Here is a 121,896-nt window from a genome sequence, read left to right on the forward strand (position 1 = left end):
GCTCGGCTGCCGGGGAGCTTTTCTTCGACGAGGGCTCGGCTGCCGAAGAAAAAATTTTCGACGAGGGCTATGCTGCCGAATAAAGAATTTTCGACGAGGGCTCGGCTGCTGCATAAAAAATTTTGGACGAGGGCTCAGCTGCTGGGGACCTTTACTTCGACGTGGGCTCGGCTGCGGAAGAAAAAATTTGCAAGAAGGGCTCGGCTGCCGAAGAAAAATTTTCGACTAGCGCTCAGCTGCCAATGAAAAATATTTGGACGAGCGGTCGGCTGCTGAAGAAAAAATTTTCGACCAGGGCTCGGCTACCAGGGACATTTACTTCGACAAGGGCTGGGCTGACGAAGAAAAAATTTTCGACGAGGGCTCGGCTGCCGAAGAAAAAATATTCGACGAGGGCTCGGCTGCCTGGGACCTTTTCTTCGACGAGGGCTCGGCTGCTGAAGAAAAAATATTCGACGAGGGCTCGGCTGCCTGGGACCTTTTCTTCGACGAGGGCTCGGCTGCTGAAGAATAAATTTTCAACGAAGGCTCGTCTGCCGAAGAAAATATTTTCGATGAGGGCTCAGATGCCAGGGACCTTTTCTTCGACGAGGGGTCGGCTGCCAAAGAAAAAATTTTCGACGAGGGCTCGGCTGCTGGGGACCTTTTCTTTGACGAGGGCTCGGCTGCCAAAGAAAAAATTTTCGATGAGGGCTCGGCTGCTGGGGACCTTTTCTTTGACGAGGGCTCGGCTACCGAACAAAAAATTTTCAACAAGGGCTCGGCTGCCGAAGAAAAATTTTCAACGAGCGCTCAGCTGGCGATGAAAAATATTTGGATGAGCGGTCGGCTGCTGAAAACAAATTTTGGACGAGGGCTCGGCTACCGAAGAAAAAATTTTCGACGAGGGCTCGGCTGCCGGGGACCTTTTCTTCGATGAGGGCTCGGCTGCCGAAGATAAAATTTTCGACGAGGGCTCGGTTGCCGAAGAAAAAATTTTGGATGAAGTCTCGGCTACAGGGGACCTTTTCGTCGACGAGGGCTCGGCTGCCGAAGAAAAAATTTTCGACGAGGGCTCGGCTGCCGAAGAAAAAATATTCGATGAAGGCTCGGCTGCCGGGGACCTTTTCTTCGATGAGGGCTCGGCTGCCGAGGACCTTTTCTTCGATGAGGGCTCGGCTGCCGAGGACCTTTTCTTCGATGAGGGCTCGGCTGCCGAGGACCTTTTCTTCGACGAGGGCATGGCTGCCAAAGAAAAATTTTTGCGACGAGCGCTCGGCTTCCGAAGAAAAATTCTTGCGACGAGCGCTCGGCTTCCGAAGAAAAATTCTTCGAGGAGGGCTCGGCTGCCGAAAAAAAATTTTCGACGATGTCTCGGCTGCCGAAGAAAAAATTTTCGACGAGGGCTTGGCTTCCAGGGACCATTTTTGCGACGAGGGCTCGTCTGCCGAAGAAAAGATTTTCGATGAGGGCTCAGATGCCGGGGACCTTTTCTTCGACGAGGGGTCGGCTGCCGAAGAAAAAATTTTCGACGAGGGCTCGGCTGCTGGGGACCATTTCTTCGATGAGGGCTCGGCTGCAAAGAAAAAATTTTCGACGAGGGCTCGTCTGACGGGGACTTTTTCGACGAGGGCTCGGCTGCCGAAGAAAAAATTTTCGACGAGGGCTCGGCTTCGGGGACCATTTCTGCGACGAGGGCTCGGCTGCCAAAGAAAAATTTTCGACTAGGGCTCGGCTGCCGAGGACCTTTTCTTCGATGAGGGCTCGGCTGCCGAGGACCTTTTCTTCGATGAGGGCTCGGCTGCCGAGGACCTTTTCTTCGATGAGGGCTCGGCTGCCGAGGACCTTTTCTTCGATGAGGGCTCGGCTGCCGAGGACCTTTTCTTCGATGAGGGCTCGGCTGCCGAGGACCTTTTCTTCGATGAGGGCTCGGCTGCCGAGGACCTTTTCTTCGATGAGGGCTCGGCTGCCGAGGACCTTTTCTTCGATGAGGGCTCGGCTGCCGAGGACCTTTTCTTCGATGAGGGCTCGGCTGCCGAGGACCTTTTCTTCGACGAGGGCATGGCTGCCAAAGAAAAAATTTTCGACGAGCGCTCGGCTTCCGAAGAAAAATTTTTGCGACGAGCGCTCGGCTTCCGAAGAAAAATTCTTCGAGGAGGGCTCGGCTGCCGAAAAAAAATTTTCGACGATGTCTCTGCTGCCGAAGAAAAAATTTTCGACGAGGGCTTGGCTTCCAGGGACCATTTTTGCGACGAGGGCTCGTCTGCCGAAGAAAAGATTTTCGATGAGGGCTCAGATGCCGGGGACCTTTTCTTCGACGAGGGCTCGGCTGCTGGGGACCATTTCTTCGAAGAGGGCTCGGCTGCAAAGAAAAAATTTTCGACGAGGGCTCGTCTGACGGGGACTTTTTCGACGAGGGCTCGGCTGCCGAAGAAAAATTTTTCGACGACCGCTCGGATTCCAAAGAAAAATTTTTCGACGAGGGCTCGGATGCCGGTGTCCTTTTCTTTGACAAGGCCTCGGCTGCCGAAGGAAATATTTTCAATGATGTCTCGGCTGCCGAAGAAAAAATTTTCGATGATGTCTCGACTGCCAAAGAAAAAATTTTCGACGAGGGCTCGGCTGGCGGGGACATTTACTTCGACGAGGGCTGGGCTGCCGAAGAAAAAATTTTCGACTAGGGCTTGGCTGCTCAATAAAGAATTTTCGACGAGGGCTCGGCTGCCGGGGATCTTTTCTTCGACGAGGGATCGGATGCCAAAGAAAAAATTTTCAATGAGGGCTATGCTACCAAATAAAGAATTTTCGACGAGGGCTCGGCTGCCGAATAAAAAATTTTCGACGAGGGCTCAGCTGCCGAGGACCTTTTCTTCGATGAGGGCTCGGCTGCCGAGGACCTTTTCTTCGATGAGGGCTCGGCTGCCGAGGACCTTTTCTTCGATGAGGGCTCGGCTGCCGAAGAAAAAATTTTCGACGAGGGCTATGCTGCCGAATAAAGAATTTTCGACGAGGGCTCGGCTGCTGCATAAAAAATTTTGGACGAGTGCTCAGCTGCTGGGGACCTTTACTTCGACGTGGGCTTGGCTGCGGAAGAAAAAATTTGCAAGAAGGGCTCGGCTGCCGAAGAAAAATTTTCGACTAGCGCTCAGCTGCCAATGAAAAATATTTGGACGAGCGGTCGGCTGCTGAAGAAAAAATTTTCGACCAGGGCTCGGCTACCAGGGACATTTACTTCGACAAGGGCTGGGCTGACGAAGAAAAAATTTTCGACCAGGGCTCGGCTACCAGGGACATTTACTTCGACAAGGGCTGGGCTGACGAAGAAAAAATTTTCGACGAGGGCTCGGCTGCCGAAGAAAAAATATTCGACGAGGGCTCGGCTGCCTGGGACCTTTTCTTCGATGAGGGCTCGGCTGCAAAGAAAAAATTTTCGACGAGGGCTCGTCTGACGGGGACTTTTTCGACGAGGGCTCGGCTGCCGAAGAAAAATTTTTCGACGACCGCTCGGATTCCAAAGAAAAATTTTTCGACGAGGGCTCGGATGCCGGTGTCCTTTTCTTTGACAAGGCCTCGGCTGCCGAAGGAAATATTTTCAATGATGTCTCGGCTGCCGAAGAAAAAATTTTCAATGATGTCTCGACTGCCGAAGAAAAAATTTTCGACGAGGGCTCGACTGCCGAAGAAAAAATTTTCGACGAGGGCTCGGCTGGCGGGGACATTTACTTCGACGAGGGCTGGGCTGCCGAAGAAAAAATTTTCGACACGGGCTAAGCTGCCGAAGAAAAAATTTTGGACGAAGTCTCAGCTACAGGGGACCTTTTCGTCGACGAGGGCTCAGCTGCCAAAGAAAAAATTTTGGACGAAGTCTCGGCTACAGGGGACCTTTTCGTCAACGAGGGCTCGGCTGCCGAAGAAAAAATTTTCGACGAGGGCTCGGCTGCTGGGGACCTTTTCTTCGATGAGGGCTTGGCTGCCGAAGAAAAAATTTTCGACGAGGGCTCGGCTGCTGGGGACCTTTTCTTCGATGAGGGCTCGGCTGCCGAAGAAAAAATTTTTGACGAGGGCTCGGCTTCTGAAGAAAAATTTTTCGATGAGCGCTCGGCTTCCGAAGAAAAATTTTTCGAGGAGGGCTCGGCTTCCGGGGACCATTTCTGCGACGAGGGCTCGGCTGCTGGGGACCTTTTCTTTGACGAGGGCTCGGCTGCCAAAGAAAAAATTTTCGATGAGGGCTCGGCTGCTGGGGACCTTTTCTTTGACGAGGGCTCGGCTACCGAACAAAAAATTTTCAACAAGGGCTCGGCTGCCGAAGAAAAATTTTCAACGAGCGCTCAGCTGGCGATGAAAAATATTTGGATGAGCGGTCGGCTGCTGAAAACAAATTTTGGACGAGGGCTCGGCTACCGAAGAAAAAATTTTCGACGAGGGCTCGGCTGCCGGGGACCTTTTCTTCGATGAGGGCTCGGCTGCCGAAGATAAAATTTTCGACGAGGGCTTGGTTGCCGAAGAAAAAATTTTGGATGAAGTCTCGGCTACAGGGGACCTTTTCGTCGACGAGGGCTCGGCTGCCGAAGAAAAAATTTTCGACGAGGGCTCGGCTGCCGAAGAAAAAATATTCGATGAAGGCTCGGCTGCCGGGGACCTTTTCTTCGATGAGGGCTCGGCTGCCGAGGACCTTTTCTTCGATGAGGGCTCGGCTGCCGAGGACCTTTTCTTCGACGAGGGCATGGCTGCCAAAGAAAAATTTTTGCGACGAGCGCTCGGCTGCCGAAGAAAAGATTTTCGATGAGGGCTCAGATGCCGGGGACCTTTTCTTCGACGAGGGGTCGGCTGCCAAAGAAAAAATTTTCGACGAGGGCTCGGCTGCTGGGGACCATTTCTTCGATGAGGGCTCGGCTGCAAAAAAAAAATTTTCGACGAGGGCTCGTCTGACGGGGACTTTTTCGACGAGGGCTCGGCTGCCGAAGAAAAAATTTTCGACGAGGGCTCGGCTGCTGGGGACCATTTCTTCGATGAGGGCTCGGCTGCAAAGAAAAAATTTTCGACGAGGGCTCGTCTGACGAGGACCTTTTCGATGAGGGCTCGGCTGCCGAAGAAAAATTTTTCTACGAGGGCTCGGCTTCCGAAGAAAAATTTTTCGATGAGCGCTCGGCTTCCGAAGAAAAATTTTTCGAGGAGGGCTCGGCTGCCGAAAAAAAATTTTCGATGATGTCTCGGCTGCCGAAGAAAAAATTTTCGACGAGGGCTTTGCTGCCGAAGAAAAAATTTTCGACGAGGGCTCGGCTTCCGGGGACCATTTCTGCGACGAGGGCTCGGCTGCCAAAGAAAAATTTTCGACTAGGGCTCGGCTGCCGAAGAAAAAATTTTCGACTAGGGCTCGGCTGCCTAATAAAGAATTTTCTATCAGGGCTTGGCTGCTCAATAAAGAATTTTCGACGAGGGCTCGGCTGCCGGGGAGCTTTTCTTCGACGAGGGATCGGATGCCGAAGAAAAAATTTTCGACGAGGGCTATGCTGCCGAATAAAGAATTTTCGACGAGGGCTCGGCTGCTGCATAAAAAATTTTGGACGAGGGCTCAGCTGCTGGGGACCTTTACTTCGACGTGGGCTCGGCTGCGGAAGAAAAAGTTTTCAAAAAGGGCTCGGCTGCCGAAGAAAAATTTTCGACTAGCGCTCAGCTGCCAATGAAAAATATTTGGACGAGCGGTCGGCTGCTGAAGAAAAAATTTTCGACCAGGGCTCGGCTACCAGGGACATTTACTTCGACAAGGGCTGGGCTGACGAAGAAAAAATTTTCGACGAGGGCTCGGCTGCCGAAGAAAAAATATTCGACGAGGGCTCGGCTGCCTGGGACCTTTTCTTCGACGAGGGCTCGGCTGCCGAGGACCTTTTCTTCGACGAGGGCTCGGCTGCCGAGGACCTTTTCTTCGACGAGGGCTCGGCTGCCGAGGACCTTTTCTTCGACGAGGGCTCGGCTGCCGAGGACCTTTTCTTCGACGAGGGCTCGGCTGCCGAGGACCTTTTCTTCGACGAGGGCTCGGCTGCCGAGGACCTTTTCTTCGACGAGGGCTCGGCTGCCGAGGACCTTTTCTTCGACGAGGGCATGGCTGCCAAAGAAAAAATTTTCGACGAGCGCTCGGCTTCCGAAGAAAAATTTTTGCGACGAGCGCTCGGCTTCCGAAGAAAAATTCTTCGAGGAGGGCTCGGCTGCCGAAAAAAAATTTTCGACGATGTCTCGGCTGCCGAAGAAAAAATTTTCGACGAGGGCTTGGCTTCCAGGGACCATTTTTGCGACGAGGGCTCGTCTGCCGAAGAAAAGATTTTCGATGAGGGCTCAGATGCCGGGGACCTTTTCTTCGACGAGGGGTCGGCTGCCGAAGAAAAAATTTTCGACGAGGGCTCGTCTGACGGGGACTTTTTCGACGAGGGCTCGGCTGCCGAAGAAAAATTTTTCGACGACCGCTCGGATTCCAAAGAAAAATTTTTCGACGAGGGCTCGGATGCCGGTGTCCTTTTCTTTGACAAGGCCTCGGCTGCCGAAGGAAATATTTTCTATGATGTCTCGGCTGCCGAAGAAAAAATTTTCAATGATGTCTCGACTGCCGAAGAAAAAATTTTCGACGAGGGCTCGACTGCCGAAGAAAAAATTTTCGACGAGGGCTCGGCTGGCGGGGACATTTACTTCGACGAGGGCTGGGCTGCCGAAGAAAAAATTTTCGACACGGGCTAAGCTGCCGAAGAAAAAATTTTGGACGAAGTCTCAGCTACAGGGGACCTTTTCGTCGACGAGGGCTCAGCTGCCAAAGAAAAAATTTTGGACGAAGTCTCGGCTACAGGGGACCTTTTCGTCAACGAGGGCTCGGCTGCCGAAGAAAAAATTTTCGACGAGGGCTCGGCTGCTGGGGACCTTTTCTTCGATGAGGGCTTGGCTGCCGAAGAAAAAATTTTCGACGAGGGCTCGGCTGCTGGGGACCTTTTCTTCGATGAGGGCTCGGCTGCCGAAGAAAAAATTTTTGACGAGGGCTCGGCTTCTGAAGAAAAATTTTTCGATGAGCGCTCGGCTTCCGAAGAAAAATTTTTCGAGGAGGGCTCGGCTTCCGGGGACCATTTCTGCGACGAGGGCTCGGCTGCTGGGGACCTTTTCTTTGACGAGGGCTCGGCTGCCAAAGAAAAAATTTTCGATGAGGGCTCGGCTGCTGGGGACCTTTTCTTTGACGAGGGCTCGGCTACCGAACAAAAAATTTTCAACAAGGGCTCGGCTGCCGAAGAAAAATTTTCAACGAGCGCTCAGCTGGCGATGAAAAATATTTGGATGAGCGGTCGGCTGCTGAAAACAAATTTTGGACGAGGGCTCGGCTACCGAAGAAAAAATTTTCGACGAGGGCTCGGCTGCCGGGGACCTTTTCTTCGATGAGGGCTCGGCTGCCGAAGATAAAATTTTCGACGAGGGCTTGGTTGCCGAAGAAAAAATTTTGGATGAAGTCTCGGCTACAGGGGACCTTTTCGTCGACGAGGGCTCGGCTGCCGAAGAAAAAATTTTCGACGAGGGCTCGGCTGCCGAAGAAAAAATATTCGATGAAGGCTCGGCTGCCGGGGACCTTTTCTTCGATGAGGGCTCGGCTGCCGAGGACCTTTTCTTCGATGAGGGCTCGGCTGCCGAGGACCTTTTCTTCGACGAGGGCATGGCTGCCAAAGAAAAATTTTTGCGACGAGCGCTCGGCTGCCGAAGAAAAGATTTTCGATGAGGGCTCAGATGCCGGGGACCTTTTCTTCGACGAGGGGTCGGCTGCCAAAGAAAAAATTTTCGACGAGGGCTCGGCTGCTGGGGACCATTTCTTCGATGAGGGCTCGGCTGCAAAAAAAAAATTTTCGACGAGGGCTCGTCTGACGGGGACTTTTTCGACGAGGGCTCGGCTGCCGAAGAAAAAATTTTCGACGAGGGCTCGGCTGCTGGGGACCATTTCTTCGATGAGGGCTCGGCTGCAAAGAAAAAATTTTCGACGAGGGCTCGTCTGACGAGGACCTTTTCGATGAGGGCTCGGCTGCCGAAGAAAAATTTTTCTACGAGGGCTCGGCTTCCGAAGAAAAATTTTTCGATGAGCGCTCGGCTTCCGAAGAAAAATTTTTCGAGGAGGGCTCGGCTGCCGAAAAAAAATTTTCGATGATGTCTCGGCTGCCGAAGAAAAAATTTTCGACGAGGGCTTTGCTGCCGAAGAAAAAATTTTCGACGAGGGCTCGGCTTCCGGGGACCATTTCTGCGACGAGGGCTCGGCTGCCAAAGAAAAATTTTCGACTAGGGCTCGGCTGCCGAAGAAAAAATTTTCGACTAGGGCTCGGCTGCCTAATAAAGAATTTTCTATCAGGGCTTGGCTGCTCAATAAAGAATTTTCGACGAGGGCTCGGCTGCCGGGGAGCTTTTCTTCGACGAGGGATCGGATGCCGAAGAAAAAATTTTCGACGAGGGCTATGCTGCCGAATAAAGAATTTTCGACGAGGGCTCGGCTGCTGCATAAAAAATTTTGGACGAGGGCTCAGCTGCTGGGGACCTTTACTTCGACGTGGGCTCGGCTGCGGAAGAAAAAGTTTTCAAAAAGGGCTCGGCTGCCGAAGAAAAATTTTCGACTAGCGCTCAGCTGCCAATGAAAAATATTTGGACGAGCGGTCGGCTGCTGAAGAAAAAATTTTCGACCAGGGCTCGGCTACCAGGGACATTTACTTCGACAAGGGCTGGGCTGACGAAGAAAAAATTTTCGACGAGGGCTCGGCTGCCGAAGAAAAAATATTGGATGAAGTCTCGGCTACAGGGGACCTTTTCGTCGACGAGGGCTCGGCTGCCGAAGAAAAAATTTTCGACGAGGGCTCGGCTGCCGAAGAAAAAATATTCGATGAAGGCTCGGCTGCCGGGGACCTTTTCTTCGATGAGGGCTCGGCTGCCGGGGACCTTTTCTTCGATGAGGGCTCGGCTGCCGAGGACCTTTTCTTCGATGAGGGCTCGGCTGCCGAGGACCTTTTCTTCGATGAGGGCTCGGCTGCCGAGGACCTTTTCTTCGATGAGGGCATGGCTGCCAAAGAAAAAATTTTCGACGAGCGCTCGGCTTCCGAAGAAAAATTTTTGCGACGAGCGCTCGGCTTCCGAAGAAAAATTCTTCGAGGAGGGCTCGGCTGCCGAAAAAAAATTTTCGACGATGTCTCGGCTGCCGAAGAAAAAATTTTCGACGAGGGCTTGGCTTCCAGGGACCATTTTTGCGACGAGGGCTTGTCTGCCGAAGAAAAGATTTTCGATGAGGGCTCAGATGCCGGGGACCTTTTCTTCGACGAGGGGTCGGCTGCCGAAGAAAAAATTTTCGACGAGGGCTCGGCTGCTGGGGACCATTTCTTCGATGAGGGCTCGGCTGCAAAGAAAAAATTTTCGACGAGGGCTCGTCTGACGGGGACTTTTTCGACGAGGGCTCGGCTGCCGAAGAAAAATTTTTCGACGACCGCTCGGATTCCAAAGAAAAATTTTTCGACGAGGGCTCGGATGCCGGTGTCCTTTTCTTTGACAAGGCCTCGGCTGCCGAAGGAAATATTTTCAATGATGTCTCGGCTGCCGAAGAAAAAATTTTCGATGATGTCTCGACTGCCGAAGAAAAAATTTTCGACGAGGGCTCGGCTGGCGGGGACATTTACTTCGACGAGGGCTGGGCTGCCGAAGAAAAAATTTTCGACGATGTCTCGACTGCCGAAGAAAAAATTTTCGACGAGGGCTCGGCTGGCGGGGACATTTACTTCGACGAGGGCTGGGCTGCCGAAGAAAAAATTTTCGACACGGGCTAAGCTGCCGAAGAAAAAATTTTGGACGAAGTCTCAGCTACAGGGGACCTTTTCATCGACGACGGCTCAGCTGCCGAAGAAAAAATTTTGGACGAAGTCTCGGCTACAGGGGACCTTTTCGTCAACGAGGGCTCGGCTGCCTAAGAAAAAATTTTCGACGAGGGCTCGGCTGCTGGGGACCTTTTCTTCGATGAGGGCTCGGCTGCCGAAGAAAAAATTTTCGACGAGGGCTCGGCTGCCGGGGACCTTTTCTTCGACGAGGCCTCGGCTGCCAGGGACCTTTTCTTCGACGAGGCCTCGGCTGCCGAAGAAAAAATTTTCGATGAGGGCTTGGCTGCCGGGGACCTTTCCTTCGATGAGGGCTCGGCTGCCGAAGAAAAAATTTTTGACGAGGGCTGGGCTGCCGGGGACCTTTCCTTCGACGAGGGCTCGGCTGCCAGGGACCTTTTCTTCGACGAGGGCTCGGCTGCCGAAAAAAAAAAACTTCGACGAGGGCTCGGCTGCCTAGGGACCTTTTCTTCGATTAGGGCTTCAGCTGCCGGGGACCTTTACTTCGACGAGGGCTCGGCTGCCGTGGACCTTTTCTTCAACGAGGGCTCGGCTGCCGGGGACCTTATCTTCGACGATGGCTCAGCTGCCAAAGAAAAAAATTTTCGACGAGGGCTCGGTTGCCAGGGACCTTTTCTTCGATTAGGGCTCAGCTGCCGGGAACCTTTTCTTCGACGAGGGCTCGGCTGCTGGTGAACTTTTCTGCGACGAGGGCTCGGCTGCCGAAAAAAAATTTTCGACGAGGGCTCGGCTGCCGGGGACCTTTCCTTCGATGAGGGCTCGGCTGCCGAACATTTTCGACGAGGGCTCGGCTGCCGGGGACCTTTTCTTCGACGAGGGCTCGGCTGCCGGGGACCTTTTCTTCGACGAGGGCTCGGCTGCCGGGGACCTTTTCTTCGACGAGGGCTCGGCTGCCGGGGACCTTTTCTTCGACGAGGCCTCGGCTGCCGGGGACCTTTTCTTCGACGAGGCCTCGGCTGCCGGGGACCTTTTCTTCGACGAGGCCTCGGCTGCCGAAGAAAAAATTTTCGACGAGGGCTCGGCTGCCGAAGAAAAAATTTTCGACGAGGGCTCGGCTGCCGGGGAGCTTTCCTTCGATGAGGGCTCGGCTGCCGAAGAAAATATTTTCGACAAGGGCTCGGCTGCCGGGGACCTTTTCTTCGATGAGGGCTCGGCTGCCGAAGAAAAAATGTTCGACAACAGCTCAGCTGCCGGGAAGCTTTTATTCGACGAGGGTTCGGCTGCCGAAGAAAAAATTTTCGACGAGGGTTCGGCTGCCGAAAAAAAATTTCGACAAGGACTCAGCTGCCGGGGACCTTTTATTCGATGAGGGCTCGGCTGCTGAACAAAAAATTTTCGATGAGGGCTCGGCTGCCAGGGACGTTTTCTTCGAAGAGGGCTCGGCTGCCGAAAGAAAAATTTTCGACGAGCGCTCGGCTACTGAAGAAAAAATTTTCGACAAGGGCTCAGCTGCCTAAGAAAAAATTTTTGATGAGGGCTCAGCTGCTGGGGAACTTTTTTTGAACGAGGGCTCGGCTGTCTAAGAAAAAATTTTTGACGAGGGCTGGGCTGCCAGACAAAAAGTTTTCGACGAGAGCTCGGCTGCCAAACAAAAAATTTTCGACGAGGGCTCGGCTGGGAGGGACGTTTTCTTCGACAAGGTCTTGGCTGCCGGGGACCTTTTCTTCGACAAGGGCTCGGCTGCCGAAGAAATAATTTTCGACGAGGGCTCAACTGCCTAAGAAAATATTTTCGACAAGGGCTCATCTGCAGGGGAACTTTTCTTCAACGAGGTCTCGGCTGCCGAAGAAACAATTTTTGACGAGGTCTCGGCTGCCGAAGAAACAATTTTTGACGAGGTCTCGGCTGCCGAAGAAACAATTTTTGACGAGGTCTCGGCTGCCGAAGAAACAATTTTTGACGAGGTCTCGGCTGCCGAAGAAACAATTTTTGACGAGGTCTCGGCTGCCGAAGAAACAATTTTTGACGAGGTCTCGGCTGCCGAAGAAACAATTTTTGACGAGGTCTCGGCTGCCGAAGAAACAATTTTCGATGAGGGCTCAGATGCCGGGGACGTTTTCTTCGACGAGGGCTCGGCTGCCGGGGACCTTTTCTTCTACGAGGGCTCGGCTGCTGAAGAAAAAATTTTCGACGAGGGCTCGGCTGCCGGGGACCTTTTCTTTTATGAGGGCTCGGCTGCTGGGCACCTTTTCATCGATGAGGGCTCAGATGCCGGGGACGTTTTCTTCGACGAGGGCTTGGCTGCCGGGGACCTTTTCTTCGACGAGGGCTCGGCTGCCGAAGAAAACATTTTCGACGAGGGCTCGGCTGCCGGTGACCTTTTCTTCGACGACAGCTTGGCTGCCGAAGAAACAAGTTTCGATGAGGGCTCGGCTGCTGAAGAAAAAATTTTCGACGAGGGCTTGGCTGCCGAAAAAAATTTTCAACGAGGGCTCGGCTGCCGAAGAAAAAATTTTCAGTGAGGGTTCGGCTGCCGGGGACTTTTTCTTTGACGAAGGATCAGCTACTGAAGAAAAAACTCATCACACTCTTCCCCTGCTCCAGCGTGGGGTCCCACCCACGGGAGACAGTCCTCCACGAACTTCTCCAACGTGGGTCCTTCCCACGGGCTGCAGTTCTTCATGAACTGCTCCAGCATGGGTCCTTTCCACGGTGTGCAGTCCTTCAGGCACAGACTGCTCCAGTGTGGGCCCCCCACGGGGTCACAAGTCCTGCCAGAAAACCTGCTCCGTGGGCTCCTCTCTCCACAGATCCGCAGGTCCTGCCAGGAGCCTGCTCCAGCGTGGGGTTCCCACGGGGTCACAGCCTCCTTCGGGAACCCACCTGCTCCGGCATGGGGTCCTCCACAGGCTGCAGGTGGATATCTGCTCCACCGTGGACCTCCATGGACTGCAGGGGGACAGCCTGCCTCACCACGGTCTTCACCACGGGCTGCAGGGGAATCTCTGCTCCGGCGCCTGGAGCATCTCCTCCCCCTCCTTCTTCACTGACCTTGGTGTCCGCAGGGTTGTTTCTCTTACATGTTCTCACTCCTCTCTCCAGCTGCCAAATACCGCCGTCCCAACTTTTTTCCTTCTTAAAAATGTTATCACAGAGGCGTTACCACTATCACTGATTGGCTCGGCCTTGGCCGGCGGCGGGTCCGTCTTAGAGCCAGCTGGTATGGGCTCTCTCTTGAACACAGGGGAAGCTTCCAGCAGCTTCTTACAGAAGCCACCCCTGTAACCCCCCCCGCCCCCCGCTACCAAAACCTTGCCACACAAAACCAGTACAGAGGGCTCAGTTGCCGAAGAACACATTTTCGACGAGGGCTCGGCTGCTGGGAACCTTTTCTTCCGACGACGGCTCAGTTGCCTAAGAAAAAATTTCCGACAAGGGCTATGTTGCCAAAGAAAAAATTTTCGACAAGGGCTCGGCTGCCAGGGACCTTTTCTTCAACGAGGGCTCGGCTGTTGAAGAAAAAATTTTCGACGAGGGCTCAGCTGCTGTAGAAAAAATTTTTGACGAGGGCTCAGCTGCCGAAGAAAATTTTTCAACGAGCGCTCAGCTGCTGGGGACCTTTTCTTTGATGAGGGCTCGGTTGCGGAAGAAAAATTTTCGACAAGGGCTCGGCTGCTGGGGACCTTTTCTTCGATGAGGGCTCGGCTGTTGAGTAAAGAATTTTCGACGAGGGCTCGGCTGCCGAAGAAAAAATTTTCGACGAGGGCTCGGCTGCCGAAGAAAAAATTTTCGATGAGGGCTCGGCTGCTGAAGAAAAAATTTTCTATCTACAGCTTAGAAAAATTAAGTTTAATTCTTTACCTGGTCACTTTGCTGATGCCATAGATGTAGCTGTAGTACAGGAGCAAGTAGTGTTGTTTCCTGGAGGATTTACTTTCTCTGCTCAGGGCTTCACTTACTGTATATTTAAGGCAAGTGAGAACAGTGGTGCTGCTCCTCCAGCTGGCTTTATAGCTTCTGGTGGTTTGCCCTTCCCCTTTCCCAGGTGATTGTGCTAAGGGTGGTGGGCGGAGGCTTGGAGTATTTGAGCCACAGCCTCTGCTAGGGGAGCTCATTGTGTTTCTGGGTTTTTCTGGTGTTGGTGCTTGGTTCTTCTTTGAGTCTTTTGCAGCTTTTGAGCTGGCTCAGCTTTTTGGGAAGAGGTGTTTGCCTGAGGTAAGAGCTTCAGGACCAGTTGAAGTTCAGCAGCATGGATAGTAAAAAGTAACACTTGTATACAGCTTTTTTTTTTTTTCCTTTCTTTCTTTTTTTTAGGTCAGTAATTTTGTTTTGAGTGTTTAGGGGTAGAAAGATGGTTTAATAAAATGCATTATTTGTTTTTTTTTTCTTTTTAGTTCTTCATGCACTATTTTTTCCTGGAATTCCTGACTGTGTTGAAAACAGAACTTTGTTTTTTTCCCCAGTTCTGCTATATGCTGTGTAAGTTGCTGATATTTCTCTTAATAGGACTGATGGTGACATTGTTTAGCAGGGGTTAGGGTGAGCATCTTGTATGTATCTCTATATGGAGTTTTAGTATTCCTGAAGAAAGCAGAGGGGCTATGAGGCACAGTGCCTTTCAGGGTCTGGCATGCCTCGTCACCTTTCCTCATTGCCCACAGAATGCCATGTTGTCCCTAGAACCTTTGCAGCTTGTGGTAGGCCCCTTGTAGATTATAAACCTTAGGACTTAACTTTATTTTGTGGGCATGTGGCAGAGTTCAGAGTCTCTGGGAAGCTGTAGGTTAGGAGGTGCCCCCAGAATTTGGGATGTGGCTCAGAAGAGCATCTCCTGAGGAGTAGCCACTGAAGGGGGTTCAGGGGTGCAAATTGAGGGCAGGAGGTGTCAGGAAGCAGTGGCGTTCCTTTCCTGACAGTTGAGAAGAAGAAAAGGAGTTTCTAAAGTCTTGGGACTGGTGGGGAAAGGGAGGAGGGTTCACCAGCCTTTCTCAGATGAGTTTTGCAGTTGAATTTGGATGCCATAGAATGGTTTGGGTTGGAAGGGACCATAAAAATCCTCTGGTTCCAACCCCCCCAGCAATGGGTAGGGACACCTTCCGCGAGACCAGGTTGCTCAAAGCCCCATCTGACCTGGTCTCGAATGCTTCCAGGGAGGGCGCATCCGCAGGTTCTCTGGGCAACCCGTTCCAGTGCCTCACCACCCATAGTGAGAAACTTCTTCCTAACACCTAAACTAAATGTACCCTCTTTAGGACTAAAGTCGTTACCACCTTGTCCTATTGCTGTACACCCTTGTAAAAAGTGCCTCTCCAGGTTTCTTATAGGCACCCTTTACATACCGTGAAGTCTGCTATAAGGTCTCCTGCAAAGCTGCATGCCAATGAGCGGTCCGAGAAGGTGAGGCGGTTGTCAGCCGGGTCAGTGTTGAATAGCAAAGTATTATGCGGCTGCTTGGTTAAGCATTTACCTTCTGTTTTGGAGGCGCTGTGTGGGCTATCTTTGAATTGGATGAGCGTTTGAGGAAAGCTGTGGATTAGTGAGGAGGAGCGTGGGGCCGATGACTTCTCATGAGCGCCATGCTAATTTGGTGTGTCTTGGTACCTTAGGTACCACGAGCGACGATGGCTGCAGGGTCTGACTCTGGAATGAGCGGGGAAGTGAACACGGTGGCACTTGTGAGGAGGGGGGAGTTGGGGAAGTAGTTGGCGTTGACTGGCGGGATGCTTACTCCCTTTCCTGGTTTGGTTTTTTTTGTGTGCTTGTTCTATTGCAGATGTTGAAGACCAATGTGTCACCTTGAGGTGTTGGAGAATGGCTGAGGGAGCGCGGTCATGGCTCCATGGAGGAGTTTTGTTCTACCAATCTGGACATAAAACCAGACTAGGCCGCAATGGAAAATTCCAAGTCATGCTGACAAGGAAGAAAAGAAGGTCATACTGACCTTGTATTGTGTAGATAAGGAGGTACTGTATGAGGAAAAACAGGATGGAACGCGGGCCCAGGCATGAAGGCAGTAACTGCAAGTAGGAGGAGTATGATAATGTAACTTTTAGAGCTAAGCCAATGATTGTAAGACAAGTATGTATAAGAGGTAACTTTGTGTTATAAGTATGTGAAGGTTTTGCAGTAAAGCTGAAGCTTGCTTTATCACTCACATTGAGTCGACTGCTTGACTGCCCTCGCTCGTCGCATTGAGGAACATCCCAGTTAGCCTGTGTGGTTTTTGCGGAGGACGGATTTGGACCCTTGGCCCTTTGAAAGCTAAGTTGAGGGACCCAGGCTGGGGAGAGGCTGGGAGGGAGGGACACAGCTGAGAATTACAGGGAGGGGTTTTAAAGTTAGTGCAGGAGAGAGGGCTGTCCCAAAGCAGTCCCCTTTGGGCAGGTGAAGGGAGCGGGTTGCTTTTCAGCACGAGACCAGCGTGTGCCGGACAGGGCAGTTCCAGCCTGTGTCTGTGGTGGTGTGTAGTTTGTGTAGTCTGTCTTCTGTGCCTTCGGCCTTCCTCGGGTCTCAATGCCATCATCAGTCTTTGTGCTCAGGGAGCACGGCATGCACTTCGGTCACCGTCCCTAGGGTCTTGAATGCCCTTACTCATTGCACTGTGCCAATTGGGTGCTGCTTTTCTTGTGCTCGGAGCTCTGAAGCATGGATCGGTGTCAGAAGGTGCCAGCTGGTTCTCTTTTGTGGTGCTCTTCCAGGCTGCTTTGGCAGCTCTGCTCTCTAGCTGTGTGTTGTCGTGGACTGGGAGTTCTTCCCTGCATCTTGATGTTCCTAGGTCTTGATGACAGGCTTCTTAAGGATCTGTCATCTTGGCTTTGACAGTACCATCTTGTAACGGGCCGTTGCTTTTTGCCTCTTCTTCTTTGGGGCTGTCGTAGAGCCTCCTTGCTTCATGGTTTTGGACGCTGTAGGTCATCTTGCCGGACGGCACCTCCCGTCCAGGAGTCATTCTTCTTGCTGAGAGTTTTCTCTCTCTTTGAATCACCTTGTTTGTAGTGTTCTGTGTTGGGTGTGTTTGTGCACGGGTGTGTTTGGCTCGGAGCTGCTCTGCCCGGGGATGTAGAGTCAGGGGTAGGTGGAACAGCGATAAGAGTCTATGGGTGAAATGTTGATATGCCTAGATTTTTAGCATTGAGGGTTAAATGATTTTTGGGTCATTGCATGTGAGTAGTGGAGTGGATTGCAAGTGGATTGTGAGGTAGAATATAGTAAGGCAGTAAGCGGGCATTGGTGTTAATATTTTTTTATGCGGACATTTTGTGGTAAGCTTCTAGAAATGGTTAAGGCATTGAGGTTTTTGTTTTTGGAATAGGTGGGAAGCAGGAGACTGGAGCTGTGGAGGAATTTTTTATGCCGAGGGTGAAGTGTCTATTCAACAGTTTTGTGTGTTGGTTTTGCAGGTGATCACGGGGCATGAGGCGATTGAAGGAACCTCATGTTTAGGCGATGTGGCTGCTACAGAGGTTGGACTGTGACTTGTGCCACTATGAAAGCTAAGGATCAGGTTGAAAATCTACTTGTGGTGGAGATGGTGTGTGTTGAAACACTGGTGTAATGGACGGGTAGTTTGTGGGGAGCTTCGAAGGAGGTTGGGCTGGGGCCGGGGGTTTTGCAGGCAGGGTGATTTTTGAGGCCCCGGGTGCTGCAGGTAAGGGGCGATGGCCCCTTGATGCCCTTTGGCGGCAGGATGGGTTAGTTGAGAGTGAGGGCTAGTGTGTCTGTGATCTGAATGAGTGGTGTGTTGTGAATGCGTATAACCTTGTAGGGTTATGTGGTTTAGCTTTTGAATGGTCTCTTGCAGGTTGGATGGAGAAATTGGAAAAAATAAAATACAATTAGAATTAAAAAAAATCCAGCTGGGGGATTTTTTTTTTTTTTCCCCCCGGCTGGGTTTTTTTTTCCCTGGTCCCGGCTGCTCTGTGAAGTGATGTTCATTGCCAATGTTTGGATGGGGGTCAGGCTTGGCCCGGGGTTTTGGCAGACAGGGAGATTTTTGAGGCCCCCAGTGCTGCAGGCATGGGGCAATCGCCCCTTGAGGGTGGCGGGCTGTTGGATGGATGAGAGCGAGGGCTGGCGTGCATGCGATGTGAATGTGTGGTGTGTTGTGAATGTATGTAATATAGTAGGGTTATGTGTGTTAGCTTTTTAATGTTTTTTCCTTTCAGGTTGTACAGTTAAGATGTTTTTCAGGGAATTAGAATTTTAAAAAAATACAACTAGAAAAAAAATACCCCAGCCAGGGGATTTTTTTTTTTTTTTTCCTCCCCGGCTGGTCAGGCAATTAGAAAAAATGAAATACAATTAGAATTAAAACAAAAACCCAGCTGGGTGTGTGGTTTCCCCCCCCCCCCAGCTGTTTTTTTTTTTTTTTCCCTGGTCCTGGTCACTCTGTGAGGCGATGTTCATCGTCAATGTTCGGACGGGGGTCAGGCTCAGGCTGGGGTTTTGGCAGGCAGGGTGATTTTTTTTCAAGGTTCCGGGGAGTGGCGTTCCCATGGAGCACTCCCCTGGAACGTGGTAATTGCCACTTAGCACAGGCAATTATGTTGGTCAGCAGATGGTCTTTGGAAGACAGTTGAGGATTTTGCGGACGAAGGGTGGGGGGAGTTGGACTAGATGGCCAGCACTGAGGAGGCCAGGGTTGTGAAGTGTGTGGGTGTAACTGTATTTTTCCGTGGTGTGCTTGTGAAATATTTGGGTGCTCTTTGTAGTTTGTGATGTAATGATATTTTTCAATTTTTATTTTTGCGTCTAGGGGAGGAAGTGGACAGTCTGTGAAGAGGAGCAGAGCCCACTCGTTTTCTACCCGGGAACAGGGATGGTGGAGGTAACATAACCTCGGGGAGGAAAACTTCTGGACATGCAGCGACGGACGTAATGCCAGTGAGGAATGTGGAAAAGATTGATACGTTGGAAAATGCTCTGTAAAATTAAAAAATGCTCTGTAAACTTGGAAATTAAATAAAATGTGGAAAAAAAAAAAGCAGTAGAATATGGCACTGTCACTGGGTGTAATTAAGTAAAAAAAATTTACTACTACTATGAAAGCCATTTTGTATTGCAATTTTTTGAAGTTGCTATTGTACAACTGTATTGTGAAACTTTGCAGTTGCTATGGTGATACTGTATTGTAAAACTATTGTAAAACTTGACAGTTGCTACTCTAATACCGTATTGTAAAACTAAAGCTTTACAATATAGAGTTGCTACTCTAATACTGTATAGTAAAACTGTATTGTAAAGCTCTAGAGTTGCTACTCGAAAACTGTGTTGCACCGCCCTCGTGTTGCACCGCCCTCGTGTTGCACCGCCCTCGTGTTGCACCGCCCTCGTGTTGCACCGCCCTCGTGTTGCACCGCCCTCGTGTTGCACCGCCCTCGTGTTGCACCGCCCTCGTGTTGCACCGCCCTCGTGTTGCACCGCCCTCGTGTTGCACCGCCCTCGTGTTGCACCGCCCTCGTGTTGCACCGCCCTCGTGTTGCACCGCCCTCGTGTTGCACCGCCCTCGTGTTGCACCGCCCTCGTGTTGCACCGCCCTCAAGTGGCTGCTCTACAGCTGTCTTGTCAAGCTGTCTTTTAAAACTGTATTGTAAAACTAATGTAAAAATTTGAAGTTGCTGTTGTAAAACTGTGCTGTGAAGCTGTGCTGTGAGGCTTTAGGGTTGCTACTCCAAAGCCATGTTGTAAAGCTTTAGAGTCGCTAGTCTGAAACCGTATTGTAAAGCTTTAGAGTCGCCACTATGAAACTGTATGGTAAAATTGTATTGTAAAACGGTATTGCAAAACTATTGTAAATGTTGGAAGTTGCTGTTGTAAAACTGTGCTCTGAAGGTATGCTCTGAAAGTGTGCTGTATAACTGTGCTGTGAATAAGTATTGTGAAGCTTTAGCATTGCTACTCAAAAACTCAACTGTAAAACAAAATTTCGTTGAGGTCTCGGCTGCCGGGGACATTATTTTGGAGGAGAGCTTGGGCGCTGCACAAAAAATTTTTGATGAGGGCTTGGCTGCCGGGGACCTTTTCTTCGACGAGGGCTCGGCTGCTGAAGAAAAAATTTTCGACGAGGTCTTAGCTGCCGGGGACCTTTTTTTGGACGAGGGCTCGGCTGCCGAAGTAAAAGTTTTCGACGAGGGCTCGGCTTCCGAAGAATAAATTTTCGACTAGGGCTCGGCTGCCGAAGAAAAAATTTTGGATGAGGGCTCGTGCTGCCGAAGAAAAAATTTTCGATGAGGGCTCGGCTGCGAAGAACAAATTTTCTACGCGGGCTCGGCTGCCGAGGACCTTTTTATGGACGAGGGATCGGTTGCCAGGGATCTTTTTTTGGACGAGGGCTCGGCTGCCGAAGAAAAAATTTTCGACAATGGCTCGTCTGCCAGGGACCTTTTTTTGGACAAGGGCTCAGCTACCGAAGAGAAAATTTTCGAGGAGGGTTTGGCTGCCGAAGAAAAAATTTTCTACGACGGCTCGGCTGCTGAAGAAAAAATTTTTGACGAGGGCTCGGCTGCCAAGGACCTTTTTATGGATGAGGGTTCGGCTGCCAGGGACCTTTTTTTGGATGAGGGCTCAGCTGCCGAAGAAAAAATTTTTGACGAGGGCTCGGCTGACGTGTGCCTTTTTTTGGACGAGGGCTCGGCTGCCGGGGACCATTTTTTGGGCGAGGGCTAGGCTGCCGAAGAAATTTTCGACGAGGTCTCGGCCTCCGAGGACCTTTTTTTGGACAAGGGCTCAGCTACCGAAGAAACAGTTTTTGACGAAGGTTCGGCTGACGAAGAAAATATTTTCTACAAGGGCTCAACTGCCGAAGAAAAAATTTTCGACTAAGGCTTGTCTGCTGGGGACCTTTTTTTGGACGAGGGCTCAGTTGCCAGGGATCTTTTTTTGGATGAGGGCTCGGCTGCTGAAGAAAAAATTTTCGACAAGGGCTCGGCTGCCGGGGACCTTTTTTTGGACGAGGGCTCAGATGCCGAAGAAAATATTTTCAACGAGGGCTCCACTGCCGAAGAAAGAAATTTCGACGATGGCTTGAATGCTGGGGACCTTTTTTTGGACGAGGGCTCGGCTTTTGAAATAAAAAATTTTCGATGACGGCTGGGCTGCCGAAGAAAAAATTTTCTACGCGGGCTCGGCTGCTGAGGACCTTTTTTTTGACGAGGGCTCGGCTACTGAAAAAAAAATTCTGACGAGGTTTCGGCTGCCGAAGAAAAAATTTTCGACGAATGCTCGGCTGCCGGGGACCTTTTTTTGGATGAGGGCTCGGCTGCCGAAGAAAAAATTTTTGACCAGGGCTCGGCTGACGTTGACTTTTTTTGGAGGAGGGCTCAGCTGATGGGGACCTTTTTTTGGACGAGGGCTCAGCTGCCAAAGAAAAAATTTTGGACGAGGGCTCGGCTTCCGAAGAATAAATTTTCGACTAGGGCTCGGCTGCTGAAGAAAAAATTTTCGACGAGGTCTTAGCTGCCGGGGACCTTTTTGTGGACGAGGGCTCTGCTGCCAAAGAAATAATTTTCGACGAGGTCTCGGCTGACGGGAACCATTTCTGGACGAGGGCTCGGCTGCCGAAGAAAAAATTTTTGATGAGGGCTCGGCTGCCGAAGAAAAAATTTTCGACGAGGGCTTGGCTGTGAAGAACAAATTTTCAACCAGGGGTCGTCGGCAGAGGAAAAAATTTTGGACGAGGGCTCAGCTGCTGATGAGCTTTTTATGGATGAGGGCTCGGCTGCTGAAGAAAAAATTTTCGATGAGGGCTCGACTACCGGGGACGTTTTTTTGGACAAGGGCTCGGCTGCCGAAGAAAAAATTTTTGACGAGGGCTTGGCTTCCGAAGAAAAAATTCACGACGAGGGCTCGGATGCCAGGGACCATTTTTGGACGAGGGCTCAGCTGCCGGAGAAAAAATTTTCGACAAGGGCTCGGCTGCCGGGGACCTTTTTTTGGACGAGGGCTCAGCTGCTGAAGAAAAAATATTCCACGAGGCCTTGGCTGCCAGAGACGTTTTTTTGGACTAGGGCTCGGCTACCGAAGAAAAAATTTTCAATGAGGGCTCGGCTGCCTGGGACCTTTTTTGGACGAGGGCTCGGCTGCGAATAAAAAATATTCGACAATGACTCAGTTGCAGTAGAAAAAATTTTGGACGAGGGCTCGGCTGCTGAAGAAAAAATTTTCGATGAGGTTTCGAGTGCCAAGGACCTTTTTTTGGACGAGGGCTCGGCCTCCGAAGAAAAAATTTTTGACGTGGGCTCGGCTGCCGAAGAAAATATTTTCAACGAGGTCTCAGCTGCCATGGACTTTTTTTTGGAGGAGGGCTCGGCTGGCAAAGAAAAAATTTTCGATGAGGGCTCGGCTGCTGGGGACCTATTTTTGGATGAGGGCTCGGCTGCCGAAGACAAAATTTTCAACGAGGGCTCGGCAGACAGAGACGTTTTGTTTGGCTAGGGCTCGGCTACCGAAGAAAAAAATTTTTGATGAGGGCTCGGCTGCCGGGGACATTTTTTGCACGAGTGCTCGGCTGCCGAAGAAAAAATTCTCGACGAGGGATCGGCTGCCAAAGAAAAAACTTCGGACGAGGGCTCGACTGCCAAAGACCTTTTTTTTGGACGAGGGCTCAGATGCCGAAGAAAAAATTTGCGACGAGGGCTCAGCTGCCAAAGAACTTTTTTTTGGAATAGGACTCGGCTGCCGAAGAAAAAATTTTCAACGCGGGCTCGGCTGCCGGGGACCCTTCTTTGGACGAGGGCTCGGACCCGAAAAAAAAATTCTCGATGAGGGCTCGGATGCCGAAGAAAAAATTTTCGACGAGGGCTCGGATGCCGAAGAAAAAATTTTTGTTGAGGGCTCGGCTGTGAAGAAAAAATTTTGGACGATTGCTCGGCTGCAGACGAAAAAATTTTCGACGAGGGCTCTGCTGCCGAAGAAACAATTTTCGACCAGGGCTCGGCTGCCAAAAAAACTTGTTTTGGACAAGGGCTCGTGTGACGAAGAAAAAATTTTCGACAAGGGCTCGGCTGCTGAAGAAAAAATTTTCGACGAGGGCTCGGGTTGCCGAAGAAAAATTTTTTGATGAGGGCAAGGCTGTGAAGAAAATATTTTCGATGAGGGCTCGGCTGCAGAAGAAAAAATTTTCGACAGGTATCGGCTGCCTAAGAAAAATTTTAGACGAGGGCTCGACTTCTGAAGAAACAATTTTGGACGACGGCTCAGCTGCCGGAGACCTTTTTTTCAATGAGGGCTCGGCTGCCAAACAAAAAATTTTTGACGAGGACTCAGCTGCCGAAGAAAAAATTTTCGACGAGGGCTCAGCTGCTGAACAAAAAGTTTTTGACGAGGGCTCGGCTGCCGAAGAAAAAACTTTCAATGAGGTCTCGGCTGCCGAAGAAACAATATTCGATGAGGGCTCGGCTTCCAGGGACCTTTTTTGGACGAGGGCTTAGCTGACGAATAAAAGATTTTCAACGAGGGCTCGGCTGCCAAACAAAATATTTTCAACGAGGAGTCGGCTGCCGAGGATCTTTTTATGGATGAGGGCTCGGGTGCCGAAGAAAAAATTTTCGACCTGGGGTCATCTGCCAAGGACCATGTTTTGGATGAGGGCTCAGGTGCCAAAGAAAAAATTTTCGAGAAGGGCTCGGCTGCCAAATACCTTTTTTTTGGACGAGGGCTCGGGTGCCGAAGAAAAAATTTCCGACGAGGGCTCAACTGCTGGGGACCTTTTTTTGGACGAGGGCTCGGCTGCCGAAGAAACGATTTTCGACGAGGGCTCGGCTGCCGGGGACCTTTTTTCCGACAAAGGCTCGGCTGCAGAAGAAAAAATATTTGACGAGGGCTCGGGTGCCGAAGAAAATATTTTCGACGAGGGCTCAGCTGCTGAAGAAAATCTTTTGGATGAGGGCTTGGCTTCCGAAGAAAAAATTTTCGGTGGGGACTTGGCTGCCAAAGATAAAATTTTCGGCGAGGGCTCAGATGCCGAAGAAAAAATTTTCGACGATGGCTCGGCTGCCGAAGAAAAAATTTTCAACGAGGGCTCAGGTGCCGGGGACCTTCTTTTCGACGATGGCTCGGCTGCCGAAGAAAAAATTTTCGACGAGGGCTCGGCTGCCGGGGACCTTCTTTTCGACGATGGCTCGGCTGCCGAAGAAAATATTTTCGACGAGGGCTCGGCTGCCGGCGACCTTTTATTCGACGAGGGCTCAGCAGAGCCTCTTTCCAAAGTGGCAAATGTCCAGCTCCTTCTCCCACAAGGAAGCTGCCAGCCCTGAAAGCTCTTGCTGCTCTTCACCTTCCCCGTGCACCCTATTCACAGGCACAACAGCACTGGGGATCTGTGCTTGCCCAGAGACAGAACATCTCATGGCGCTCTTCTACTTATCAGAGCGTGTTTCCAAAAAGGCAAACGTCCGGCTCCTTCTCTCACAAGGAAGGTGCCAGCCCTGAAAGCTCTTGCTGGTCTTCACCTTCCCTTGGCAGACTATTCACAGGCACAACAGCACTGGGGATCTGTGCTTGCCCAGAAAAGGAATATCTCATGGCGCTCGTTCTCTGCAGATCCTGTGTCCGAAATTTCAAATGTCCGGCTAGTTCTCCTAAAAGGAAGATTCCAGCCCTGAATTATTGAGCATTTTCACCTTCAATTTCCAAGCGATTCACAGGTACAACAGCACTTGGGAGTTGTGTTTTCCCATGTGAGAAACATCTTATCGCTCTCATTCTCTGCAGAGCCTATTTCCTTTATTGCAAATGTCGGGCTAGTTCCCCACAAGGAAAGTGCCAGGCCTGAAAGCTGTAGCTTTCAAAAACATTGGCAGCCACGTCTTCCTGCGGTCCATGCAGGGCAATGGGCGGTAGCCACAACCCCAGTGGTCGAAGCGGGGCAAAAACCGTGAGGCGTGGCACCCGCAGTTCACGCAGAGCGAAAGGCTGCAGCCACGACTCCCTGAAGTCCACGGGCAAGGAAAGGCAGTAGGCATGGCTCCCCATAGTCCACGCGGGGTGAGAGTCGACAGCCACGGCCCCCCACTGTCCACACAGCCCAAAAGGCGGCAGCCACGTCCCCCCACAGTCCACGTGGAGTAAAACGCGGCAGCTATGGCCTCCTGCGGTGTGAGATGCTGCAGCCATGGCTCCTTGCAGTCCACACGGGCAATGGGTGGCAGCCACAGCTCCCCGCGGTCCACACTGGACAAAAGGCAGCAGCCATGGCCTCCCACGGTCCAAGCGTGGTGAAGGTGGCAGCCATGGCTCCCAGCGATCCATGCGGGGTGAAACACACCAGGCACGGCCCCACACAGTTCATGCGGGGTGAAAGGTGGCAGCCACGGTCCACGCAGGGCGAAAGGTGGCAGCCATACTTGGGCAAGGTTAGCTAGGCTGAATAAATATTGATTGTTGTTTGAACTCCCCTGGTGTTGTTTCACCTTAATTCTGACAAAGGAAATCCACGAACCTGAGTCGCTCCAACTTTGGGACACAACATCTTAATTGGCGTCACAGACAGGATTTCCCTTGTTGGAAGGGAGTTTGTAATGGGATACCAGACCTCCACTCGGAGAACAGGCAGGGAGGATCTCTCAGCAATATGTCGGGAGGGATCCGAGCAGTGGCAGACATAGAGACCCGGGAAATATCTGTGTCTGACTGTTCCCCTGTTTTAGAGAAGGTAATTGCCTATAAAGCCCACCCTTCCCCACAAGGAGTAGCCTCGGCACGAGACCACTGGCATGACCCAAAAGCCATTGTAGGAAGAATTGAGAAGCTAGCAAAAGAAGGCAGGTTTCACCCGGGAAAAGGGAAGGCTGTAGTGCGTGCAGTTTTAGGGGCCATACTCGTAGCAGCCCAGGAAGACAGACAGGAAACAATGAGAGCTAAGCAGGCAGATAAGGAGAAGATTCAGTGCCTGCAGGATTTAGTTTAAGTCAAGTCCTGCAAGAGCAGTTAACTGCTGAGCGTAATACAACGCAGCGGCTTCATGCCGCCTTGTCTGATGCATTAGATCGGGAAAGAATTTTGCGAGCCGAGGCGGACGAACGATCTGACCCGGACGTAGACCTGGAAGGTCTAGAGGTAGTTCAGATGAAACAGCAAAAATCTTTATACCCAAATCAAGAGTTAGAATGTACCAGAAAAGTTTTTTACCCTGAGGATGAAGGGATAGCAATGAGGCCATTAATTAAAACAGAAACCACAGACAATGGCCAAAATGGTGGAGCACCACACGTGACCATTAAGATGATACCATATTCTGCCACTGAATTATCTAAAATTCAGGAAAAGTATATCCAACTAGCAAAGGAGACCGAAACAGAATATGTGTGGAGGGTGTCACTAACTGGTGGTGACCGGATTTTATTGTCAGAAGATGAAGCCCAAGGATGTTGCGGGCCTGGAGTGTTCCTAACTACCAATGATCCTAGGGAACCACAGTCTCTGACGCAGCGGGCAGCTTACTGGGCAGGGGGAATAGACCAAATGGAACGAGGAGAACCAACATGGATAGACACCCCTTCTATAAATCAGTTAACCGAGAGCTTACAGAAAACTGCTTGTCTCCAATTAATGCATGATAGGCAATTAGTGCCACAACAGCCCTCTCCAATGTTGTTAAATGCCAGTCCCGATAGAATGACTCCTCTAATCCAAGGTTTACCAGATTCTTTGAAATTATATGCTGTCCAACTGCAGGATAGATTACCTGATGCGATAGCACCTAGAGGAGGCAGGCGGAATGCAGGAGGGGCCCTGACCTGGGGAGAAGTGGTGAAGGAATTGATTAACTGCGGCTGGAGAATGGGTCTCACGAGGGAAGAAAGCAGGGCTAAGCCTGCTATCCACCAAATAGAAGGACCTGGCCGACCTCCTGATCTAAGACTGTAAACACCAAAAAGCCGTATGGGGGTCAGCAGAACTTGTTGTGGGCAGAAGGGATAGAAAAGGGCATTCCCCGGGATGTGATGGACGGCATGCCCACCTCTGTCCTAGAAAAATTGGTCCTAGGGTGGAAAGACAAGAACAAGGAGCCTCCCCATACTGAGTTAGACATTCAAGGCTATAAGGAGGCAAATCCACAGTTGCTGGCAACTCCCACTCCCCAAACGCCTACTGCCCCAGAGGAAGGCATGACTGTCCACAGGACAGGAAACTAGACACACCATCCCCAGTAAGTGAGCCGGGGGACTGCCAGTGGGTTTATTTAAGGAGGCTCACTGAAAATAAGACAGGACACCTGTTGATTACTTTTGCCCTTGGTCCCTTTAAGACCCCAGTAACTTTTTTAGTTTATACAGGTGCTCAAATGTCAGCACTCCAGGTGGATGTTGCTAACTGCAATGGAATAATTGCAGATAAGAAGCAGGTATGGGTCACAGACATTTTCGGAAGCTCCCAGCCACAGCCGACAGCTAAAGTTAAATGCTGGCTGCCAGGGTATTCGTCCCCTGTTGAGGTTATTATGATACTAGGTCCTCTACCCACCAATATTCTAGGACTCGACCTCTTAAAGGGCCGGTCATGAGTAGACCTTAAGGGAAGAGAATGGAAATTCGGGTGTCCCGTAATCTCTATGAGGCTTTTGCAGTCGGCACCAACTCTCCCACCTTCAAAGACAGTTAATGTCAAACCTTATGCTTTGCCTTTGGGGGCAAGGGAAGGGATCACTTCAGGGATAACTGAGTTACAGGAACAGGGGATAGTTATTCCTACACACTCACGCTATAATTCCCCAGTATGGCCAGTCCGCAAGGCAAATGGGAAGTGGCGATTGACAATTGACTATCAACGTTTGAACGCCAATACTGACCCATTAACAGCTCTAGAATATAGCAGAATTAATTGCAACCATACAAGAACAGGGTCACCAGATTTTAGCAACCATTGATGTGAAAGACATGTTCTTTATGGTTCCCTTACAAGAAGCAGATAGGGACCGCTTTGCCTGGGAAGGTGTACAATATACATTTACACAACTTCCCCAAGGCTATTGCCACTTGCCAACCATTGCTCACTATGCATTGGCCCAGGAACTAAATCAGATCACTCCTAAAGATGGAGTAAAAGTATATCAATATATTGATGATGTGCTAATTGGAGGACCAGACACCACTGCGGTGGGGCAAACACAGAGAGAAATCGTTAGTCACTTAGAGAATTTAGGGCTCCAAATTCCTGCCAAAAAGGTGCAACTCCCATCACCTGAACTAAAATTTTTAGGTATCTGGTGGAAAGGAGGGACTGTGTGTATACCTCCCGAAACCTTGTCCACCCTCAAACAAGTAAAAATGCCTGAAAATAAGAAAGAATTGCAGCATGCCCTAGGCTTGTTAGTGTTTTGGAGAAAACACATCACCGACTTCTCTATCACGGCTCGCCCTTTATATGATTTAACCCATAAAAGAACTGGTTGGGACTGGACACCTGTCCATGAAGAGGCTCTGAAATTATTAATTTTTGAAGCAGGGATTTACCAGGCCCTAGGGCCAATACATCCAACAGACCCACTCCAGACAAAATGGGGTTTTGCAATTCATGGGATATCTATACATATGTGGCAGTGTGGACCTGAAGGTCCTACTCATCCTATAGGGTTTTTCTTGCGTAGCTTTAAGGATGCTGAAAAATGGTATTCAGTTTGGGAGAAAGGACTCTTTGTGGTTAACCTAGCCTTACAGGAAGCTGAGAGAATTATACAGCAGCTGCCCATCATCTTGCGAGGGCCCTTTAAGATCCTGAAACCAATATTGGCTGGAACTCCTTCCTCCATAGGAGTAGCTCAAGGAGAAACAGTAAGGAAGTGGTATGCCCACTTAGACCACTACTGTCACACTAGACAGATAGAGGAGGGAACACCCAAAATGCTCCAAATACAGGATCCCCCTTCTGATCACCCAGATACAGAATCCCCTCCATCATACATCAAAGTGGCTCCTCATTTTAAACCCCATTTAACAAATGTGTGTTCACTAATGCTTCCGCAAAAAGGGAAGGAAAGATGTGGAAGTATTGAGCAGTAGCATTACATATTGACTCAGGGGAGCATATGATAACTGAGGGAGAGGGTAGTGCCCAAGCAGGGGAGTTAGTTGCTGTGTGGAGCGTAGTCATTAAGGAAGCTGAGACAACAGAACCAGCATACATTTATACTGACTCCTATGCAGTGTTTAAAGGATGCACTGAATGGTTACTGTTTTGGGAACAAAACCAATGGGAAGTAAACCAAGTGCCAGTGTGGCAACAAGACAAATGGGAAGAAATACTGAATATCGCCAAGCAGAGATCTTTCTTGGTAGGCTGGGTTGCTGCACACCAGGCAGGAGATTACCCGGCTCACCTCCTAAATAACCAAGTAGATTCCTTAACATGTCTAGCCAGTCTTGCCATTGATGGTGAAGCAGAGAAATGGGAACACCTTCTGGAGTGGCTGCACGTGAAGCGTGGCCATTCAGGGAGTAAAGACCTGTACAAAGAGGCTATTAGTAGAGGATGGGCCGTTACACGAAAATTATGTAACACTGTTATTTCAGCATGCGGTCAATGTCGAGTTCGTTTGGAAAAATATAACCCTTTAAAAGAGCAACCCCTACATTTAAGGACAAACAAAGGTTTATGGCAAATGTGGCAAATTGACTATATTGGCCCCTTTCGGGTATCAGAGGGAAAACGATATGTGTTAGTAGGAGTAGAGGTAGTATCAGGACTAACACAAGCTGAAGCCGTATCCAGAGCAACAGGAGAAAATACAGTGAAAAGTCTTAAAGTATGGTTTAGCTGCTTAACCAAGCCTCAGTCAATTCAATCTGATAATGGGAGCCATTTCACTGCTGGAGTAGTGCAAGAATGGGCTAAGGGTGAGGAAATCCAGTGGGTTTTTCACACCCCTTACTACCCTCAAGCTAATGGCATTGCGGAGAGAACGAATGGACTTCTAAAACGAGCTCTGAGGCCCCATGACCCAGGGTGGGCCTCGTGAATACCAGAAGCAGTATACCAAATCAATAGCCAGTGGGGGGCAAATGGCTGCCCCTGACTCCTAGCGTTCTGTCCCACACCTCCTTCTATTGTTCCAGGGACAAAAGGTGGCAAAGACCCTGTACGCCTGCCCCACTATGCTGGACAACCAATATTAGTGGAACTGTCCACTGTGGGGCAAGTGCCCCTAACCCTAAAGATCCCCCTTAACCTTCATGCCTGGGTGGCCACAGATGCCCATGGGAAAGAACATAAAATCAATACTCAGTGGATCATTCCTTCTTTTTAATGACCAGTTCCATCGGACCGAGTTCTGTTTTGTTTTTGCCCTTCTAGGGTCCAATCTGGAAGACGAAGAAGAAACCGATAGAAGAGTCTGAGATGGATGTTAATTCCAAGTGTTTTGATAACTTGTGTAGTCAATAGCTTGTTGTATCTTGCAATATGTATCTGTTATCACCTCGAGCGCTGTTTTGGAAGAAGATCTTTTTCTTCACCCTTGCTACCTCAGGAGATGGGTCACCAAACCTCGCTTGGGAAATAATTCAAGGTTTTATTAGGCTGTGGGGACATCAGGACCAAGGTTTATGTATCTCCTTGCCTCGAGCAGCTGAGGAAGGACTGAGGTTTTTCATGATTCTTCTGGATTTGTCATTTCTCTTTAACATGAGAAACGCTACCTCTCCAATATACATGACAGAGCACTGGATAGATAAACAAATATGGGTAAAATGGAAGGATCTTCCAATGATAAGTGATCCTGTATATCAAGAGTGGAAAACTCCCCCAATATGAAGCGAGATTTATCACTATGTCACAGTGCTTGTGAATTTAAAATCCCGACCCTTGATGTTACTCTGTTATCCCTAATAGGTGGGTCGAATCCCCTAATTACTTCAAGCCATGGATCTTTACCAAAGGCTAACTTGACCTTTAAGAAGGTCAAGGGCACTCGACCATGTAGACACTACCCTTGGGATCCCGTTTGATCCCCTAACCAGACCTGATTTCTCTGAAGTCAACTATAAGGTACAACGGAATCCCGATTGGTGTATACAACTTCCAAATACAACAAATGTACCCTCAAGAAATGGCCACAATATTATGTGGGCCTGGTCTCAATCTACTTTTGGACAAACTTTTGTGGTTCCCAAATTTGTCCCACTTGTTAGAATTTCAGAGAGCCCCTTTTCAATTGTAGCAGAGTACTTACGTGTAAAACAGGACCTGGAAATCCTCCTGAGACTTGGTTCATAGCTGGAATCAGAACTTTAATTCGTGATGTGTACTTGCTGAGGCTACCCTTCTAAGGGCTGGAAACATAAAGATAAATCTTGCAATACAACTGACCTCAATCAAGGAGTTGACTGTGGGCTGCCCCACACCCACTATCCCATAAAAGGGACAGCCCTGAATACTAAGCCAAGAGTTGTTATATTAAATAACACTGATAACTACAATTGCAAAACAAGCATATATCCAGCTCCTTTGGAGTTAGCATGGGGATGTTCTGATGGGAAATTCTATTCCTATTTAACATTAGAATATCATGCAGGATTAAAATGTGGGGTAGGGATCCCTTCGTTATGTCCCTCGAGCGTATTTAAATTCTCCGCACCCATGAAAAGAGCACATCAAGAGGTGGAGCCACCTAAGGAACGACCTGGATGGGCAGTACATGGAGTCAGTATACCAGATTACTGTACTGTGGGTCAAACAGTTTCCTTAATGTTCGAAAACATATTTACTCCATATGTAACCTTCAAAAGACATCGATTTGTCTTAGAAAACATCACCTGGCAACTGCATTTATTAATTGGACTGGGTAGGCTTTCGGAGAATTAAACTTATAAGTTCAACAAGTGTCCAAGATGACCCTGCAAAATAGGTTGGCTTTAGATATGTTATTGTTAAAAAAAACAAGGTGCGTGTGGTGTGTTAAACTTGACTGAATCTGAATGTTGTATTACCATTCATAATGCCACGACCTCCATTGAAGAAGCCCAGGCAAAGATGAAAGAGATTGATTGAAATAATTCAGCTGTTTGATCAGCAATGCAGCCAGCTGACTGGTTTCATGGCTGGAGTCCCAACTCATGGCTAAATTCCATTTTGGGATCCTTGGGACTGACGGGATGGGGAAAATGGCTTGTAAATATTGGACTTATGATATTAATTGGATTTATATGTTTAATAGCAGGCCTTGCCATAGTAAAATGTATTATTAGCCGCTTGCTATCCCCAGCTGTCTCTCTCTCTTCTCCTACTGTCCACTATATTAAAATCACCACAGACGAAGATGATATGAATGAGAATCAAAGTCCAGCGACTGTTTGAGCCACGGGGTGGTGTAACGGTCTGACAAATTATAGTCAATGTCGCAAACATTCGTTAAAGAACTTTGGTGGAGAAAATGGCCTCTCTAAAAATGCTGGAGTTTTGTGAACAGGACAATGTGGCCAGAGGAGAGAGCCCCATGGAGGGTGGGACCGCACTTCTCCAAAGCCGCAATTCCTTATCTTAAGTGACCAGGAGAAGGAGCACAGCATATGCGCCTGGAGGAGGAGGCCCCACAGAAGATGGGACTGTGTTTCTATCTTAAGCAGTCATGCCAGCAGGAAAACAGAGGCAGCTTCGCAATGAAACCCCCCCGCCCAAAGCTCACCAACCGATTCCAGAGAACCCCGGGAACAGGAATTGCACATGTCAAGACCATCGACTAACACACTATAAAAGAAGGGAGAACGAGTTCTCAGTGCGCGCCCTCCGAAACTGGATCTCTATGCTGGCTGGACCAATGCTGGACCCAGGACTGGTGAAACCCTTTTCTTCTTTCTTTCTTTCTCTCTCTCTCTCCCCCTCTTTTTCTTCTCTCTTTTCCACAGTCCCTACACCTCATCCTTTTAAACATAAACCGTTGACCAAGTCTGAGACTAGGAGTGGATCTAGCCGCCCCTGGGCTCCTCTTTGAGAAGGAGTCCAGAAAGCAAGGGGGTCTGCTCTGAACCTCGTGACTCAACGGGAGGGCTCTCCTTCTGACACAGTTTCATGTTCCTTTTTCCATTTCTTTTTCTACACCTCTGTTAAAGAATTTTCAAACATGGGTTTCTCTAGGTTTGCTTTATTAACGACTCAAGAGTTGGGCCACCACCGCAGTGAATGGCAACCTTCCAAAAATTTCCCAATCTTACATACGTTTTTACCACCTGTTGTCCCAGTCCAAAGTCTTTGTAATTTTCCAGTCGATCTCTGTTCCCATGTCGTTATCATTCATCATCTTAACTCATCAATTCTCATGTCCCAGTTCTTCTGAAGTTAGTGGTCGTAGGCAGAAGGTCTTCGGTCACCACAATCACTTATCTTCTTACACATCAAAGATTACCTTTGAATTTCTGAAAATCACTCAGGCTATTCTATTAATTTATCTTGTTCTAAAGTTAATCACTTACTCCCATGTCTTAGGTCTAAGATGTATGATCCTTCTTCTGTTGATTCGGCTTGACTGGGTTTCAAGCCAGCCATGGAGGGGGAGACACATAGGACAAATAAGCAGCTTATGCATATTGTTTTATAAGCACCTGCATTCTATTAATCATATCTAAAACAATTTCTAATCATTAGTTATATGTCTAATATGAATAGTCTTAGAAACAATAAGGCTTAAGGCCTAGTTCCTTTTACAGCCTCCCTTCTCTTTTCAAACAGCAGGTTAATGACACGTTGCAAGGTTCATATTGATAAGTTCACTTGTACTTGGGCAAGGTTAGCTAGGTTGAATACATGTTGATTGTTGTTTGAACTCCCCTGGTGTCGTTTCACCTTAATTCTGACAAAGGAAATCCACGAACCTGAGTCACTCCAACTTTGGGATGCAACATTGGGTAGCTTCCTTGGAGAAGTCTGGGGTTGCTACCCAGGATGTCAGGTCCCCAAAAGGGAGGTCAAAAGCCTCTGGGAGTTGCTGGGAGGAGTCACAGGTGGATCCTGGAGGGGACTGCTTCCTCCAAAAAAGAAAAAACCTCAAGGGTAGCTTCCTTGGAGGAGCCTGGGGCTGCTACCTGGGATCTCCGGTCGTGAAAGCAGAGGTCAAAAGACTCTGGGAAATGGCTGGGAAGAGTCTAAGGTGGCTCCTGGAGTCAAGAGATATATCTAAATGAGAAAAAAAATATCTCGAGCAAGTTACTTGGAGGAGTCTGGCACAAGTAGCTGGGACCTCCGGTCCCGAAAGCAGAGATCAAAAGACTCTAGGAGATGCCTGGGAGGAGTCTTGCCTCGATCCTGGAGGACACAGCTTCCTGCAAAGGAGAAAAATCATCTTGGGTAGCTTCCTTGTAGGAGTCTGGGCATGCTACCTGGGATCTGAGGTCCCTATAAGAAAGGGCAAAAGACTCTGGGAGATGCCTGGGAGGAGTCCCAGGTGGATCCCGGAGGAAACTCCTTCCTTCAAAGGAGAAAAATCATCTTGGAGAAGTCTGGGGCTGCTACCTGGATCTCAGGTCCTTAAAAGTGATGTCAGAAGCCTCTGGGAGTTGCTGCGAGGAGTCACAGGTGGATCCTGGAGGGGACTGCTTCCTCCAAAAAAGAAAAAACCTCAAGGGTAGCTTCCTTGGAGGAGTATGGGGCTGCTACCTGGGACGTCCGGTCATGAAAGCAGAGGTCAAAAGACTCTGGGAGATGTCTGGGAGGAGTCTTGGGTTGATCCCGTTGTTGAGAGATTTACCTAAAGGTAAAAAAATACATCAATTAACTTATCTGGAAGAGTCTGGGGATGCTACCTGGGATCCCCGGTTCAGAAAGCAGAGGTCAAAAGACTCTGGGTAATGCCAGGGAGGAGTCTCAGGTGGGTCTGGAGTTCAGAGATTTATCTAAAGGAGAATAAAATATCTCGAGTAACTTCCTTGGAGGAGCCTGGGGCTGCTACCTGGGATCTCTGGTCCCAAAAGCATAGGTCACAAGACTCTGGGAGATGCCTGGGAGGAGTCTCAGGTAGATCCCAGAGGAGAGAGCTTTCAGTCCTGGCACCTTCCTTGTGGGAGAACTAGCTGGAGGTTTTGAATTTTGGAAATAGGCTGTGCTGAGAACGAGAGTAACGAGACGTTAGTTCACAGGGGAAGCACCGATCCCCAGTGCTGTTGTGCTCCTGAATAGGCTGCAAAGGGAAGGTGATGTCCAAAGACAGCATTAAGTCCTGGCACCTTCCTTGTGGGAGAACTAGGTGCATGTTTTCAATGCTGGAAATTTCCAGACCTGTCCCAATTCAGTCAGGTAAAAAAAAATTATAAAAAAAGAAATTAAAAAAAAATCAAGATCTGTTGGTAATTTAAAAAAAAAAAAGTGCTATCAGTTAAGCATACAGGAAATGGAACAGTGTTTACTATAATTTCTGTAACCATTCCTTCTCTGGTTTCATTTAGACAACTCAATTATAAAAAAATAGGACATCAACACAGTAGTTTCTTTTGAGACCCCTCCAACAATTGGAGTCATTACAATGACACAGAACAGGTTCCTGAAAGCACCCAACTGAGTGTTAACAAAAAACTTAATTACAGTAAATAAATAAGAAATCACCAGAAATGAAAAGGGAAGTCCATTAAAATACATTCAGAAATTCTGACATTTTCATGCTCCCTTTAAATGTTTCATGCTTTAATGGGCATGTGTAACTGAGTGAAGCATTTTATGCAGTAGCTGGACCTGATTAGACTAAGGATGCTCTTTTTCCACATTTTTTAAAACAAAAACATCATGTTCGTGAAGATGGATACACATGGGATGGAAGGCAAATGCCCAGCACTTTAGTTCTGAAGAAAGAACTTCAAGAACCGAGTTTATTTATAAAATACAAAGACCTCAAAAATAAACTATACAAGTATATTATACACACATATACTATGTATCGACATAATTATGAAATAATAGCTTATAAATTATAAATCTTTAAGCCTTTAACAAACAATTTAGTTACAAAGAAGAGCAAATTTATGAAACCTGGCATATACCTTTGCCCTACTTCTTTGATAAAATTTACCTCGGTTCTGAGTAAATACAAGAGTCTTTTCCACAGCGTATATCTTACATTAGCAACTTGTCCAAGGTATGACACTGGGGAATAGGTAAGTAACATATATTTTTACTGTTTTTATTATTTGTTACGAAGCTTCAGAGGTGTACATCCCTACAGAGATGACGGTCTGAGATTTTCTATCTATCTTCACTCTGTCTTGCACAATTAAAAAGGACTTAGACAAAAGCACAAGATAGACATATCGGATAAACTATTTTAAACAAAAACAGATTCAGTTGGAATGCTGAGTCAGCATAAAGTCTGCTTCTATCTTATGTCTTCACTAAAGTTAAACAGTTAGGGCTGCAACGTAACACCAAACTGAGAGATGACATACAACTACAAAGAAAACATCTACAATGCAAGAAATACGTTCCAAACATTTTTAAAACATGTGAAGGGTTTACTTACAATTCTTCTTCTTGTTTGCTTTTCTGTCAGAAACCAGATACACACTTCCAAAGCTTCCATTGGCAAGTTTCCTCTGAATAGTATATCTTCTTGCAATCAAGCATCTGAGCAAGCCGAATTAAATCTGGCAAAAGTGACAGGCATAGCAGTTTCTTGAAATTTCAGCATTTCTCTGTGTAACAGAAACTACACAAATTTCTCCAGAATGTAGCTTTCAAATCCTTTTACTCTTCCATGGATGTTCACAGGAAACACTTGAAACAGAAAAAAAAATTATTTGTCAATATATTATTCTTATTAAAATCTTCATATAATTCTATGGCAGTGCTTATACGGCTCAGCTTGCAGCAAAACACAAATTAAGTGGAATCATTAGTTGCTAATTAATTAGTTAGTAGCTAATCATTATTAGCTGTGGGCAGCAGACTTGATAAAAAAACCTCTAGATAATGTAGATGTAACATAGTCAGCCTTCCTCTAAATCAACCTTAAATGAATTCACTGAACTGATAACACATGGAAATCAAATGCAGGTGCTTATACATCAATTTATTTAAAAGTGCTTTTTGCAAGGACAACTACACCTGTATTTTACCTGACAGTTCCCCTAGATATGGCACTCTTCCTCACCACCTGTCTTTATACATCTGACACCAAAAATAGCTGCATTTCAGGATACAAACTTCATTATTTTTATGTACACTAAAGCATAACCTCTACCCGTAATTTGAGTTCACTCCCATTAATAACTACAAAGCTGTTTTCTCTGCTCTTTCATTTGCCCCTCAGATTTCACCATCTGTTTCAGTGCTTGAGGATCCTTTGGAACAAATAAAGGTGTGCAAGATCCTACAATCAGTGCAACTAATTCTACTACCTGTCCACACTGTGTGCTGTGGTGCAGCGTGCCCACACTGGGTTTGTTCACCATAGCATTTTAACATCAATGCAAGCACATCAAAGCGTTGGGGGGGGGGGGGGGGGGGGGCAGGGTTTGTTTGTTTTAGAAGAGAAATGACAGATTGCTTCATTTTAAAAGCTGTATAACTGCTGGTTGCAAGTCACTGTCTTCACTTTCTAACAAATGCAGAGCCTAAATGAAGATTACAAATTTGTATCTTACAACAACTCTGTGGGTGTGCACAAAACCCTATTTTAATACCCATCTGCTGAGCTGCTGTCACACTGTACCAAAGAGCTTGACGTTGCAGTGTCACTGTATTATGAAACACAGCCAAATTTTAATTACTACAAGCCATCTTAACAATTATACAAATCCTGTCTATTTTTTAAACAAAAGCACTCCTGAGATTCTGTTCCTGTGTTCTCTTTCAGATAGCAACAGTGACAAAAATTTTGAAATGCACATGCTAAGCAAAGAATGTCAGCTAGAAACTGGCATCTTCTTTAACTCCAAATCTGTCTGAAGAAGCATAAATGGATCATGTTGAGGTGTGGGGAAGGCACGAAGATGAACTCCATAAAATATTACATTGCCAGTTCTGGGAAGTTTATGTATTTTTCATTTACTATTCTATTCTCCTAGGAAGTTGCTGTTTTATGGATGCCTTCATAAATTCCAAATAGAACAGCTTTGAAATATGTAACCTCTAGAAATAACTGCACTTACAAAAACTGCTGAGCTATCTATTCCTTTTTTCTGGAGAAGAGTCACTTAACACTGCTCACCTTCAAATTTTCATACTTACTTGGGCCCTAGGAATATATCACAATCCTTTATACCACAATATCACAATTGAGATCAAATAGCCTGTCGAGTCTAACTGTTGTGCTTTATTTCCAACCCTGCCTCTTACCTGCTCCTCTCTATGCTTCAATTTCTCTCTATGTATAATAATAGTAATAACTCTCATATAACTTCGTGAAATGCTTTGATGTCTACTGCTGAACAGTGTTACAAGGCAGAGGCAAGTGATTGCCGCTGTGGTGTCACAGGCACATTTTAATGGCACAGAAGAGATGGATTGCTAAGCCACTGCATTTGAAAGAAATGCCCTGTAAGAGTCAATAGACTTTAGAGCCTGACTGATTCTTCAAGAAGTATAGGAACCAGCAGCCTCTCCTACCTCACTCAAACCTTTAGCCCAACCTTCCTTGTATTTTTCACCAGTGCCCATCTTCTCCCAGTGAGCATGTATTTCCCAAGCAGCAGCACATCAATTGCTTCACTGAAGTTCAGAACAACTAGAGATAACTCAAAAAAATCAATGCTCCAACCCCCTTTTCCTCAAAAATCCCAGTACACCCTATCCAGTAACACTCTGGTAAACGGTTTGTGTTTTTAATTTTCTCCCCTCCTCCCCCGCCAAGCCCCATTCCAGAGCCTGGCAGACTGCTGATGCCAAACTAATGCAATTACATTGTCTGGATCACTTTTTCTATTTTTCCTTTTTCCTTGGCTAGAGTTAAATCTCCTTCCTCTTTTTTGTTGTAAGCTAGAGCAAAATTGTTTAGTGTTTCATAATTCTACATACACATGCTAAGTACACAGCACCTTCACTTCTTCCCTGACCTTCCTTTACTTACGTAAGATACTGTTTTTAATTTCCTTTATGTAACCTTCAGGTTTCTTCAGCAATGGCTAACATACTCTGACATATTCTGCCTCCAAGACAAACCCTTCCTTGCCAATCAAGGCAATTTTACAATTCTATCATGTTTTCTTTCTATTCCTTAGGAACCCCTGTGCTACATCAACATTTGCCACCCCCCCTTGCAGTACAAATTCCAGAGCTTTTATATTTAAACTCCAAATACACTCAGTATTTACTACCTTGATTTTTTTCCTGCCAATGATTTCACTGGCTTGCTCCTTTAAACTTTTTGAAAATAAAAAAAATGAGGTATTCCTGGGGTTTTTCCTTAATTAAAAAAAAAAAATTAACTCCTGAACACTGGCTCCATTGTTATTTTCTGCAACATCTTTATAAACCTAGCCAAGTCTCAAGTAACACCATCTCAGTTGGCTGTTTTTTACTGCTCCCAGAGAAAGGATAACTAGAAAGATTCTATTAGTAGTGTTGGTAGCAAAGGAGCTTGCAGGTGATGATAAAAGAAAGTCAAATATACTCCACTATCAAAGACGCTAATTAACATCTCCCTGACGCACATTCAGGAAGCCGAGATCCCCTAGGATAACCTCAGAGATGTTATTACGTTGTTAACAGACCGCGTAAGACTCAAAATTCATGCTCCGCGGGTCCTGGGGGCACACACACAGGTATGAAGTGTCCCTGCTTACCCGCCCCGCTACCTTCACACAGAGGGGCGAGGGCGGCGTGCCGCCATTCAGTCCCCCTTCCTCACCCCTCCGGGGAAGGCGGTGCTCCCCGGGACCCCTCTGGACTCGCCGGTAGGTACGTGACCTCCCCGCAGGTTTCTGCCCCTCCAGCGCCCGACCCCGTACGGCCGCCAGAGCCGCCTGACGGCGGGGACTACTATCCCCCAGGGTCCTCCGGCTCCCCTCGGGATGGCCCGAGGCAGAGCGCTGCCAGCCCGGGGCGAAAGAGGAAGCGGCCACAGCCTCCTACCTCGCCCGGCCTCGGGAACCAAACCGGGCTGCGCGGGGAGGCTGTCCCGCCCCAACCGCTCCGCCAGCGCGGTGTTTGCGGCTCCGTCGCTAGGAGACGCCGCGCAACGCGCCCTGAGAGCCAGCGGGCAGGAAGAGGAGCCCTGATTGGAGGAGTTCGGCTGTCACGCTAGTGCGCTTCCGGTAGCGTGGCGCCGGCCCGCGGGGAGGAGCCGCCATCGCCATGGGCATCCAGGGGCTGGCGGGCTTCGTGGAGGAGCGCGGGGTGTTCTTCACCGAGCTGCGGGTGAGAGACACCAAGCTGGTCATCGACGGGAGCAGCCTCTACCACCGGCTGTACTTTGCCTCTGCCGTCGACTTCCGCCGCGGCGGCGATTACGGGCCCTTCACGGCGGCCGTGCGCGACTTTTTCGGCAGCCTGCGGGCCTGCCGCGTCGCCCCCTTCGTGGTGCTGGACGGCGGGCGCGGCGCCGACGACAGGAAGCTGCCCACGATGCGAGGCCGCGCCGCCGAGCGGCTGCGGGCAGCCCACGGCCTCTCCCGCGGCGACGGCGGCTGCCTGGTGCCGCTGCTGACGCGCGAGGCCTTCGTGCAGGCGTTGGGCCGGCTCGGCGTGCCCTTCGTGCAGTGCTTCGCCGAGGCCGACCGGGAGATCGCTGGCCTGGCCAACCGCTGGGGCTGCCCCGTCCTCTCCCTCGACAGCGACTTCTGCGTCTTCGACCTGGCAGCCGGCTACTGTCCCCTGACCCACTTCCAGTGGCAGAGCGTGTGCGCAGGAGAAGGGGCGCAGGGCTGCTACGTTCCCGCTCGCTGCTTTTCCGCGGAGAAGTTCTGCAGGCACTTCAGTCACCTGAACAAAAGCCTGCTCCCTCTCTTTGCTGTCATGAACGGAAACGACTATATCGATCGGGCAGCTCTCGAGGCGTTCTTCAGAAAGGTGCGCTTGCCGAGGGGGTGGGCAGTGGGGAAGGGGAGGAAGTACGCCCACCTTCAGGGGCTTCTGAACTGGCTGTCACAGTTTGCTGGGCCCACCGAGGCTGTCGACAGTGTGCTGAAATACCTTAAGAAACACCAGAGAGACGAAATAAGGGAGCTTCTGTGCGCTTCAATGGAGGATTATACTCCCTCCGATGTGAATCTTGAGGACTTTTTTCAGAATGGAAAGTATGAATGTGAGGCTGCTAGGAAAGCAGACTTACCACAGTGGGTACTCGATGCTTTGGCAAAAGGTAAGCTGGCCCCATTCATCAGCGATGCCCTGATACTAAGAAGTACCTTCCTCCATGTTCAGGTGGAGAACATGCAGAGACCTAGCGCACATAGCACAGCTTTGCCCATTCGACAAGTTATCTATGGACTGCTTCTGAGAGTATCTCAAAGTACTGAGGCTGCTTCTCCAAGTAAACAGACCAGCGAGCTGCCAGTTGTATGTGAATTTGACAGACTCCAAAAGACACTTAAGAAAACATTTGTTCAAGCAGCAAGCCAACCCACAGATTTCTGTGATTATCATTTTCCTTTGGACAAGTTAATGGAGGTAAATGGTTGTCACAACAGATCACAGTTAACAATGTTTCACAAGTGACAAAAAATAGTTGGGACTTAGTTTGCCAACTGGTTGCAAAATGGGATGCCTGAACTAAGCCAGCTAAGTAACTACTTAATACAGAGGTACCTACAGGGCTCCAAGCTTGGCCTGTGATAGTTGAGAAGCTGCATAGATTGCCTTTATCTTCCCTTCCCCCCCAAGCGTACCAAGACAAATTATCAGAAAATTTGGTTGTGTATATATGTAGTATTAACTAAATGTTCCATTCTAAGCCCTTCTTTCATCTTATGTATTCTGCTACCCTAATACTTGCTTTTATAATTGTAGGAAGGAACTCAGTTTCATGGAATTTAGAAAAGTGCAATTTAACACTACAAAACTTAATTTATATTTGATCAAGCTATGGATGTTTCAGAGCAATGTTCTGAAACAAAATCTGACCCATGCCTTTTTACTAAAAATCACCGTTATTTCATGTATGAATCTTGCAGCTGCCCAGCAATTTTACCTGCTGCAAGTATGCGTCCTGTTAACATGGACCCCTACTGCTTGCCAGACAGAACAGCACCTGAAAAACGGCTTGTAATCAAAGGAAGTTGTACTAGGTTAGTTCTAGTCACCATTAGCAAGTCTGTATATTTAAATTGTAATGATTAAGACTGTAACTCTTGCTGTGAATGAAAAGTAATCTCCCATTCCCAAAGTTGCATAACTGAGGTCTTGTATGCAGTAATTGCTGAAACATCTGGAAATACAGTCTGTGCCTTTTAATAATGTATATTTAAGCCACATGCTCTAGCCATTCTGGCATTCAGATCAACTGTTAACACATCTCTGTGCACGGGCTGTGCTGTATGTTTTTATCACTTCCTGGTGGCTATTTCATATAAGAACCAAGTCTATCACTACTATGACCATTAAATGCTACAGATAGCTATGGATCCAAAGGCCTACATACAGGTTATTTTAGAAAAGTTATTGTTACAGGCCTTTTAAACGAGCAATATGCAAACACTTAAGAGTTTGAAAAATCACGTTTGGGGATTTTAAGAAACACCAATGACAACTTAATTTGGTCTTGGTGTATATGCTGTTTAATGAATTTGAGCTTCTGCTATTACAACAATTCTTCTTACTAAATATATGGGAATTATCAATTCAACAGAAGGTTAGAAGAAGAAAGGTTATTCTGCATTTAAAGTGCTCTAGGCAAAACTGGTTTCAGTTTGTCGTCTTCTCTGGGGATGTCTGCCTAAGAACAGGCAAAACCATCCTAATCAAGGTTCACAAAGCACTCGAATTACAATTGGACAGCCTGCTGCAATTCTGCTGTGTTCATGAAGTTATAGACAAAGTTTATAACACCACTTTTTAGAATTTAAATAGCACAACAAAGAGGGAATATGTGCTAGGAATTAATACATTGCAGGTGAAAAATGCAAACTTCACACTTAAGATTTCAGGTAAGCATGTTTTCAACATACCAAGAACAGACATCACCATTACATCTCGCAAAGCAAGGGTAACTTCTAAGAGGCACAAAATGAAGGTGTGTTTATATAAATAAATATATAAAAACATATATATATATATATAAAAACTTTGCCATACCAAAGTAATTTTAATGCATTATGGTTCCAGGATTTTCCAAGCACGTCAACTTTTACATAGGAGTTTAAATTAAGTCACCTGATTTGAAGAAGACTCTGAAACCTCTTAAAATCTAACCTTGGGCCATTGTAAAAAATTACTTTAATCCTTCTACCTAACATTTAACTGTGTAGTTTTTAAAGCTAAAGTAGTATTTAAAAAATACTTTCTGTTCAGAGTATCTATGAAACTTAAATATTTTTTTATCAAAAACATGAAGTACTAGCTAGTTTCAACACAGGCTTATTTGCCTTTTGGAGATTGCTCTTAGCTTTATTTTTCCACTCCATTTTTTTGAATTTATTTTCAGGTGCCCACGTCATGCCGTCAGATGCTTTTGCTGGAGACTCTAGGAGTGAAAATGAGTTTCCTAGAATCTATCCCCAGTCACTTACAACTCCCTGTTGCTGTAACGTGTTACTGGATATTTTGTTCAGAACCAAAAGTTAAGTTGCATCAATTAAAGGCTTTGCTTCTAATGATAGTATCTGGAGAACTGCACAGGATAACAAATGATCCAGGTATGTCTGCAAATAATACCATTTTAGGTGTTCAGCTACTATGAAAATCTATACCATAATTCATTTTTCCTCATTTATGGAAATTCAGATGAATTAGTATTGATTTACACTATATCCTGAGGTATCACATTCTTTTGATACAGAGCAGAGAAACAGTGCTAGCCATTAATTTAACATTTTATATAGGTAAAACAGTACTTTGCCATGTTGTAAAACATTAATTTGCACTTATAAATGCTTTAAGGATATAAGATTAAATTGGATATAAAATTTACAATAAAATTAGCTTAACATACTCATGCACCCAAAAAGAATAACTACTATTGATGCATTCCGATAGATTTTTCTTTTCTCATGAGTTTTTCTAAAATCATCTGTACTTAAAAATGCTGAGTTGCACAGGCACCCTTTTATCTGCCTGTGCATTGTGAGAATTTGAAAGTACCTAAATCACCACAGAAATTGTTTCAGTAATATTTATACCTATTAAGAGTTACGGTGGCATTTCCTCTAGGAGTCCTTCATTTGATGGCAAAGATTACACATGCCAGGGTTATACAGTTTCTTTATGTTCTAGTTTATATAAACTGGACTGATGTGGTTGCCACCTGCTTCCCAAGTAGGTGGGAGTGAGATGGAAATCTTGGAATTGATCCACTCACAGAACAGCATAGCACATTACCTAACAAACAGAATTCCTGATTTCACAATTTCAGATTCTTATGGATATTCATACTTTAATTTTGACTCAGTTTCATGTCTTAAAGTTCAGTTTGAGACATTTGAAAACATTACTGGTGCTTCCTGAAATGGAACTGGAGGCTTAAAGACCCTATGCATTGCAGGTACCTTTTGTAATGTTCCCAGCAGAACATTTATTTGCCTGTCATTTTTTATTTATAACCTAGATCTCAGAGTTTTATGTGCTGAAGATGACAGTACTGCATACAATGAATTTCTAAAATGGAAGGAAAAGAAACTGCAAAATAAAGACTTCGATTTAGATGCTGCACACAGTTTTTGCCAGTGGCAGTGCTGTCTTCAGATGGGATTGTATCTTAACCAGCTACTTTGCACTCCTCTCTCTGAGCCAGACCTAAGTAGGTAAGGATGTTTCAGAGATCTGCTTTCCACACAAGCCACTGATGGAATGTGTTCACGTTTTATTTTCTGTCAAACGCCTTTGCCCAATTTTACTACATTTGAACTCCCTTCTTTAAAGATACTAATATGGAGAAAAATACCGAGTAGAATAGGTATCCCTTGGGAGCCTGCTACTGGATACTGTATGTAGTTAAGATCTGTATTTCATTAAGTAGCATGTTTCTACCTGTCCTACTGAGGTGCAGTTCTAAATGAGGATTCTCTCCCTCCTTTGAGCAGGCTTTACAGTGGGACCCTTGTGCACAGACTGTATCAGGAACTTAAATCAACACCTTCAGTGGAAAATCTGTTTAGTTTATCTCCAAAAATGATTCAGCTTTATCAGGTTTTGTTAAATACAGTGGAGTCAACTGTATCTCCAGACTTCATTCAGAAAATGACCAAGACCAAATCTGAGTCGTGCAAAAAGAAGAAAGCATCTAATAAGAAAAAAAAGGCCATTAGGTGTGCTGTACCAGAAACTCAGCATTTATGCAATGTTAATAGGTTTGCATCACTTCGAGTGGATGACTGAAAGCATTATTCCTGGAATAACTTTCAATGCCATGCAGATGGAAGAAATTATATTAAAATACATGACTGTATTAGAATTTGCTCAGCTGTTTTCACGTAAGTTCCTGATTCAATCTTTACCAACAATTCCTTCTTCAGGGAATTTTTATTTACTTTTTTTGTAACACTCTTATAAAAGGTGTTGTATAAAAGTTGTGGTGTCTTGTTTTTCTTTAAAGGTATCAGTCTAATTGAAAACAAGAGCAAAGTTGTTCAGCATTTCAGAGCTGGACTATTTTAGAGGAATTCTTTTCCTGAACATCTATAGTTGGCTATCCCTCCATCTACCTGAACACTTCTAACTTCCAGAAAATGCAATTTTTACATTTGTGTTTGAGGAACACAGTAATTACTATCTTACAGATTAGATAATGGAAATGGACAAGTTTAAAAATATTGTAGAATCTGTCTGCACAGGTAGAGTATTTGTACTTTTGGCGAGAGCTAGCTTTACTCGGTGACAAATAAGTTGTGCTTGCAGTATTGTAGGTACAGAACTATACGTGGGGAGAAACTTCAGCTTCCATTCCTCCCACCCCCACTGTGGTATGCAAGTAAGGGTTAAATGCTTACATGCATACACAAAAAGTTATCACATGGTAGCAAGTTTCAGCAGGTTTGCCAATTCAGAGTAATTGCGTATGATCTGCCATTAAAAAACTGTTGTAATTGGAGTTAACCTCCTTTCTCTAAAGACTCTACTAAAATTACAGACCTGTTTAACTTCCCCAGTGTACACTGTTACTTGACAAACCCTTACTATCAACACAATAGGGAAAAAAAATTTAAATGCTGTTCTTATAAAACTGTTGGGTTTCCAGTGTCTTCCCCATGTGAAATCTAATTACTACATTTGTTTTTTCGCAAGAATCTGTATACCTTTTCTTATATTCAGAAAAATAATTATTTTTACCTTTAATCATTGAGGTTTTGCCCATTACTTACCAGAATTCAAGCCTGATTCATGCATTGTGTGCTCAGTTTTCAGTCCTGTTTACATCTGCTGACAGCTATCCACATGGAAGTAACTCACTAGGTCTTGTGACTTAGAGGAAGGATCTCTGATATCATACACCGGAGTCTTGATACTGCCATAATATATTCAGTGAGAATAGTCTTACAACATCCATGAGAAAACTATTTTTGATACAGTCTGAGATAGTAATTTAACTTTCTTCCAGTATGAAAACTGCTACTTATTAAACTACCGGCAGATGGCACCTACACTCAACCATACAGCAAGTTACTAGAACTTTACAGCGCATTTTTAAATAGACTTCTATTTGCAGCAGTCTACAAAGTCACATTTCCATCAGATTACTTTAAAGTTGAAAGGGGTTAAAGTTCTTGATTTTAATAACTAAAACTTAAATCCTTAATAATCCAAATCATCCTCTCATTCACTATGGTCCCACGTGTTTCATTTTACCAAGCTTGTAGCTCCTTATGGTTTTTAATCATCAGAAATAGTCACATTTAAAATAAGTCTTAAATACAAAAACACAGGCATCTTTGGTTCCACTTTGCTAGTGCTGTGCGAAGAGAGATCTTAATTTACTCTGAATCCCATACTGGAAAAGTGCTGGACAACACAAATTCTTGAGACTTGCCGAGAAGCAGTATCTTCAGTTAGATAGTTCAGAGGACTGAGATAAACTGAAGTGTTCCACTTTCAGATAAAAAGGCTGCTATGATCACATGGCATTTTGAGAATACCTTTGGGAGTGCTGACTCAATTAAGAATTACTCTACTGGAAATGTGGTCTCAATGCAGAATTCAGCTGTTCTTTGTTGCTGATAAAATGAAATATACCTCATTGCAAACACCAATCCTGTACATGGAAGACAATAATTACTGATTCTAGGGTTACTATTCAGAATGTTCATCCAATGTTCCAATTTTCCTTTTTGAGTTGTTATAGATTTTCAATCTTCTTTGGGGGGAAAAATAATTTAAAAAAAGGGCTCTTACTAAAACTGAAAAGTTCTCTATTCAATGCTTTAGTAAAAGCAACTAAATTCCTTGGTTGCTGTCTATTTTCACCCCTCATTTTTTTGTGGAAAAATCCCACTATTGATTCAATTGTTTGGGGGGAAAATCTCTCAAAACTTGCCGTTAGGTGGTAATGATGAAGAGTGGACCCAAAAAATGGCAATGGAATTCAGTCCACACATTTTTCATAAATAATGAGATTGAGCTAAATGAATTACTTGCTCCTGTTTCTTCTTCCATTGGAAAACACAGCAAAACTTAGTTTGGCATATTTAAAGTGAATTGCATTCAATTAATTTCACCTGCAAGAAGGCAGAACTGTTTGTAAGAGAAATTTTATTTCTTGTCTAGACTGACAAACCTTTTTCAGAAAGTGAGACTTGTGCTGGGAAAGGGGTACTTCAGAAAGTTTGTTTAAAGACTGGGCAATAACACTTCCAAGCTAAGATGACAAATGGGCATTCATCTGTACTTCTGTACTTACCTGAATTTCTGGGACTCCAAGACCTAGTGCAGAGCACAAAGTGGTCAAACCCCATGGAGAATATCAACAAGAAGTTAAGACTTAATATGTGAAAGGTATAGTTGCTATACTTTCTCAAAACCCAAGTTCATTCAAGAGATTCTTCATCAGCACACATTGGCAGTTTTTACTATGTCTTTACTGAAGAATAACAAGGATTTATTATTAGTAAGTGTTCTGAAGTTGTACTGAAGTACAAAACACACTACAACAATAATGAAAAACTGCAGCACCACTTGCCAAAGTTGGTAATAGGAACAGGAGGAACACTGACAAATCTGTTCAACTTCTGAAAGGCAGAACTGCTGGAAATAAGAAAAACTTTTGCTTGAACACGTAAGAGTATTTCTGTAAGAGGTCATGTTGTTCAGGCCCTACCAGCTCAGTAGTTCACGTAACATCCTGCAGGAAGTGATGAGGGCCATATGCTGCAGTCTTTGCCTTTACACAATTAGATCTCCAGCACATTGGTAGTCCAGGTAATATGTGCATATTGAGCAGGCCCAGGGTCAACCACAGCAATGGATGGAATTGCATGTGTAAAGCAGACTCAATGGTGCACCCATGTCCTGTCTGCAGCCCCACTTCCTGACCAAGTCTGGGAATCTCCAGAGGAAAAAAGAAGAGAACAATTAAAATAACCTCTTAACAGGGAAATTGATACAGCACTTTCCAAACTGCCTTGTTTTCCACAAACACCTCAGATTTTGAGCATGGCGTGTGGAGCAAGCCACAAAGGTAAGTGCAGAAATATCCCAGTGCCTGTTTACAACAACTTCTCATTAACCGACAGGATGATCATCATGACAAGCATGGCCCAGAGCCAATACCAATGCTACGCTTTCAGGCTACAGTGTGGAAAGGTGTCTATCCACATGCTTTGAAGCAAAAGAGATACCATTACATCTCCAACTCCCCCTAGAGATCTTAGGCATCCTCTTTTCAGGATTTCCTAGGTGATTGTTCCTTGCATTTCCTCAAGGGATGATGAGTCCTACTCTCATAAGACGACACTGATGACAACAGCTGCAAGTCTGTTTTTGAAGAACACCATTTCCAATTAGTGAATATTAGAGTTATTCAGGCATCATCATATATTAAAAATACTTTTAACATATCAGGACACAAATCTATTATAATGCTTTTCTAGCCACAAAAAGTCATTCTGTAGGTTAAAATTTTAAGTTACATGACCAGTAAAAAGTTTATTTTTATCATCAGGGTGGAAGAAGGAAAACCAAGCTTCTTTGAAAGGGGGGAGGTAGAGGGGTTTTGCCACTAGAGCAAACAGGATCACTGCATTCATTTTCTAATTCAATACATTACAAATCATTTCAATAACAGTACTGTCTTATAATCACTCAAGTGGTCTAGCAGTCATAAGCTAAAGTAAATATGGAACGAGACATGAAACAAAGCTTGTATCTAAAATTATACCAAAACAAGCATGCTAATCTGGTGTAAGCGCCAGTTTCTTTTAAAACAAAGACACAACACACTTAAGAAAAAACATTTACTTCAAATTGCAGTATAGGCTTTTCAATCACAGAAAAGAAAAACAGTGATCTAACAGCGGTCACATCCTGTGCAAAAAAACCTCGGGATACAAAAAAAAAAAACCTGTAGCACAAGATACTTGAGCCGCTTACACATTGCAGGATAAAGTAAATAAATACAGTAGCTAGAATATGGCACTCTTGTGACAGACTCTAAACCCAGTGGAATGCCTCTGAAATATTTTTTTACCCTTGCGTTAGTAGCAAAGTCCCACCACCATAAAAGTAAAATAGTACAATGTTTTAAATAAAAACAAGCTAAAATATTTATATCTAAGAGAAGGATTTTACAGTTGTATCTTTTAAGTGCAGAAAATGGGACTTGGGCTTAGATCTTTAACACACACACACACGCGCGCACACATCCCCCCCTCCCCCAAAATCCCATTCAATCTCAAAAGTAAATCTGTTTGAGGAAAAACATTACCAAAGTTGCATAATTTCATTTGTTACTCCCACAGCTGGAAGTTAAATTCTAAACAGTCTTGAAACATGAACATTCATCAAAAGCCCTCAGGATTTCTTTATCCTCCAAATATTATTTTGCTTTCTCCTACATCTGTAGACAGCAATCCCTAAATTTGCAAACAAAAGAATGCAATATGCATCATACATCAAGAAAAGACGAAGCTGACAAAGAAGAATTTCCACGTTTCTGGATCTTTTCCTTGCTTCTTTCAAACTTCTTTATGATCTCAGTCACTATGCACACAGAGGAAGTGAGTCCCAGAAGAAAAAGTAAATCTGGAAAGAGATAATTAGCCTTTTTTAATTTGCTATTTCAGGCTGAGGGCAAACTTAGAAAACAACAAAACTTACAAGATTTTCAAATTATCTCCAATCATTGGGTAAGTTCAGGAGAAATGAAGCAAGAATCAATTTTTGCAGGTCCACAATATTAATATGCATTGTTGATGCAGAAATCATAAGTACAGGCATGATATTTCAAACTTTTAAAGTATTTCATAACCCTATTTTTATTAACACCTATAAAACAAAGAACGCTACGCAACATAACTTCATACTGAAAAAATATTAATATAATCAGAAATGACACTACAATAAAAAGAATTATGTAAAAACATGTATTTCATGACAATCATTTATCTTTAACTCCAGAAAACTGAAGAAATAATAGATGTATTAATAAGACCAAAGGCTTTACATATCTATAGCTTCTTAAAATCCTCATGTCTATTTATCCTACAGCAATGCAGTTGATTATTTAATAAAGGATCAAGATTTCTAAATAAGGTGTTTATATTTAGAGAAAAGACTTGCTAAATAGCAAGATTAATAGTGCTTAAAAGTCAATAAGCTCTATGCTTCATTTTTGCCTGCATCAAAATTTATATTAAAAAACCTAATAAACATAAGCACCTAAGAAATTTAAGAACACACTGATCAGTTGTGTACCATATGCATTTAAATCATGGTTCCCAAAGAAAATGTCTAAAAGGGTTTTTTTTTTTCCCCTAAAAAGAAAAAAAAAAGTCAGCAGGTTTTATATTCCTGTTGTATGCAAACAGCCAGAAAGTACTCTTGCAGGACCATCAGCTAATTCATTTACAAATTAATCCTTAATGTACAATTTTGAAAAGGGAACTGTTTTTACCCAAGACACTCAGGCTCTCTGTTTGAAAAACCTTCTGAAGCGGAGGAAAGTAAATGACCAATAACTGCCCCATTATAGATCCAAGGACGGCATAGCAGAACATTTTGTTACTACAAAGTCCAATCTCAAACACAGATTTTGCCTGTAAAAGAAACAGCACATTACACTGTACATGTAATCTTAATTATCTAGACAAGAAAATAATTCTTAACTACAATTCCTTTTCATCTAGACTTTTAGAAAAACATAAAAGGTTATTGTTGACCTTTTAGATAATCCAGAACAAGTTCTTGAACAGGCTAATTGCATTTTCTCTCTGGTAAACAGTACAAATCTTGTCTTCGTATTCAATGACTTCTATATTGAGCTCACTTTTCTGCAAGCACAGTGCACTAGAACATGCCCTCTACAGAAGGAAGTCTTTGTTGACCCTGACAATGCACGTCAGAAAACAGACTGCAAATTAGAGTAAATGTAGTAATGTATACTAGCAACTTACTTTTCTCAAACTAGCACAAAATTTCAGACTTGTTCCCTTAAAACAAAAATATAGACAGAACAGTTTAAGAAATTTTCCTTGGATTATGGGTTTAGATTTACAAAATAAAAGAGTTAAGGCCTTCAAGAAGTTTCAGATTCTGGCAAGGATGCTGAACTGACAGAATTTTCATAAAAAAAACAACCAAGTGTACACAGCAATACAAAGGACCATCACATTTCAGCTTTTAATAATCATTTCCTTTATTCTGTCAGGACAGAAGCATTACTACCAGTTCTGTATCACATAACCAAGTTAAGTAAACTCATACTTATCTGTAATTTAAGAAATCCTACCTAGTAAATATGTGAAACTCTGAAGCTTAATAGCAAATGTGAAGTAAATCTGCAGGAAAACATTTGAAACAAACACAGCAAGATAGTCCCTCAAAGAAAATTCTGCTTATTGTGTAAATACTGTGTAAATGGACAATACAAATCACTTACCTGAGATCTCGAACTCAAAGCATTGAACATATCAAAAAATACAAAACAGGTGAAAGTCATGGTTGTATCTCGAGGCGTTATTACATTGTCTCTTAACTGCCAACAAAAGAAAATGAAAGGGCTTTAGCATGCTTTAAACCTGCCACAACTAAATGAATTTATTACAATAATTCAAGTTCTACTAGCTAGTAAATGAAAGCAAAAGCAACTTGTTTGCCCCAAGCTGATTTAATACATCATACAGCAAAAATTATGCACCTGTAACTTATAACAATTTGTAATTCCAAGCTGTGATTAAATGAAGCCTCCTGACAAATATTTATGCAAGCACATGGAATACCAAGAATTCTATGATGTACTACCAAAAGTTCACACAACATTTTTCTCTACTGCAAGAAGAAAGTCAAATGGTTGTTTCATAATAGTCTGGTTAGAAGATTTGTACAATTACTTTCTATGAGCCAAGGTTTCCCAAGAAGATTTGGGACCTGGAAAAGTCTGTGTTAAAATAAGAGATTGGGGGGAAAAAAAAACCTGGTTTCCTCATTTCAACAACTACTTCAAAAATCTTCCTCTCTGACCTGCTAGCTGAATAGATTATTAAATAAGCATGGACAAAACTTGCAACCAAGCTCATACAAATTCTGAATTCCAACTGCTGGTATAAAAAGGACTTCTTTAAATTCATTGGTTACTGCTTTAAGTTTTGTACTTTTGTCATACCTCTCTCCAGAAGACGAACAGTGTTCCACACACAATAATTATTGATGAAACCAGTATTTTAACAATCAGGTTTTTGGTCAGAATGCTGTCCTTCAAGTTTCTTGGAGGCTTCCGAATAACATCTTTATCCACAGGCTCCACCCCAAGACTTACAATTAGAAGAACATCTTAGATTCTTATCATCACAAAAATAATTCACTGCTTCTAACTTAAGGACTAGATTTTCTGTGTTGAAAGAAAGATTTTAATCTTCTCTCTACAGCCTAAGAATCATCTCAAACAAGTACATGGTATTTTCTCTTTCAGAAAACTGAGTTACATGTATTAGTAACAGGCAATATTCTAACACTGCAGTTTGAGAGTCCACAATACATGATATCAGACACTATAAAAATTACCAGATGTTAGTTTTAAAGGAAGCTGCAATAGTAGTTATGTTCTCCATTTCTGTTACCCTGGTCAACCTAGCTAAGGAATTTACTGCTAGTTCCTTTCTACCTCTCCCTCCACCATCTATGTGCAGTGAAGAGGAAGAACCCAGAAGGAAGCCAGAATCCTGCATGCAAGTTTCATGGGCACATCCATGGACCTTTAGGTATCCATGCTGCCCCCATAATTATCGTTAAATACTAAAGCAAACCAAAAAAGAATGAACATAGAACTATACTGCAAACATTTGAATTCAAAGAAAAAGTTTGCTGTTTCAGAAACATTTCACTGAAGTTTAACACTTCACAGTTTCCTTTGTGAGCAACCATTTTCCTTGCTGAAATAAAAGGACTACAGACCTCTAATGGAATTTAAAGTAATCACCTTTGAGCTGGAGGTCCATCCATAATAATATTGATCCATAAGATCTGCATGGCATTGAGAGGATTAGGAAAGTTCATTAATGTAGCCAGTGAGATTAAAGTCAGTGCTGCTATACTCCTGTTGAAAGAACCCATTTTTATAACTGTCAGCATGGAACATTTCTGAAGATCCACTGATAACTTTGTAATCAACACTTCAACTGTTTAAGAGTAGATACGGATTTTGACAGTGTCAATCATGACCGATGTAAGCCTAACTTTAAAGGTAGAGCATGAATTCATTTAGAATACTCATCCTGACACAGTCCATATTTAAAACAGCATAGTTTTGGTAATAAAAAGACAGCAAATTTTTGTCTTAAAAACCTCCTGAACTTTAAGATAGCATTTCAGAGTTATCACTCACCTTCACCTAATTGATTTTTTTTACTGGGGAACCGGGTCCTATACTTTTACTGTGCCAGAAGCAGAACTTCTAAGCATGGTTTTAAAAAACAAACTGCTTTTACACTTCTGATGTAAACACAACCATTCTGTGCACCCATCACTAGTTTGACTGATCAGTCAAGGCAAGGTACTACCCAAGCTCCCTAAAAATACCTACACCACCCCTCATCATCAGCAAGATGAGAAGGCTAGGCAAAGACTGAAAACAGATTAGCTAGTTGCAAGCTTGGGATTAGAGACCTCTCTAAATAAGTATACACTAATTGCTTTCAGTGCAAGATTAAGTGGTTTTGTAACCAACAAGAGAGCAAGGCATATAATTCCAAATTTAGCGCTCTACTGAACCCTATTATGCTCTCCCTGCAAAGAGGTACAGAGAAAAAGGGTAACTCACTCATCAAAAACCTGAGGCTACCATTCCCAAGGGTAACAGGCAAGCACACTTGCCTAGAATATCTATGCATAGTTATTTTTCAGAAGCAGATTTCTAGTCTTCTACCAATGCAGGACACTAGTCAAGATTGAAAGTATATGACACTTCTTACAATTTTTATGCAAGTTTTAAGAGGTTGGTGTTTTCTGGGTTTTGTTGAGTTGGGTTTTTTTAGTGGGGGTTGTTGGGGTTTTTTTTGGCTTTTGGGTTTTTTGGGGGCGGGGTATTTGGCATTTGTGGGGTTTTGGGGTGGGTTTTGTGTTTTGGTTTTTTTTTTTTTTAATTTCTGCAATTTTATTCAACCATTCTGAAATGCCATGAAGGCTTCAAAAAAGTAAATGAATGTGGTGAAGAGGAAAACCAGGTTCCTGAATCCAGATGCAACAAGATAAACTCAGAAAATTTTTGAAACTAAGGCTTAATGAACTCTTGTTGTCTTGTCTTACGTACACGTGATACAGTTAGCGTAGGGATCCTTATATGCAAGAAAAGGAAGTCAGCTTCACAAACCTAACTCATTCCACAAACCAGTATATGGGTTTACAGAGAAACTAACCTCCCGTTTCTCTGGTTTCCTCCATTTGATTACATGTTCTGGTTAAGGAGGAAATTACTAACTTCTCCTTTAACATGAACCCAAAGGTAGCTATGTTGTTTCTCTCCATCCTCTCAGTTATTGACTTTTCACATCTTAACAGGAAGAACTGTGACAGTTAGATGTCTATTTATTGCACTGTTTTCTGGTTCTTTAAAAATGAAACAAGCCATGAAAAACAAAATACTGAAAATTCAGAAGCATAGCATATCAGCATCCTACATGAAATTTACAATGTTCACATGAATTTATGCAGCATCTGTTTCATGATGCTTTGATTCATTCACAATGATTTAGAACTTTCTGATATTGTCAACTTTTCAAACTTACGTGCTCAGTTGAAATCTAACAAAATTTTTTATGTTGTTATAAATTCCTTTACCCTCTTCAATTGCAGACCTGCAATTAAAAACAAAGATTACATTACTAGACAAATGAGACTACTGTCAAAAAAGCTTAAAACAAACCAAAAAAGCTATTACTTTAAGCAGCAATACCAATGTCAAGAAACAAATGGAACTGAGGTTCTTATAACTTTGGAAGTCATTGTTTTTTAACTTGACTATGAGATTAATCACAACAGTTATTTTTCTAGCTGCTTAACTTTCAAAATGAAATGTCAATAGTAAAATCTCCTCCTTGTTCGAGATTCACCATCATCCTGGATGAGACCTTCCTATTCAAGTTAGACAATTAAAAAAAAAATTAAAACACATACACAGTTTTACAAAACCATAGAAATATAGCATGACTTCAGAAGACCATGTATTCTTACTTCACAGGAATGAAACAGGGATTGACCATCTTCTCAACTTCTAGCATGTGTCACAACTTGCCTATCATATCGCAATTATAGCAGTGAGAAAGTGTTTTCCAATACCTAAATCAAGTCTACTCTGCTACAAAAAAACTGATTTCTTTCTTCCATTCCCCCAACAGCCAAGAACAATTAAAAGTTACAAAAGGAATGCCGATTAAGACAAAAAGATTAAAGGCAATGGGGGAAACATGTAAAACTATGGAAGCTCACGGGGTTTTTTCCCTCTAGCATTCACCACTCTCTTCACTCTCCTATTGAGAACTTTCCTGATGAAGCGAGCAAAACTGGATAAAGCATTCCAGCAAAAGCCTCATCAAGCCCAAGTAAAGTTAAGTACTTACCACAGATGTCTTTCCTATGTACTCTTCTGAATATCTTAAAATGATTCCCTTCTCTCTTTTGTATTTGCACAAGAGCACATTGCTGAATTAGTATGGAAACCTTTTAACTCTCAGATCATCCTCTGACATACTGCTACCTAGGTAGATTTTCTTATACTGTACTTCTACATTTTGTTTCTTCCCAAGGGTTAAGCATCATACTTTCAGACAAACTGAAGTGTACTGAGATTGATGCCTAATTTCAAAACGAAGGCTATCTTGCTAGACAACAACCACTACTTTCAAAAGTCAGATGGATTAAATTCAAAATAAGGTAAGTTTAGCTATGCTCTCTCTGAAGTACACCAAACAAAAAAAATGAACAAGTAACAAATAGCTGGTTACCAGAAGGTGGTAACTTATTTTCACCTGTAATATTTAAATAGCTTATATTCCTTTCCTTTTCTGAAACACCACCATATTTAAAAAGAGTTGAAAACAAACACAGCATTGTGTAAAGTTTTTAAATCTTGAGAGGAATGCTCTCTCATTTTTACATAAGATTTATGCTTCTGAAGAAAGAAATGAAATGAAGATGAATCATACTGACAGCTAACAGACTCAATTTCACCTTAGTTATGTTTCCAAATATACTATCACCATAATTCTACTTGGGGAAGCAGAAATACAGGTTAGTTTTTTTAGCACATGCATACACAACCTCCTTTGTTACTTACATCTGATCTATATGCAAGAGCAAAGTAGCAAAAGGTCTAAATACGCAAATACATTCTTATATCAACATACATAAAAAGAGAGAAATGCTTAGCTGTCCCTTGTAGTACTATGTTCCCAGCTCTTTTTTAAGAGGATAATACAGGTAATCACTGTAAAGATAACACTCCTGACTTAGCAGAGAACTCATTAACAGCTGCTACACTTATAAGTTCAGGGAATTTCTTCTGTTTTTAACTCAGGCAACATTTCATCAAGACTATATAGCACAAGGTATGTACATAAATGCCACCTACATTATTGTCTGAAAATCATCATCCACAAGGATCATATCTGCTGCCTCTTTACAAACATCTGTTCCGGTTTGTCCCATTGCTACACCTATATCTGCAGCCTTCAGAGCAACAGCATCATTCACTCCATCTCCTGTCATAGCTACAACTGCACCATTATTTTGCAGGGACTAAAGAAAGGGAAAAAGAGGTTAAATCAGGGATTGAACTAATCCATCCTATAAAATTCTAGATACAAAGTTGGTGTCATCACCCCTCCAATTTCTTATAATTCCACTGTGAATTCCTTAAAAAAAAAAAAAAAAGAAAATGCAGCTGTTTGTATTCTAATGAATTTTAGGTTAAACTTCAGTTCATATATTCAGACAGCCTAAATTTTAAAGGTAGGGTATATAAAATCTGCCTTTAAGAGAAAGTAAAAAACTCTAGAGAAAGAAAGAATGCACTGTATTTACATTTTAACATTATCACCATCTTATAATTCTCAATATATTCCAACTGTCTCAATGTTTGACTTCCTTCTCCTTATTGTTGCTTTTCTGATTGTTCCAGTTGTTACACTGAGTATGTCCCTCTTTGCTACCTTCTTTTGTTAACTTCGGAATGGAAGCATTACCTCAGACATGGCTTGAAATTCATGCCCTTTTATCTTGTTCTGAGAAGTATCAGAAATACGGTTCTTTCAAGTTCCTAGTCAATTCAACTGCAATATGACACAAAATCTCAATCAACCCCCAGCTCCCTAGAGGAAAGCATGATGTCGCCTACCAGCAGCTGCCTACCCGTTGAGGGCACTATGCATTTTTCTAGGTAGTATTTTCAAATACACTTCACTTTCAAACCAAATGCATTTCTGATTTCATCTTGACGCACTGTAGCATGTTATAATTTAAATAAAGGCACCACAAACAGTAACCATAGCAACAGTCCAGCATTTGATCCTCTAGTAAGACGTACCTTTATAATTTTCAATTTATGTCGAGGACTGGCTCTGTAAAATACTGCAACCTGTTAAAAGCACAATGAAGAAGTAGTGAAAATTTGAGAAATGTAGAGAATTGCACTGGATTCTATAAAGCTAGTGGATAGAAAAATACTATCAAAGGCCAACAGTACTCACGTTAGCTCCAAAGTTGATGCACCAGTGAGCTGTTTTAAATAGACTGAAATCATTAATTCCAGAAAAGAGTCTAAGTGTGTTCTGGTAAACAAAGTTAGTGCTTCTTATTTTGAGATAGAATATGCAATTTAAAAACCTTCTGAAATTATGAAGCAACTGAGTTATAATGGCTTGCTGCTGGCCTTCTTGACTAAATTCATGCAGGCAATTGCCATGCTGACTCTACAATTAATGTCCTTTTCCTTTGTTAGCACTAGTGGCAAGCTATTCAGGACATTTCAATTTTACTAGTTGATGTACCATACTATTAACAGATTAAAGTTTTAAAGCTAATTAATAAACATTCGAACTTAGAAGGAATTATTAATTTTCAGATTTTTTTTTCTCTCTAGTCTTCTCTGTAAATTGAAATTTGAGCACATGGAATTTAGTTTTCCATAAACTCCATACTGTTAACATTCACATCTATTTTTCCTTTTTAAGGAACTGGATAAGAAGTTAGACTTCTCAACAGCCACTTTAGACTGTACACAGATATCAATCTTCTTGGTTGATTTTAATTAATTCCTAGTAAGATTTTAAATAAACACCTAGAAAACTAATTGGGTCTCAGGTCAAACATGCACTAAGCAAATTTGTAGCTATTTTAGTTATTTAAGGTGGACAGCCCTTAAGAACAAGTATTACCAAATAAACCAAAAATTACTATTTGCCACACAATTCTTTTTTTCTAAGTTTGTTTTTGTGAGTCACCAAGGAAAGACACAAAGCTGACATGCACATTTCTTGATTGTAAATACTGGCTTCTGGCTTGCTTACATCAGACTCAAGCATGCTGCAGTCTAATTTTGTAGTCTTTTGCAAACAGAGCAACATTTTGATGCATAAATTTTGCAATATAGCCAAGCCTGAACCTCAATTGCATTTGATTATGCCTTCACATTTACAACTCTCACATTGGCTAATATATTTAGTTATCTAATAACTAAAAAGTATTAAGCAGAAACTCAAAAAATAGACCCTTCCAAAATTCTCAACCAGTGACTTCAGATCAATTAAAAATCATTAAAGATACAGACAGTTCCTTTTATGAATTACAAAAGAATGGACTGTCTGAAGATGCAAACTGTAAGTTTATATATATGAGCTGAGCTACTCAAAGAAATAAAATAATCTAACAATACAAAAAGGTGATGATGCTCACTGAAGGTGAAAGATGGCAAAATGGAAGTTCCAATACAGGCATTGAAAGCTGAAAACCAAATTGAATCCTTAAAAGAGACAAAAGTAATAAACTCACTATGAAATAAATTTTCATATGGTCATATGTCAAACCAAAAGATAGTTGTTTGATCTGGGACAGCTTCTGTGTTTCTGTACTAAAAGCCTCTGGTAATTTACTATATCACTTGTATTAGAACCATGTTATTTGTATCTCAGAAGTTACATTTTAGCTTTCCACAGGAAAAAAAATTTCTCAATATAAAAAATATCCTTTACTGCATTTCAGTAAGTAGTATATCAAAACAAACCTTTGGTGTTATTTGGGAAAGTTGCTGAATATCCAAATCATCTATTTCTTCTCCAGAGATTGCCTGTGAATTTTTGGAATACAATCCTAGTCGACTAGCTGGAAATAAATAATAAAAAAGGTATTATAATAACTCACCTTTTAAAACATTAAGTATCCAATTTTATTTTTTTTAAACCTACTATTTTCTACAGCATTTCAGATTTGAAATGCATACAGCAGAACATCTTAACACCTTATTGGTTCATTATACTGGAGTAAATTATCTGAACTCTTGAGTAACAAAAACATGCTACAAGGTCTATTCTAATCAGATATCAAATATTTATTTCCTTAGACTTTTTAGACCTCAAGGTCTGTACTCCATTGTGTCAGGTGCCATATAAACACAAGACCTAAGTCCTCTCTAAAGAATTCACAGTTCAAAAATAACAAGACAGAAAATGAAAAGCGACATGGGGGAGATAAGGAAAAAAACCCTCTGAGAAAGTACTGCTAGTTTGGGGGTGCACTTTTTATGTGCACATTCAACTTTTTGTTCATCATCTTGTATGTAAAGAATTCATATTCTGGCTAAAGTACTTGTACTTTAATGTATTATATTGTAAAAAGAAGTAATTTGTTTAAATTTTTATTAATAAAACTTAAACTTCAAACTCAGTTATATGGACAAAACTGTATTGGCTAGTACTAAAGTGCCATATCCATCCTAAATATTCGCTGTCACTGGCTATTTTAGTTTCTCCCTGTTGCCATTAAGACAGGCATCCAAAGCTGAGGGTACGGAGGGTGGTGTTGGGGGTATAAGAATCAGAAATCAAGTACGTGTTGTAACAAAATACGGTAAGAAAATACATAGTCTCTAACAGTAAAAGTCATTAACCAAATTAGAAAAACTAGTTTAACCTGAAACCAAAGTATCACTTCAGGCTAGGGTGTTGGTTTGGGTTTTTTTTTTTTTCCTCCTAATCCCACTGTGCCATATGTTAACCCAAAATACAGAACTCACAAATGTTAAAGACTTAATACCCATGCTTCACAACAATTAGCTAGACACTGCCGAAACAGAAAACAAGTGAAAAATGAAACGAAGTGGACTATGCATACCAATGGCAACTGCAGTCTCCTGTGAATCTCCAGTAATCATTTTTATTGCAACTCCTGATGTGATAAGTGTAGTAACAGCTTCTTTTACACCAGTCCGTGGAGGATCGATTATTCCCACAAGCCCCAAAAAAGTCAGTTGTCCTAACTCAGGACCAGAAGCTAAGGCCAAAACTTTTAGGAGACAAAGAAAAAAAGTAAGTTCAGATTTGAAATGAACACTTACATCAGCATTTAAAACAACTGTTTTAAACTAGTAGGCCAGCATAAAGCAAAGGGTGGGAATTGCAAATTTTTTTTTTTTTTTTAAACCTTGGTAGCAATGTCTGTTACCTTGAGTGTTCAGAATAGCCTACTTACATATATACCTTTCTTCTAAAGAGTAGTCTTTTTACCAAGCATACGTATTCAGCACCTGCTTTTCCACTCCGCAATTTCAAAGAAAAACTAAACAACCCAGTGGCACTTACTGAACAAAAAAAATTTTCTAGTGTTTTTGGTTGTTCTTGGTTTTTTTAAACAATAAGCAGTGCCATTTAAAAAAAAAAAAAAAAAAAGGTTATTTTGAGACACTGAAACAGCCTTACCCCTAAGTCCTGCAGAGCCCATAGATGTCTTCTCTTGCTGGTATTGCTCTCTCTGTTGCTGAACAAGAGGTAGGGTCTGCCCCTTACAGTTATATGATGTACAGTACCTAATGACTTGTTCATAAGCACCTTTCATGAAGCAAACTTCAGGTTTGTCCTAAAAGGAGAAAGAATTCTTGTGTGCACGTGTGTATGTATACATAAATACACACACACACAAAAGTACATACATGTGCACACGTTAAGAATGGCATGTCCATACTTTTCTTAAGAGTCTTCAGAGCATAATGCAAATCAAAGTTACACTTCTAAACCTAAAAGTCTGTTGTTCTGAGTATCTCTACACAGTGTATGTTCAAGAGTGGTAATGTCAAAAGAGCCAAGCTAATAATCAATATCTCATTTCAGTAGACATCATACCCATTGGACACTGCAGGTCACAGTTTATAGGCTAGAGGCCACGCAAAGGACAGAAATCAAACCTACACAGAACATTAGACCTAAAAGACCTTTAGCTCACCATCTGAGCAGCTGCATAAGTCATTAAACATCACCTGCATCCTTGTACCATGCCTAACAACTCTAATATTTTCCAGATAGCCATCTGGCCTTGATGGTATCAAGGCACTGAGAATCCACCACCTACCTTGAACACTTAACTCCAATGCTAAATCAACTCATCACTTCCCTTCCCCCCTTTTCCATTAAGAATTGCTGCCTCAGCTCAATTTGCAGTCACTGATTCTTGTCTTCTCTCCTGTTGAACTAAAAAGCCCTTTTTTAATATAAGTCTTTTCTCCCTGTGAAGGTATTTATGCACAGTAGTCAAGTTACCTCAATCTTTCTGACAGGCTTAACTGATAGAGCTCTAATTTTCTAAACCCACTGCATTTTCTTAGCCTTCAAATAATTTATGCTCCCTTTAAAACTGTTACCAATTTTTCAACAATCTTTTAAAAATGCCGGTACCAAAACACAGACACAGTAAATCCTTATATGGATGAAAGTCGTATAGCAGTTCCTGCTCATCACTCTTTATAAAGACAAGCATAGTACAACCATATTATCCATATAGATAAAATGATGTTTCCAAAGCAAAGGTTTTACTCTGATACTTCGACACTGTCAGCAAGCCTTTTTTTGGTCAGAAGTACTAGGATATTTTCCATAAATCCAAGATAAGGTCTGTTGTTGCATATATTACCTAGAAGGCTCCAGTTATCAGACTGGCAGTGACTACGTCCATATTTGTAACAAAAACATTCAGATTGGTCTAAATGAAATATGAATGTGAAAGCACCAGAAGATAGAAAAAGAGGTTAAAGAATGGTTTGTATTGATAATCCAGGACACTGCTGACATCAATAAAATCTGTCAACACTGGGGAACGTGCTTCTGCACCAAAACCAGAAAACTTGTGTTTTCAAACAAAATAAATTTTACTATTGAACATCAATGCATCTTCTTGCTCTTAATTTATTATGTAACTATGTAGCACTGAAACAGAAGATTGGCAGAATTGCTTTAGATGTTTGAGGAGGGAGAAGAAGGAACTAAAAACAGCCAGGGATACATTCAAAGCCTCAGATATCAAAATACTTAAAATAATTTCCCCATATGCCTTCTGTGGAAAGAATTTCTTGTGATTCTTAATCTCCACTCCAGAGCTTGAAACTAAAACTGTGCCTATTATCAAACCATATTCCCAGGACTGTGCACTACTACCAGCCTGCCATAACTTCTGAAGTGGAAAATCAGGATATTAAACAAGGTAGATAACCGTTCTACAGAGCCAGTGCACAAGGAAAACAGTGATTGAAGTTCACCTGCTGCGTTCTGTGGACACATTTAACAGCCATCCATTTTTGTTCTGAGCTGAAGGGATATTCAGCCTTCCTTATGTACTCTTCCTGAAGTCCATCTAAACCCATCTGTATAAAACAGAAGTACCACTACGTCAGGTCCTTTTCCTTTCAAACAGCTATGCAATTTGTTGACTTGTTGAGACATATTAGTTAACAACCATTACTTAGTTAAAAAAACAGTTTCATCTCCACAGTTGCTTTTGAGCACACTGTTCCAGTTTAGATGAACTTCTGACAAACTAGCACTGAAAGAACTTAAAAGCTCATTTCAGGCTTCAGCATAAGTCAGACCATTTAACACTATATACTATCTTTGATCCAAGGATCTTAAAATACTTCGTAGATTATGACCATCCACAAACACATCTTGCAATGGCTAGTAATGTAGCTCATGGTTTGACAAAACAAGTCCATCACCCCAATGTTTTTGTTTTGGTTTTTTTTTATACCTTCTGTGTAATTTCTCTGCCAGGAGGGCCTACAAAATTGTAACACAAAACTGTGGCAAAGTCTGGAGAAGACAAGTCACTGATTTTAGGTTTGAATGATCCAATCTGAAATAACCTTTTTTTAGTGATCAGAATCACCCAAACATTTAATCTGAAACTAACCATGAAGACTCCAGACAAAATGCATTTCATTTCAAATACTGTTCCCTCCCCACCTGACACAACTTGCCGCATTCCATGCTCTAGCCTTAATCCAGTCCAAGAGAAAGTGACAATTAAAGAAGATGCAGAAGCAGCAGCCTGCCATAAGCCGTTTTTAGCACGTAGAGCTTCACAACTACTTCACTACCTCCCTTTCTAGCAACAGATATGAAAGACTCCTGTTCTTCTCAGTTTCTGTGGCCTCTTGCCAAAATAACATCACTCTGGTCCTTTCCAGTTAAAGACTGGAGACTTGGAATGAGTCTCAGCAAGAAGATAGATATCTCAGGCCTCAGTTACACAGGGAGAGAAAGACTGTAACACATTAATCTTTCAGTGTTATTGAGTTTATTCACCATCACAGAAAAACATCAAGCACTAAGATGCCTTGCCACATTTCTCAGTAGCTGTAATGGGTGTGTTAGAGCATTCTAAAAAAAGCCCAAAACATTTAGTCACAGTGTCCACAACTCAAACTACCTATGCCCTGCACTTAAAGGGCACTATAAATGCTGCAGTCACCAATACATCAGTTAACTTCTTACTGCTTCTGATGAGAACTGGGAAAGAGACAGCACAATCAATATTGAACAGGTAAATAGCTTGTGGTAGGTAAAAGGACAGTATTAAGTGCAGAAAGATGAAAATAAAAATTTTACTTCCGTTCTAAATAATTTTCTCACATCTTTCAGAATGCCCAAAGATTTCCAACAGATAAGAAACATAGATGAGCAGCTGATAAATCTAGGAGACCCAAAGGAGAAGAAAATGAGAAAAAAAACCCCAAACCCACAACTTATTTCTACACACTTCCCACCTGCCATGAAACCAAAAAGCACCATCACGTACACACCTTCATAGCAAGTGCAATTAAAGCCCCTTCTGTAGGCTTCCCCATTAACGTGTTGTTTCTAATTAAAGCATCATTGCACACACAACCAGCCTAAAATATGAGGAAGAAGAGGGGAGAAAACAGAACACAAAGTAAGTGCCATACAAAGCTCTTGCACTATATGTCATCAATCAAAACTCACCTCTTTGTGCTAAGATCTTACCTCAACAATTTTGCTAATGGATGGGTTGTTATAACCATGAATAATTTCACCATCGAGCATCACTTCTCCAAACCTGTTATACCCTACTCCAGTAACCTGCAAGACAAACAGCCAAAGGCAGTATGCAGTGTAATGTTCACCAGGTTCATAAACTGTTTTAATGTCAGCTTTTTACTATGAACTACAGAAAATTTTAAAAAGGCCATTCATAATGACTGATTTTACTCAGTGTGAATGGATTCTCCTACTCAACTTGTAATGTAGCAAGTACTAGATTAAGGAATAAAAACTCCTGAGGGCAAGTGAGTTCAATGAAATATACTAGAGACTATTTAAAAAAAAAAAAAAAAAATAGTAGCAATTTTCTTCCTTAGAATAAATGCAGTGTATGTTGTTTCTTTACAGTATTAGGCATGATTTATTTTTTTCTTTTTTTGCTTTCTAATTTTTTCCTCCTATTTGTCTTTATCCTGGTTAATAATGCATACCCCCTGCCCTGCAAGGGAATAGAAGTAGAGAGCAGAGTCCTACTTTCATCCAGTAAGAAGAAGAAGAAAAAAAAATCATAGTTGGACAGCCTCTCTCAAGGTAAGACTTCAGAGAGGTGTTAAAAACAGTAAAATTGTATTTTTAGTGCATAAAAACCAGGCATCCTGCTAGGATCCTAAAAGTCTTCATGTCTACAGCATTAACAGCTAATATATTTTACAGCCCTTTCAAGTTCTCTTTCAATTAGGAAAAAGGAGCTGATTTAACCCAGATGTAAACAAATTGTGCTAGTAGTAAAGAAAACACAATTACAGTATTCCTATAGAATTCTAAGAAGAGAAAAATAAATACCCAGATATATAAGAAAACATAGGTAAATAACAGGAAAGAGTAAGAAAAAATGCCAGTATTTATGCTTACAAAAGTCAATGAGAAGACCCTCTGTTAACTGTAATGTGGGGAAAAAAAACCCTGATCAAGAAGAGTTTGAGAATTTAAGAACTTGTTTAAAACACTCCCATGAAATCACATTTAGTTCCACACCTTGCTGCTTTTCCATTCCTGCTGCTTTTGTTTCTCTTTTGTGCATTTACTTCAGTCTTTGCAGCTAGTCCCCAATCTCAACAACCACTGTTCATGTCCTGCTCCTACTTCCAACTCCATCCATTATGAAAAAGCAAGAATGACAGCACATACTCAGTGTGAAGGCTTCACACAATAAATTGTCTTTTAGCCAAAAGCTGGATATCCCTATCTGAAATGTTTGTAACATCCAAATTTTATTTTTGTGCACCTGCAACAGCAAAATAGCCTCAACTTTGTCCACTGAAGAAAAACACAATCTCTCAACTTGTCATTGTTCTGTATCTCAGCATCTGTCTTTTATTGTGACTTATGGCCACCAAGAACTTAACATACAAAAAATTCTTCTGTAACCAGAGAAGTGTTGGATAACACAGCTCAAAGGCTACAATACTAAATGAACTGAAGAACAGAATTAGCTGGAAGTTGAGGAACAGGAGTTTGGTCCAACAAATTTACGCTTTCTTAACTGATGCTTTACCTGCAGCATACTCAGGCATCTTTCAGCTAATACACACAACCAAGTAAAAAGGAAAATTAAAGTCTAACAGAGTCTCACTATATAACATACCTCAGCATGCTGCCCATCCGAAGTAAAAATATGAGTAACAGTCATTTCATTCTTTGTCAGAGTTCCAGTTTTATCTGAACAGATTACATTGCAACAACCTGAAATAACCAATTAACATTTATAAGACAATGCTTGTTTAGAACAATGTAACTAATGAGTATTCAAGACAAGCAAATTTCTAGAAATACTGCAGCTGTCTTTGTTAAATCTCATTTTGTTTTTTCACAAAGACAGCCAATTTTCAGCTATTAATGAACAGCTCTACAAGGTTCTCTGCAAGTTTGTCCAATAAATCAAAAAAACCCAATTAAAATCCCAAATTCACAACTCGTCTGAAATACTTCCATTCACTACCTCTCCTTCATTTTATTCCACTGTATCTCAAACTACATTACTGAAATCTCAGTTGCGACTCCTGGTGAGGAAGAAAGCTAGAAGCCTGCTTTACAGTAGTCATTCTTTATCAGGAAGTGCAACACCTAACACTAGCCACAACACTTTTGTCACAGAAGTGTGACCTACTACTAAACCTGCAAATTTTAATAAGATTTAAAAGACTACAGAAATGTGAAATTTACATATGCCTATGCCTTTTTAACTCAGGAAAACTGTATTTTCTAAGAGTGTTGCAGTATTTTGACATTTTTGGACACAATAGCAGGAATTGCAAAAGCAACAAAAAACCTTGCAACACTAAGGAAACTCTGCTAGAGGCATTGGAAAAAATATGTCCAATCTTCAAACGCAAAAAGAAATTCAAACGCAGCGGAATTATTTAACTTAGTATTTCTTTTTCTTTTCCATGTCCTGTGCTTTACATGTTTCATGACTGAAACTGCGTACAGAATGTTTTTAAGCTTTAATGTTTTTAAATTATTTTAATATGAGCAGCATAACATCCTGATGCTGCATTATGATTACAAAGCTTTTTCTAATATTCAAATTTGGATTTTTTTCTAACTGTCAATATCATTCCTAAATTTACACCAAAAATTTAGTTAAAAAAACATTTTACAAGTCTTATTTAACAAGAACATCTCACAGCAAACAAGTATAAAGAGTACTCCATACATCCAGTCACTCACACAGTTTAGAGTACTGCTAGTGTGGCATGCTATTAACTGAGAGATTGGGGTGTTTTGTTTTTTAAAACTGAAATAAAAGTAGTTCGAGGGCCCACAAAAACATATACCTGAATTCTAACTGTGTAAAATGCATTCAATTATGTTTTAAAGATACCACCACATTGCTAGCAAAATAAGAATACCTGCTTTATTTTAACCATTAGTCATCAATATTTGTGTTGATTTCCTAACATCTGTATCAAAATACTATCTCTAAGTTAGTCCAGTCATACCTAAAGTTTCAACAATAGGCAGCTTTTTTACAATAGCCCGTTTCTTCACCATTCTCATCACACCAAGGGCCAATGTCACTGTTACCACAATTGGGAGTCCTTCAGGAATTGCAGCTACAGCCAAACTGTAATGAAGGTAAATATACAAATCTTGCCTTAGAACGTCATACATAAATACATAGTCATGATACATTTACACTTCAGAACATTGTTTCTGTAGCTGCCTGTTCACTGACATTAAAAGTAAAAGGAAGCAGCTGCCATGTTAATCGAGCTGTATACCATTCATTATAAGATACACACTGAAGACAGTAACAAAATGCAGTAACTTAGATATTTATACTCATTACTTATGCAAAAGTATGAAGAAAAGTTGGGAGGAGGGAGAAATCAGTTGTACATCTGTTTTGCCTACACAAAACACTGGTTAGGACCGTGCAAAGCAGCCCAGGTTGTGAAGAACAAGTGTAGTCAGCACTAAACAGAACTGGGAAATGCCACCACTTCAAGTGACCACTGATCCACAGCTGTTACTTCCAGATCATGATGGGGCAGCAAGCTCAGTGCAGGAATGTCACAAAAGGTCATTTAAAAAACAAACAAATAAAACCCCTTGTAACAGTGTAAACAAGATCACAATAAGTTACTACACAATGCTCAACGATGCAGTTCCTGGTGCTACCCCCCCCCCCCCCCCCAGAAGGGTAAATCTCCAGAGTTTGATCCTGTCATTTAAAGAAACACTTCTGCCTTATGCACTGTCCATGTAATTAGCAACTCAGCAACTTCTCTAAGAGTACAGAACTAGATCATCTAAATTCAGTTTTACTCTCAGCAGAAAACACCCTGGGATTAAGTTTCCATAATATGTTAGAAAATGAGCTAATGAACTACATGACACAAGGCTTGTAGTAACTTAGTTTTGCCTGATGCCACTTATAAAACTACATTTACTGTATTTACTCAGTGACGGAAATTCAAACTGTACAACTCCATACAACATCTGTCTGTTTGCAGATGTTCCACAAGACACTCAGAAATCACCATACAAATGCACAGTTGAAGAGACTCACAAGAACATACTGTATCATTAAAAATAAGTATGAATTTGCTTTTTTACAGTACAAAGTCTATTTTCATTTTTAATGACTTATGTTAACTTAAAAGCAGAGTCTGTGTGCAAGCATATTATAACATGCATCACTAGCTTTCAGACACTTGCTGTAATGCCCAATCTACACTATTTAAAAACAAGTCTTACCTCACACCAATTGTGAACATATCAAGGATATGTTTTCCTTGCAACCAGCCAACCAGCATAATAACTCCTATAAAGAAAACAGTTGTCAGGATAAATATAAAACCAACATGTACTGTAGCCTCATGGGGACAACAAAAAGAGCTCAAATAGCCAAAACCAAGCTTATAATTGTGCTACCAATAAAAATCTATTATTTCTTTCACTGTCAAAGCATGATTCCATTAGTATGGCAAAGGTGAAGAAAGTTTCTGCCAGTCAAGTTGCCCAATCATACCAACAGTGAGGTACTCACTTCGGCACAGCTTGAAGCAGAATACAAGACACATTGCAGTTTAAAAGGAAGCATTTAAAGGACAAAAAATAAGTTGGAAAAATATGTCACATTAATAATCTTCAGATGATTAGTGGCATGAAATCAAAGTGACCAATAAAATGAGCCAAAATATTTAAAAAAAGAGATCAAGCCTTCCATTCTCCCAGGCCTATATGTTAGTCTCAGTTACATAATAATTTGCAATTCTTTTACATAATTTCTATTACCTATTATACCAAAGGAATACAAGGAAAGCTGTTTTCCCAAGAGATCCATGCTCTTCTGCAGAGGTGTCTTTGGAGCCTTGATGAATGGTAAACATGCAGCAGTTAACAAGCACAGGTTTGAAAGCATGAACTGTATCACATATTACTTCAGATACACAAATTTCAAGACACTGTCAGTCAATAAGATGCAGTTATACCCTATCTTTCCATATGTTTACTTTGTGAAAACAGACTACTCTGTTCCATTCTTGTGTAGCATTCAAGAATATTCAAGAACACTTCAATGAAATGAAAAATTTATTAGAAATATTCTTTGGGAGCTTTGTGATGTCTACAGCAAATCTAATACAAAAGGTCGTATCAAAGATTTTATTAAAAAAAAAAAAAATCATGCTGACTAAAAGCCACTGCACTTCTTCCAAGACCAAGAAGTTCTTGATAGCAAGAATAAAACTGACTTTTCAGATAGAGGCATCAGAGCCCTGGAAGGCCAATTATATCTCAAAAGGAATTTGTTAATCATCTGTAGAAAATTCAAATTTAGACAAACAGAAAACTATGGAAATATTTAGACAATCTAGTGCAAAAAAAAAAGCATAGAAAGGAGGTGGGGACACAAAGCAAAAATTTTAATTAAAAAAAACCAGGAAAGTGGATTTTTACCTTGGATGCCAGTAAGTTCGGGTTTTTTAATAGTAATATATGGTGGACTACAGTATAGAAGACATGGCAAAAAAAGGAAGACAGGTCATTGTAAGATCATCTTTGTTCAACAAGTTATGAAAAAAGTGCATACACTCTATATGAGAAAGCTGGTATCAAGTTTGATTCACTCTTACCATCAAAATTTACTTTTAAATTGAGTTTACTGTAATATAAACATCAAAAATAACTCTACAATACTCTTGATATTTCAGAATGTTGTTGGTGTAGGATGCTCAGTTTTCTTTTTTTTTTTTTTCATTAATAATTACACTTGCTACAATACAAACTGAATACTATTGAACAGATGATCATATTTTCCTCACGTGTATTCAAGTGGATTCCACTTTGGTGACTGAACAGCAGTATTCCCTTGAAAGGTGTAAGTAAGCCACTGCAGCTAACAACATGAGGTCGGTGATACACTCCTGACTGTGGCATTTAATGCTCTTAGTTACTCTGGTTTGGCACATTTCAGAAATGTAAGTATCTAGAAAAAAAGTGCTGCCTATACTATGCCTGATCATGTCCTGACAGCTAGCGATACACTGTCTCCTTATGGTCCTACATTGGTCAGGCAGCCAGAGAGGAAGCTAGAAGGCCCTAGATACACAAAGCACTCAAGAGTCTGAATTCCCATGTGGATCAGTGTACTGCAATAAAGAAAAATCACTGTGGGAGTTTGATATATAAGAGTCAAAGGGAGCTTATAAAAGGATAAGGTGGAGATCATGAAGCAGCAGGAGACACATGCATAACCCCAAAGTACACTGCTAATCAAAGAAAAACATTGTCCTGTGCCTGCAGCACACAAATCTGTCATACAAATCCCTTTTGTGCAACCTTAGTTCCACTTGAAAAAAAATACACTTCCACAAATTGCAATGAGATTTGTTCCACTGAAGAGGAAAAGAATATCACTTTTGCAGTTAGTATTTTTAGGTCAGCTATGCATATTTTGTTGCACTGAATTCAATTACTAGTTTTGTGTTCAAGAGCTAAGATTTCTTTCACTAAAGAAAAATATTAAAAACAATGTAATTAAGTTTAACTAAGGTCTTATGGAATAAATTCAAAGTTTTAATGAATGAAATATACACTTACAAAATGTCTTTGCTTCTAAATATTCACTCTTACCTCTTCTGCTTGCATCATTTTGAAAACCTCCCCAAATTCAGAGTTTTTGCTTCTAAATATTCACTCTTACCTCTTCTGCTTGCATCATTTTGAAAACCTCCCCAAATTCAGAGTTTTTGCTTCTAAATATTCACTCTTACCTCTTCTGCTTGCATCATTTTGAAAACCTCCCCAAATTCAGAGTTTTTGCTTCTAAATATTCACTCTTACCTCTTCTGCTTGCATCATTTTGAAAACCTCCCCAAATTCAGAGTTTTTGCTTCTAAATATTCACTCTTACCTCTTCTGCTTGCATCATTTTGAAAACCTCCCCAAATTCAGAGTTTTTGCTTCTAAATATTCACTCTTACCTCTTCTGCTTGCATCATTTTGAAAACCTCCCCAAATTCAGAGTTTTCTCCTGTTCCAATAACTATCCCCTAAAAAAAAAAAAAAAAAAAAACCAAAAATAAAGCCAATTCAAATCTGAAGTTTAATGTTAATGTTAGTGGTTGCTCTTGACAGCTTTGACTCAAATACTGGGCAAACACCATTCAGCCTGCTACAATTTTGTTAGCTTTGCTTATAAAATTAATTTTTGGCACAAGTAGGGAATATTTTTAGTAAACATTTTGCCTCTTTGAAACAAATTGCTATTCTGTGCACTGCTGAAGTATTTAGGAACTACCAGTAACAAAACTCAAATAGGGTAACACCTATCTAACACTAGCCACAACTGTATTTTCAGTTACAGGTTTTCAAACGTGAATGTAGTTCTAGAAACAAAATACCACATCCTAGACAGAAGAGTTTCACATCATCTGTTCCCTATAAATTTGAGCTCTCCTGGCCCTAGATTAGTTTTCTTTTTAAACCAGTGTCTAAAAAAGCACCAATGAGAAAAGCTCTGCAGTGTATCACAGTAAAGTCTTCCATATTTCCAGTAAAAATTTCTGTTTCTAATCCATTTCTATTGTTTCAGAAAACTCAAAATGTATGTAATCATTAAAGTACGTTTCTCAATTTATAGGTGAACTTTAAAAATAAGAACTGCCTTCAGATAGTTGAAACATGGAAAATATTCTTCCCTAACAATAATCAGGATGGTTTGGGTTGGAAGGGACCTTAAAGATCATCTCATTCCAACATCCCTGCCATGGGCATGGACACCTTCCACTAGACCAGGTTGCTCGAAGTCCCATCCAACCTGGCCTTGAACACTTCCAGGGATAGGGCATCCACAACTTCTCTGGGCAACCTGTTCCAGTGTCTTACCACCCTCACAGTAAAGAACTTCTTCCTAATACCTAATCTAAATCTACACTCTTTCAGTTTAAAGCCATTACCCCTCGTGCTATCCCTACACTCCCTGATAAAGAGTCCCTCCTCATCTTTCCTGTAGGCCCCCTTTAAGTACTGGAAGGCTGCTATAGGGTCTCCCCAGAGCCTTTTCTTCTCCAGGCTGAAAAACCTCAATTCTCTCAGCCAGTCCTCACAGGGGAGGTGCTCCAGCTACTTGATCATCTTCATAGCCCTCTTCTGGATGCCCTCGAGCAGATCCATGTCTGTCTTATGCTGGCGGCCCCAGAGCTGAACCAGACCAGGTGGGTCTCACAAGAGCTGAGTAGAGGGGGAGAATCACCTCCCTTGACCTGCTAGCCACACTTCTTTTGATACAGCCTAGGATACGATTGGCTTTCTGAGCTGTGAGCGCACATTGTTGGCTTATATTCAGTTTTTCATCCATTGATACCCCCAAGTCCTTCTCTGCAGGGCTGCTCTCAATCCACTCATCGCCCAGCCTGTATCCATGTTTGGGATTGCCCTGACCCACGTGCAGGACCTTGCACTTGGCCTTGTTCAACTTCATGAGGTTTGCATGGGCCCACCTCTCAAGCCTGTCAAGGTCCCTCTGGATGGCATCCCTTCCCTCCGTGTCAACCACACCACACAACTTGGTGTTGTCAGCAAACTGGCTGAGGGTGCACTCAATCCCACTGTCCATGTCCCCGAAAAAGATGTTAAACAGCACCGGTCCCAATACCGACCCCTGAGGAACACCACTCATCACTGGTCTCCACTTGGAGATCGAACCGTTGACTGCAACTCTTTGAGTGCAACCATCCAGCCAATTCCTTATCCACCAAGTGATCCACCCATCAAACCCATGTCTCTGCATTTTAGAGACAAGGATGTCATGCAGGACAGTGCCAAATGCTTTGCACAACTCCAGGTAGATGACGTCCGTCGCTCTTCCGTTATCCACCAATGCTGTAACCCTGTTGTAGAAGGCCACCAAATTTGTCAGGCACAATTTGCCCTTAGTGAAGCCATGTTGGCTGTCACCAATCACCTCCTTATTTTCCATGTGCCCTAGCATAGTTTCCAGGAAGATCTGCTCCATGATCTTGCCAGGCACAGAGGTGAGACTGACTGGCCTGTAGTTCCCTGGGTCTTCCTTTTTTCCCTTTTTAAAAATGTGGGTTATGTTTCCCCTTTTCTAGTCAGCAGGAACTTCCCCAGACTGCCAGGACTTCTCAAATGTGATGGATAGTGGCTTAGCCACTTCATCCACCAGTTCCCTCAGGACCCATGGATGCATCTCATCAGGTCGCATGGACTTGTGCACATTCAGGTTCCTTAGATGGTCTCAAACATGATCTTCTCCTACAGTGGATAGTTCTTCATTCTCCCAGTCTCTGCCTTCTGCATCTTGGGTGATGTGGCTGGAGCACTTGCCAGTGAAGACTGAGGCAAAAAAGTCACTGAGTACCTCAGCCTTGTCCACGTCCCGGGTAACCAGGTCTCCCGTTTCTGTCCAGAGAGGGCCCACATTTTCCCTAGTCTTTTTATCACCAACATACCTATAGAAGCTTTTCTTGTTGCCCTTGACATCCCTGGAAAGATTTAATTCTATTGGGGCTTTCGCTTTCCTAACCTGATCCCCGGCTCCTCAGAAAATTTCTCTGTATTCCTCCCAGGCTACCCGTCCTTGCTTCCACCCTCTGTAGGCTTCCTTTTCGTGTTTGAGTTTTTCCAGCAGCCCCTTGTTCATCCATGCAGGCCTCCTGGTGTTTTTGCCTGACTTCCTCTTTGTTGGGATGCATTGCTCCTGAGCTTGGAGGAGGTGACCCTTGAATATTAACCAGCTTTCTTGGGCCCCTCTTCATCCCATGGTACTCTACCAAGCAGATGCCTGAAAAGGCCAAAATCTGCTCTCTTGAACTCCAGGGTAGCAAGCTTGCTGTGCGCCCTCCTCACTGCCCTAAGGATCTTGAACTCCACCATTTCATGGTCACTGCAGCCAAGGCTGCCCTTGAGCTTCACATTTCCCACCAGCCCCTCCTTGTTGGTGAGAACAAGGTCCAGCAAAGCACCTCTCCTCGTTGGTTCCTCTATTACTTAGAGAAGGAAGTTGTCATCAACGCATTCCAGGAACCTCCTGGATTGCTTATGCTCTGCTGTGTTGTCCCTCTAACAGACTGGGGTGGTTGAGGTCACCCATGAGGGCCAGGGCTTGTGAACATGGGGCTTGCTCCTATCTGTCTGTATGAGGGCCTCATCCGCTCAGTCTTCCTGGTTGGGTGGCCTGTAGCAGACACCCACTATAACGTCACCTGTCCCTGCCCTCCCCTTGTACCTTTGCTTTTCCACATCTGACCAGTGTTCCCATGAAAGCAATATTGCTCCTAGAAGTAAGGTCTCCATTGGTTGCTGCTGGCTGAGGAGCTGTAGATTTAGAGCAAGGAGCTGTCTCACCCGTAAGACTGGATTCATCGATAGAAAGGTCCACAGCCTTTGAAAACAAAATAGATAAAAAGCATGGCAATCTTTTGTAAGTAGTTGGAAGTGTTAACAGAAGTTTCCCAATTTTGACCATTAAAAATATATCCAATTTATTCATATGGTTAAGAAGCCATGTCAATATCAACCATATTTTAAGGATCAACAAAGCAACAAGCACTCCTACAGAATACTGCAGCAATGCAACAAGCTCACACTTTGAAGAGTCAAAGTTTACTCATAATTTTATGTTCATGTTTGTTTTTCTACAAAACATTCAAGAGATTGCAACTGTGATGCATTCTGTCACCAAACAGAATAATTAACTGGGAATACAAGTGCACATACATACTATCCTCTCAACTCTTCTTCTGTCTGCTTCCTCCTATCATGGTCCATTAAGAACTCACTAACAAGAAGCATATTTCATACAGTGTTTTTTGTTCACAAATTCTCTATAGGAAAAATGCTATTCAGGCAACAGCCGCATGGACTAGAGGAACAGAAACTGCCTTTTTTTGGTTTAGGTTTTATTTTCGTAGTTTGTTGGAAGCACGTGGGGGTAGTTAGAGAAGAAAAAGCTAAAAATTAATGATTCTCTATTAACCAGCTGAAGAAAATAAAATGTGTGTTCTATAAATATAATCTAAAACAAAAATAACTTATCAACATATAAAATAAAATACATCTTAATGTATGAAGACTTTAATGGGTCTTGAACAGAGCCAAAGCCTGAATTATAAAATTCTGCTCACAAAATTTAAGTAAAATAATTTTGCATTATTAAAAAGTATAAAGCCACTATTAGTGACCATATCACTAAATTTCAAGATAATCTTCTCAAGAAAAACAGTGTTAAAGGATGCATAATAAAACTCAATTGCCAAAACTCTTTGAAATGGTATCACTTACAAGGAGTAAACAAGAATCAGTTACATTACACTCTGCACCACCACACTATAGCAGATCACTCTGAGTTTGAGCTGAGGATTTTTCAGTGTTTTGGTTTGGTTTTTTTAAGTGGCATGATAATTCTGATGCACTCCAATTCTAGCTGGACAACAAAATGAACACAGGCTGCTAGATCAAAAATAATTTAGTCAATGTTAAAAGAGGATAGCACCTTTACTAAAGTGCTTTCTCATCAGTCAAATCACTCTAACTCCTGCTATGCTCTCAAATAGTTACCAGTGCAGCACCCACTTTTAAAACATAGATGCTATATCAATAAAGGAAAAGGGACACTTGCCAAAACCTGCAATGAATCTTTCAATCAAAGCCATAAAGAATGATTAGCTCCAGAAAGTTCTATAGTAATTTTGTATTTGTGATGTATTCCTCAAACTCCAAGCTGAAACAGGATGAAGATGCCGCTTTGCTACTGTTGAGATTTAGCCATGAGCTCTGAAACATTTATCATCACTACCAAAAGGAACCGTGTTTAAAGTCTACACTGTTCTAGGTATGTTAGTTCTTGATGTAATATTCTGGCTTTAGAAAAGACTACCATAAAACTTGATGGACTACTCATTAACATATAGAAAAATCAGTCCAGAAAAGGTCTTCAAATACATTCTGGAAAACAAGATTGCCCCTGCAAGATTAGACCAGTGAAGAAACTTCTTCTCACATATATGAAAGGCTTCAGAAAGCAAACAGTGCCTAATTACCATTTCTACAATTTTCTAGGACAGCATCAATCAGAATATGCAAAAGAGATCTAGTTCTTTCTCTGAAAAGATGATCACATGTAATTTTTTTTTAAAACCCACCACCCCATAACAACGCCCAGTAAAGACAAGATGAAAATAAGATGACATGCTCTTATTATCAAATGATCTGCAAGAGTAGTTGAGATAAGGATGGCACAAATTTTCATCTGGTGTAGGGCTACAGACAGCTGAGAAACTTCCAATTCCATTTCTGCTTTCTTTTATAAGAGGTTCAAGCATGCTGGTATCACAGCATACTATAAGCTTATGAGCAAGAAAGAAGACACTGCTGCAACAGCAGTTTCATATCAGTGCAGAGACTATACAATTGCTGAGGGAAGGAGAAAGCATTTGCAGTCACAAAAAACAAACCCACTTAAGTAGTAACTACACTACAGGGGCTAACAACATATGATCCAGGCAAATTTCTCAAGAGTACCATGAATTTGTCTCAAACTAGCTCGTTTAGGCTTTGTCTATAAAATGAACCCTGATTAATCCAGCATCAACCATGGATATACTGGATATAGCTCATCATATCAATATATTACTTTAACATGATAGGTAACACAGATATTGGGCAACCTGAGGATGCCCAATCTGACAGAAAAGTAACACAACATTATTCAACCAAAATCATCAAAATAAGCAAGATGAATATAAATAAATTCCACTTCATTTTTAGAGAATCTGCAAGTACTATTATAGTGCTATTGCTTCAACTCAAACACTTCCAACAGTGCTAATGTTACAAATTAAATATTTAGTAAACTAGAAGATACAACCACACGCACTGATGAAAAAGTGTCAGAGAGAAAAGATTACACTGGCACAATTTCACAATTAATTTTTTTTAATATTCCATTATCAGAGAACACTGAAACTATACCCTAAAGATTAATGCAAATAAAGACTCAAGACACCTGCAATCAGCTGCCAAAAAAATCTTATCATTCAGACTGAAAACAATCATTTTTCCTCAATGTTAAACATATTGTGAAAGTACTGTCTGGTTTCAGCTGGTATAGAGTTAATTTTCTTTCTAGTAGCTGGTATAGTGTTATGTTTTGGATTTAGTACAAGAATAATGTTGATAACACACTGATGTTTTCAGTTGTTGCTAAGTACTGTTTAGACTAAGTCAAGGATTTTTCAGCTTCTCATGGCCAGCCAGCAAGAAGGCTGGAGAGGCACAAGAAGTTGGGAGGGGACAGAGCCAGGACAGCTGACTCAAACTGGCCAAAGGGGTATTCCATACCATGTGATGTCATGTCCAGTATATAAGCTGGGGGGAATGGGCAGGGGGACAGGGGAGGCGGGGAGGAGGGAGCAAGGCACAGATCACAGCTGGGGAACTAACTGGGCATCTGTCAGCGAGTGGTGAGCAATTGCATTGTGCATCACTTGTTTAGTATATTCCAATTCTTTTATCATCATTATCATCATCATCATCATTTTATTCCTCTCTGTCCTATTAAACTGTCTTTATCTCAACCCAAGAGTTTTACTTTTTTTTCAATCCTCTCCCCTACCCCACTGGGTGGGTTGGAGTGAGCGAGCAACTGCGTGGTGCTTAGTTGCTGGCTGGGGTTAAACCACAACAAGTACTCAACTAAAGTTTTCAAGAATGCATTACTACATAAAATTGGAAAATTCTTTCCTCTCATGTCCTACAATAAGAAGCTACATATATTGTTAAGAATGCACAATTACATTTGGAAAGTAATTAATTCAAAATTTCTATCAAAATAGTTGTGAATTCCAAACAATAACACTTAACGCACTTCAGTATTCAGTGGCTATCTTCTTTTCCCCTCTCTCCCACAATAAGAAAAGTTAATAAATATTAAAGCAATAGTAGGTATATACCTCAAATAATCGTAGATCAGCCGGGACTCTGTCTCCAACTGACAAGCAGACTGTATCACCTGGGACTAAATCTCTTGCAAGTGTATGTTCCACTCTACCTTCTCGTACACTGTAGGTAGAAACATGAAGAGCAAAAAGAATGTATCCTCTGGCATTTCGTCTGAGAAAAGCATTCACACGGTTGACTGTGCATTGTAATGTTACTGGTTTCAGCAAAATACCATTTCTAATTTACAGCTTATTTCTTAGAAGTTATACATCAGTAACATCATTTGAAGGGTTCAGAGAAGCAACAATATGGAGTAATTTTTAAGCTCATAAAACAATCTTTAAAATGAGCAAAACCAAAGCATGTTCTGTGTCAGCATAAGAGCTTGACAGAAAGACAGTAAGTTCAGTAAAATCTTTTTGGATTTACTCATTTCAGATTAAACTTAAAATTACTTAATTAAGGACTGAAAGGACAGATAATTACATACCAATGACATTCTGGAGGCACAAGTTTACTAAGCTCTTCAAGAGATTTTTCTGATCTGTACTCCTGCAGACACATTTAAAAAAAAATAAAGCAGATAATACTTTTTAAAACAGGCAAAAGTTAAAAAACAGTAAGATACACCCACATCCACCGAAATTCATCTTATTAGTAAAGCTGTATTAAAGTAATATTGCAAACAATCAGATAAGAGATGCTTTTCATCAGTTCTATATTAGATACTTTAAAAAGCAAATATGGTCCAAACACTGAAAAATTTACAGATTTGCCTACATGCGTTTCTTCTGAAAGAATAGCGGAGGTCCTTTGCATTTTCCTTCAGTATCTTCAGGTCTTTGTAATACTCGCAGTAATACTTCTAAACTCAGGGATCAGACACATGATTAAGTTCTACAGTTTAACAAGTTAGTACCAAAACCACTGTTTTCATGCTCTTAGCCCCTGGAGAACTAAGGTAACACAACTCATCTCTAACTCAATAAACAGATTACAGAAATAAGGTAAACAAAGATATAAAGCACAAACACAAGGGAACTTTGATTTAGGCACACACTGAGTAAAGCTGTCTATTTACAGAATGAAAACAACTTTTTTATGACTTAGAAAACTACTTAAAAGACTTTTTTTTAAATTTCTGTACAAAATTGAAGCCAGAGCTACATTTTCAAAATCTATTTTATAAGAAGTTAAATATTTAAGTACTTCTACACTGTTTATTCTGAGTGCTTCTTTACAAGTACTCTTTTATGGCTGAGTATAATACCGAGATAGATGCATAAATGTCAATGTAGTTAAAGCAGGACAAATCGTGCACTTCAGAAAAGGCAAAAGACTTGGATCAAAGCACAGAGCTCTCTACTCAACCATTCACAGCACAATGCACCAAGACAATTACTTCAGTCTTATAATAGAAGAGTTTACATAAAAGCAATAATCTTATTTGGACAACAAGCTGTCTTACCTGAACAAAGGCAACTGTAACAACAATGAGTATTGCCTGCAAGAAAACAAAAGTGGGCGAGATAAAAGAATTCCAAATGGCCATGAAAGTAAGTGATCATATTTGGTTTTGCTCAGCCATAGTTGTTAAATCATATTAACAACATGATTTGGAAACAATCTTTCTCATGCTCAAAATCACTCAGTATCCCTTGGGTCTGTTGTAAATAGATAACGGCATTGCTTTTATATCTGCTCCAGTGATGTTGAAGAACTCAAGAACTAATTTTACTAAAAATAAGATTAATAGCTAGATAGCAATTTTGAAGAAAAACTTCCTCTGCTCTGTGTTTCTAAACAGCGATCAAGAGGCAGCAGTGGAGAGAGATCCATGACAGGAATAGAAAAATTGGTCTGAATTAAGCGTGAATGGTGTTCTCTGTGAACAGAACAAAGGTTAGGAGTGACGTTTTAACTGCTACAGAGCATCACAGATGTGGTTTCATTCAAATAACCAGATAACAAAAAAACCTAAGAATAAACTGATAACTAAAGATAAGGTAGCAAGCTGAAGAACAGGTCTGGAGCCATAAAATATCCCAGCAAGGAGAACAAGAAGAGGATGAGACTCAGGAATCTCAGCCCAAGACTCCCAAGGAGTGAGACAGGACATTGAGTATACCCCAAACAGCCAAGATGCCAGAGATCCCAAAAAAAAAGCTAAAAAAAATTGCTCATTAGGAATAATCCAAGATAAGTACTAAGGTCTCAATAGCAAGCCTTCATAGTCCCCCATATCACATACAATTCTGGTCACAACACTTCAACATAAACATCATGGGGCTTGTAAGCATGTGATGTGAAAGTGAGTGAATGAATGAAATTTATTACAGAAAGTAATAAAGGTCAATTTTGTGTAAAGTAAGTATCATCTTCCCCTTCACTACAGTCTCAAATTCTGTTTTGTTACATTAACTGAATTTGTTACTCAAATTGAGTTGTTACACTGATTTCTTACAGAACCATAACACAACAGCTATTAATTAAGCCTTTAAAGCACACACAGCAACTACTAAAAAATTACCACAATATTACCATTTTACAAGAGAAAAACTCTCTTGAACTCTTAACTAAATCAAGGATACATCCAGTAAATCTGCCTTATTTGTGATAATAATGTTAGCCTCACCAACTGAGTATTAGGAAATAACTATATATATTCCATCTTTCCGTGGAATATTTCCACCACAGCTACATGTGTTTCTTTTGGAGGCAATATTATCTTCTGCAGTTCATGCTACCTGACACAGCTTTGCATTCCTAGCCTCACATCAGTCTCTCAGCTTGTGTTCATGTGCAATGGCTTGCATCAAGCAGCCAATATCCTCCAAATGGAAAAAGGTACATAATTATTATTTTTTTTAATCTTCATTAGTTCCCAGTCCAGATCAAAAAGTTTTACAATACATTTGTACCAGCAGAGCTAGGAAGATGGCAAAAGCTGCTCAAGCCAGCATTCCCACCAGAAGAAATATATGTCACTGATCTTTAGCAGCAAGCTAGTTTTGTTGCTAAGGCTCTGAGCACTAAAGAAAAAAAAAAAAAATCAGTCACAGAAAAATTGCACTATCATCTGAAAATGACACAAAACAAATATTCACTAGGTGATAAAGTGGGCATTAATAACAAGACTAAATGGTAGGTTAGTCGGAAGTTAGACAAAACCCACAATTGATGAACTTTATCTTAACGACACTTTTTCTCCATATTTTACGATATCTCTACCAATGTTCACAAGGCTGTTAAAGATTCCTTCCCAGGTTGCAGCACAGAATGCAGAAATTACTGCTCCTTTACACTAACTACCCTGTTCTTTTCTCATTGCCTTGCTCAAGAGTGTTAGGAAATAGACTTAAGGGCACTAACCAAGGAGAAAACATGAAATAATTCAACTTTCAGACACAATAATTAAATACATTTCATAATACAATAATTTACCTAAATCCAACTTAGGAACACAGCAGACGATTCCAAACTAACACTATACTCAAATTCAAAATTGCATGTTTTTTTCTTAAAGAAGCCACATAGTTTATATTCCAAAGAAAACTGTTCTTTCTAAAGAATTAGAGGAGTTAGGAGCAAACCTCCAGTTACCTTGATTTAATTACAAAAGTAAAACTCAACGTAGGAGTGCAGAGGTCAGCCAAGACAAAAAACAGCTACAACTTGCCTCTGATCATACAGAAATCCTGATTTTCAGTTATCACCTATCACCCCAAAAAGGTCAAAGGGATTATAATTTACTTCTGTGTCATTCACAATGACAAATATTTAGCAGTACTGTATTTGGCTCACTAGTTTAGCACCCTGTTGAAATGCAAACTTCTCCAAAAAAACCCGCATTATTTCAGATTCTATCTTCCTTCTACTATTACTAGAGAGTTCAGGTTACATTTCTTTTTCATGTTTTAAAAGACTACATCTTTCAAGTAAATTCACAGAACACTTAATGTTGGTTTCAATTTGAAATTAAAGCATAATTTAAGATAAAAATTACATAGAAGACACCAAAAATTGCTCCTCTGAACAAATGCCTAAAGACAGGCATTTTAACCAATGAAAGAGTAAAGATATAAGATGCATCAGGTAATTATTAGTTGATGTATTTTGATATGTAATACTGCTATCAAGTCAAGAAAAAAAAACCAAAACAACAAAAGCCAGTCAAACTAAACAGATTTAATGACAGCATACAAATAAAATTCATTAATTAGAATCAAGTGATCCCAACCCACATTGGCATTCACGTGATGTTGAAAGTACATGTCGTCACACATTGTGAAGTGCTCCCAACGAAGATAAAATTTTAGTTCCTTACCACAGTGATACTGACAGCATCATCAAACTGATGCATTAAAACACTGATGACTGCAGATGCCAGAAGAAGCATAATAAGGGGATTTTTAAACTGAAACGAAACAGAACAGTAATTCAGCAATACTCTTGACAGAAAGACCATTTTATCTACCCCTCAAAGCACACCTAATTTTGTAACATATTATTCTATAATTAAACTATTTCTAACCTACCAGCGCAAAGAAATCTGACTCTGTACAGTTCAGATGTTTACTTAAGTTTGGGGTTTTTTAATAAAGACCTTAAACAGACCATGTTCAATACATAACAGGAAAAAACCGTTTCTTACATTTCTTGATTCACATTAAGACAAAAAGAATTAATCTCTTATATTTGTTTATATTGCATTTAAACATACAAATAGAAGCCTGAAATATATTCAAAATGTCCTTGACGTAACAGTCTTATCCTCTTCCCAGCAACTGATCACTAGCAAGGCAGCAATCTATTTCCTAACTTTCAGTTCATGATTTCTTGTTTTGCAAGATACAAGTTTTCCTTTTAGATCATATGCTTTCTTCAGATTTCTAAGGCTAAAATAATAAAGGATCTTGCTTCTACATGACAGCTAGTTGCTAACATGGTCATTTTTTTTGAGAAATGTTACAAAAAAGAACATTCCTACAGTTAAAGAACATTCTAAAAGCACATAAGCACATTCAAAGCAAATGTGTCTTAATAAATCCTACCTAAAATAGACTTGGATAATATGCTTTAGAAGTATTCTGATGCATCTGACTAATTTGACACTACACATGGGAAAATAAAGCATTAATGCCAGAGGACAGCTAGTATGTGATGATGTTCCCACTGCTAACATCAGCAGAGCACTGAATATCTTTTTAATCACTCCCAAGCAAAACAGTTTCTCTAGAATTAACCATCTATCACTTTGGGGTTTACTCTAGAACTTAACTGCACTGCTCAGACAAGGTACAGGAAACATTGACCAAAACTGTTTTAACACTACAAATTCATTAGAAAAATATTCTGTGTGAAAATTTGCTGCAAATATCTTGTGTAGCTGGGTGATGGAGGGGGTAGGCAGGAGGAAGCAGTGACACTTTCACACCATTTTGAGTAGCTGTACATGGTCATACACACACACATGCATATATCTATAAATAAAATAAATCACACCGATAGGAAAAAAATTCACACTTGACTGTTGCCAGTTCTGCTTAACAACAGAATCAAGGCTGGTCCCACCTCCACCCTCAGTTCAAAGGCAGCGGGTTTGCTTTTTAAAATTTCCTTTGTCTATCAAGTTATTAATACTTCACGTTCCCTTTAAATATTTAGCAACAGTCATATGCATTTATGTTTGAACTTAGTGTGATTCATGCTCAAGTCTTTGCCTACAGGGAACTTTATTCTGCTTCTCCAGCCCTCAAGCTAGTTATGAACATACATTCAAGAACAAATCATGTAATTAAAACACTGGCATGTACCTAAATAAAAAGCTTTTTCAATAGGTAAATTAGATATAAATTATAGAAGTTGCAATTCCTCTTCTACTAGTGTTTCCCCACTTTTCCCCAGAGTACGTTCATGCACACGAAAAGTCAAGCAATAAAGAGCAAAACTACTGACAAGTATTAGAATAAAAAAGCAGAAAGGACAAAAATCTTAACCTGGGAAATATATTTTTTCCACAATGGTTCATCTTCACTAATATCAAATTCATTCCATCCATGGAATGCTCGTCTATGACAAACTTCACAGTTTTTTAAGCCATTCTGAAGATTAGCCTATTAAAATATGCAAAGAATAACACAGTCAGCAATTGCACTGATAAGCTAGACTTCCAATAAATTCCAACCCCAAAACATATAGCCTTAGATTATACAAATTTGGCCAACATCAGAAAGACAAGCTTGGTACTAATGTTTGTATGACAATAAAAGCTAACTAACTACTATTTTAGAACTCAATTTGGCACTACTTAAGAGATTCAACAAAAAATTCACAGAACTACAGAAGCAGATGATGTTTGACATCTCTAAATGACTGCTGATCTTCCCTGCAGAAAACTCTTCAACAAGCCAAATTGTGGACATAGTTCAGACTCTTGAGGATTATGTCAGGAGCTCGGTTACTCAGCCAAATGACAGCAATAGCTTCAAAGTGTTGTCAGGCACGAACATTTATCATGGTGTACTCCTCAAGCAGTCAAGCATACGGAAAATGAAAAAAGACCATTGGTCATGAAAATTAACCCAGATTCAATGGTTCATAAATCTGTCAATGGGTAGCTTTCTCAATCCTGTTCCTCCACTTAAAATGGAGGCTACCAAAATAAATTAAGGATTCCTTAGAGAAACAGAAGCAGTAGCTATGAAAAACAGGACAGAATTTTATAGGAAGATTGACTCTAAGATTTTTATTAACAAAAAGCAATCTTCAAAGCACACAGAAATCCAAACATTTTCAAGCTGAATCTCATCCCCCCTCCAAACACCCGATTTCTTTGAAAACATTAGAGATTAGAGCATTTCAACTAACAATTTAAAAATCAATAGCTAATATCAAACTGCATGATAATGCATAGACTTCCAATGACAAGATCTGTCCTTAAGAAAAACTTATTGTTTGGTAACATCAGCACATTCTTAAGAGATGCAAAATCACTTACTTGCAGAATGCTTGCTACTTCATCAACTGGCAATTCACTTGCTTTTTTTGAAGACAGTACAGGAATCATTGTCTCATTGTCACCATCAGGGATTTTTTGAAGACGTGCAACCTAAAAAACAAAAACAAAGTCTGAAGGGAAGTACTACCATTTCATTTCAAACAAAATATACTGGAACAATGCAGTATTAACGCCATTAAAAGGTAGTTTTTAATAACCATTGCACTTTAAAAAAAAAATCTACAATTCAGCTTATTTTCATGCAGTACCCTATGCAATAATAAAAGAAAATACTGGGCATGCAACTGAAGACTAATGTTTGTAACGACATGTTCAGTGATGACAAAGATCATAACAGTTAAATATATTCATAATCCTTTAGCTCATTATCACCAACACCTGGTCAGAAAGTAGCCACTCCAGATAAGTTTCACTCCCTGCCTCTACTTTCTACTCATTAATGAAGACGGTCTAAGCAGGCCTATTTATATTTTCTTGTGCACAAAGAAAGGAGAAACAACATTAAGAAAACCTCCAACAAGAACACAGATGCAAGTGAAGTCATAAAACTTGACTACAGTACAAAAGCTTCAAGCCAATGCTATAAAGTAATGCTTTCCCGTAAATTTAGGAAGTTAAAATTTTGTGAATTGCAGAAGAGCACAACAGCAACATTGATCATACAGCTCAACACTGCTTTAATATTTAATGAAGCTTCAGTTTCTGAATTCATGCTTATTAAATGAGAAGCTGGAGTGATACTTTCTTCCCCCTCACTATCTTACTGCACCCACAATTAATGTCTCATCCATTATGACACACACACATCCCCCCCTTCCATTAACTGGAAGACACCTAACATGCAAACATGCACGCCACAGAAATTATTTTCCCATTATACTTGCACAGAATGTAAGCAGTTTTATGCTTTAAGAAATAATTACTGTCTTGTATAAATCTCCTTTATGGATGGTGAGACTTAAAATATAAGATAAAGTACCTCAAGATGACAATACATTAAAAGATTCCAGCATTTTTATGCCCCAAAAAAGGTATGACAATCTTCATTTTCTATACTGCATGCTGTTTGTCATATACTCAAATACGATAGCTGAGATTAATTCAACTCAATATTTGTTTTTCTAGCTGCTTATGTAAATAGACTCCACAAAGACTTCATCCCAGGGGCTCAAAGGAATAATGAACAAAAGGTGAAAGTGCTACAGTTAGAACTCACACGCTTTCATGAGAAACCCTTGGAAACTCTCTATACTTGCCATGTAGTTTCCAGTGAAACTGTAAACGAACAAGACTTCCTCCTTCACTGTAGTTCTAAGAAAGCAGGTCTAGAGAACAAGATGAAAGGCAGGGCAACAGGAGGTGTGGGTTTGAGCTCTTGGGCAGGGGAGATGGCAGATGAAAGAACTGCACCTTAACAATGTGTTTACTGGCCTCCAAAGAGGGGGAGCCCCTTGGGCCCCACTCAGCTTTCTGCAGCCTGAAGCCAGTGGGACTGAGAAGCTGGGCTGCTGGAGCACAGCTCAGCAAGGGCCAAGAATGGCAGTTATGCCACACCTCCACTTCAGTTGCCATATTTAATTCCAGTCAAAGAGCTTTGTTTTGTTCTTCACTAATCTTTGCACAGATGCATCATTAAAAGACCAGAATTCGAAAGTCTGTGGTCAAATTTTAGGAGTATTACAAAGTATGTGACTTAAATACGCTTTAGCATTGATTAGGTACTTATCAAAAACTTAAGTATATACACTGATGTAAGTAATCTTTAAAAATGATAGTGAATACACATTATTATACACTGTAAATACATACATCTACAAAAAACTATCTAGCAAGTTATCATTTCCAAATACCTTTACATGTTTCAAATTAGACAAGAAATTGAGTCAAAAAATATTTCAGCCATGGTTCAACAAAATAACAGATTTTTCTCTCTCAACATTCTACGTATATTTAAAGTATTTTAAAAAACTACTACTTTTAACATCAGAATAAAAACAAAATCATGAGTACAATTCTGTTCCTAACAAGGGGTCTTTTTACAAAACCCAACAGTAACAAGCCCTTACACCAACAAGGTTACACTATTCTGGACCAGAGGGACACATTTGCTCCACAGTTTAAGGCTTCTCACAGAACACAGCATCATAAGACTCCCTTACAAAACAGAACTATTATTAAAGCAACTTAAGCTGACCACAATAGCAGCAGAATAGCAGGTATTTCAGTTAGGAAGAATACACACAGTGACCCTAAGCCTTACAAAATACTCTTTGGTATATACAAATTCATTTCCCCAAAATTCATTTCCCCAAAATTTCATCATGGGAAGCAATACATCATCATGACCACTCAGTCCTCCATGCAGACAGCTAGCCTTTGGTTAATTTTACCACCACTTTTACCAGCATCCATGAAGCACTTGATGCTCACAAGATTCAGGCCCTAGGAAGAAAGTTTCATTCAGATTCACCTATTCTGCAATTAAGAACACACCCAGTTACAGCTGCTGTTAAGCCTCCACAAACAAATAGTAAGTTAAATCACTTCAATTCTCAGGAAATTGCCACTGGAGAGGATGACTTTTCATACTTTAGAAGGTTATACTTAATTTTCTTTGGATTTTAGCCTTACTTCTGTTTCAGTTTTCTTGGACCATGCTTTTCTAAACCCAGAATTTTGCCACAATCTCCCCTCTTTGATAGAATACCCTACAGAATTACTAGCTCATGTTCTTTTCTTTAAGGTTTCCCATCCTAAGTACTAGCTTTTGATTTTTATTGAAAAGAGATACCACATTCATGGTATTAGCTACTAAACATCAGTTCAGGGCTGAAAACCATTAACCCTAAGTGCTGTTTCAAAACAAACCCACAAATTACTTTGACCAAGATGACTCCACATTCTCAACAAAAATGCTGAGCAACCAAGCTTTCCCAGTAAGAGTAGGTAGAAATGAACTGACAGCCATTACAAATTTTAGTGCTCAGAAAAATCTTTTTCCCTATACCAACTGACACGGCTGCTGAACACAAATAATTCCAAAAAAGGACATGTAACTGATCATTTTCCTAATATTATCAATTAGGACTTCAAAAAGTCTAATAACAAGCTTTTTAAGGATATTTTAAGAAGTTAAATATCCTTAAACAGAAATGTTAAAGTACTCTCAGAGATAAGGCTTTTCCAAATAAGTCTTCACTAGCACAGAAGAATTGTGCAACAACAAAACCTATTTTGACAACCTTCTTGTGACAGACTCAAAAAGCCATTGATTTTGCATGTGTGTTTCATTCATATTATCTCCCACTTTTATGAAGAACACTGTACTGTATGCAGTGGAAAAAAAAAAACCCTACAGAGAAAATCTGGTATAGGATTGGAAAAATAGTCTCAGAAGGTCTTTTTATAGCCATCTCATTTCTCTAGAGCAAAATTACATTATCATAAGACAATTCTAGATGGATCCTCATCTAAATTCTCAAAAACCTCTACAATCTGTGTAGATTAAGCTACACCTGTAGTTCAGAAAAGAACAGTTTCAAATATTTAACACTTGGCCACCAATCAAATTCAATTGCTTAGCCAATCAGAAACTGACCATTGTTCCCTTCATCACTACCTTCCAAAATACAAAGTGGGTTACACCAACAGATTTAGGTCCAAAAAAAATAGTTGGAAAAAGTGCTTGCTATCTGCTGGAACACAGTAACTATATTCAAGCAAATAATTTTGCCTTTACTATGCATTACTCCCATAAAGCAAGAGAAAGATTACTTATATAATACTGTCAGCAAGTGCTCTACAGCCCTTTGCACTGCTGCCCAGATCTGCACACTGGAGATCTGGGCTTCTGCAACATCTTTTAGTGTATCCAACAAAAGCTATCCCCAAAACCAGTGTTCTATATTAAAGGAGTCAACCCACACACAGTAAGATGCCTTCCCATCCTATGCTGCAATTAATTTTCAAGCATCTATCAGTTGATACCTTAAAACGCTTCAGTATTTCATTGCAGGCCAAGTTTTTATATGGATAATTGGGCTAAGAAATGATACTGGTCTATGCTGCTATATCAGATAGGCAGCATGTACATGACCACTGAAGCTTCTGGAGCTATGACTACAGCTTCCCATTCCCCACCTGCAGCTAACTCTACCAAGGAACAAAGCAGCAGGATTCTAACTAACAAAAATAAATAGCTGCCTCAGGAAGGACTTTTCTTGGACCACTTCCAATGTACATGCCTCCATTTCTAGGCCAAGAAATATGCATCAATCATATGACCATGGAACTGTGACCAAAGTATGTTTATCAAAATAAATACAAATTCATCTAGAAGGCTTACATTACCAGAAATTCAGACTTCCCTTCCGTTTTCTCTAAAGAAAAATCTAGTTAACAGTAATGTGTCACTGTTCTTCCTCATACCCTACAAGAGCCTGCCTACCCTCTTTTTACCATGGGCTCACTGACATTGAGATACTTTTACAATTATTTTTAAGGGGAAATTTTAGCTCTACTTGCTCAGAGAATGCAAATGGCAGGACCTACATTCACTGAGAGCAGTCTAAAAAATTTTCAACACTCATAGCAAAATCTATTTTTAGGCAAACTTGTCACCAAAACACTGTGGCTAATTAGCTAATATAAAGTCCTGTAAATGCTACATGCAGTTACTCAACTGACCTACAAGTGCAAAATACACAGGTGGTATAGAAACAAAACTACAGAGAACACTAAAAGTGAAAAAAACACAGATGTTTACAAAACAACGAAATTTAAGTTGAGGTACTTAAAGAGAAATGCTGATTCTTTCTTTCATAAGTTTCTTCAGAAACCTGAAAGACAGGAACACGTCTGGGTTTAAGCACTCTACTCTTGTTTACCCTACCACACAAGAAGTCTCACTGGCAAACTGCAGGTTAGTACAGCCAGTTCCCAGGAAACACTGTGGCACAACTGGAAATGGAAAAAGATGACCGGAAGCATTAGACTCAGCACACTTTCCAATATTTGCCTCTTAAGCATACCTATCACTTTCTTGTGAATCTTCCCGTCCATCTGAACAGCTGATTAAGTCAGCCTGAATCTACCCCATCAGTCCCTATAAAACTGAACCCCTTTCTAGCCAACTCAAGTACTACAATGACCTTTCAACTTGTTCATAGTGATCAACCTGTAAGACTATTACTGTACAGTTACTGACCCACATCCAGGTATATGCCTCTATCACAGATACCATGCAATTGCTACTGAATCATGCTGTGTCTAATCAATAGTAAAATTAATGAATGTACTCATAATCAATGTGTAATTAATCAATGCGCATTTAATCTTAAGTATATATACAGTACATTGTTTTTTCCACTTGAAATATTACATGCACCTGCTCAGGAACTGCAGCTTTATTGATGAGATAAGGATATTAGAGCATGTTGTCCAAGGGACACTTCAAAGCCCACATTACAGACCCGACTGCTATCAGTGATTGACGAATCTGTACTGTGAACAAAACCACATAAGAGTACTAGTGAACGCAGATGAGATCTATAGTGTGCCATGCCCTGACCAGAGATCTATCCAAAGCCGTATCATCTCAGGGTTCCCAGCATCAGAAAGGACATACGATTTTATACCTTGCTATCACCTTTTCTGAGTTAATAGTGATCTGCCTTGCAAGTGTTTGTGCCTTTCTTTTTGGAATTCCAAAAGAATCAGCACTTCCCTCACCCACTGTAAGAATTAGCTTCCATTTTTTTTATCTACCTTCCCTGCACTAAAAAAAAAAAAAAAAAAAAAAAAGATAGCATTCAACAACATAATAAAAAGGTGTTTCACCAAATACAAAACATATTGAAACTTACAAGCTTGCCATTTTCTGTATGATCAAACTGTATGTGACATACTGAAAGGTTTAGAAAGCTCAGATACTACTAAACATGTTCTTCTCCAGTTCTGTACAATTTGGAGCCAGGATGCTGGGTGTGGAGGGGTAACAACAGATAAATTAACTACTGTAGACATGTGTGCACACAAGTAACATAATAAAATACCAAGCGCTTACCTCTTCTGCACTATCTGGCATCCTGAAAGCACACAGGGCTAGAGATCAACTAGATGTCAATGGGCATAGAGGCCTGAGTCTCCATGTGTGTGCACATGGACTTTGGAAACAGTTCCCACTAGACAAAGACTCTTGGCTGTGAAAGGTATCTTTAAGGAAAAGGCTCTAACCAGAGAGGAAGTAAGCCTCTTTTCTGTCAGTTCCATCAGATATGAAGCATCAGTGCAAAGTCGTCTCCTACTCATTAGGACATGGTGGCTAGAGGTTTTGGAGATCCAGATCTTTAACTATCCTATTGTCCATCTTCAAACTATTTAAATAGGTCATTGCTCAGCATCATGCCTGTGATTCCACAGAGTCACTTTCTAACAACAATCTTAAAAATATCTGTTCCACTAGATGTTTCTGCCATCTTTGCCTCCCCATTTGTCTAGAAGGCAAGGTGCTCCTAGAACCTCAATACAGGTCCCAGTCACAGAAGAGTGACCAAGTGATGACAAGACACAGCAAAAAGCCAAGCATAAAAAAAAAAAAGCATTAGGCACGCTCAATAGTTACAGTAAGTCCTAGACCAAGTGCACATCTAGAAGCAAACCCCAGATGCACAGCAGGATTCCAAAAGTGGAGGCAGGGCAGAGAAGAGCACGCAAAGAGCCCTCAGACCATTCTAGAACAAGCAATACCCAACGTGGTTGTGATTATCATGTAACTTCCGCCATGAAATTCCACCAGATTTTACCAGGAATTTAACCTCCAGAGAAATTCACCAGTTATGCTAACAGAAGAAGCAGGCAGAATTAGCTGAGTGTGGTGGATACAGATTTAATAAAATAAATAAAAATCAGTGCAATCACGTTCACAAACTATAAATGCAGACAAGCTACAAACTTACCTTGATTAAGTAAATTCCATTTTTTAATTTCTTATTCTTGGCTTTTGAACTAATTTATCTTTATTTTAATGATGTGCATAAAATTGCAAGTTATATTCAGGAAGGCTTCATCTATACAGGCTGCACTGATACAGTTGTGTGTACAACATATGTGATTAAATCACGAAGACGGATTAATTCCTGTGTTCTCAACTAGCAATTTCTCTAATGAGCCTCAAAACCCTGTAAATTTAGATATGAAAAATATTTGAATACTGTAACTGACCAATAAACCCCTATAACAGAAGGCTCAGAGGAGATGGGCAAGCATGATATGCCCATGAAGCTCAGGAAATAATGTAAGGTGTGACTAACCACAGCTGTTGCAAAGAGGCTAACTTTACCTCAGCACAATGGGGACTGGAGGGTGGCCTTTGCTTTGGATAAACAACTATATCAGTTGAGTGGATCAACCGGTGGCGTGTTTCTCCCCGATTTCATCAAAAGAATGTGAATGCCTGAGTTAGCCAGACCAGCGTGGGGGGATGCATATGTGGCTCAGCCCAACATATGAACTGAAGAACCGACAAAATTTCAGAGAGCAACAGGCTTGAGCTTGTTTCAACCCATGTATTCCTTTCCGGTGACTGGAGATGCCCAGTGTCATGACAGCGAGCATATTACAGAGACTGGTAATGGGAATCACATTGGTATTACAACTGAACTGTGTATTGCAATTTCTATATTTTGGTATGTGTAACTTACAAAATATACCGAAAACATAGTACAAACATGTCATTCTGCTAAATCAGAAATCCCACATCAAATATCTTCAAATACACACATTTTCTATTAAACATTACACGCTCCATATGTGGATTATCTAAAAGAACCTGGTCAGAGAGTATTATAGTCTGACAAATACCTTTATGGGAAATAATGCTGCTTTCTTAGAGCAAGAAGTGCCAACACTCATTCAACACAAACATCCATGACCAATTTGCAAAAAGGGTATTTTACTATTTTACCACTGCAAACAGCTGTCCCTTCTCACCCCCAAAAGGTTGAGGTCTGCAGACTAATGAGCCACTTGTTTTCTACCAGGCACTGTTTGTTCAGGATAAGAAATACTTTTTGAAGGCTTTGAAGTTACTGTCTACTATCTTCATTTGAATGGACTCCTTTGGAAAAGTGTGGTGATTTTTCATTTCTGGGGAAACAGCTGCAGCAGCCCTGTATTCTAATACTCAAATAAATTTGTTCCCATTCAACAGTATTTTAGTTTAAACATTTTACTAGGAGTCCCCACATCAAAGTAAGCGCACACAGAAAAGTTCTGTCTCTAAAAAAGCAAAAACGAAAGAGAAACACTTAATTTGCATTAATGAGTTATCCTTGCAGACTAATTTCTATCCTGGGAGGTCACATAGTTTCAGACCCTTGCTATTGTGTGTTATTTTGTAAGACTTTACAGAAAAGGGGCGATATTCAACCTAGCACAGACACTACCCGATAACCAAAGAAATATAAAATATAAATACCCAAATTATGAGAACAACCTGCTAAGCCGCCCTGTAAGCCTGAAAAAAACTGCCTTGTATTCAAGTACTATTTCAGCAGTGCTTAGGACTTTCACTATGGCCAACAACCAGCCATAATGCAGAACTGTGCTCCTTGGTACACAACACTTCTGCATTTCTGACCAACTAAGAAACAGAAATCTGAATACTGGCACCAACCATCTTAAATCTCAAGGTCTGCCCAATCTTAAAAGTTGTAAAATATTTAAGAGACCTATCCCAAATACCATCTACTTCAGACAGTGTAATAAAGACTAAGATGTTCCATTTAACATCCAACTTATTAATTCTACAGTAGTCTATAAAGCTCAAGAACTATTTTTACATACTAGAAATATCTTCTAAAAAAACATTTCTCCGAGTAACACATCTTACTCCTTCAGGATGCTTCACCATGTCGTCTTTAATTTAAAAAATAGAAAGGAAAGTAGGACATCTAGTTCAACTGAGGCTACCAGCAATTTTCTGTAATAGTAGCATATTCCATGTGGTTATCTTGCAACCCTTGTGAATGACGACTGCCTGCTCTCTAGCTAGAGAAGGTATTTCACAAAAATGATACCTTAACCTGACTGCAGTGTTGTAGATTGTAGGAGTAACAAAAATCCACCTCACCTTCCTTTAGCTCATTTATGTAGTATACAGTTGAAACTTAAGAATGCCAAACATTCAAACTTCATATTCAGTCACTACAAAACATGAAAAACATTTAGAGTATTTCTGTATACTCTGGAGGATGTACTATGATGAATTTAAAGCCTGGTTGCTGAAAGCCTTGAGGTGGCATCAGAGTTACCAAAAATGCATTGACAAACACATCAGACCAATCTGTATCTCGTTGGGCAAAACATTCAGCTTTGATTCTTCCTGTTAAAAAAACCTCCTTGAACACTGGAAAAGTCTGCTTGAACATTTCATATATTTGTCACTATGTGCTGGGTCTGGCTGAGATGGAGTTAATTCTCCCCATAGCAGCCCTCATAGCACTGTGCTCTGCATCAGTAGCTAGAAAGGTGTTGATAACACACCAGTGTTTTGGCTACTGCTGAGCAGTGTTCCCACAGCATCAAGGCTGTCTCCCCAACATTTTTTGCCCCCCCCTCAATTGCAGGCTGGGGCAGGGCAAGATCTTGGGAGGGGACATAACCAGGACAGCTGACCTAAACTAACCAAACAGATATTCCATACCATATGACGTCAGCTCAGATATCAAAAGCTAAGTAAAGGGAGATGGAAGGGGGGCATTTTTGTCTTCCGGAGCAACCACTACGCGTACTGAAGCCCTGCTTCCCAGGAAGTGGCTAGACATCACCTGCTGATGGGAAGTAGAGAATAATATCATTTGTTTTTCTTTGCTTTCGCGCGCAACCTTGGCTTTCACTTTATTAAACTGTCCTTACCTTGACCCACGAGCCTTTTGTTATATTTTCTCCCCCCTGTACAGCTGAGAAGGGGGAGTGATAGAGAGGCTTTGGTGGGCACCTGGCATCCAGCCAGGGTCAACCCACTACACTTATTAATCAGAAGAACAAAAGATACAGAATCCTAAGCACACACTAAAATGATCAAATCAATCTAGTGCCTTGATAAAAGCAAAGTTTATGTATAATAGCACTGGGTCAGTTCAGAAACCATCACCCAAGGAAGACAGCACCAGTGGCCATATCTTACTTCACTCCAAATAGCATATTCCTCTGCTTAAATCCTGATTCACACGAAGCCTTTTAGAAGTTGAAGGCCAAAAGACTTTGGGTCTAGATATCAGTCATTTGTCTTGCCAAAGAGTTGCTAACTTTCTAGAAGAGAACATTTAAGCTTCGAAATAAGATCATATGGCTCCTCTCCAACAGTCTGCTTCTATCTCATAACACCTTGAAATGTCGAGCTTCTCAAAATGAAGGATGGCACTTGAACAGCAAACAATAATAAAGAATTTTAGCACGCTGTGATATACTACTAATGTATCCACAACAAGTTCAGACTTTAGTTGCCATATAATTGTATTAAGCAAAAATACCAGTAGAAATACTTGCTCAGTATTTTTTGTTAAAATGAAGCTCCAAGACCCAGTCATTGATAATATCCTTGACAGCTATGCAGTCACTTTATAAAGTGACAAAATAAAATTCTACATTAAAAAAAATCCCAAACTTACTGTTTACAACAGTCCTCAGAACCAAGCTAGTGTCAGTGTCAATTTAAATGCAAACATAACTCACTGCATAATTACTCCACTTATGGTAATAAACTTTCTTATAATTAGTATCAAGAAAGCAGCAACACTATTGACCAAGCTTTTTTTGTGAATTACGTATGCAGAAAAAAGTGCTGCAGAAAATTTATGACTTAAAAATATTTTAAAAGCCTTCGTAAAAGACTCTATAGGCTGCATCTGCTAACCCATTATCCATTTTATCCCTTCTAATTGTTTAGAGTAGAACATCTACAAAACAAATAACTAGAAACAGATGCTTGTCCCAAATTTATACCTTAATTATTGTATTTTATTTTCCTTCTCTTCTCTGCATTGTAACTGTATCATTCCTCCTAGCTTCTACAAGCCACACTGCAAATGCCAATTTTATCACCCAGTGTCAGTTAGGTATCACCCGAACTCTTTCACCAACTCAAAAGGAGGCCTCACAACTAAAATCTACTTACTAACTTATTCGACTCCTGCAAAATTCCACCATGGTCTATAGGTGAATTTATATTGAACTGAAGCTATGATTACATAAAGAACTGAGTCAAGATAATGGTCTGCTTACGCTAGTAGGAGGTGGTCTCACTCCTTTGTCCCTCACTGTTTTCTACATTAACTGGACACTCCGTGAGCCCATTCAACTTACTAACTCAACAGAAAGCTGTCCAACAGGGGGCAAGGGGAAAGAAGGGTTTGGGCTAACCTTCTGTCAAAGCTGGCTTGCCAAGCCAGACAAACTCAACAACCATGACAGCCAACACAACACTTACAGCTGGAACACAGCTCAGAGTAGATCTTCTTTCAGCAGTAATGTGACCATTTCATTCAGTCCTATAGAAGAGCATCCCAGGATCACCACATACTTGCCACTCTTCACCAAAAAAGCAAGTAAAAATGTATTTCTCTTATTAGATTAGCTACCCTAAGAATTGTCTGCATTTCCCTTACACTACTGTTTTTCCTGACTCACTAAGAGGAGATTTTGCCATAGACTCTCCACACAAAGCTAGCAAAATAACTAAACATACATTCTGTGACATCTGGACTCAAGTAGACTCCATGTTAAACCACTTCTACATTATTATAGATTATCATTTCTGATTTATCTGCATGGTAAAAAAAAAAAGGGGTAAAGGAAAGACTGAAACTATATAACGCTCCATCAACCAGTCAAACAACAGATTAAAAGATAACACTGACTGTTCAATTAAAAAGGAAATCTATGTTTCTAATGCAAGACAAGTGCTATTTTAACTTAGCAGTTATTTAAGTTATCAAAGCACTGTTAATAAGATAGGAAGGTATCTACTAGAACTGGTCTTCAGTGAAGACTCTCCACTTACTAAAAAAAGAAAAAAAAATCTCTTCTCTCACCTTATCCTCCAAGTTAAACAGAAGAGATGTGACTTTTTCACCAACATAAGTGTAAAGAATTGGGTTCTAATTTTCTGCAAGCTGCAGATGGTAAGAAACAGTAATCAATGAATATCAAAATTCTTGTTTCACCTATCAAGTTTATTAAGAAATCATCTACACGTCAAAAGGACCATGAACTGCTGTGATAACACCAACTCCATTTCAGAATTTCTAACATTTTCCATGACAAATTTCATTCTGATTGTTTTGGATATTACTTTCATGAACAAATGATGATGCCACTCTGGAACAATTTAAACTGTTTCCAAGTCACTGCTGCCATAGGCATCCCTTCCCCCTCTGCTGTCAGTTGCATGTACACATACTCCACCCCTTCATCAGTACTTACAGCTGCCTAATCCATCATGAGCTAGTCCAGGGTGCTAACTCACTGCCCCCAAAAACCAAGTTCTATTCACTGATCTTCAATCTGTTAGTTTCGCAACTAAGCCCATTTTCACCATTTAAGAAAAACACCCATGAAAATAATTAGAAAATTCAACTGCACTTCAAGCACACGACAAACAAAAACAATTCACTTCACCTAATCCTGAGATGACAAGAACTAAAGCATCTTTTTTCAAAGAAAAAACAAATTATTGACTTATATCTCACTATTCATCCAATTATCAAAATTATCCTGAAATTACTACTGACAGACTATAGGCTGAAGTTAACAGTCATCTTTGAAGATTAGCTGAAATTAACTAGGACTCAAAACAATGGAGATTAAGGAGGATTTCAGAATCACCACATGATGTTTTTATTACTTACAGTGAGTCTGGTCTGAGTTTTTGTACCAACCTTCTACACAATTTGGTTTACAGGTGAGAAAATGTTACTCTGACCTCTTCTGTTAGGCACTTAATGATCTGAAAACAAATGCTGCAGAAGGCCTTGGTAACAAAACAGTACTCCTATTTAACAATTTGTATTTGTAATCATAGTCTGACCTCAGAGCTGAGAGGCTCAAAGTTGATGTAACCTAAACTGTATTCTTTATTTTTCTACTGAAAGGCAGTCTTCTACAAGACAATCCTCAGTAGGACAAAGACCCTGTCACAATCTAAAAGATGGTGATAAAAGAAAGAAAAAAAAAAAAATTCAGCCTACGACTACAGAAAATTACTTCAAAACAGCCCAAAGACATCAATGGAGAGGTCCAAAAATTACAAAGCCTAGTTTGCACTCAGAGTTCTGTTTTGTCTATGCAAGTTCTCTTGACTGCCTACAGTTTAGGAAAAAGCTCTGTTTATGGAAATAAGTCACAAAATTCTATCTTTTCAAACACAAATACAAACATTATTCCTCTAAGTCATAGTTATATTGAGCTAAGCAGAAGTCTTCCGGTGATGGGAAATTCTCTCTTCCCCATTACCAAGAGATACATGAATATTTGCGGAAGTTTAGTCATCCCAACACGAGACAGGAACCACAAAGCCTTGGGACAAAACATTAACTAGCTTAGAGTAAACATACTGAATTAACACAGGAAAATATCAGTTTTCCAAACCATCGTATCACTTCCTAATCTTGAATATTCATCCAAATACAGGGGAAAAAAATCTGCCATCTGTTGCTCAATATCGAAACTAAAGAAACCTTTCAAACACAAACTTGCAAAACAAAAAAAAAAGTTTCAAGTTCGAATAACTGCAATCTTTGTTCTACAAGATTACAAAGATTCTTCAACTGTCTCCTGAAGAAAGTACATTAAGGATCCTCTCAAGAGTGCTGAAAAGTTCCAGTATGAAAGCTGCTAGTGTCTAGCTGTCTCAAAATGTCAAACGGATAGAAAAAAGAAGGGCTCAGAGGCACCAAGAACACCAAAACAGACAGTAGTAGATATATGTGCCTGTTTGGAGACTCAATTATGAGACTGACGGCGGCAGGGGAGGGGAGTGGAAAGAGTGGAAACGAAAAAAATGTTAAGAGAACCAACTCAGTCTTTTTATTCATACTGAAGTTTAGCTTTCCTCCTACCCACAGGAGCCTACTCCATTTTGAAAGCCCTCAATAAACCATAGCATTTATTTCTGCCTTTGAAAGATGCATCTGATCATCTTTTATTTTTCCCCTAGATAGAGCTTTTTTTATGCTACTTCTATCATACAAATATTACTAATTTTTAAACATAATTTATATGTTCCATAAGAAACTTAAGAAATGCCATCTTTGTGCTACCAGCATTCAGAAAAATTAGAATGGGCCACACTATCACATGCAACTTGATTATAAACTACATCTGTGATACACTGTTTATTTGGTAACAGAACTAAAAGGCATTAATAGTCTTCCTGCCATTTTGGTTTTGGCACACAAATGTCATACAGCTGCTTTTTCTCCCCCCTCTAAGTGTATTTCTATACAATGGTGTTATGTCCACTTTGCTTCCCCCACCCCCAGTACTGCCCATTCAAAAACCTTTTACTTGCAACACAGTGACTGAAATATAAAGGCATTGACACTACTTCTGTCAGCTACCTAGCCTCACAAAACAGAGATCAATCTTCTAGAGATGCTCCCCCACACTCCAAAATTCCTTCTACCTAACAAGTTCTATGCTCTTTATTACAAATATTCAGTTGGAAGACATGATCAATAGAATTAAGAAAATTCTAACATTATTTTAAAGTTAGAAAAGAGTTCTGAAATGCCAGATTATAACAACCTACATAGTTTTCAACATAGGCTGGACTTCACAATTACTATAACTTTCCAGTCATGGAAGACAACCGTATTTCAAAACAGAATATCCAACCACAGAAAATAATTTAGTCTATCCCACAACTCAATCCGGTTCTTTATTCGTGTCAAACTAATAAAAAAGCACCTCTCTTTTCAGAATGGGGTAGGAGGAAAAGGAGCTCTTATGTCTCACGTAACAACCTATAGCAAAGGAAATCCAGAAGCTACCTAAAAAAAAAAAAAAAAAAAAATCCATCTAATATCTTCAAAAAATAATGATGACATAAGGGGGGGGAAGAGGAGGGAATCAACACTTCTCTTCTTACATATATAATAATAAAAATTATACATTTCAGAGATTTTCAACATGCAGAGTCAAACAGAAAGAAAAAAAAAAAACAACAACAAAAAAACCCCAATGAAGCTCACAGTCACCATCACCAGTGCAAAGTGGCCTTCAAGTTGCCTAGAGCATAAACTGAAGACCAACATGGAAAAACTGAAATAACTCCCTGGATTAAGTAATTTCCAAACTAGACAAGAAAGAGAAAGCATAATAGTGCAAGTTCTTTCAGTACATAGAGTTTACAACTTCATACCAGATCTTTCAAGAGGAAGAACTCAAAACTTAAGTGCCAAGACAGCAAAGTTAAGTCATTTTTAAGAACACAAAGTATGCACAAAAATATTTCAACACAAAATGCAATTAACGCTTCTCAATTTCACACTGAAAGATAAAATTTAACAAAATCATACAATCCAAGCAAATACCAAGCAACTAATGCTCAGAAGCCCCTATCTAAATAGATTTCTATTCCAAACACATAGAGCACTAAAACATGCAACAGATGTTTTGAATATCTGTCAAGAGAGAATAAAATCTGTCTGATAATTAGTTCAACAAGCAGTCGTACAAATAAAGAAAAAAGATGGTCCTACAATTCTTAATCCACAAAATGCAGATCAAAACTCCTACTATGATATTAATATACAAGAGCAACCCTGCAAACCCCTGGAACGGTAAAACATACACACGCACCAGTAGGAGTCGTCACCAAATTGCATGCAAAAATCCTCTTAGCTCCAATGAAGTCAGTGACTCTGATGAGACCTTTACCTTCATTTTCCATCGAAACTGTACTTGAGTCGATAGTTACAAAAGTCTTTAGCAACAGCAGCACTGGAGCAGGAGCTGAAAGGTGAAGAGACAGATGCCCCAAGATCCCAGGCAATCACACTGCTCCCTTGGCCCCCACCTGCAGCAACATCTGCAAGAGAAACTAGCGCTAAAGAAAAAAAAAAAACCAAACAAACCCAAAAAACCCCACACACAATAGCCGAACCCCACAGGTTTCCACCACCTTTCCACTCACGCCAGCGCGGAGCAGCACACGCACACGGGGAGCCCGCAGAGCTGTCAGAGGCCACCAAGAATGAAAATTAGTTGCCCAGCAGCTACAGGAACGCAGAGCAGCAGCGCCGCCGCCGCCTTCCCCTCGCCACAAGCGCCTCGAACAGACTCGTCCCATCCGGGGAGGGGCTCCGCACGGAATGAACGCCCCGCACCTAAAAATAAACCCTCACCCCAATTAATCCCCTCGCCGCCCTGCCCGCATCCCGTCTCCTCAGCGCCAGGCGGAAGGGGAGCAGCAAGGAAAGCGGCGGCTCCCTGAAGCGCGGCGGCCCCGGCTCCCTCAGCCGCCCCGGCCCCGCCCGCTCACCCTGTGGCGCACGCCGCCGCGGGAAGCGGGGCGGTGGTGGCGTGGAGGGGGAGAGAGGCGCAAGCAGCAGCTCCCTAACCGCTGCCGCCTCGTCCCTGCCGCCTCGCCGCGCCTCTCACCTCCGTGGCTCAGGGCAGCAACGCCGGCAGCACAGCCGCATCCCCGCTCCGCTCACTTCCGCGGGCGACGGGGGGGAGGTGAGAGGCAGCGGACGGGGCGGGGAGAGGCAGCGGAAGGGCGGGCTGATTCCCTCCCTCCCCCTCATCGCGCGCACAGGCGCCTGCGCCCCAACAGTGGGACGCCTGCTGATAGCAGGGTCCGCCTCTCTGTCCCCCCAGCTGACGCTGGTCGCGCGGGCGTATCGGCCTTCAGCAACGGCCCGGGGCGAGCTTTGCCGGCTGCCGGGGCCCCGCCCCAGCGCAGCGAGCCACGAAAATAAACGCGTTTAAACGCTCTAGACGCTCCTGGAAATTCTGGAGGAGCCCCCGGCGTGGAGGCCTACGCCGCCGGTGCCCACCCCCGCGGCGAGGTCTCCTCACCTTCCTGCCCGGGCAGAAAAAGCACGTTACCATGAGGAAGATGGAGCCGCGAGCAGCATTGGGCAGTCGGAGAAGTCATTGGCCCTGTTGAAAATATTTTGATAAAGAAATTAAAATCCAATTATATATATAAGAGTTTGGTTTGATTAAGAAGTAGAAAATTGTGAAGCATAATGTATAGCAGTGTTAAGTTTGAAATGTAGTCATAGAAACTTTAGGAACTGTGTTATGTGTGACCATAGGAACCTTAGTAGTGTTAAGTTTGAAATGTAGTCATAGAAACTTTAGGAACTGTGTTATGTGTGACCATAGGAACCTTAGTATTGTTAAGTTTGAAATAAGCAAACCATAGAAACCTCACCAGGAAGATACTGGTCTTTCTATGTTTTGTTTCAAAAACTAAGGAAACCGTCATGGACACCAGTTCGCTGCTTGGAAACCCCCTTATCGAGGATTCCAATCAGTAGAGTTAAGTGAAATTGACCAATGATTGTTTTAACATAAGAATATTAATAAGGTGGTATGATTAAAAGACCAATCATTGAAAAGGAATTAACATTTTGTTTGGAAATCTAGTGAATATGTATAACAGGTGTGTATTTAACTGTATTGTTAGACAAGACAGGTGCACACGATAGGTGGAGCGATCCCCCGTGTGCCCAGCGCTGCAATAAAGGAGTGCCTGCTTCTTAACTTCTCATTGCTGTTAAGGAGTTTTATTCCGGATTTCGGCAACAGCCCTGCCGGCCTCTGTGCCAGGACTGGGAGCGAAAGGCGGCCCTCCGGGCCTGCGCCCTGGACTGGTTGTGGGAAAACAATCCTGTAACGGCCACGTGCTTCAGAGGTCGTCTTTGCTGCAGTCCATGCTGTGTGTCTCCGAAGAAGTACTTGTACGAAAATAAGCCTCACACACATGGGGTAGCCACAATTTTTTATACGCAGACTTGATTTGTAGTCCAGTTAGTTTTGGATCACCAGACAAATTATCGTGTTCTTTGCAATGTTGGCCAAAAAAAAATAGCAAGACTCCATACAAAATTGTGACTACTTTTAAAAGCTGGTTTTAGCTACCAGTCATGTAACCACCAACCCTTATCACTAGTTGAGTACTGTGGGGAAAAAAAAAATGCTTTACCAATTCAATTACGTTTACCTAGACACCAAAAGGATGGTATTTGGAACTACAGTGTTCCAATGCTGAGCTCCAAGGCTCAGGAAGTTGTTAAATAAAAGTAATTTTCACTGATACAATAAATTTTATATTTAAGGTATGATGCACAGCATAGTAAGAACAAAATACCTTTTGACTTTCAAGGTCAAAATCTAATGGAGACATGCTAATTGTAGGCTTTACCCCCCATTTCTAAAGGAGCATGGCAACGTGGTCCAAGAAATACAATTGCATTGACATCTCATAATTAACAACCTGTCACCTTGGCTTTGTTTTTCTTAAGCAGCAGAAGAAAACAAAAATCAGTCTTTGTCAGTTCATAAGAAGCATTTAACACAACTAAATTTAAAACATTTTAATTAAATCTCCCAACCCATAATAGCATGCCTCTATGAATCCCTCAGCTAAACAAGGTGAAGTTAGAGAACATACGTGCTTCTTTTGAAGCTCTTGAAGATAAATTTGTTTGAGTGCTAAAATAATACATATTTGTCAATATATATTGAGAGGTAAAGAAGAGTTGCAAGTGCTGACAAAGTACGGGCCCTAGATATTTGCATTCAGGAAAATAAGATGACAACAAGCAGGTTAATTGTTTGAGAATACCTAATGCATGATTTCTGACCTGTCCAATATAGTTGCCATGTTACTTGAATATTTCCATGGTTACTCCATGAAGTATCCCACTACAAGTAGGTAGCACTGTCATTGTAGCAACGACTCTTCTCCAATATACATGTTTGTAAGGCTACTTGTGACACTAGTTATGATGCCTCAATTTCAACATAAAACTGATGCACAATAACTCATTAGGAAAAACATTTAGTTACTTTGTTAAAACAGATAGCTCTTGCTTTCAATATCAGATGTTACTGTTCAATAAGAAAAATGTATATAAATATTTCCATGAAGAAAAAACCCATAGCCCGTAGGTCCTAATACTGTTTACATCCACAACATATTTAGACTTCTTTACACTATGCTGTGAAAAGGTTTTGGTGAGAAGATTGGAAGGGAGTTCTTGAACATTACTGAGCTTCTTTACAACTGGAGCAATTGAGATCTAAGTATCTGTGACAAAGTCTGCCTACTAAGAAACATCCTGTGTTCATGTGTCTTAAAAGAGGAGAAGAAAGTCAAAAGCAAGCCCTACTGTACAGAGAGAACTAAAAAAGCTTTATCCCTGGGGCTTAATCTCTTTCACATTAGCATACATCTGCCAATCATACATGCCTGTGATGCTGCCAGGCAGTTGGGAAGCACCTCTTCTGCATTATACCAGGACTATATCCATCCTTGAAAATTGTATTACTGTTTCTGCCATACTCTACACCTACAAACGGTGGTTTGTAATAAACAATGCTCAAAGTATTTTATCTCCATCTGCTGCTAAATATTGTTTCTTAGAAAATCCTGACCTTTATGTGAGCTTGATACACAAGAGTATTATGGCAGTCTTAATATCTTCAGGAAGCCTCATAAAAATGTGTGGCAAAGGCATTAATTGGCAAACCAAAGCAACATTATTAGAATATGATTGTGGAGATGAAGTCTGAAATTAAAAAAAGGCTTTGCTTACAGTAACCAATTGTAGCTAGTTGTACTCACAAATTACAATAATAGTTGTTTTACATTTTTAATCTCATAAAAAAATCTTGCAATAAAATGCTCCTCTGAATATCCAGTGAGCAAACAAGTCTAGCCACAGCAGAATAATTCCAGTGAAAATACATATACAAATTAGAAGAACATATATAACTTCAAATAGAAAAGGCCAAACAATCCCTAAACATCACAGTTAGAATCTCTTTCTAAAAAATAGTACTTGAAAGGATCTGCAATACTGATAGGTTTGGGGGGGGTGGAAGACCGGTTAGATCACCAGTTTTCTCTTTCTAGTTTGCAGACCTGAAGATACTTCCTAAAAACAAGTGAACTTGCTGATAATAGGTTTGCATTTAGGAGAGCAGAGTTTCATCAGCATTCAATGCCAACTTAAGCAGCCCCCAGCCCCACACATTCTCCTTCTCTTGGTGTGTTGTCTGGTTTAAATGCCACGCAACACCACCTTAGTGTTCTGCATCAACAAAAAAGAGTTCCCGTCATCCTGTCACACCACCACCCACCCCCCATCCCCTCCCCATCCTTTTCCCCACAGAAGGCTCATAATTTACCTCCTGTTGATGCCCAAGTCAGACCTTGCCTTCTGCGAGCAGCTGTCAGCAGCAGGGAGCCACTAGATTATCTCAGAACCACAACCTCAAACTGACCAACACCTAAGTTCATGTGGTAACTGATTCATGTCTGGAATAACCAAGCAGATCAGTAAATACAAACTTTTCTAAATCAAAAGTGGTTATTCTGGCACAGCCAAGAGGGTGGAACAGGTATGGGGAACATAGATAGGTACTGCAGCTTTCAGTACTTTCTGTGGTCCCCTAGGCCTTCAGGGCAGAAAACTAGTGATTTGATAAAATGGTTTGGTTGGTTGGTTGGGTTTTGTTTGGTTGGTTTTCTTTAATAGTCAGCTGTAAAAAAGCATAGTTAGCTTCTGTATGAATCTAAAGGCAACACAAAAGGTTGCTTTTAGTTGCCTTTCTACTTCTTTAGAAGAATTAAGGGCCTCTGGAAGGCTTGGAAAAATTAAAAGGTAATAAATACGGGACATTCCAGATAGTACCATCAATCAGTTGGAAGGAAAGAAGGGAGAATTCAGTCTAATGGCATTAAACAGATAGGTCTTAACCTCCAGCATGTTTATATGCAAGCTTAACTTCAAGTGTGGTTTAGCCTTCAGAATCACAATCAATTCAACTTCATCTCAACTACTCCCTTGTGCTACAGCACTACCAGAAGTAGTAAACTATTTCAAACATAACAAAGATACCTATAACTGCATGGTTCACAGATTTGAGATCTATTCTGCAGAATTCTGTTGAAGTCACTTTTGAGAACATAACAGCACTTGAAATACTTGTTGCTCTGAAGTAAGCTTCCAGATCCTTTTAGAGATGCATTTGTTTAAATTCTGTCAGTGTTGAGTAATGCTAATGAAATCTCCTACAAATTTTGTTAATTTCCTGAAGAATTTACTTATACATTATAATTAAGAGAAACATTTTTCTGAATCATACCATCAATAGCATTTTCATATGGACAAAACTTTCTATAGCACTTCAGTTTGGGGCAAAAATAGTTAGTATGGGATCCTTCTGTCAAAACAGGCTTCTTAACTATTTGCTTACTTTGCTTTAGGTATAATTCAACCTGCCCTCAATACACTGAGCACAAATTAGCTTTTCTGGAAGAAAAAATTACTTTCTGGTAAAATGGACTTTAATTTGATTTAATCTCATTATTTGTTGTCTTCCATCTTGATGCCAAAAACTCACCAGTGCTTTTACAGTCCTCTAAAGAGTACTTGTATGACTGGAGTCAGGACAGGGGAGGGATGATACTGGAGCTTCTCATTTACACACTTTAAATGGCGTGTGTCATTTGTAAAGCCTGCATTGCATATTTCCTCCATCTTTTCCATCCATGCTGTTCAACTGATACCTGATAGAAGCAATCACTTAATCTCTGAATAGAATTCTCCAGAGGAAAATCCATGGTCATTCCACCTGAAGTTTGAATATTTTTATGTATGTATGTATCTATACGTGTGTGTATGTGTATAATATGTATTTTTTTATATATATAAAACCAGTTCACTAAGTTTAAAAGAAGAAAAATGATACAGTTTTCCCAGAGGAAACAAGTACTCATTTCATTTTATAAATCTGAGCATGTTAAGATGTAAGAAACATAGCTACATTTTCAAATTACCTTAGCTCAGCCCTGTCTTGACATGCTGTGATTATGCTAATTAAGGAACTTTGGTTTATGGCAGTCTTAAATTAGATTTCACTGATTTTTAAAACACCATTAAATTTAACCCCCTCTCCCATCCCTAAATAGCATCCCTACTAACATTTTATGTTCAGAGAGGGGGTGAAGAACCACAGCAGTTTAAGGTGACATAAAATCAGGCTTTTGTGATTCTCCTTTCACTGATGCTCAGTTCTGCACTTCCTGTGTGCTAGCCCTGACACTGTCATCTCTTGGTAATCCAGCTCAGGGGGACTGATCCAGCCAAGAAGAAAGCCTACCTCAAAAAAGACATTACTGCTGAACTCTCACTATTTGTGCAGGAAGGCAGTGTGGGGCAGCAGCAGGACTATGGGAGCTCCAACCTTAAATCAGTTTGAATTGTTGTGAACATACACTCTGAGAGCATTCAAGAAAATCAGGTTTAATCTATCCTTCAGGGAAAGACTGAATTAATTCATTTTCTGACCATAGCACTCAACTGTTGTCTCAAACCTATATTTCATCTTGTATACTTCTCAATACCTTCCATCTCTCCCATATATTCCATACTCACCTGCCATTCTCTTCCTTCAGCTGCACTATTTTGAAATAGTTAAAAATATTAATTGCATATTTTCCAGAGATTTCCCCTCCCCCTCCCTTATTTAGGGCATACAGAGCTCTTCAGCTGTTTCTGTTTTACCCTCAGTGATTGTTTTCAAAGCCGACTACACCAGTAAAAGCTTCACTACTAAAGTGGAAGCTCTCAGAAGTGCCTCTATCCTATCTACAGAGGCTTCACATTTCCAGAGACAATCCTACTCCTTTTGTGAAGTAAAGAGCTAGTTTCCTGTTGCCTGTAAAAGACAGCCAAGAGACACGGCCAAGGAGACTGTGCTCTATAATTGGAATATGCTCTAAAGCAAGTTACTATTGAAAGTCTTAGCTGAGGCAGGCAACATGCCCTGTTAGGATGTCTGCTACAGGACAAAGGCACCACTCCTCTGCATCGTTAGCTGCAGCTAGTCATGTTATGGCCTGAGTTTAGCAGAAAGCGGAAAACTGCTCCCTAGTAAAGGTTTATGTCATGCCAAAGGATTACTGCAATTCATTAAATGGGAAAGAACACCCCATTTACTTTTAAAATACTTTAGTTAACATTATAGTAAGATGTCTGTGGTGGAGAATAAAGATGTTTCAACAATGAAACCATAAACAGTTAAAAAACCAGTGGTAGTGAAGTACTTTAGTTTGAATTGATTGAAGGCTAGTGTGCCAAGAATTTCAGGAATGCTGCATATATTACAGACAAGTTATCTTGCCAAGTCTCTCAGCACTTAGAAATTCTTTTTTCAAGACTATTGGTGGGGGTAGAACAGGGTGAAGGTAATACTCAGCAAGGAGCTGGCAGTTAGTAAACAGATGTTTACATAGTTATAAGATTTCAGCTCCTGGCAAAAATAAGATAATGTGTTTCATAAAACACTTAAGCGTAATGTGTTGGGCTGTGTAATTTTATTCAGACTTGGAGCCAAAAATTTTATCAAGTGAAAGTGTGCAGTAGCTTCTCAGGTTGGGAAATATTCATTACAAACTTTTGTTTTACAGGAGAGGTCACATTCCACTTTCCTTTTTATTTTCAGAATTACTACTATGTGTTTTTAAATGGAAGTATTAAGAGGATTTTTTTCCTCCCTTATGTCTTAAAAAACAGTGGTTTGAGGTCACATTTTTAAAGTTGGTAGAGGTTACTGATAAAAGCAATTAATGTAGCATGCTTCTACTGCAGCTGCATGCTCTAGCACATAAGACCCCTAACCTTAAAGTAACCCCAAGTGGTGAATTGAAAGACTAAATCTGTATTCATATGCATTCTTAATCAACCCCAACAATAAGGCTGCAAGGTGAGGAGTAAAATCTGTACACACAGGTTGTGTAACACTTAGAAACTTAGTAAAGTACACTTAGTAAAAAATACCCAAATATAACAAGGTTATTCTGACCTGGTTCCCTACCCAGCTACACAAGCTTGTGCTAGGACAAAATGGAGGTGGAAGCAAGTGTTTCCATACCACCAAAGATCAATGTCAAACTTCGGCACAACGGAATTAAAAAACAAACATTCATTTCATGGCAGCGCAAAAAGGGTCCTGTCTGCATTGGAAATAGGTGCTAGAATATTTTCCAGCAGCATCACCATCTTTAGCCTAACTCTTACATTAAATAATAGATCATATACTCAAGTCCATGCATCACCAAGGTTTGGATACAGCCTGAACTGAAATTGGCAGGAGTGGATATGGGAGGGACAAACCCTATGGCTACATCATATGAATTGGGAGGGTATATTCCACCAGCCTGATGCAATGGGAGGGTTAAAAGGGTCCTGAGGTGCCCCAGTCTCTCCCTTCCAGTAAATTAGTGAGTAACTTCAGCTGCATTCCGTGCATCTGCAACAAGCCAAGAAGCACCAGAGGGGGATTTAGAGTTGAAACTTGTACCATATGCCCTCCTCCCCACCATCTGGCTAGTGGGGACATTCTGTACAAATTCAGCATGCCAACTGCCTATTCAGAAGGAAAAAAAGAAGTTTCTCATTCAGTAAAAATATTAGGCAGTTCCCACTCCATCTTTAAGGGCCTCCAATGTAATCTAGATCTATTGAGGAGTTCTGAGGATACAACCCTTTTTATAGATTACAGAAACTGGTAGTGATAGATCAGTGAAAAGCTTGTTTCCCATGTGAAGTTCAGCTTAAAGTAAATTATAACCCTAAAGATTCTATGTACTATTTGAAAAGTGCCCAGAATCTGTTTATATCTAATCAGAGGCATTTCTACCATGTATCTTACGTATTTCATATAGTATTATAATCTCCTGACCTTAAATATATTATCATATTATAAAATGGATTAAGATATTATTTTTGTGAGATCATATTTATCATATCACATCAAATACATCTTATATTTTTTATTTCTATGATTCCTATCATGTCTATGATTTACTTAATCATAAATCTATATGTTTAAATCTATCATTAGGTTATATCTAATCATATATCTATCCAGCCATATACCTACGGCTTATTTAATATGCTGAACTAAAAAGATATCAAGCTGTAAACATTTCTGATTCATCACTTATTGACCTGTGGAAAATCATCCATCCAGGGGAAAAAAATGAAACTATCATTGGAAACCTCTGACATTGTAGGAGCAACATGGATTAATGAGAAGTTACTTATGTGTGTATGCATTGGGAACCAAAACCTTGGTTTTGCTACTCCTGAAGTTGCAGAACAGGACTCCTAGAGAATTTTATTCAGTAGATATAGATTCCAGTAAACCAGGTGCTTTTAATAATTTTTTTCATATTTCCCATAATTTTCACTCCAAATTGTTTTGCCTTTTTGAAAAGTTGATCTTTGGTTGTTTACAGCCTCACATCTTCAACATGTGTATACAGTCTGATGCTGTTTTTCACTTCCTGGGACTGATTACAAAGAATTTTAAATAAACTAACCTTAGTGTTTCAGTTTTTCCTGTTGATAAAGTCTGTTATATCCTAAGCCACAGTCTCACTGGAATATCTGAAGAGAGAACTAGGTTTGAAGAAATTAAGCTTTGCAGCAATTAAGGTATTACATCCTACAGAATCTAATAAAGATACTGCTTCTAGGGTCAAAGCATAAAGAATGCAGAACTGTTAACAGAGAAACTGAAAATCAGTGAGAAAAAATAAGGTCCATTTTTAGATTTGCCAAAACCTTTAAAATAGCATTTTCTTGTGCTGTTTGTGACAAAAGGAAAACCACCATTTTTTTTCCCCAAGTCCTAGGCTATTTAAAGAAGTACATCCATTTTGAGGAAAAGAACAAGTGACTTCCTACATTTCTGCAGCCCTGCAGGCAATGGCTTCTGATCCCAACGGGAACTTTTTAGCAAATATTTTCTAATGAGTTCCAGGTTTACTGTAGGTATACAAGCTTCACATGCATTTATCTTTAAACAGAACTCTTTTTTTTTGTTACATTTACATGATTTTGAGCCAGCCTAGCCATTTGTGACAGTAATTCCATTCAACCTTTTAAAATAGCTGTGGCATGACATCCTGTCCTTCTATGTAAAATTAGCCCTGTTCAAACACAGTGCCTCTTGGAACACTGTAATTGAAGGAGCAACTACATGAAATTTGTTCAGGTTTAAAAGTTTCTAACAGCAATGTCAGCACTTCTGAGTCCTATATATAGGATGGTTGCAAATATATTTTTTCTTATGTTTGACCTCAATGAAAATACCACATGTTACTCTGAAAGGCAGCCACTGTTATTAAGATTGCTATCACTAATTCAGGTTCCTCCCTTTGTCCTAAGGGCTGAGTTCAGGCTGTAGTAGCCTATAACAAACTTCCTGTGGATGCAGAGCAAATATCATAAAGAGGTGTGGCATGGCACAAGCACCAGAAAAAGGCTAAAACCAAAAGCCCAATTCCTATAATACTGCTGTGTTAATAGCATTTGCAGTTCCCCGGCTTTAATACCATATTCTTTGATATTACATGCTGCTTCCTGGAACCATGCAGTTATATCAAAGATGTTTGCCGATGCTGAAAAAAGTTTCTAATCCTTTTAGTTGCATAGAGACTCTTGAAAGCATGAACCTCAAAACTTGAATAGAAAGGCCACATGAAATTTCTCTGAAAAGAAATCAGAATTTGAAAGGCTAAATCATTTTTGCAATTGTTGGGATTGACAGTCCTGGAATTTCTAGCATTCAAAAGCATTTTCAGCTAGCCTTTTTTAATGCCTCTTGAGCATTTTCTGCTCTAATTCATTTTAAAATATAGTAAAAAATAGGGTTGCTATACTTCTGTCTAATTTCCTGGGGAGAAATGTGAATATATACATGCGTTACTGAGTGCACATGAGCCCAGTACCTCTTAATTGTAGCACATGTTCAGTACATCTGATGGCATGATAAGCTATTTTGACAGAGGACAGCTGAAGAATTCAGTTAAGAAAACAGGAATCACAAGCATATGTTTTGTTTGACTGTCTCAGAATTTTGGTGGGTTTCTTGTCTTTCCATGGCATTAGAAATGCTAACAAGAAGGTCCTGTAAACTAAATCTAATCCATCTGTATCTGGCAGACTTATTCACAGTTTAAAAAGGGAAGAAACAGTGGGATGGGACAGAGATATTTTTTTAAATTAAAAATAATTTGTTTCATTTGTACACAAATGAAGCTACAGTAATGGAATATATCTTATTTTTGAAATCTTTTCTCTTGGCCTTCAATCCTTGACATACTTGTGTTTACATACACTGCTCTACCAGTTATTCAAATAATGCTGTAAAAGTCAAGCTTAGTCTCTCTTTAAGCTTTCTACTGCACAGCATATTCTGTTAAGGTTTTTCATTTTACTAGATTTCAGAATTGGCAGCAAGCCCACTCCACTCCCTCCCCTCCCCAAGCAATAGTTGTTATCAGCAGCCATTCAGTTGTGATACTGGCCTAAGTGAAGAACCTGACCATATCTGACTGAGGCGATATCAGTGTCACTAAAAGTGCCTAAACGAAAAATAATATTTCAGGAAATGTAATACAATCCTATTTTAAGTGTCAACATTGTAAGAATTCTTCAGCAGACCATCTCAAACTTACATTCCAAAAAATAAATAAGCATTGACCATTTAGATTAATAAGTTTTCAACTACTTAAAGTAAGAATTTGAATAGTATTAGTCAAGAGCTGCCACAGTCCACAAGAAGCTAGATAACTTCTTCAAGATGCTAAGGGACCACAGCTCCTCTTTGCTTTTATCAAGAAGGCAGAAGCTCAACGCCTTAAGATTAGGATCCTTGTTTAGCGTAGTGCTTCCTTCAAGTGGTTTGTATTAGGTGCTGTTTTCTTATGACAATACTAAAACCTGCTCATCTTAAAATGTGTGTATATAGATAGACATAGCATATGCTTGAAAATTTGACTAGTCATGTCTGACACAAAGCAGTGAAGACCAAGCTCGTATGTCAACCATAAGATAGTAATTCAACAAAGATGTTTATCTGAAGGGGCAAAACATCCAAGCTTCAATACCAATGACCATAATTCAAGAAGAAGATCTGCTTAGGGGAAAAAAGAATCTGCACATCCCTGTAAAACTTCGTACAACCCTGACAGGAGTTTCTGTGCAACTACAGTAGAAAGTCTAGCATAAAGCCAAAACAGAGCAAATGTGGATTTTTTCTGATGCAGTCTCTCAAATATTGATCCAAATGAGCTTAGAAGAAGCTAATGTGACAGAGAGGATACCTGAGCTACCCATCTCTATTAGAAGATACAGAGTTTTCCAAATGAATTTGTGAACTGCAAGGAACTGTTAGGACACAAGAATCATTTTGACATGCTGGTGTTAAGCATAAAGTATTAAACAACATAATACTCATCAGCCCCAGAGAATCACAAAGTATTTCAGATTCTGGACATACCACCCCAAGGATATACAGCAATCAGTTAGCACTTTTTATGCTTCAGAACAATGAAGAACAGAAATTAGGGAAAATGTTTCATTAAAGAAATGAGTCAAGCCTCTGTTTAACCACAAAAATCATAGCACCTTAGTCATTCAAAGCAAAGCAAGCAGCACTTTTAATGTGTCATCTCAAATTTAACATATGCATAGTTTTTACATACCAAAAAGTATACCACTATTATTAAACAAACTTAACGTGACATGTCTAAAGCCATTATAATGAAGTTTTCATTAACAGCTGTATAGATTTCTTAGTTGTGCTAGTAGAGAAGTACTATGTCATTTGTCATTTGTAATACCCATGTATTTCATAGAGCACTTACACTGGAAACTTGAGGCAGCTACACCAAATGCATCTTTAGATACAGAAATCTTTAGAAAAGCAAAACAAAGCCAGACTACAGGTGCCCCGCTCCTTCTTTTTTTTTAACCCAATAGTAGCACTTGGACTACCACAGCCATAATACAAGCATCATCACTGTCACAACACTGGCAATAATAGATCTCATCTCTCCTACATGCACTAAAAGACAGCATCTTTTCCAGCTAGAGGTTAACTTATGTGTGATGGGAGGTATTATTAATCTCAGAGCAGAGATCAAGTGCAAGCTATTTCAGCAAAAGCTGCTAGATCTTCTACAGGATAATGTGTCCCGTTCAGACCCTTTAGCTGCATCCTCAGTATCTCATCTCCAGGCCGACTAGATGTCTGAAACCTTTCCCACTTGGAAGAGTTGATTCTTGCAAAAGTCTTACATTGTCACTTGAGGACATGAAATGCATCCTTTAAAATGCCTGTAGTCCTATAATTTCAGGAACTGTGTGTTAAACATATGTCAGATTCAGTCATACTAATGTTGCTTGGCATATAACAACTACATTTACAAACAAAGTTCAACAGTGCCATTTTGATTCAACTAATGTAGATTTTAAAACTGTGAGGAATTATTTCTGTAATCCAGGCTGACTGTATATGTAACAGAGAACTTCTGTCTGTAAACTGTGCACAAAGACTATAATATCTATTTCACCTATCTAAAATCTAACCAAAATTTCAGAGCACTGTCTTCCTCAAACAGTTACTTTAAGACTGACTGTTAAACTGGGTGGAGTTGCCATTTTTGAGGAAAACAAAAGGTAAGGCAAAAGAACAAGGCACTACACAAGAAAACATCTGATAAGCTCTGTTACAAGGACATCCTCACAAGAGGAACTGTACTCTGTTCCTACTCAGACCTTAGAGTGACTTACAAATCCTGCCCAGTCACAGTTAGGATAGTGATTTGAAGGAAAGACAGCTCGATGCAACTCAGCATAGGTGCTATTATCCAACTCTAATCAAATTAATTTAGAAAGCACTGATTGAACTGCAAACTCAAGAAAGACAAATATGTTTTCATGACAGGGAATAGCTCTCCTGTGACAGCGGAATATCCTGCCTGGTCTCCAGCAGCCTGGTGTCCTCTGATTGATTGGTTAACTGACTAAACTGCAGCAGGGAATCAACCACTACCAGATATCTGAGTCAAGCATTTTCTCAGATATCTTCTCCAGGGTACGATTTGTTTGGTTTTTTTTAATACCTGAGAGGTGCCAACACTGACTGGAGCTTTTCCGGTGTATGAAGTACTCATGATTGTTCTCCCCTGCATGATCTCTCTGATGAAATGCTGCTCTTAAAGGCAGTTTTAATAGGATGCCTCCCCTCTTACCAGTCTTATTTTCATTAAGTGTGTGGGTATTTCATATCTTTGAGACTCTTCTATCCATGAGTTCCACAGTTACTGGGGGAGAGGGACAGATACAGCTCAATTCCTTCAGAAAAGAGGCTAAAAAGGGTTCTGCCAAAGCAGCTGTGTTGATTTCTAAAGACACATACACTCAATGCCAAGCACAACATACAAATCATTCTGTGCTGCCTCAATTCTGGGATCCCAGGGCTCATTTGGTGGTTTCCCTAAAGGATCAAACCCCATCTGTTAATGCTCATGTATAGAAGCTCATTGATTTTATCACTCTTATGCATGAACTGTTAGCTAGAGAAATTACTTTAGCATTCACCTTGTGGCTGGTGTGTAGCTCAAAAATAATTCTAAACAAGTATTGGCTAGAGAGGCTGTAAGAAATGTCTCTTTACTGCTAGGATTCAGAAGGAAAGCTGGTGGTTTCTCAGCACAAAACAGTGGTTCCTCCATTTTCTTTAACATTGGTCAGATGTCCTTCAGAAGCCGATTGTAAAGGAAAAGAAGCCTCCTGTTCTTTCTTTCAGGAAAGACTTTTATATGGGTCCAACTGGCATTTTCAACGGGAAAACTAAGTTTTATGGCTATGTTTTGGAAATAGGTAACCTTACAATACTCTTGAAATGTCAGTTCCTCAAATGTTAATTCAGGTACGCTCAAACAAGAAACAGAGGCAAAATGTATTTCTTGCTTTGCCAAATGAATTGAAAAATCTCTTCAAGGAAAGGAGCTAAACCTCCCAGCATATACACCATTAAACAAGCCACACGCATGCCTTCTATTGTATTTTATCTAAGCAGAGAAGCCTCTTAAACACCTTGAAATAATAGGCCTTTTATGTTTATAAACATAAAAGAGGTTATAGCATGTTTATAGCTATACTACGGCTTTATCAGCAGGAGCAAACAAAGTTTTCTGATCTATATACTCAGAAATGGGGTTGACTGGGATTAGTCAGCCATGCCATTAAAACCAAAAACCCATTGCATAGTCACTGAGGAAAATTCATTTCCAGGGCTACTCAGCTGCTGTTTCAGGATTGCTTGCAGTCACTTCCAAGACTAAAATTCACAGGGCTTTGGATTTTCCAGCCCCCCCAAACAAGCAGTAACCATATCAGAACATACACTATATTTTTACCTTCTCTCTGGTGTCTTCCTTTCTATATCTTCCAAGTTCCTTCATTATAATTTTTATTTGGAGCTTATTTTTTAAGTTATAAGAAGAAAATTCTACTTCACCTGTCAATGACAATTCCACATCCTAGGACATTGTTTCATTCATTTCCTTACTCAAGCTGAATTAATATTAAATACCTCATACCTTCTAAGAACTTAATAATAATTTTTACGGAAAAATTCAATGTATAGAATTAGATAAGAAGTGCTCTTAAAAAAATACATATTCCATATGAAATAGCTATAGAGGTCTATATAAAAGTCTCATTTAACCAGAATTGCCTCCTAAACTCAACTATGCTTTTAAAATGTCACTTACTCTCAAAGAAACTCTACCATAGAGCCATAAAACATATTTTCATACCACTTCTATAAAGCTTGTCAAGAAGCTTTCAGATTTTTGTGCTTCAAAACATTTGAGTTAAAAGTAGGAGAGAAAAAACTTAAAGATCATAAATGATTCCATTATTGGCTCATACTGATACTCCATGAAGTACTCCATGAAATCTCCTGGGCCTGGTATGTTTAGTAATCAGTAAGGAATGATTCCAGAAGGTGAAGCAAGAAAGGAAACAATTATTTAATACACTGCCAGTATGCAAATAGTCTTCCTAAACCATACTGTATACCTGGAGCAAGCAAGTTTATCCCTCTTAGTATAAGCCTGGATGTTCTTCTCTATACACATGTCCTTATAATCTGTTTCTCTCTTGGACTTCATAAGATTCTGTGGTAATTTCCAGAACCTACCATTTCTGAACAACATGCATTTATTTCATAGCTTTAGTTTTTACTGAAATATTTGATGTCTAATGCTCTTACTGATGATCAGTTTCTGTAAAGTTTTAAGCAACTAGTAAACAGGATTTTTAGTTGTGTAGTTTCCAGAGTAAAATGCAACTCACTAAAGTGAACATGCAAAGCTAACCTCAGATTGAAACCACTGCAATTATTTTAATGTTGTATTTAATTTAAAATGTTTGATCAGTGAACAAGTCTCCTAGGGTGCATATCTTTTCTGGAACATCATGGTGAACAGCAGTTCTTCAACAAGCCTCATTACACTCATTGCATAATATCAGGCAATGTAAAGAGAATGAATAGTAGCATCCCATTCAGTTCATTTTATATTGATAAAGCTTTGTGTCTTGGGACTAATATGCTAATAACCACGTCGATGCTTGTTTTGATTAAACTGATTTCTTCTAGCACTTTGGAGCAGCAATGCCAGAAATGTATTGCACTGAAGATATTCACATCCTTACACATACAGAATGATTTAATTTAGCATCAAGTTACAGGTTGCTCTCTAAACCATTCAATCTCACCTATTAATGTTCAAGTTATAACTGATCTATGCATCCTCTGAAGTTCAGCTGTCAGGACAAACCCTGACCAACTCAAAGTTATTAGCCAACTAGCCCTGCATACATCCTTTGCTTGTGATTTTTGCCTCCATGACTGTACAAGCAGCACTATGAGCATCAGACAAAAACTATCTGAACAGAACATGACAAAGCACTGTTAGCATGGATCCATCAGCCCTCCTGAGCTTTAATTGAATACCTGTCCAGATCAATAATGGGTCAATATTGAGAAAACAACGAAAAACCCTGAAAGAAAAAGCAGTTAGTCATCTACTGATAATATTTATTAAAAGGCATTGAGCCAGTATTAAGCAAACAATCCCAAGGACTTACCCTGCTAGATAAAAGAATGTCATCCTCAGAAATAAAAAGCTTATTCTCAACACCAGGCAGGGCCACCTGCTGAGCTCAACTGCACTTTTCACCCCTGTAACTGTTTGTAGAGTCAAAGAAGCCAATGTTAGTGTTTGGTCAATATCAGCCCTGCCAACATCAGACAAACCCAAGGAGAATGAATACAATGTTTCTTTAAGCATGTAGTGCTTGAGCTGTTATCCATTGTAAAAACACTAGGAGTAAGAAAGAAAATAATGAACATTACTGTACCAAAACAGGGAAAGCAGATTTCCCCCCACTCCCCACCAGTTATAGCCCTGGTACTTTTTTTTCCAAAATATACTATGTCAAAGAAATATGCCTTTCTTTGCCTGCTGACCTCTCATTTAGAGAAGTATGCTATTCAACATAATTTAGTGCACAAAGAGCAAAGAAGTTTAACTGTTTCAAAGGAATGCAGAATTACAGCTGTTGTTATAGGCTGCTTCTGAATGCTCATCACATAGCTTAATACTGAGCACATATGGGATGAAAAAGAACAGTAACTCATGTTATAAGTTTGGACAAAGGTCCAGGAGCCGACTGTGGTGAATAATTAGAAGTAATTTATTAAGCAAGCGGTAAATAGGCAAAACAGCGCTGGGCGGCCGGGGAGCCACTGCTCCACCAACGGCTCGCAACCCCCCTTCCCGTAGCCACAGTTCTTATAGTCCTCTATTTCTGGTATATGTGTCATTTTCGGTATACGTATCTTCCTTAGCGTACTCCGCGTCTGCGCCGATCTGTTGCTAGGGGGGTCTTTTTCTGCCTTCTGGCTTCCTTGGTGTACTCCGCATCTGCCCCGATCTGTTGCTAGGGGGGTCTTTTTCTGCCTCCTGGTGATTGCTGGGATGAAGGCCCCCAAGTCTTCCTCCTGTGACCACCCTGGGCCCCTCACTTGACACATACATGTTTTATTACCTTTTGTATAAACACAAGGCTTGCACAAACATTGTTTACATTACCAGTTATCTGTAGCTAATGCAAGACTCCCTCCTTCCTGTTTTAAGGCCGACATCTGGTTTTTCTACTAACATAAGCAAGATTTGATTAACAAACGCTTATCTATTATCACAACTCATAAGAGATGGCCCCATTCCAGACTTACTCCTTCTCCCCCCCTCCCCCCATGCTAAACAGTTTCTATTTCCTTGTGAAACAGCAACAACTTCAGTAACAATTCAGTTCTCCTAAGGATATTCGTGTTGCATTTAAGTCAAGAAATCATGATCTACCAAATCATTTAAGAAACTAAGTTGCAAACCCTACTGCCAAGAATTCAACCTTTTCTTTAACACAGATCTACATGACAGAGTGCCCAAATACTGACCAGTCCCTACTACACCTGATCTCAGACTAATTAACATCTCTTAGTAGAGACAAAGCCCTTACAGCACAGAGAACAGCAGAGCACAATGTTTATGACTAACAGAAGAATTAAGAGGGGAAGTCTGGTTTATTTTATATACATATTTAGGAATTAATTTTCTCAAATATACTCCCCTTAGTGTAACAAGCAGATTCAAGACTATCAAAAGTAAAAGGAAGTTTAACAATTTCTTCAGCCAGCTAGGCTGGAAATGAGTGATTCAAGATGAACTGGAATTACACTGAAAACAGCTCATGACAGCAGTGAAATATGGATTTTTTTGATCCTCAACAGACAGGTAATGACTACTTAAAAGCAATTGGGGTCTGAGACCATGAAGCTTAAGTGTCCAGTAATTTCCTCAGAATGAAAATTTACTTGTTCTCAGGGCAAATTTTCTCAAAGTCACGGAAGTCTCAAAAACTTAAACACAGCATTACTCCCAGATACTGACATTTAGAAAACAGTGCAGCTAAACTTCTGGTCGTCTCCCTTTAAGATATAGGTAGGTCACCCACAGGGTTACAGTTGAAGCGTTTTGAGTTTTTTGAATTTGCTTTTACTTTTTCTTGAATCCTCTTGTCTTTGACTGTCAATAGGAAGCTTTATGAAATAGAAGACAGACTTATGCAGCAGATTATCCATAATTTAAGCAATTTCTGTTACTGCACAGTTAAAGAAGCTTCCCCATCTGAAGTTTGAGATCTGAATGCTTGTTTTCTGCCTCTTCCCAAAGATCAGTAGTCCTTGCCTGTTGCACAATCCTTTTCTGCAGAGCAGCTGGTGAAAATCAAAACATCAAATGCAGAGCCCACAACAAATGACCAGTGTTAAAATGCCACAAGGGCAGCGTGAGCTGGAAGAACTGAGGGGCAGTTCTACCAAATGCAAATAATTTCCCTGACAGCATGCTCTAACAGCCCTGCTTCTGGTAAGAATATTCTGCTGCAAAAATCAAATAACAGTAACTTGGTCCTGATTTTTCCTACCCCTCTCACTACAAAGAATAAATCCTAATGCCTCTCAAAGCTTGTTCAGCTGCAGTAAAGAGGTTAGAAAACTGCTGTTTCTAGCATATTCCCCCCCGCTCCTCCTCAAACTGTATGTCACTGACTGCACTGTCTGATTTCACTTTTGTTTCACACACAATCCTGTTATGCGGATTTCAGCCAGATTAATGCTTTCTTTCATTCTCCACTTTCTAAACTGGAACTGCAAGGCACCAGTTACAGGGCATAACAATGTAAGCTCAGATAAAGCT

The 121,896-nt window shown here is 41.1% G+C and overlaps 2 protein-coding genes and 1 long non-coding RNA gene across 12 annotated transcripts; 1 reads left to right on the forward strand and 2 right to left on the reverse strand.

Moving 5' to 3' along the window:
- Positions 1 to 32,906: 32,906 nt before the first annotated feature.
- On the reverse strand, positions 32,907 to 39,827 carry LOC128144056 (uncharacterized). Its single transcript, XR_008235965.1, has 3 exons — positions 39,777 to 39,827; positions 36,226 to 36,479; positions 32,907 to 34,467 (listed from the first exon to the last, which is right to left on the reverse strand). It is a non-coding gene; the product is annotated as an uncharacterized LOC128144056 (long non-coding RNA).
- Positions 39,828 to 39,992: 165 nt separating this feature from the next.
- Positions 39,993 to 45,363, forward strand: ASTE1 (asteroid homolog 1). Its single transcript, XM_052792349.1, has 4 exons — positions 39,993 to 41,312; positions 43,285 to 43,495; positions 44,404 to 44,599; positions 44,879 to 45,363. The coding sequence occupies exons 1-4, from the start codon at positions 39,999 to 40,001 to the stop codon at positions 45,171 to 45,173; spliced, it is 2,016 nt and encodes a 671-aa protein (XP_052648309.1). The 5' UTR covers positions 39,993 to 39,998; the 3' UTR covers positions 45,174 to 45,363.
- Positions 45,364 to 49,789: 4,426 nt separating this feature from the next.
- On the reverse strand, positions 49,790 to 102,711 carry ATP2C1 (ATPase secretory pathway Ca2+ transporting 1). Of its 10 annotated transcripts, none has more exons than XM_052792299.1 (29): positions 102,627 to 102,711; positions 101,904 to 102,054; positions 98,057 to 98,137; positions 85,944 to 86,054; positions 84,943 to 85,059; positions 83,271 to 83,360; positions 80,412 to 80,447; positions 79,434 to 79,495; positions 78,955 to 79,063; positions 75,231 to 75,386; positions 71,962 to 72,030; positions 69,773 to 69,848; positions 69,233 to 69,299; positions 67,972 to 68,096; positions 66,615 to 66,712; positions 64,973 to 65,068; positions 64,771 to 64,860; positions 63,229 to 63,333; positions 61,403 to 61,559; positions 60,819 to 60,989; positions 59,713 to 59,810; positions 58,018 to 58,068; positions 57,064 to 57,230; positions 55,223 to 55,291; positions 53,419 to 53,535; positions 52,606 to 52,753; positions 51,883 to 51,978; positions 50,899 to 51,040; positions 49,790 to 50,027 (listed from the first exon to the last, which is right to left on the reverse strand). In XM_052792299.1, exons 4-29 carry the CDS (start codon positions 86,010 to 86,012, stop codon positions 49,891 to 49,893), a joined length of 2,718 nt encoding a protein of 905 aa, XP_052648259.1. In that variant the 5' UTR covers positions 86,013 to 86,054; positions 98,057 to 98,137; positions 101,904 to 102,054; positions 102,627 to 102,711; the 3' UTR covers positions 49,790 to 49,890. The 10 variants fall into 10 exon arrangements, with proteins under 10 accessions (XP_052648259.1, XP_052648242.1, XP_052648233.1 ...); XM_052792282.1 differs by lacking the exon at positions 98,057 to 98,137 and adding an exon at positions 102,160 to 102,352 and having other exon boundaries at positions 102,627 to 102,682; XM_052792273.1 differs by lacking the exon at positions 98,057 to 98,137 and adding an exon at positions 102,148 to 102,352 and having other exon boundaries at positions 102,627 to 102,682.
- Between the last annotated feature and the right edge of the window lie 19,185 nt (positions 102,712 to 121,896).

Source organism: Harpia harpyja, chromosome 1 (genome assembly GCF_026419915.1).
Source record: "Harpia harpyja isolate bHarHar1 chromosome 1, bHarHar1 primary haplotype, whole genome shotgun sequence".
Taxonomy (NCBI): Eukaryota; Metazoa; Chordata; class Aves; order Accipitriformes; family Accipitridae; genus Harpia; species Harpia harpyja.

What these genes read in the sequence shown, in the direction of transcription:
- ASTE1 (XM_052792349.1), top strand. Translation starts at nt 39,999, where the DNA reads ATGGGCATCCAGGGGCTGGCGGGCTTCGTGGAGGAGCGCGGGGTGTTC. An exon ending in CTTTGGACAAGTTAATGGAG is followed by an intron (nt 41,313 to 43,284) that starts GTAAATGGTTGT and finishes ATTTATTTTCAG; the next exon opens with GTGCCCACGTCATGCCGTCA. An exon ending in CAGGATAACAAATGATCCAG is followed by an intron (nt 43,496 to 44,403) that starts GTATGTCTGCAA and finishes TTTATAACCTAG; the next exon opens with ATCTCAGAGTTTTATGTGCT.
- ATP2C1 (XM_052792254.1), bottom strand. An exon ending in CTGATCTACGATTATTTGAG is followed by an intron (nt 75,387 to 78,954) that starts GTATATACCTAC and finishes TTGTTTTCAAAG; the next exon opens with GCTGTGGACCTTTCTATCGA. An exon ending in TAATTGCACTTGCTATGAAG is followed by an intron (nt 63,334 to 64,770) that starts GTGTGTACGTGA and finishes TGTTTTATACAG; the next exon opens with ATGGGTTTAGATGGACTTCA.